Genomic DNA, 142,289 nt, shown 5'->3' with positions numbered 1-142,289 from the left:
AACTCTGTTATGCTTTTACAACAGATCCCATTTCTGATGAACCGCCATGAACTTTTAGGCTGGTTCATTTGGATCGTTTTTTGGTTCGTCACTGTAGACAGCCTGGTGCCAATCAATCCGTTTCCTAGGCAACAGGGGATGGACTTCCTGCAGACCTTCTGCTGACACAGAAGTGAACTTCTGCCGGCCCAGAAGTGACCTTCTGCTGACCCAGAAATGATGGTTTTCTGTCCTGGATGTGACGTTTTCATTAACCAAATGAACTGGTTCGTGAACCAGGGGCAGGTTCATGAAAGTTTATGGTTCATGAAATTTGACGAACCACAAACCACATGGTTCAGGTTTTTTTCAGTTCATGCCCATCTCTAGTCTATACTAGGGGTGTGCAAGCCAAAAAATTTCGGCTAAAGCCGAAAGCCGAAAGCCAAAAGAAGAATCTCTTTCGAATAAGCCGAAAGCCGAAACGGCCAGCCATTTCGGCTTTCGGCTTTCGGCTTTTTCAATGGGAAAATGCCTCCGTCTTCCCGGACGTCTGGGGGACGTATTTTCCCACCGAATAAGCCCAAAATTGGTGGGGACCTTCCTCTAACCCCTCTCTAAAAAAAACCCAAGTTTCAGACCGATTGGACTTTGGGGGGCCATGTTATGGCCCCCCAAAGCAGGTCCCCCTATCCTCCCATAAGAAAGCGAAGGAGCAGCATATTGTTAGCATGCTGCTGCTCATCTTCTTCATTATTTCCTATGGGGAAAAAATGAAGAAGCAGGCTTCCTTTGCCAGGGGTGGCATTTTGCATGCAAAATGCCCCCTTACCCTCAGGGGCCCTTCTCCCACCCTTCCTCCCACCCCCCACCAAGGCTCAGCCTGCTCCCACTTGGGGGGGCCATTTCATGGCCTCCCCAAGTAGGTGCTCTAATCTCTACCACTGACAGCTGGGGGAGGCTTGTCTTGCCAGGGGTGGCATTTTGCATGCAAAATGCCCACCAACCCTCTGGGGCCCTTCTCCCACCCTTCCTCCCACCCCCCACCAAGGCTCAGACTGCTCCCACTTGGGGGGGCCATTTCATGGCCTCCCCAAGTAGGTCCTCTCAGCCCCTAAAGTCCACCCCTTACAGCCCCACACAAACCCAATTCCCCCCCAGCTGCCACACACAGACCCAAATCCCCACATTAGCCCCTCACAGACCCAAATCCACCCCCACCTGCCCCACACCCATAACCCCAGGAACAGGCTGGCAAAGGCCAGCCCTCTTCCTTTGTTCCCTATGCTGGGAACTTCTAAACTCTCTTTCCCTGGGCAATTCTGCACAGCCCAGGGGTGCCACAATGGTGGGCACACTTCTGAGTGCCAGCTGGTCCCTGTGAAAGAGCACCTGAACCACAGACACCCTCCCTCAAATTCCCCCACCACCTACAGAGATGGCTGGCCAGCCAGCCCCATTGTTCCCTATGATGGGAACCAACTGCACAACAAAGAATAAAACACGAACAACACAAAATAAAGTTTTTTAAAAATTATTTTCTCCCTTTTAAAGTACAAGTAGGCAAAGCATTATGACACATTACACCAGCAGTCCCCCACACAGAAAAATTAACACAACTCACTTAACATCAGAGAATCACAAAACACGATTCCTGTCAAAAACACTTTATTTCTTGAACAGCTTTAGGTTACACAGCAGGGGGGCACACCAAAGGGCATGGCAGCAGTATCTTACACAAAAATAACACAACTCACTTAACATCAGAGAATCACAAAAGCACAATTCCTGTCAAAAACACTTTATTTCTTGAACAGCTTTAGGATACACAGCAGGGGAGCGCACCAAAGGGCATGGCAGCAGTATCTTACACAAAAATAACACAACTCACTTAACATCAGAGAATCACCCCAAAATATTGCTGTCAAAAGCACTTTATTTCCTTAACTGCTTTAGGTTACACAGTAGGAAGGCACAACAGGGCATGAAAGCAGTGTACTACATAAAAAAACACAACTCACTTCACATCAGAGAATCCCACAAACACAACTGCTGTCAAAAACGGTGAAGTGGGTTGTATTATTTTGTGTAGTACACTTCTATCATGCCCTGTTGTGCCCTCCTACTGTGTAACCTAAAGCTGTTCAAGAAATAAAGTGTTTTTGAAAGGAATTGTGCTTTTGTGATTCTCTGATGTTAAGTGAGTTGTGTTATTTTTGTGTAAGATACTGCTGCCATGCCCTTTGGTGTGTCCCCCTGCTGTGTAACCTAAAGCTGTTCAAGAAATAAAGTGTTTTTGACAGGAATTGTGTTTTGTGATTCTCTGGTGTTAAGTGAGTTGTGTTATTTTTCTGTGTGGGGGACTGCTGGTGTAATGTGTCATAATGCTTTGCCTACTTGTACTTTAAAAGGGAGAAAATAATTTTTAAAAAACTTTATTTTGTGTTGTTCATGTTTTATTCTTTGTTGTGCAGTTGGTTCCCATCATAGGGAACAATGGGGCTGGCTGGCCAGCCATCTCTGTAGGTGGTGGGGGAATTTGAGGGAGGGTGTCTGTGGTTCAGGTGCTCTTTCACAGGGACCAGCTGGCACTCAGAAGTGTGCCCACCATTGTGGCACCCCTGGGCTGTGCAGAATTGCCCAGGGAAAGAGAGTTTAGAAGTTCCCAGCATAGGGAACAAAGGGAGAAGGCTGGCCTTTGCCAGCCTGTTCCTGGGGTTATGGGTGTGGGGCAGGTGGGGGTGGATTTGGGTCTGTGAGGGGCTAATGTGGGGATTTGGGTCTGTGAGGGGCTAATGTGGGGAATTGGGTCTGTGTGTGGCAGCTGGGGGGGAATTGGGTTTGTGTGGGGCTGTAAGGGGTGGACTTTGGGGGCTGAGAGCACCTACTTGGGGAGGCCATGAAATGCCCCCCCAAGTGGGAGCAGGCTGAGCCTTGGTGAGGGGTGGGAGGTAAGATGGGAGAAGGGCCCCTGAGGGTAGGGGGGCATTTTGCATGCAAAATGCCACCCCTGGCAAAGGAAGCCTGCTTCTTCATTTTTTCCCCATAGGAAATAATGAAGAAGATGAGCAGCAGCATGCTAACAATATGCTACTCCTTCGCTTTCTTATGGGAGGATAGGGGGACCTGCTTTGGGGGGGCATAACATGGCCCCCCAAAGTCCAATCGGTCTGAAACTTGGGGGGGGTTAGAGAGGGGTTAGAGGAAGGTCCCCACCAATTTTGGGCTGATTCGGTGGGAAAATGCCTCCCCCAGACGTCCGGGAAGACGGAGGCATTTTCCCTTTGAAAAGCCGAAAGAAAGCCGAAAGAAGCCGAAACGTTTCGGCTTTTTTTCTTTCGGCTAAGCCGAAACGTTTCGGCTTTCTCCGAAACGTTTCGGCTAACCCGAAAGAAGCCGAAACACTTTTGTTTCGGCTTTCTTTCGGCATTCAGAAAGCCAAAACGCACATCCCTAGTCTATACCCCATGAAAACCACTGGCAAATAAAATGGCCTCAATGCGCCTCCTGAATTTCTAGAGATGGTACACCCCCCTCCCCCGCTTGCCTCCTCAGAGAGCCCATTTCGCAAAATGGGTTAATCAGTAGAAAAGTCATGGGCAGTGGGGTGATGCCAAGCAGGCTGTCCTTTTGTGAGGAAACTGCCCGTCGCTGGCAGCCAGATTACTGTAGTTGCTGAATGGAGATGTCCCCACTTGTTCCTGATAAGATTCCTTGCAAGAATCATAAATATTATTGCCAAATGTCTTTAAATGTGTGGTCATTTCATGCCTGCCTCTTTATTAACTTTAACAAAAACTGTGGAAAAAATAGCATATGCCTAGGGTTGCCATATGCTCCATATGGCTTTTAAGAACATCAGCTCCGATCTTGGAGGGTGGTATTTGCAACCAGATGGAAGGAGGAAGAATGCCCAACTAGGGAAATCTGGAAAGATAAGATGGCAGACTATGCAGCAATGGCAAAAGTGACAAATCACTTAAACAGAAGACCAATGAGATAATTTGAAAAGAAATGGGGAATTATCTCACTTACAAAGGATAAAATGTTTTAGTTTGTGAAGGTAAATGTGAAAATGCACAGAAGCTGGAATAGTAGATGTAATCTTCACTTTAATATTGATGAACTCTGATTAAGATATGTTTTGTGTACTCTGTATTTTAATAACTCTTTTAGTGCAAAAACTTACTGTTCCTTTGACCCCGTTATCCCCCCTCTTTTTTCTGTACCCCTCTTTGTTCTGAAAAAAATTGCTTTTTAAAGAACATCAGCTCCCGTCTTGGTGACCAGGCCAAAGCCTTGGCTTTCATTGAGTCCTTTCCCTGCTTGGCCCCTATATTCAGCCTAGAATCAATTTATGCCACATACCAGATGACAACACTGCAAAACCAATTATTCTTTTTTGTTTTTAAGATGGATAGGTATTAGATAGCTCTCTATCCTTGTTCAGCCCAAAGGCTTTAACTGTCAGTGAAAAAAATAGAAATGAATATTTAACGCTACGATCTCAGACTCCTCATCAAATCTCCTGGGCTCAAAAGACTCCCAGGCAATCTACAGGAATGACCCTCCCTTGTCCCCACAAGACCCTTATGTCTCTAGACTATTTCCCATTTTCAAACCTCCGAGGTCTTTCTCCCTGTAGCCCTAATGTTGTACTTAAGATTTATGCTGCTGATGATTTCCTCCAGAATAGATTACCTTTTCCTGTTCTGGTGGGAGAGGGAGTCTCATCGGTATGATCAGATTTATTTTGGCTGGTGCCTGCAGACACATGGAACATTTGGATCATCTGAATGAGCTGTTTTTAAAGTAAGACAAAGTTCTGGGCTCCTTTTTCTTTAATATAAAAGCTCCGTTTCTATACCATATGAAAGCCAAATCAATATGTATTTTCAGCATTGGTGGTAGCAGAGAGTGCTGTTAAATTATAGCTGACTTATGGCAACCCCTGGTGGGGTTTTCATGGCAAAAGACTAACACAGGAGGTTTGCCCTTGCCTGCCTCTGCAACTTTGGTCTTCCTTGGAGGTCTCCCATCCAATTACTAACCAAGGCTGACCCTGCTTAGCTTCTGAGATCTAATGAGAGCAGGCTCACCTGGACTGTCCAGGTCAGGGCATTTTTACTATTAAAAAACAGAAATGGGCATATAGGACAAACCACCATTGATCTTCTTAGTAAATCTGTTGCAGTTCAAAGCTAGCATGTAAATCAGTTAGGAGCTGCTCTTAGAGCATACTGTGTCAGACAATTGCTCCATCCATCTCAGTACTATCTATCATGACACACAGGAAGTTTTCAGACAGGGGACTTCCCTGTTCAGTTTCTTTAACTTTCTGGATAAATCAGAGGTTGCCCTTCGGCTCTTGTGTATTACCACTACAATACTGCACTTTACAGTGGTGTTGCTAAAGCTCTGCCCTACACAGGTGCTGAAGCCCAGTTCTATGTCTAGCAATTGGGGAAGAGCGAGCTGGTTCTTTGCAACGTACCAGGAACCCTATGTCTCCATAGAATTTATGTGTGAATGTAATGTGTTGTTGAGGGTTGGCCAATTTGTCAGCCAACTTACGTGGCAACCTCGTAGTGTTTTCAAGGCAAGAAACAAACAGAGGTGGTTTGCCATTGCCTGCCTCTGCATAGTGACCCTGGACTTCCTAGCTGGTCTCCCATCCAAGTACTAACCAGGGCTGATCCTGCTTAGCTTCTGAGATCTGGTGAGATCAGGATAACATGGACTGTCCAGGTCAAGATATAGAATGATTAACCCTGTCTGCGAGACATACCTATAAAAATGACATTTGGTTGTCTTTACCAATACCTTTTCCTTTCCTTCTGATAGCTGCCAGCCCTGTAATGATCTGTGATTGGATTATTCCTTATTGCTGCTGACTCTAGTGGAGAAATGACAATGTATTTCAGAATACAACTGCTGAATCAATTCAAAGGTCCACCTGCTATTCAGTATCCAGTTTCCAAGAGTAGCCAGTCTATGCCTCTAGGAAGCTTCTAAGCAGGGCATGAAAGAAAAAAAGCCCTGTGCTGTCATCTGCCAATATCCTTTGGTACTCAGATATACCATCTTTGAAGATGGAGAATCCATATCATGGTTAATAGCCACTGAGCTGCCTATCCTCCATGAATTTGTCTCCATGCTTTTGATGCAGAGATCTGCCTCAGGAGGTTAATGCAGATGATCAGACTTCTTTATTGAGATAGATCAATGCTGTCCGATACATAGAAATGAACAACAAGTCCACCATTCAAGAGTTTATCCTCGTGGGTTTATCCAGTTCCCCTGAATATCAACTAACCATCTTTTGGGGATTTTCCTTCCTCTATCTAGCAGCTTTAGTGGGCAACTTCCTCTTCATCCTCACCATAGGCACTTGCAGCAAACTCCACACTCCAATGTATTTCCTGCTTGTCAATTTGTCCATAACAAACATGATCTGCATCTCGGTTACAGCACCTAAGTTGCTCCAGACCACATTGGCCCACCGGAAGACCATTTCCTTTTCTGGCTGTGTCACGCAAGTCTACCTTTTCTTATGGGCTTTGTGTACAGAGATCATGCTCCTCTCGTTCATGGCCTTTGATCGCTACTCTGCCATTTGCCGTCCATTACAATATCCGGTCATCATGAAGAAGGAAGTGTGTGTTGTCATGGTGACTGGAGTGTGGGTGACTGGGATGGTTAATTCGGCAGTTCACACAGGCCTGGTGCTCCAGCTTTCTTTTTGTGACTCCAATATCATCAACCACTTCTTTTGTGATCTGCCTCCCTTGTTGGCACTCTCTTGCTCAGACATCAGTATAAATGAAACCATGGCTTATGCAGCTGCTGCAGTTTTCACCATGGGGAGCTGCGTGCTGACATTAATATCTTATATGTTCATTCTGGCAGCCATCTTTAGAATACGATCTACTGAGGGAAAGAAGAAAGCCTTCTCCACTTGTTCCTCCCACCTTCTCGTGGTCAGCTTTTACTTCTCCACCATCATCTACACATACATCAAACCTGCCTCATCCTATAGCTTAGAAGAAGACAAGGTGGTGGCTATCCTTTATTCAGTGGTCACTCCTGTGCTCAATCCTCTTATATATTCCCTAAGAAATAAAGATGTTAAAGAGGCACTCAGAAATCTCAGGTATAGATTTCTGCTGAGACTCACTATAGAGAAATGGTTATAGAATTCTGAGTTTACTTTGGGGCAATAAAATATTATGTTTAGATTGGGACTTTCCACCTATGAAAATCTGAAGAGAAGGAGAAAAAACAACCAGAAAATAGCTTCCATAGTGACACACTAGGAATATCCCCATGTCTCTGTGGTCTTTAGGGGAAATTCCTAGAGTATCATCCAGAAGTGATATCACATCCTCCCCAAATTCCACCATCTTCAGACGCCACCACCCTCAAAATGTCTCATCATTTGCCCAGGCAGTGTTGGCAAACTGGTCTCCACACCACCACTGAGGGAAATTGGGACCAGTCACCTTCTGTCAATCTGACCTATCTCACCAGATGAAAGGGGTGGGAAGAACTATGTGACCACCTCTCACTGAGCTCCTTGGAGGAAGTGAGCGTAATGAATTAATTAACAGCTGTGTGTTGCTGCACACCAATGGAATGTAAACTAGTTTTGAGAACTCATTCCAGTACAGTTATCCAAGGATTTACAGAATGAACTGGCACCCACTCAGTGAACAAGAGACACAACCATAGCGGTCTGAATGCTATGACTTCCCCACAAAGTACCTTAGAAATTGTAGCATTGTGAGCTCTCTGTGATGACCCTTATTTAGATTCATCAGACCTTTCTCAGAACTACAACTCCTAGCATTATTTTAGCAGGAAGCTAACAATGTTGAAATTGGTTTACCTTTGCAGTGCAGATATCAAATGTTCAGATTAACTTGAACTCTGTTGGGGAAACAAGAAACTGTGAAGTTGGAAAGGACCATAGCTGGATGTAAATATCCAGCCTCTACCAAAAAGGAGAGCCATTCTACTGAGAAACCAACATAATCCATGGAGAAATATTCCAGGTTGCTGTAGCATCTCATATTCTCCCACATTTCACAGATGAAAACAGGAACACATCGATACACTTGAAGCTCCCACATTCTTACACCATTAACAGAGGAGACTCACTACCTCTGGGATTTGTTGAAATTCTAGAGAGATTGAAAAGCAGAGATGTTTCTTCTAGAATTTGGAGGTTGATTCTGATATTGTTATTGGCTTGACTCTGTATGATCGATTTATTATAGACAATGGGCATGAATAGGATAAAGTGATGGCACTGTTCTTTGAGATGTATGGGTTTTAATGCTTGTTTTATTATATTGTGTTCTTGGTTTTTAACGTTTGTATTTAAAATATTGTATTATTGGTTTTAATGTTTGTATTTAAGTTATTTAAATAATGTATTGTATATCTATGTTGTAAATCTCCTCGAGCACTGAACATGGTGGAGAATCCCTACGCTGCTCATTGCACATTGCTGAAGTCACTTCTCCCATTGTTTTAGCTTGTCTCTGTGGTCTCTTTTTAACCGTTCGTGGCATCATTTTACACTGATGGAGCAGTATAAATAAATACATCTTAGATGCATTCTACTGACTGATCGTGTTTTATGACTTTTATTGTAGGCTACCTTTGCAAATAGTGCGGGGTATACATTTTTTTAAATACATACAAGAGGTGGGACAGAAAGGATATTTCCTCCCTTCCCCCTACCCTGCAGCTGTGGCTTTCCCTTTCCCACTATGTTGGCTTTCTTTTGCTATTTACAGCTCACCTCATTCACAAGCTGATCACTACCACCTGCCTGCTCCTTTCCCCCCATACTGGCCATTTCATATTCACCATCAAAGATGCTTACCATTTTGGAGTCTACTCAAAATGCAACCCCGAATCAGGCAGTTGGTTTTTTGCAATATCTGCACATGCACAGATGTAATTATAAGCTTGATGGTTACCCCAAAATTATGTTGTTTTTTAAAAAATAGATTAATCTGAAAAACTTGAGGGATTCTCCCGTGTTTGCAGCATCCTAAATAGTAGCTGTGTTTGGTCCTATTGCACAAATCCGCAGTCACAAAAAGACCAGGTCTTAGATATACAGTGTGATCCTAAGAACATTTTTCTGGGAGAAAACCCCAGTGAGGAGACTTCAGTAGGATTCTGAGTAGACCTGCTCAGGATTGCACTGGTGATGATGGATCCAAACATATTGTGCTTTATACAAAATGCCCAATTCCCAGTAGTTTGTGCTTCGTAGCTTGATGTTAAACAAAGTCAAATGGCAATGCAATGGCCACTACTTCCTTCAAAAAGTCTACTAAGTTCCAAATATATTGAAAGTCACCTCCTTGTTAAGATGGACCAACTGCCATTTTCACAAGATTGTGTAGTGGTGAGAGCGAGGGAGAGGATGTAGTATAGCCTGATCTCGTTAGTTTTCAGAAGCTAAGCAGGTTCAGCCTAGGTAAGAACTTGGATGGGAAATTACCAGGAAAGACTAGCATTGCTCTGCAGAGGAAGCAAACGGCAAGCCACCTCTGCTTCTCACTTGCCTTGAAAGCCTCTCGCTGGGGTCGCCATAAGTTTGCTGTGACTTAATGGCATGCATGTACATACTGTGGAAAAGGCACTCAGTGTATTTCCCTGACCATTTTCAAGTGCCCTGATTTTGCTCTTATTTCTTATCCTTGGCTGCCACCAAGTGACCAGTCTCGCTAAATGCAAAGGGTTAGTTTCTTCAGAGCATCCTAGAAATCCCCACACTGGTAAAACTCAGCCAAAATCTAGAGTTCTGGAGCATTGATTTGTCAGCACAGTATACCCACTAATCTATTGTTGGATTTCACATCAGTCATGTCAGTCACTAATAGCACGAGGGGAAAGAGGACTCTCAATCATAAGGAAAGGGAAGAGTGAGATGGTCAAAGTTCCATGACTGTTGCGGACTTTTCCTTGTATAAGGTGATAAGGTGATAAGAAAGCCATGTTGGATCAGGCCTCTGGTCCTTCCAGTCATCAACCCTGTTCCCACGGTGGCCAACTGGAAACCCCAGGAAGCCCACAAGCAGAACAAGAAAGCAAAACCTTCCCCCATTATGGCCGCCTTGCAACTAGGCATTCAGAGGTATCCTGGCTATGGACATGAAGATAATCTGTGAGCTTGATGGCCAAATGAAAATATGGAATAATCCAGCTTTCCTCAATCTTTACCCAATATTCTTATTATTACACCACCCTGGGTCTTACAGGTTCCCTCACTTTATACTGATGTCCTCACTACACTGTATCTATTATTATTTAGACTGCACATTAATTTTCTGAGGTAATAAAGACTTCATGAGCAGAGCTACAGAGACAGAGAGAGAAAAACCATGTTCTTGCACAATTCCAAGAAATTTAGCCAGGACAGTTTACCCCACCACTGGATTTTGGTAAATGTTCCCAGAATCTGGCCCTGTATCATTAATCATATTTTATTATCCTTTTCACACAAGTTTCCATGTCCCCCTCTTTTGACTTCTCCCAACTTCCTGCTAAGTGTGAATTTAATTCCTCAAGATGGGTTTGATTTTTTTTGATGGAGATATGAATTCCGAGGAGGATGTAATGATGCAGAAGTGTTTGAGGCCTTCAGTACCATGGACAGCTACAGTAAAAATCAATAATTTGAGTTTCATTTTGATACGACCAGCTGTCCTAACTTGGTCACAGAAAGGTAGGCCTTGACAATACAGGAGAGATGCCTACGCATTTGTTCACATGATGTTCACCAGAGTCTGTGAGCAAATGTTATTTTCCTTACTAGGTACCTGGTAGAGTTTCCAAATGAATTGGATTGCATGAGATACAAGATCCACTGTAAGGATTGCCCTCTCTACAGAAACACAAATACATTGCATTGTTGGTTGACACAGAATCTGACATTTATTTTTCTTTCTTATTACGGCCACATGGGATCTCTTACTGAGAGCAATGTTGTCAAGTAAGCCTCTGCTAATAGATCCCAAAAGGACCCATTACTCTTATAGCAAAGTTCATTGCATCTCTATATGGAATTCCTCTAGAGCTTAATCAGAACTTTTGGCTCCTCCACAAGAAAGACTCAATTGATCACTTTGGACCTCATTATGGTAACCAAAAGATCAATTTACTTGGAAAGCAATTAAGGAATGAAGACTTTTTTAGCAACCCACCTCAGAAATTTCCCATCTCATTAACTGTTGGACAGTATCACTCCCTGCAACTAATTATAAAAACTTTCACTTTTTGAAAAGTGCTGCTATTTATAATGAGCACATTATAAAGAAGAGTGGTTAACTTGTAAAAGACAATTCTATCTTATAACATTCGTTATGACTATACATTTGTATATTCACAGCCAATAAGCAATGAGGACCATATGACATCAACAACTCTTCTGTTCTGATGTTACAGTGAGCCACAGTATGCCAGAGGATCAGGACCCTTTTCACTACTATTGGCTTGGTGGCAGTGATGTCACAGACATGCTGGACAGCATTGGACAAGTATGACAGACTGCATTTAACAGTGGGTTCCTGCAGGGCAGCAAAATCAGAGAGCTGGAGGGGAAGGATTAACTATTCCCTAGAATGGAGAGCTTGAGTGACAGACTGCTCCCTCTTCTCTGACTGGTCAGAGTTATTTTTATTCTATACCGGAGTTTCTGTCAGTTAGGATCAGCCTGAAGAAAGTCAGTTGGTTTCTGATAGGATTTGGAGTCAGGGAGTCTAACAAGAAAAGTCAGACAGGTTCACCAGTGAAGGAAGAAGACGCCTTTGCCCTCACTGTAGTATTACTGTCCTAAAGAAGACTTCTATCTAAGAATTCAAAGTCTAAGCATCAGCTTAAGCTGAAGTATGCTTTACACAAACACCAGAGAATTGGGATGTGTTTTGGGTGAGAGTGATTGGGTAATGGATTGAGACTCCTTTTCAAGCCAAAAAGAAGAGGGGTTATGTCTTCTAAGGAGAAAAAAACTAATTCCTGCCCAGTTTCAAAGGGGGTTTGGCTCTGAGGAAGACCCTGGGTCTGATGTGAAGGGAAAATGGTTTTAGACTACTTAGAAGATTGAAATACCCTCTAGTTTCAGGAAAGGAGTGAGTTAGGTGCACAAAGGAAGTGACTAACTCTAGAAATCTTGAACTGTCATATGAAACTTCCTGAAGAAACATTGTTGCTGTAACTAAATTATGAAGAAAAACATCTCTCACTGTCAAGAACCAAGAATATATGACAATAAGCTTCAAGGATACTATTTTGCCTATTACACAAAGTGTATTCTGTAATTCCAACTAAATTTTACCTCCACATTTTCATCCCCTGACTGCACTTACTCTATCCCTGCCTGTTAAATAAAGTTGCTATTTCTTTTTGATTGTTATACACTCTCAAGTGCCATTTGCAAGCCAATGCTGATGGGGGAGAAGAGCTAGGGGAGCAAGGTGACAAAACAAACCAGAAAACAGTGATGGAGTTGAAAGAGGCCACAACTTTATTGATTTACAACTCATGGAGCATTGGTGCTGCTTAAGGCACGGATCTGAGCATCCGCTGACTCACCTGCCAGCCAATGACCCCCACACTCCCTCAGACCTCTGATGAGAGGGGGAAGCATTGGATGATAGTTAGTGGGCTACCAAGTGGGTGTGAGTGAGGCACACCTGGGAATGCAGCACGCCTGAGACCAAGGCAGACCTGACAGCCCCCGAGTTGGACAAGCACCTGCCATGCCTCACTCAGCAGACTCAACAGACTGTCCCACAGTCTTGCACTGCTTCTGCCTCACCATGGCAAAGAACTTATGGCCTAGTGAGTCCCCTAGTGCTCCCCCACTGCTGGACCAGGTGAAATTAATGGCACCATCTGGGCCAGGCTACTGGACCCCTCCAGCTGAAGACACTTAGAGCTGAACCATAAGAGATGAGTTACACGTGGTGGGTCAGAGCAAATTTACCTGGGAAGTGTAGGAGACTCCTTCCTCTCTCCTTCCCCTCTCTGTGAGAGCTTCCTGCCAGGTTCTGGCTCTCCTTGCTTTCTGAAGAGCTGGAGAAACCCCGCAGCAGCAGCTGCCCCCGAGCTCCCAGAGGAAAACCGGAGCAAGGGCATGTCAGAGAAGCAGCAGCAGATCCCTCTGCTGTCATTGTGGCTGGAGCTTCACCGACACAGTGGCTGTCTCTGTAACAGCTTCTTGGGGGTGGGCAGGCAGCCCACTAGACACAGGGTACCCTGGGAGAGAAGAGCAGCTGCCCACCCCAAATGGTCTCTGTGGGCCCTCGTGTCCGTCGGTTTGTGCCTGGAAGTAGTATTGGCAATGGGGTGACCTAGGTGACCCCAGAAAGGAGGCCTTCAGGGCAAGCAATGAATATAGAATCATAGAATCATAGAGTTGGAAGGGGCCATACAGACCATCTAGTCCAACCCCCTGCCCAGTGCAGGATCAGCCTAAAGCATCTCTGACAAATATTCATCCAGCCTCTTCTTGAAAACTGCCAGTGAGGGGGAGCTCACCACCTCCCTAGGCAGCTGATTCCACTTTTGAACTACTCTGACCATGAAAAAAGTTCTTCCTAATATCCAGCCGGTACCTTTGTGCATGTAATTTAAGCCCATTGCTTCAGGTCCTATCCTCTGCTGCCAACTGGAACAGCTCCTTGCCCTCCTCCAAATGACAGCCTTTCAAATACTTAGAGACAGCAATCATGTCCCCCCTCAATCTCCTCTTCTCCAAACTAAACATTCCCAAGGCCCTCAGCCTTTCCTCGTAGGGCTGTCTCCAGACCCCTGATCATCCTCGTCACTCTCCTCAGCTCTCTCCAATTGGCTAGTCTTGGCATGAATCTGCAGTAGCATGGACTGCCCCACAGAGGCTTCTGGGAGCCCCACCACCCTCAAACATGGCAGCTGCCCTGCACCCCTAGCTCCCCTCCTCGCATGGCCCACAACCGAGTCCCCCAAGTGAGCCTGGAGGCTATTTTTTCCCATCAAGTTACTGGGCTTGGCTAAAAGCCAAAATAATATCTATGTATCAGAGTGGGACAAACAGACTTTCTAAACCACAAACATTAACACACTACTTGGGGAAGCTCAGTAAAAGTATGGAAACTGAATTTTGGTGGGACGATCTGTCTCATGGTGGGGAACTTGAAGAGCAGTTCATCAAGGAACAAGGGGAACTGTGACGACAACTGAGTTTGAAGTCTGAGTCCATGAGGATCTTTGGCTAAACTAAAACTATATCAGTGTGTGACCTACAGGTCATAAACTATTGAAGGATAGTTAAGATCAGCGACGCAAGTGGAGCCTGTCAGTGAAAGACCATGCATAGACATGCTTCTAGTATGTGTGTTTGATATATGTATGCCAGGAATGCAGGAAAAGAATTTAGTAGTGTGGATAGAATTTATTTTCTGCTAAAAGAAGCTCACTGACTCACCAGTGTGCAGAGTTGTCACCATTGTGAAAGACGCAGTCGAGGCGTCACACCCAGGATGGGGAGGAGCACCCAGACCACGTCTGGTCAGCAGCGTGGTAGGCGCCATTCCTCCCAGGACTTCAGCAGGAGCAACGCGTTTCCCACCCACCCTCCGCTCAATGGACAGGAGTGAGGACTGTCACAATTTTATGGGTTTGGCGGGTTTGTGGCATTGGGCCGGATCCCAACAGGGTGAGTGGGCCACGGGTCTGCTCACCCCAATGGATTGGAAGGAGAAGGCCGCCTGGCATGTGCTGGCGGGGGATGACACTTGCTGGGTTGGGCCAGCACGGGACTGGTGGAAGATGCATTGGTCGGCAGGATGGCCCCCGATGCCAACGGGGATCCGTGCCCAGATGCCGGGCCAATGCTCCATCTAACTGTAATCAATAAAGTTGTGGCCATTTTCTAACCCAAGACAGGTGTCGTGTGAGTCATTTGAGCCGGAACACAGGCTGATATAACACATAGGTGACAACATTATGCCTGCTTCCTCTCTGCCCTTCATACAGTCCTCACCTTACCTTCAGCTGGGGAATATAACACTCCTAGAATGTACCTCTGTCCCACTGCAATATTGTTGTATCTTTTGTCTTAATGCACACTGTACACCCCTAAGACTACAAAAGCTATGATGCAAAACAAATTCGTAGGAACAGAGAACTACTGAAGAAACAGCAATACAAATAGAATTGGCCAATAGATTTTTCTAACGTTCTAGGTATAGAAAATAGATTATAAATTGGAATTCGGCTTTTGTGAATGGGTAACCAGTCTATCAGGAAGATTGCTCAAGTGGTAGCAACAATATAAATTCTTTCTCTTCGGAATCCATCTAGTTATTCTCCCCAATTCATTCATTTGCCAAACCCCATTACAGTTATTAGTGACTCTCTTGTATTTTTTTTGTAAAGGAAAACAACCACATTGTCTCTTTGGAATTTCTGATCTGGTGGACTTAAGTAATTATAAAAGCTCTTTTCCTCTCCAGCTTAGTAACATGAGGTTGGCAGACAATTAATTGTCAGGAGAAAGATTTCTTCCATAAGTAGGAGTAAACATATTGATATCCATGGCAGAAGCATCATTGGTGCTCCAATTTCCAAGTGAGTGTTGCAGAAGTTTCAATTTTTATTCAGTGGACAGCTGTGCTTTATTTTAAAATTATCAGACTAATAAGATATCAAGTAATTATAAGCAACCTAAGGGTATGGTGGGTAGGTAGGTAGCTTGGTTGCTTGCATGCATGGTTGCATGCTTACAAAATGAAGGGTAATTTGATCGCTTATTTTGAAGAGACACTTTGTTTCTGCTTTTACATATTTTGAATTTGGGGAACTGTAGATAGTACCTAAAAATGTCTGCATGTTGAGAAAGTGTGTATTGTTATGCAACGCAATATGGAAATGATGGTTCTTCCTCCTCGTTACCAACCACACTCCAGAAAATGACTTCATCGCTGATGAGAGGCAAAGAGTACTAATGAGCAATGAGGTATTCTGTTCCTAACACCAAAGTGAAATGGGCTTGGAAACACAACCAAACTGCAGGTTTGTGTTCAAAGAGAGGTTTGGTTGGGAGGTGAGAAGAGAAGGCATGTTGCAATGAGTACTGCCTATTTATTACAGTATTTTCCTTATTGTGGACAGAATTCTTGAAATATTAATAATCTATACAAATTATCAATGGACTGCCATTCAGATTCAAAATCTGCCCAGATCTTACAGCAGCATACTGCTGTACTGTTAAGGAGCAAGCCTAAGCAGGTACGCTCAGAAGTGATCCCCATATTAAGGGGACCCAAAGAGATTGGAATAAAAAAAGAATTAAGTATAACTAAAAATGTGACATTAATAATTAAAACATCAGTATATAATTTAATTCCACAAACTGAAGTGCGTAAATTTGATTAAAAGCATCAACAGAGCGGGTCAACACATAAGTACCTTGTCCTTGTACATATACACAGAAAAATCACACATATACAGGTATGTGTGTGATTTTTAGAGGATGGCGCAGAGTTGCTTTCCACTGCCCCAGAACCTCAGACCAGAACCAATGGTTTGAAATGAAATCAAAAGAGCTTTCAGCTAAACATTAGGAAGAACTTCTTGACAGTTAGAGCGGCCCCTCAGTGGAACAGGCTTCCTCGGGAGGTGGTGGGCTCTCCTTCATTGGAGGTTTTTAAGCAGAGGCTAGATGGCCATCTGACAGCAATGCTGATTCTGTGCACCTGGGCAGACGGTGAGGGGGAGGGCAGAAGGGATTGCATCAGTGCTTGGTTTTTGCTGCCTTTCTTACATGCCCAGGGTGGTGCTGATTGCCACCTTGGGGTCGGGTAGTGGTTTTCCACAGGCTAGTTTGGCTAACAATCCTGGAGCTGTTTTGCCATCTTCTGGGCATGGAGCAAGGGTCACTGGGGCAGTCAGGGGGTATTTGTGAATGTCCTGCATTGTGCAGGGGGTTGGACTAGATGACACTAGAGATCACTTCCAACATTTAATTCTATGATTTTATCTCAATGTGTACAGAACCTGAACCAGACACATTTCAGCACCAAGGCCTTTCTCAGTGATTTTACTTAATTATACTTCATTCTTTTTGTGTTTGGTTATCCTTCTTCTGCAGGGCTTTCTTGTTCTTGTAAGCCCCATATTATTCAATAAGGGTTACTCTGAGGAAATGGTGCCATTGGACATCAAAAGGAGAAAAGCCTCTGAAAAATAAGAAGAGATTCAAGGTTGGATGACAGAATACTACTCATCATGAATAAGCTTGCAGTGCAATTTTATGCTTAGTTACCAGTGGGTAAGCATTGATGATCTGGCCAAGTGTTAGAAGAAGTAACGATCTTTACTCCTTTGCTTACAGTCCCAACTCTCTCTCCAGGAATCCCTCTGGATGATAAAATGAAGAAGGACAACCAATCCTGCGTGACTGAGATCATATTCTTAGGCTTCTCAGATTTCCAATTTATGCAAACCCCAATTTTTTTGCTAATACTGACATTCTACTTGATTGCATTGACAGGAAACAGTCTGATTTTGATTCTTACATTTATTGATCCGACTCTTCACACACCGATGTATTTCTTCCTACGTATCTTGTCCATTTTAGAAATAGGCTACACCTTTACCATCGTCCCTAAGACACTACAGCATTTACTGTCACAAAGTCAAACAATATCCTTTGTAGGTTGTGGGATTCAGATGTACTTTTTCATTTTTTTTGGCATCACCGAGTGTTGCCTCCTCTCTGTTATGGCATATGACCGCTACATCGCCATATGCAAGCCCCTGCAATACACTTGCATCATGAACCTTAAAGAATGTGTTCAACTAGCTGCCACCCCATGGGCCATTGGTATTTTAGTGGCTTTTGGACAGTCCATTTCGATATTTACCCTTCCCTTCTGTGGTCCTAACAGAATCAGCCATTTCTTCTGTGATGTTCTGCCTGTTCTAAGATTAGCCACTACAGACACCTTCAAGAATGAAGTGGCAGTCGCCACAGTCACAGTGGTCTTTATTGCGGGACCGTTTTTGCTCATCCTGCTGTCCTACATCCTCATCATAGCCACCATCCTCATGATGCCCAGGGCTGAGAACAGGCGCAAAGCATTCTCCACCTGTTCCTCACATCTCATGGTTGTTTCTCTTTTTTATGGAACTACCACATTTACCTACATTCGTCCTAAGTCAATCTACTCTGTGACCAGTGATAGGATCCTTTCTCTCCTCTACACAGTGATAATACCAGCTTTTAATCCAATCATTTACAGCCTAAGAAATAAAGAGATAAAGGCTGCTTTTACAAAATCAATAAGAAGGAGAAAAGGATTGTTTAGATAATAATGATAAGCAGGTAGGTAGGTTGGTAGGTACATAGGTAGGTTTGTAGGTAGATTCATTTCTTCATTGTACTAGAATGAGCCAGATGCAGGGGCATGATTGTACCAACGGTGAGAAGTTTGGCTTTCTTTATGGTCTATGGAATTTATCAGGAGGAGGGGACACCTGAGCCCAGACTTTGGAACCACCAGGATTCCGGGGGACGGGGCAGTTTGGAATTCTATGTTGTCTTGAAGTGGATCTCTCCTATTCACTCCTATGAGATATGGTAAAAAAGAAATTGGATATAGAGGGAGGGAAATCTGCTCCTGATGGTTTAAACATGTTCAACAGTATCATTTGATTATTTCCCACACACCTTCAAGCACTCTCCACCACTACCAGCAATGCAATAAGAGTGCAAGAACCATTCTTAGGGAGTAATCTGTTTTTCCAGAATGCATCAGAAGAATTTCACCTGGAGCAACTTTCTGATATGGGAGGGATGATGATTAAAAAGAGATCCCTGACAAGCCCCCACCCCCATCCCCATTTATGGGGAATCCTCACAGGGCAGATAGGTGAGGTAACTACATTAATATCATGTTGGTGCCAGGTTAAGACCTCTCTTATTTTTGAATGAATTGATAGTATCTTTGCCAATCTTGAAATGGATTTTTATTTTTATGTTTTATTCTCTGCTATTTTTCTGTCTTATCACTTGTTTCATATCTTTATAATTGTTCTTTGCTGTGCTTTGTGTTCTACATTGAATTATTTTTGTATGTTGTTGGCCAAAACAGCCCTAAAAATGGCCCTGCCCCTACCGTTTACTGATAGAGAGCAGGGCTTGAAGGCTGACGATATTTTTGTGGGTTGCCTAGCATCAGCCTCTGAGGAAATTCATTTCTTAAAGTTACAGGTGCTATTCCTCACATTTTGGAGGTAAACAAACACACACACCCCATGTGTTGTTTTAGGAATCCATTTTTTTCTGCAAACCTGGGGCCTCTCTGAGGTTTGTTGAAAGATCTCTCTCCATGGCTCCTAAATCTGAATTAAATTATCCACAAATGGATCCATGTTGTGAATTAGACATATCGATGATGACAACAATGCTGATATTGATGAAGATGATAACAGGTGAATGAATTTTGACTGGAGCCCCTGAACATTCTATGATGAACGTTGACTGTTGAAGAGTTTTGGCAGGAAACAACAGAGCCAAGAAGAGTCTACCAAAGGGGTAGCTTGTCAGCCATTTTGGTTACCTCAGAAAAAGACTTGGAAACTAAGATACAGCAGCATCGACATACTTGCAGTTTATATTAGCTTTGCAGATAGGCTTTATTTTACTACATGTTCTTTCTTTAACTTTTTGCTTTACTTGAATGAATGCCCTTCCCATTGAGGCTTGCTTGCCAACCACCTTACTGTTCTTTAGATGAGAAGCCAAAATATTTCCTTTTCCCAAGCTTTTAACTGAGGGGGCTCCATATTGTTTATGTGATTTATGGGCTACTTCTAGCCTGAGGACTGTTTAATGGATATAATTTTAGTATGTTGAACGTTGTTTTATATTGCTTTGATGCTTCTGGTTTGTTTTTCTGGTTAGCTTTAATACAGGTATTTCCTCTCTTGTTGTTTTTATACTACTGTATTGCTTTTACTTTGTCAAATACCTTGAGCAAGTCTCTGGAAAGGCACATACATATTTTTAAATAAATGAACTACTTATACAGATTTGAATTGGTTTGATCCTTTAATGCCACAAGATATTGAGGGAGGGGTAATCTGTCAGTAACATATCTACTCTCTTGCAACTACCAGATTTACAGCGCAACCCTGAGGGATGGGATGAAAGTACTCAGGGAATCAACCCTCCACTATGCCACCATACTTCAGAGAGATACCAGAGATACACTGGTGGAATGTCCCAGTGCTGCCTTACCGTTGCTGAAAACTTGCGCAGCAAAACCACAGCTCTCCACCACAGTGAATGCCCTAGGTGTAAATCCCTGTGCCCTCAGGAGAGGGGGCAGTCCAGGGGGCACAGCAGGCTCCCTAAGCCTCTTCAGACCAGGAATGCCCCCAGCAACAGCGTAGAGTTATGCCTGCAAAAATGGCAGTGCAGCCCGTAAGCACTCAGAGTCCTGGAACAGCAATCCTGCACCAGTAACAATATCAGGGATATTGTTACTGGTGGATAAAGCCCCCTTTACAGCATGTATGGTGGTTGTGATCCTGCCTTCACCCAGCTTGATCAGGCACAAAGCAGGTGGCAATGGCCACCTCCCCCCGCCTTCACCCAGCTGGGATCAGGAGTAGAGTAGGTGGCAATGCCCACCCCCCATCCCCCACCATCCCCCAGCTGGGATCAGGAGCGGAGCAGGTGGTGATGCCCACCCTGTGCCATCACCTGGCCAGGATCAGGCATGGAGAATGAGGCAATGCCTGCTCCCCCTTCACCCAGCCAGATTCAGGAGCCAAGCAGGTGGTGATGCCTGCCCTCCTTCAACAAACTGGAATCAGTCACAGAGTAGGTGATAATGCCTGCCCCCCCTTCACCCAGCCAGGATCAGGCATGGAGCAGGCAGCAATGCCTGCCTCCCTTCACCCGGACCAAATCAGGCGTGGAGTAGGTGGCAATGCCCGCCACCCCCACCCCCACCACCCGCGCGCTAGGATCAGACAGGGCACAGGAGGCAATGTCCAACTTCTCTTCCCCCAGCTGGGATCAGGAGCATCGCAGGCGGAAATGCCTGCCCTCCCTTCACCCGGCCAGGATCAGGTGCAGAGCAGGCCAGAATGCCTGCCCCTCCTTTACCTGGCCATAATCAGGCATGGAACAGGAGGTAATGCCCGCCCCCCCCTTCACCCAGCTGTGATCAATAGTGGAGCAGGTGGCAATGCTCACCCTCCCTTCACCCAGCCAGGATCAGGAGCGACCCAAAAATGGCTGTTCCTGCAACAATACCGGTTGGAAAGAAGAAGGGAAAATTCCCTGCAGGAAGCAATGACACTCAATGTGCAAAATCTCTCTTATAATAATAAATATTTGATTTACAAAGTGCACGTGCCTCTTACTTCTTCAAACAGTGTTACAAATCCATTCATAACTACAATTCCTAAACATACAATAATCCAAAGACGGCGCAGTATACAAATGGACTTAGGTTTGGTAGAAACTCAGTCCAGCTCCAGTCCTTCAAATACTTCCTTTAGTTAGTTTGTTCATTCTTCTCATGTTGTTATTTCAATCCCAGGTTCTTCCAGGTAGGTGATACCATTCTCAATGTTAAGGGGAAAGAAGGACCGCCACGCTCAATCTGGGGCCGGCTACGAACACAGATTTCGTGCCACCTTCTTCAGGAGCGTGTCACACTTCCCCCTCCAAGGAACCATCACCACTTCATATCTCTCCCGTTCTGGACAATGGCTAGACCTGCGCTCTCTTGCGGTCTTGACTCGCTGGTCTCCACTAGGTGAGTCAGAATTCCACCCCCTTACGTCCTGGTGCTCTCTGTGATTACAAAACATTTCAGAACTTTTGAAATTCATTGGACAGACAAACATAAATTGATTTTGCATAGCAATATTTACTGATATATTTATTGATATATTTATTCATTGAATGTATTGTATTGCACTTTTGCACTTTAACACATTCTAAATATATTAATTGAATAGTTTTTGACTGCACTTTATATCCCTTTTACTGATAGAAGGCAAAGATAAAGAGTGGGGAACCACCAACTGAGAGGAAAAAAATACAATAAATGTTGAAAAATCTTTTTTTATATTATTATATCTATTAAAGTGCAATAGTAATAAGGAGCTTACAGGTAATGTAGATACAATAAATACAATTAATAAATACATTCAATAAATTACAAAGTTCAAATCATAAGCCAAAAAGTTTAAAGACGTCTGAAAAGTCCCACGTAATTCATATACTCAAGTTGTTTTTTCTGCTTTTTTTGGCCTTTCTTGGGTTTTTTGAAAGCTCTATCTTGTCTGTCCACAGGTACTGATCCTCTCATTTGGGGAGGTAAACACACCCACATAATCCATGTGTTGTTTTAGGAATACATTTTTTTTCTTCAGACCTACAGCTTTTCTAAGGTTTGTTGAAATATCTGTCTTGTCTGTCCATGGCTCTTAAATATGAATTAAATTATCCATAAATGAGTCCATTTTGAGAATTAGATATATTGATGACGATGTCAATGACAAACATGATGATGTTGTTGAAGATGATGACAGATGGATGAATTTTGACTGTAGGCCTTGAACATTCCGTGACAGTGGGACTTCAACAGGAAACAGAGCCAAGGAGAATCTAATGAAAGGGTGGTTGGGCAGCCATTTTGGTTACCTCAGAAAAATACTTGGAAATTGTTTAAGCTAAGATATGGCAGTATCTATATATTCACAATGTATATTAGCTTTACATTTAGACTTTATTTTATTACATGTTCATTATGTATAACTCTATCAACTTAAAGATGACCGCCTGGCTTGCTTGGCAACCACCTTACTGTTCATTAGATGAGAAGCCCAAACATTTCTTTTTCTCAGGCTTTTAACTGAGGGGGCTCCATACTGTTTAGGTGTTTTATGGTCTGCTTCTAGTCTGAGGACTATTGAATGGATATAATTTTAGTATGCTGGATGTTGTTTTATACTGCTTTTATGTTCCAGGCTTTTTTTTAAGTTAACTTTAATACTGATAATTCTCCTGCTGTTGTTTTTATGATATTACTGTATTGTTTTTATTTTGTCAGATGCCTTGAGCAGGTCTCTGGGGAGGCACATACATATTTTTTTAAATAAGTGAACTACTTATACAGTTTTGGTTTGATCTTTTACTAACTCAAGTTATTAGGGGGGAGGATCTGTTGGTATCAGATCTACTCACTCGTAACAACCAAATTTACAGTGCAGTCCTGAGGGATGCTATGAAAGTATTCAGGCAGTCAACCATCCCCTGTGCCAACATAAAGAAATACCAGAGACAAACTGGTGGAGTGTCCCAGTGCTGCTTGACCTTTGCTGAGTACTGGCATGCAACACCACAACTCTCCATCCCAATGAATGCCACTGAGGGAACTCCCTGTGCCCACAGGAGAGGGGGCAGTCCATGGCAGGAGTTAGTTGGCGCCTTAAGCAACTCCAAACCAGGAATGCCCCCAGCAACAACGTAGAATTATGCCTACAAAAATGGGCAGTGTAGCCCACAGGCTCTCACAGACTCCTGGTACAGCGATCTCGTATCAGTTGCAGTATCACTGAGGAAGCAAAAGCCCCCTTTACAGCACATATTGTGGTCATGATCTACACTGGGCCTTCATGTGCCTAGGTATTATGCTTGAAGACCAGAACTCCTAGAGAAGTGTGGCTGACACAAGCACTTTGTAATGTGTGAATCAGCAAAAACAACATAAGCACACAGTCTTAAAGCAGGATGTCGAAAACTTGGATGTTCCAAATGAAAGTGCAGGATTGCAATAAATTCTTGTTATTTGATCAAAAGAACTGTACCCCATTTGATTCCATCCCGTCGCCCTTAATCAGGAACTGGGCAATGAGCTTTGACAAGAAATTGCTAGTGACTTCTCTGATTTTAAGATTAGGTTTACAATATTATGTTAAATTCAGAGCATCCAATATAACTATCTCTTCCTCTCAAGTCCAACATTTGTTTTGCCTCCACTGCCTTACTAGCTCAGTTATGGCTCTTTTGATCCAATATTGAGAGATAGAACTCAGTTCCCCACTTTATTCTGGGTTGTTCCAAGTGAAACTCCTCAGTATGTCAGGATGGTTGAACTACATAAACATTTTGGATGGAATTGGACAGGGCTTGATAATACAGAGAAATACTTATGCTTTTGTTCACATGATTTCACAATAGTTGGCAATCAACTATTTCTTTCATTACCAGGTGCCTTGTTGGGTTTCTAAATGGATTGCATGAGATACAAAATTCGGGGTAAGGCTTGCCTTCTCTATACACACGGAAAACACGGCTTGAACACAGGCAGTAGTACTGGAGTTTCCTAGAATTGGCCAATGAGGGCATCTGTTTCTTAAAGCTACAGGGGTCTGCTTCTATCATGGAGGGAGAGGGGTTAAACCCCCAATGTATTTTTTGAGAATTCAGATTTTTCTGCAAATCTATCAGGTTTGTATAAAGATCTGTCTTGTCAGTCCACAGCCCCTAACTCTGGATTTAAGTATCCATAGGTGGGTCCATGTTGAGAATGAGATAAATTGATGATGATGCCAAGTCGATGAATTTGATTGGACCTCCTGATCATTCCATGATGGGCTTAGACTGTTGAAAGTTGTTGGCAGGAAACAACAGAGTTGAGGAACAGCAGAATTTGAATCCAGTGGCACCTTAGAGACCAACAAGATTTTCAAGGTAGCAGATTTTGAGAATCAAACCTCCCTTTTTCAGATAGTCTCAAAAGTATCTTTTTGATCTCTGGTGCCACTGGACCCAAATCTTGATTTTCTACTGCAGACCAACAGACAACATGTTGAAACTTGAGTTGAGGAGAATCTGATTAAAGGGTGGCTAAACAGCTGGTTTGGTTACCTTAGAAAAATACTTGGAAACTGTTTAAGCTAAGATACAGCAGCATCTATATAGTTGCAGTGTATGTTAGTAACTAACTTTACTAATGAAAGGACAAATGGAAGAAGATTTTGCTGCCCCATGGACCCCCTTTTACAACTGGATGAGGAACAAATATGAAGATTCGAATGTAGTAATTATAGGAAGGCAATATTGTAATTTCTTACTAGCAATCACAGTTAAGTGATGAGCAGTGCAGAAAACGTGGATAAGCAGAATGCTGTTTCAAGCAGAATGTATGATGTTTTTCTCTCTTGTTTTCCCCCTCTCCCCTACCCCTAATAGAAAAACTAATAAAAAATACTGACCGTTTTTTTAAAAAAAGTTACAGTGTACATTTGCTTTGCATTTAGACTTTATTTTGCTACATGTTCTTTGTGCGTAACTCTATTAATTTCAAGATGAGAGCCTTACATGAAGGAATGGTCTTCCCATTGAGGCTTTCTTGGCAACTACCTTACTGTGCATTACTAATCTCACACTGTGTAATCCACCTTGAGTCTCAGTGAGAAAGGCGGACTATAAATGACGATAACGATAGCAATAGCAATAGCAATAGCAATAGCAATAGCAATAGCAATAGCAATAGCAATAGCAATAGCAATAGCAATAGCAATAATACACCATGCTGAAACATTTCTGTTTACCCATGCTTTTAAATCATGCCTCTAGGTGGCAGTATATACATTTCTAAATAAATGAATTACTTATATAGCTTTTTAATTGGTTTCATTGCTTAACAGCTAAAGCAAAGGAATCTGTCAGTATCACATCTATGCGATTGCAACTATCAGAGTCACAGCACAGTCCTGAGGGGTTTGATAAAAATGCTCAAGGAGCCAGCCAACCACTGCGCCTGCATATCTCAGAGATAAACCAACATAATCCAGAGATACCCCAGTGAAGCATTCCAGTGCTGCCCACTGGCACAGCAATGCTACAGAGTCCTGCCAGAGTGCCAGTGGCACACCCCCAGAATTATGCCTGCAAAAACTGCCATGTAGCCCACAGGCAACCATGGAGTCCAGGATAGGGGTGCCAGGATCCCATATCCTCCCGGTGGGAGGGGGAACCTGGTACCCACAGGCACGATCTTTGCATGTGCGCAAATGCAATGACATCACTTCCAGAAGTAATGCCATTGTTGAATGTTTGCAAGACTCATCTCCTGTGAATGAATTAAAGACTGAAAATCTCCAATGAATTGTATGGCTGAATGTGATTCAAGGGAAGCCATGAAGGAGAAAGGGTCAGGGCTTTTTTTTTCAGTGGGAACACAGTGGAATGGAGTTCTGGCACCTCTTGAAAATGGTCACATGGCTGGTGGCCCCGTCCCCTGATCTCCAGACTGAGGGGAGTTTAGACTGCCCTCCACACTGCTAAACAACCCTCTGTCTGGAGATCAGGGGGTGGGGCCACCAGCCATGTGACCATTTTCACCGAGGTTGATTTAAACTTTAAAAAAATTCCCCCTTGTTCCAGCTGACCCAAAGTGACATCATTGCGTGGTCCTGAGTTCCACTACTGAGTTCTACCACCTCTTTTCCCAGAAAAAAATCCCTGGAAAGGGTTGTTGCTGTTTCAGTAAAACATCACATAAGAAATTGTACCAGTTTATCATTTCATAACTAGTATATATTTTGTGTAATGAAAATTGTGATGAGGAACAATGAAGTCTATGAACAGCAACAGAGAGTAGATTCAAATGGCATATTATCCTTCCGTATTCCAGCATAATCCATGAAATCCATTGGTCCTTCTTAGTTTGGATAAAGATGCTTGTTGGACAGTGATAAAAAACCCACTATCATTGATTATTCAGGAGCAGGGCTTTTTTTTCTGGGAAAAGAGGTGGTGAAACTCAGTGGGTTGCCCTCAGTGAAAATGGTCACATGGCTGGTGGCCCCACCCCCTTTTCTCCAGACAGAGGGGGGTTGAGATTGCCCTCTCCGCCACTCGGCGGCACAGAGGGCAATCTCAACTCCCCTCTGTCTGGAGATCAGGGGGCGGGGCCACCAGCCATGTGACCATTTTCAAGAGGTTCCGGAACTCCGTTCCACCGTGTTCCCGCTGGAAAAAAGCCCTGTTCAGGAGTATCTGGCATGTTCTTGTCATAACTCTTATGATTTCTTGTGTGAATCTGACCAGAGTCCACTTACGGATTTCATTTTTATTTTTAGCATAAACTACTCTAACAGTGCGTTGTTACTCTAAGATTGCACTGAAAGGGCTTTACCTTGAGAGCCAGCATAGCATTGTGGTGAGAGGGTCAGACTACAAGCTGGTAAAACTGGGTTTGAATTTCCACTCTGTGAGGGAAGGTCACTCACAAGGTAACCTTGGGCCCATTTCAATCACTCGGCCTAGTCTACCTCACAGTGTGATTATTGTGAGGATGAAGCGGCGGGAAAAGGAAGAACAATAATGTGATAAGCCACCTTGGGTCCTCACATGGGAGAAAAACGGGGTGTAAATTAAAAAATAAACTAAAAAGTAGCTTATAAAAATTTCTAAATTAACTTCTACTTCCTCTCCTCCTCCTCCTCTTTCCAGTGTATTATCCCTTCCTCACAGCTCTGCTTCAGTTGTTGTTCCATTTGGTGTTTTAAAAACACTTTAAAAATAAAATAAAGCGTGCAGCAAAAAATGGGGAGGCAGTCTCTTGTGCCTTGCTTTCCCGTCAACTGGGCCAAATCAAAACTAATCTAGCCACACTAGGTTGGAACAACTGGGGGGGCCTCAACCTCCATTTCCTTCTTGTAGGCCTTCTAGAGCCATCTGATTAGCCATTGTGTGAAATAAGCTAGTTTAGATGGACCATAGGTCTCATCCAGCACAGAAGTTCTTAGTTAGCCAGGCTTTTCCTAAGAAGTTGTCCCGAGGACTGGCATGAGGAATCATAGAATCATAGAGCTGGAAGGTACCTCAAGGGTCATCTAGTCCAACCTTCTGCACAATGCAGGAAATTCTCAGCTGCCTCCCCTCCCTCAGTGACCCCTGCTCAATGCCCAGAGGAAGGCAAAGAAATCTCCAGGATCCCCAGCCAATCTGGCCTGGAGGAAACTTCCTTCCTGACCCCAAAGTGGAGATGAGCATTACCCTTGGCACATAAGAAAAGGTCATGAGCGCCTAGCACTGGCTCATCCTTTTAAGCCCTCCATCTGACATTCAGCCTAAGTTCATACTGAGTCATAGAATCAGCATTGCTGACAGTGGAAGGAATGTGAAGAAGATGGAGGTGCCTGTGAGCTACTGTGCTCTTTTAGGACCACGTATCCATCATATTTCCATCAGATGGAAGCCATCTTGCCAGTGAATAAAAATCATTCTTGACATTTTCTGCAACAAGTTGGCACAGATGCGAACTGATTAGCAGCAGAGGGACCAATGACTTAATTTCCCATCAGAATCTCGGGTGCCCATTTGGGAAGTTCCATCCACAGAAGTGATGCAAACACCTTGGTTGAGAAGTTGTCTTATAATGAGGAAGCACACATCCTTCTGAACAAATGGAAACCAAAGCCAGGCAATGCATCAGATTCATATGTGAAGAAAAATTTCGTAGCTGGTTCTCCTTGGCAGAAAACATCAGCAACAAGGTTAGTAGCAATGAATCCAAGTGGTGATTGTCCTAGTCCTGATAACCCAGAAGGTAAATTGAGAATCACACGGTAGCCACTGGAAATCTTTTAGAATGGAATGGTGGAATTCCTTCACCAAAATGCATACAGCTCCATCAGGTGAACTTTGTATACTCTAACAACAACAACAACAACATTCAATTTATATACCGACCTTAATGCCCACTCAGAGCAGTTTACAAAGTATGTTATTATTATCCCCACAAAAATTACCCTGTGCGGTGAGTGGGGCTGAGAGAGCTCTGAGAGAGCTGTGACTGAGCCAAGGTCATGCAGCTGGCATCAAGTGAAGGAGTGGGGACTCAAACTCAGTTCACAATATTAGAGTCCTGCTGGTCTTAACCACTACACCAACCTGGCTTTCTCTTCTGGCATTTATATTGAACTTAGAAGGAAATTCCTTGGACCGTTGTTGGATGGTTTGGACAGTTGACCACTTAGAATAATTTAACTGAAAGGAATTAGTTACATTTCGGTTTTCCAGAAATCCTGAAGTTGGTCAAAAACTGAGAACAAAATTGATCATTTAAAATGCCATTCATATGTGTTAAGATATGCTTTTATACATTATGGGGAAGGGCCAGACCTGTGGAGTGGTTTAGAGGGTAGCTGGCAGAAGAGTGGCCGCCTTCTGGTGTGGCCCCCTGGTGTCCCTCTGCTTTATGCTTTGCATGCACAAGGTCCCAAGTTCAGCACGTGGCATTTCTAGTTGAAAGATCTCTGACTGACGATGCTGGGAAAGAGTATTCTGCCTAAATCCCTGGAGAGTGGATGCCAGTCACAATACACACGCTTGAGAGGGTCAGCAACCTGTGCCAAAAGGGCATCCATTTGGAACCAAATATGGCTCTTGGGGTTGGGGGTGAAATCTTTATGTTAAGTTATGTAGGAATGGTAGTTAGGATGCTAGAGAATTACCAATATGTGCAGAGAATGGCTGGCAACACTGAAGAGACTTGCCTTAGACCCAGCCAGCAGCAGCGAGCCCAGGAGCAGAAGCCTGTAAACACACACATACAGAGCTGCTGGTGACTGGGAGCCAGAAAAGACTCTGTTGTGAAACCGAAGCAGAAAACGAATCAAAACAAATCAACTCTTATCTTAAAGTCATTTTGTGTATTGATTTATACAGAGTTTTTTTTGTTATTTCTACTAAGTGCTGCCACACAATAATTTGCCTAATGCAGTGAATTACCCTCTACTATTTTAGCCTACCAGGACCATACATTAAAGTGCTAGTGCTTCAAAGTGGATACATGGAAACCGTTCCTATGTCTTATACGCAAGGTGCTATTAATCAATATTGCACTAGCCCCAAACAAAATAACATACAAGGAAAATTATTTTACGTAAAGGTATGATTGTGAATACAAATCACAGTAACATCCACAATATTCATAAAGTTTCATTCCTAGAAGTTCATAACACTACTCAGTGAAGTCAGGACAAGTCCTTGTATGGTGTATGGTTCCTGAGACAAGGTAATCAGCTTTGGAAGAGAAGTCCAGTTGATTGCGATCATTTTACAGGTTCCGGATAAGCTCCTCTTTCCCAATGCTTTTTCAAAGACACCACCTGCGGCACACAGGCACCCACTTCGATATACCCCTGCAAGCAGTTGTTTGGATGACTGGGCAGGTGAACTGAACCTGATTGTCAGTTTGCATGGGCAAGAATAGGTCTGTGACCACCACTAAGAGTATAACAACTTGAAAGGACTTAAGCTGAATAGATAGTTTAGGTGGGCAGCCATGTTGGTCTGCAGTAGAACAGCAGAATTTGAGTCCAGTGGCGCCTTAGAGACCAACTAGATTTTCAGAGTGTAAGTTTACAAGTGTCAAGAGTTCCCTTCTTCAGATATGAGTAGGAATGTAGATCCTGAGCCTTTATATCCCTGGAACATAAAGGTTCAGGGATCTCCATTCCTACTCAGGTCTGAAGAAGGGAGCTCTGATTCTTGAATGTTTACACCCTGTTAATCTTGTTGGTCTCTAAGGTGCCACTGGTGAGATATAAGGTGATATATATATATATATTTATCAGTGTCATGATGAAGTCTTACTTTAACGCAAGGTTAAATACTTGGCTCTTTTAATTTGAATAGTAGACACGCCCTGCCCTGCCCTTGCACTCACAGTCCTATATTGCAATTTCAAAACTGACATGTAATGTGACAAGGAACTTGCTTTTTGAAAATACAAGTGTGAAGCTCCCCTGCAGTGGTGGAATTAGCTATATGATTCTTTGTAGGGCTGAGTCCAGCAGATGGCAAGGCTGGGTATTTGCCAGGTCCCAACGATTGGCTCCCCTGCAGTGGACCCATCAATGCAGCCATCCTTGCATTCCATTCAAAAAGATTAAGAGCAACAGGACAGAAGTCACGTTTTTCATGCCCGTCTCTCTCCCAGGTTAAGAAGGCCTGCTAAGGTTGCTTAGCTCATGGTCCTCCAAAATCCCAGAGCCAGCACTCTGTCTTTAACAATGCAATCCTAAGCGGAGTTACATCCTTCCAAACCCATTGAGTTCAGTGTACTTAGAAGGCTGTAACTTTGCTTAGGACTACCCTGAAAATAAGTTCTTGGTACGAGTAATGAAAATCATAATTGAGTTAAACTGAATCACAATGTTTATTGAACACACATATTATTATGTTGTTGTTATTTATCTTTCGTATCATGTTATTATGTTATTGTTATTTATATTTAGTTCAGGCAATGCCATAATAGATACGCACTTTCCATGTATGACTTATTGAGTAGTTTACACTGTTCCTAGTTGAATCTGACTTTCTTTCCCCTTCCTTCCTTCCTTCCTTCCTGCCCATTTCAGAAAGCCCATGGATTACGTACAATGGACCAATGAGACATCCATCACAACGTTCATCTTTCTGGGATTCCAAAGTCTGCACCAGTTTCAGCTTCTGCTATTTCTGCTGTTTTTAGTGGTCTACATTGCAACAGTAGCTGGCAACCTTCTCATTGTGACTCTAGTAGCGGCCGATCGCCACCTTCACACCCCCATGTACTTCTTCCTAGCCAACCTCTCTGTCTTGGAAACTCTCTATAGCTCAGTTATCACTCCCAGGCTGTTGTCTGATTGCCTGTCAAAAAGTAGGACAATTTCCCTCGGTGGCTGCATCACGCAATTATTATTGTACAGCAGCTTGGCTTGCATTGAATGTTTCCTTCTTGCAATCATGGCGCTTGACCGCTACCTAGCCATATGCAAACCGCTCAGCTACCAGGTCATTATGAACTTCAAAGTTTGTCTCCAGCTAGTCACGGCCTCCTGGCTTATTGGCCTTTCTGTCTCTTCCTTGGTGGTTGGAATGGTGTCGAAATTACATTTCTGTGGCCCCAACGAAATTGACCATTTTATTTGTGACATGAACCAGCTCACAAAACTCTCCTGCAAGAAAAGTATCCTGGCAGAGAGGACAGTCCTCGTCTCCTGCTCCATCGTGACCTTGGGACCATTTGTGCTCATCGTCGTCTCATACGTGTACATCCTGGCAGCCATTTTGAGAATCGCCTCCTCCTCAGGGAGGCAAAAGGCCTTCTCGACATGCGCGTCACACCTTGTGGTGGTGAGCTTGTATTATGGAACCATTGTTATCATGTATGTGGTACCAACCAAAAACCAGTCGCCAGCTTTCCAGAAAGCGATATCCCTTTTGTACACAGTCATCACTCCGCTGTTTAATCCTATCATCTACAGCCTGCGGAACCAAGAAGTCCAAGGGGCCTTCAAGAAACTTTTGCTGCATAATTTAGGCATGAAATAAGGATTGTCATCATATTCCCTCAGCAGCAACCAAGTATTCTCCATGGCAAAATCCATGGTGCTTTCCAGGTCCATGTGGACAGACCCAATCTCATTATGTCTTGCCCACCTTCCAGCTGATCAACAGGACAGGGAGTAGCAGATGAGTCAGGATCAGCTAATTGCCTGGCCTGATAGGGGAGAGGGAATAGCCAACAATGCCCAATGACAGGCACCAGGAAGTGACCTCCTCACGCATTCTCCTCTCAGTTCCAAGGCCAAGGGAGCCTAGACTAGCATGGAGTCAGGACGGTAGGGCTGCCAGTCCCCCAGTGGGGTCAAGGAATCCCCCACCTCCTCCACACCACTTTTCACCTGGCTGACAGGGTGGGGAGGCATGAGAATGAGGCAGTGAAGGGAGAAGCGAGCTCCCACGCATTCTAGAGCGCTCTTGCATCATGCTGGGAATGATGTCATTCCTGGCATAATGCAGAAGTGCTGGCTCATGCCATGGGCTGATTTGGTAAAAATTGGCCCCAAATTTAGTGTCATTCCCAGTACGATGCAGGAGCACTCTGGAGCACACACATGAAAAATAAGCAGACAATGCCACCCCAACCGCCGCCGCCACCACCCCACTGTCCCCTGAGTTGGACCCTGGGGGACGGATATTCCTACTAATGGTGAGAAGGGCAAAGGTGCAAAGCTGATGCCTTCTCTTTCACAGTCAGAAATTGGGTGGCTGACCCTAAAAATCAATAAAATATCTATTTTAAATTTTTATATTGTCCATTTTGAATGCTAAGCACATATAAGTAAAAGTTCACTTCTTATTTTACTCAATACTGACTGGAGGGAGGGCAGAGGCATAGTTCACTTAAGGTGCCAAAAACCCTTGGGCCAGCCCTGTAAAGGCACATTATAATTCCTCTGCAAACATTTGTCATAATACTTCCCTCTGTCAAATAAAGAATACTTTCTTTCGGGTTATTAGTCCTTCCTTCCAAGGCCCTTTTGGAACACTTCATATATTACCAGCAGCCATTTCCTTATGCCAACAGATGACAGAAACTTTGTTTTTTATTTAGCTCTCTAATCCTTACAAAAAGCTGCAAAAGAGGACAACATTAAAACAGTCTTACATCAATGAACATCTAAAATTTATTTTGCATTCAAACAGACAATAAAGGAAGATTATTTCCAAAGTTTCTGTGCCCACCCCCACCCCCCCAGCCATCTCTTGAATGAACATATTTAGTCGGTATTGCTGTTTACATTATTTATTATCCTATGGTATTGTTGGTCTTCAAACTTTTGTAATCTACCTTGAGTTCCTATGAGAAAAGAAAACAATAAATAATAATTTATGGAGATTGCAGGATTCTTCTTTCCTTGGCTCAGGATCTGACTACTTCAGTGCATCACTTTAGTGTTATTTACTCCAGTGCCATCTAGCTTTCTCGAAACTACACTTTGCACCTTCAGCTATTACCCTCCTCAATGCCCCCTTCACCTCTTTGTTCCTAAGGCTGTAGATCAAGGGGTTCAACATGGGGGTAATCACCCCATATAAGATGGTCACCACCAGCCTATCTTGGTCCTGGTGGTAGCTGGAAGAAGGCCGTATGTAGGTGAAGATGGTGGTCCCATAGAAGAGGCACACCGCCATGAGGTGAGATGCACAGGTAGAGAAGGCTTTGCGTTTCCCCTCCGTAGAGCGGATCCTCAGTATGGTGGAGATGATATAGACGTAGGAGACCAAGGTGACCAGGAAAGCCCCCACACCAAAAATGCCCCCCAAAATAAGGACAACCATCTCAGCCAAGTAGGTCGAATCACAGGACAGAGCCAGCACAGGTGGGATGTCACAATGGTACTGATTGACTGCATTGGATTTGCAGTAAGGTAGGATGAAGGTCAACACCATGTGTAGCAAGGAGTTGAGGAACCCAGTGACCCATGTTCCAGCCACCATCTGAAGGCAGAGCTTCTTGCTCATGATAAGTGTATATCGCAAGGGGTTGCTTATGGCCACGTAGCGGTCATATGCCATGGCAGCCAAGAGGAAGACCTCTGTCCCTGTCAAAGCTACTAGGATGTAGAGCTGCAGCACACAGCTGGCAAAAGAAAGGTTTTTGTTTTCTAACAAGAGGCTCTCCAGCATCTTGGGCACCGTAGCTGTAGGACAGAAGATGTCCAAGAGGGACAGGTTGGTGAGGAAGAAATACATGGGATTGTGCAAGTGAGAGTCAGCTCCAATGGCAAGAAGGATGGTACCATTTCCTACCAAAGTAATTAAATAGAGAAGCAAAAATACAGCAAACAAGAAGAAACGGATGGCTGGGAGATGAGAAAGTCGCATGAGGATGAATTCTGACACTGTCGTGCTATTCGCCATTTCTCTGCTCAGTGCGGAGTTTACCTACAAGGCATAAAAGCATATTAAGTAAGTCAAAGGATGTAGACGGGGCTAGTGAAGGCTTGCTTTCATAGGGATCAGACACAGGCATGTATGATGGATGGAGTCATAATGTCTAGGAATGTCAAATGTATGCTCCAAAAATGCCTGCCTTCCTTTTCTTTTCTTTTCTTTTCTTTTCTTTTCTTTTCTTTTCTGTTCTTTTCTTTCATCCTCCTATTCTTAGGCCAGAGTCTTGAACAATAAAACTGAACTTAAATAAAACCCTTGTCTAAAAACACCTCCCTTCAGCACCTCTCTGCCCCCTCTAGAAATCAAGGAACAAAATAAGTAAGTTTGGAATCAGAAAGAATCTTCTAAGAGAAATTGAACCTTTTGCTATAATGTCACTAGATAAATGTCATTTTGATAAATGTCATTTATCAAAGCATTTTAGCCTAAGCTGAAACACATACGGGTATTGCAAGAGAATATGTAGAAGAGAGTCGATTGACTGAAGGAGTCAGAAGATGCATTTCTTTGAATATGAACTCTTGGACACATCAATTGGGGCTGAGCTGCCATCTTGTGACTTTATTTGCATCAGACTCTTTTGGAACCTTAGTATTTTTGTAGATGGAACTTTGATCTGATCCAGTAAAGAGATTTTTCTATTCTTAAACGACTAAGACATCTGGCAGCTGGTCCACAAGTTAACATAGAATGTCAGCTTTCCATACTGTACATGTTCTGTATGAACTGCCCCTTTTGGGGTGTCATGTTTTCTTTCCCTTTATTCTCTCTCATGTATTCAGGCTTGAACAAATGAAAGGCTTTAGACCCGGTTGTTCTATATCTAGACAATATCAAGCAATCTCTCATTTAATCCATTTAGCCATATACTACAACAAAATACCAACTACAAAATGCAGTAATCATTCTAAATAGAAGTAAGGGCATTCAATAATATGTTCAATAATGAATCAATATTCCAGTGTGCATTTTACAAACCAGAACAAAACCTTGGGGAATGTTTGTGCGATGTATGCCTGTGTGCATTGCCAACACCCAACAGACTTATGGCAGCCCAGACACATAGGTGGTTTACCACTGCCTTCCTCTGCAGTCTTTCTTGGTGGTTCCCAAGCCAAGTTCCAGCTTCCGAGATGTGATGAGATTGGGCTATACTATACCATTCTACATCCCCTGAGTCAGCATTGTGCAGTGGCAAGAGTGCTGAACTAGGATCAAGAGATTCAGCTTTGAATCCTTGCTCTGCCATGGAAGTTCTCTGGGTAACTTTGGGCCAGTCACACACTCTCAGCCTAACCTACCTCACAGGGTTGTTGTGAGATTAATTGGAGGAGAGAGAAACCATGTAAACCACTTTGGGTCCCTCCCTACTGGGAAAAAAGGTGAGACATAAATGAAATAAAATAAAAAGTAATCATCCCCATTTGTGCAACAACCATGCTAACAAAATTGACTATTTTGATGTTATTATTTCTTTATTTGGGGAATCTGCCTTTCCAAAACCTGCCTGAGGCAGCTCACAACTGAAGCAATAAAACAATACCAGCAAGTAAATAAAAACAAGCCAAGCCAATAAAGCAATGAAAACAAGTTAAAGCAAGTCATTGCTCCTTAAGCCTGGCAAGAACCATCAGCACTAGGTTTAAACAAACAGTTACGGGGTTGGGGGGAGGTCTCTTGTTCTTTTTATTCATATTCGTATTCAAATTCATATTCGTATTTATTTATATTAGATTTTTAGTCCACCCTCCCCACCAGGCAGGCTCAGGGCAGAGTACAACATTTCAATTTACAGAAATAACAGTTAACAATAGATAAAACAGTATACAAATAACATTAAAACAACTTTATACAATTTACCTACTATACTCACCTATGGAAATGAAAGCTAAAGAGACATCCTAAAACAATGGCATCTCCAAGCTCTACTTTGGGGGCATGTCAGGGTGAGGCATAAAAATTGTACATTTTGATCCTGTAATTCTGTATATTCAAACTGAGACAGACATTGACATAAAAGGCAAATTTATGGTGCATTTGCAGATTTTTCTGCCCTAAACTTTTCCCCCCAAAGCCTTGGTAGTAAACATAACTTAGCGGTTTTGGGGATTGACTATTTCTTTCTCTGAGCACAGAGACAAGGAGAGACGGAGAGTGAAGAAAAGGGCTTTCTTTTGCTTCACACGCTTGGATTTACTGATCGAATGACTGGCTCTTAATGGAGGGAGGGGATACTGTGTATATCGCCAACTCTACCAGCCCAGCGCTGCTCAGGCCATTGCCAACTCCTCCCTCTCTCTCAAAATCTGCTGTAAACATATTCATGAGATTTGTACTGAATGAATTTTCCATTGCTTCTCATTGGTAACAATGAGGAATAATGTGAAGAATACCTAATGGATTTTCAGAAAATTCATGAGCACAATATGCACTAGGGTGTTCCTGAATTTTTGATTAATTCCAAACTGGCGAAAGGAAATAATTGTGCAACCGGTAGGTCACAAACCTACACTGACATCAAAACAAGGACTTGAAAGTGGTACAACTCATCCATCTTTCTTCAAATCCTTGTGAATCATCACCTGATAGTACCTTTTATAATCTAGAGCAGGGGTCCCCAACCTGCGGCCCCCAGGCCACATGTGGCCCCCAAGCTCTTTCTGTGCGGCCCTCCAAACTGCTTATTTGCTGCTATCACCCTGCAATTTTGTTGCATTTTGTGTTAAGCTGTGGCCCTCTTTAGGCACTGGGCACTCTAATGCGGCCCCAATGTGCCAAAAGGTTGGGGATCCCTGATCTACAGACTCTTCACACTAAATTTCATATTGCTGGGACAAACTGCCATTAGTTGAATGGGTTGAATTTTCAGGCTAGATAATGGGATAAGGCTGAATTAAATGGCCTTGTAAGATACTCAGAGTCAAACTACAAGTGATGAATGGCACAGGTTGGACACTTGTCAGCTTCCCTCAAGTTTTGATGGGAAATGTAGGCAGCTTGACAGAATGTTGGACAAGTGACAGTTGAAAAGTCCGTTGGACACCAGTCAGAGAGCCAAACTGCAAGACCAGGATGCCTACATTTCCCATCAAAACTTGAGGGAAGCTGACAAGTGTCTAACCTGTGTCATTCATCACTTGTAGCCTGGCCCTCATACTTGCATGCACTTCCAGTTACTTGAGGGAAACCTCAAACTTACCTGCCCTCCAGATCAACGGATTATTCACATGAATCCATTATCCTTCAGGTCTCTAAAGACATGGCACATTCATGTTTTAAATAAATACCTTCTTTCTTTGTTATTTAGAAAATTTCTATGACTTGCTTGGGGTGACAAAATACCTTTGAGGCTTTGCTAGGCAAGTGCAAAAATAAATGTTATACAGACATTTGACGGAATGTCAATGTGGATCCTGAATGTCAATAGATCCTCTGGATCTATTGACCGAATGTGTAAACAAACACTGTTCAAACCACAAGTTGTTTCAAAAAACAACACATGGATGGACTGGCAATATAAAAAACAGGGTCACCATTTGCAATTAGTCTTTTTGAACAACGCAGGTTGGCATCCCAAAACATTGCATGAGTGTGTACGTGCTGTCAAGTAACAACTGACTTATGGCGACCTCAGCAAGGGGCTTTCAAGGCAAGTGAGAAGAAGAGGCGGTTTGCCATTGCCTTCCTCTGAAGAGTCTTCCTTGGTCGTCAGTCACCCATCCAAGTCCTGACTCTGCTCAGCTTCTGAAATCTGACAAGACTGGGCTACATCATGCCACTTTCCCCTCCCCCAAATTAAGGTGATGAAAAGTCGCACCGCTGCACAATATGTTCCATCTTATGCAGCCTGGAAACTCCATCCAATGAACTTAAAAAACAATGTTCCTGGAGGCAGACTACATGTAATCTGTCTGCTGTCACTGAAAGGGCTGTTATCCAATAATTTAAAATATGAAAATGGGCTTTCCTCTTCCAAAAAGTACTCGGGAGAATGGTTTGGGGCCATGTGTAAAGCAAAAGGGGATTTAAATTGTCAAGCCCCACTCTGTTTCCATAAACTGAAATGATGTTTCCTGCAATAGCCATTTGAAAGGGGAAATAAAAAGCTTTTTTAAAAAACCTGCCTTTCTCCCTTTAAAACACTAATAACTGCATGGGAGAGGATTAAAGTGTTTTTAAAAACTTCACATCACATGTGTGGCTTTGATCCAATCTGAAAGTAAGAACATAGAAAGTAAGTCAACCCTGCTGAGTCAGACCTGTCATCGAACTAGTCCAGCAGACTGTTTCACAAAACAGCCAACCAGTTGCCTGGAGGATCAACAGGCAAGGCATAGAGCCTTCCCTGAAACTGCCTGCAAGTACTGGGTTTCAGGGGTTTACTGCCCCCTGGTTATGGAGGTTGCCCTTACTAACCACGAACCCCTTTCATGGACACCTTTTCCCTGAATCTGCCTAACCCCCTTTTAAAGCCAGCTGCAATGGTGCATGCTCAATTTACCTCTTACAGGCTGAGATCAATGATCTTCATCATCTCAGTTTTAGCCCTGAAGTTCGTGCTTCCATAATTTTCACTCTTATTTGAAGTCCATCACAGTTAGTGAATATTCCATAGTATTCATTGCCTGTAGAGGGCGTCACTGTAGCTCCCTCTAACTGAGCCACTCCAGGAATCTTGAGAGATGGCAGACTTTTAAATAAGGATTTCTTCCATTCTTTTATGGGAGCCTTGAGAAAACTCTTTTTATAGGAACAGAACGTCCAGTGCACCTGACTTGCTCTCATCCAACCCCATCCTCCCACAGTTTTGAGCTTTGTTTCCAAAACACTCCCATTAGTCCTCTCGTTCTCTGTGTTTCTGCAGCTGTCTATAAAACGTGCAGATGTGCTATTTCTGGATCTAAACTTGGCTATCTTCCCTTGGTCATTGCCAGTGCAGTGGCTCCATGAATCAAAGAGCCAATAATACTCACAGATAGTGAAGGGCTTGTGTCCATTCCTCCGAGTGAAGACAAGCAAGAATGTTTGTCGTTTGCAGAGCTCTAGAAGGGGGTCGCTTCTTGCTTTGATGGCACAGCTCTCTCCTTTATGCCTACACAGCCGGAACCCAGGGGAATGGTAGACTGCTGAGCCATTCCAGAATCTATCACTGCTCTATTTTCTATGCTAAATATCTAACTGAAGAGCAGTGTGTGAATTCCCAGGTCGTATCCAGTGATGCAACTTCATTAAAGCTTTTACTCCCTTTGCAGTTTCTAGACGCAAAAACAGAAAGAAAAGCTGCAGAAACCACAACATAGCCTGGCCTTGCTAAATTTAAGCAAGTTAAAAGCTACCTGGAACCACTAGGTCTTCCCTCCCAACATCTTTCGCAAAACTGCCTACTGGTCTACATTTAGATTTTCCCCCTCCCCCCAGAACAAACTTCTCACGCCTCTCTTGTTTGGCTCACCTTTGGGCTTTTTCTTTCTGTTTGTCCTCTGGTTGATCTAACCTTGAATCAAGGCCAGCCTTACTGATTTATGCTGCTGGAGGTGTTTCGTAGAAATTCACTAGGTACAGGTAGAAATTCACTAGGTACAGCTTCCCCATCCACACCACTGAAACTCCACATCAGGTGGCACAAGCATTCAGTGTTGAATTCAGATTTCCTTTGGTAATCAGGAAACCTTGGATTACACAAGTGCCCAATATCAGCTTTTTATCCTGATTAAAATGTGCTTAGTACTTTATTATTTATTATTTCTTTATTTATAAAACATATACGCCACCTCTCCAGAGTCCTGCTCAAGCCAGCTCAAACAGTAAATCATTACAAATCAAACAGTAAATCATTACGAACCATTACCTCCAGGTTAGTCTGGCATTCTCTACGAATTACACCTGATCTCCACGCTACAGAGATCAGTTCCCCTGGAAGATGGACTCCATGGCATCACACTGTTAGCAGTCATGCCTCTTCTTCTTATTGAAAGGGTAGCCTATGAATATGAAATATCATAAGCCCCTTCCTCATGTGCCATAAGCACAAAATACTTTCTGGCCAGGCAGGACAGATACCAGCACAGTTGGAGTTGGAAAATTACCAGAAGGTGTGTCAGATTGACTAGCTGCCCCTCCGCACCCCAGAAAAGCACTTAAGTAAAACAAAGAGATCTTCCAGAAGTTCCTGCTTATCTCATCAATGCCGTTCTGTATCTTCCACACTCCCCATTCCTAATCTGGGTTATTCAGGGACCTGATAGTCCCTCCTATCCAGCCATCACACGCCATCAAGTATCCTTTTTCACCTATAGTTTTTCCCAGACACACACAATCGAACCCTTCCCAATGTATTGTCCACCTCCATCAAGTTATTGTTTCAGGGGCATTTTACACGATAATTGGGCTGCCTCAAGCTCTATGCTGTGTGGTTTTTTTGGATTCTATGCACGCCCTCAGGCACGTTACTGAGCCTTCTTTTTCCTGCCACAAAGCACTGACCACTCACGCTGCTACCTCTACAGATGTCCTTCCTCTTCTAGACTGGTATATATTGCCCTATCCTGAATCAATCTCCCCTTCTTCCTCCCTTATTTCCTAGTTAGCTCTATGTGTATGCTGTGTGTGATTTTCTATTTGTTTGCCTTTTATTTACCTTTCCTTTAGAACCAGGGCCAGCGCGCCCATTGAGGCCAAGTAGGCAGTGGCCTCAGGGCACAAGGGCTCCAGAGGGGCACCAGAGGGAGTGTTGGGGGTGGAGGCGCACGTCGCAGAGCTGGCATGGCTGTGCTGCAGCTGCTGCAGCCAGCCAGCCAGCCCCGTGCTGCTGCTGCCGCCGCCACACACACCCAGCCGGGCGCAGCAGCCGCGAGCCGCTGCTGGGGCAGTGTGCAGAGCTCAGAGCAACCTCCTCCCGCCACTCCAGCCATCTACAGGCAGCTTGCGCTGCATGATGACATCATTGCATGATGACATCATCGCGCAGCCCATGGCACACGCGCGCGCACAGCACGCATGTGTTGGAGGTTTGCCACGGGCACCAGAAACCCTGGCACTGGTAGAGTTTAGAACATCTGCCTGTTCATTTAAAAGTTTCTCTGAGGGAATGATCATGGTACACATTGGTGGAGATCCCAATTTCCACGTCTCCTTGAATGCTAATTTCCCCAACTCATATGGAGACTCCTCAGTAGGGTAAGAACACCCCTGCTGAGCTCTCTCCTCAGGCACTGCCTCCGATTCTCCATGGATTTCCCAGTCCCAGAGTTGGCAGGCCTATGCCTGCAAGCACTGGGAGGACATCAGTGGGGACTGAAGAACCAGGAGGAAAGAACCTCTTGGCATCCTGATGTCAGATTGAAGCACATGGTAGAGACTTTGTTTATTATTTCCATTAAGAGAGCCCTGGGAAGAAGGTCCTGTAAGAAAGTCAGCACAAAAGGCCTAGTTAAAGTTTAACCCCTCAAAATACAGTTATTCTCACCAGGATTGCCAGCACAGGGATAGCAACTGGTGGGAGACTCATCGACGACTTACTGACTTTGCCAGCAGCATGCTGATCCCAACATTTTATCATTTTTGCTTTGTTGAATCTTGCTCAAGAAGCAAGAAGTTGAATATCAGCAAGATGTTAGGTGTAGGTCATGTCCTGCAGATTTTTAATAGCAGCCATGGGAGAGGCGATACTAGAACAGAGCTACAACGGAGTGCAGGGAGGGAAGTATTAGGCCTTCCCCCACACACATACCAAATTCTTTATTTAAAATAACCCCACAGGGGCAGGGAAGGCCCAATGGGTTGCATCCTGCTCTCAGTGTCACCTGAATCCCCTCCTCAGTGAAGCGTCCATTGTCCACGTGGCTTTTTCCTCGCAATCCCCAGGCACAGCCTTTTGGAGATCAAAGGCGGGGGGCTTCCTTCTTCTTTCATCAGTTAAAGAAAAAGGTTGCAACACAAGGACACCCAGGCATCATCCACCTTTGCAATCTTGGTTCAGAGCAAGGACTAAGTAGCTTTGACTATATGCAACCCATATAACCAGGGCTTTTTTCTGGGAAAAGAGGTGGTGGAACTCAGTGGTGGAACTCAGGACTGCACAATGATGTCACTTCGGGTCAGCTGGAACAAGGGGGGAGTTTTTTAAAGTATAAATTGCCCTAGGAGAAAATGGTCACATGGCCGGTGGCCCGCCCCCTGATCTCCAGACAGAGGGGAGTTTAGATTGCCCTCCACGCCGCTCCAGTGGTGCGGAGGGCAATCTAAACTCCCCTCTGTCTGGAGATCAGGGGGTGGGGCCACCAGCCATGTGACCATTTTCAAGAGGTGCGGGAACTCCGTTCCACAGCGTCCCTGCTGAAAAAAAGCCCTGCATATAACTATCATATATACTTTGTTCAGTGTTTACCCATTATGCCATTCTTCAAAGAAAAATGTGACTTCCAAATGATATCCAAAAATAAATCAAATATGTGAGTGAAGGATGGTGCATATAGTCTGCACCACTGGTTAAAGGAGATAAAATACAAAAATACAAGCATTTGCAGATTATTTATTATTTATATTAGAAGAGCTTTTGGACTCAATAGAGCAATTAATGCACTATCTTAAAGAATATGGCTCGATGACCGGAATGAAGGTTAATGACTAGAAAACAAAAGTGATAACTAAACATATGACAACACCCCAAAAAACAGAGTTAATCAGACTGACAGGATTTCAGTTAGAGAAGTAAAATACTTAGGGGTTTACTTAACATCAAAATGTAGCTCATTAATGAACGACAATTATATGAAATTGCTTCAAGAGATCAAGAAAGATTTAGAGAAATGGAAAGGATTACATGTTTCGGTGCTGGGAAGGATTGCAACTATCAAAATGAACATACTACCATGGATTATATATCTATATCAAACCATCCTGATCTGTATTAGTAAATCTTTCTTTGAAGAGCTAAATAAATCAATGTCCAAATTTATCTGGCAAGAGGAAAAACCAAGAATTAAACTGAAAACACTCCAAGATTTGAAAGAAAATGCTGGTTTTGCTTTACCGGACTGGAAAACTTATTATAAGTTTTAGTTTGGATGAGAGAATGGATTCTTTTAGAAAATCAAAGACTTTTGGCCCTAGAAGGACATGATCTGCAGTTAGGATGGTACACATTTGTATGGTATGGAAAAACAAACGGACATAAGTATTTTAAGAACCATTTGATTAGCAAATCCCTTATAACAACATGGGAAAGAATTGTACCACTAATATATTCTAAAATTCCACAATGGGTGTCACCATTAGAAGCATTTTCACAGCCAAATGTATTCTCTCTAGACAGGATTATTAGATATAAAGACCTTTTAGATGATAAAGGAACATTAAAAACAAAAGAATTACAGAGACAAGGCATTAACTTAGATTGGTGGTCAAGGGCCCAGATTGAGTCTACATATAATAAAGATTTTTAAAGTGGGAGTTTTTACTTAGAACAAAATGCTTTTGAAAAACTGTTATGTGATTCTGATGAAAAACTGATAAAAATGTATGTATTCTTAATGCAAATGAAGATGAAAAATGAGGGGATGGAGGAATATAAGGCTAAATGGACACAAAATTTAGGATATAGTATTGATTTGACACAATGGAATAGGATATGGAAAGTGAATGTTAAAATAACTAAGTTAGTTGCTTTTAAAGAGAATTTATGTAAGATGTTTTATAGATGGTATTTAACTCCATATAGACTTGCCAAAATGTATAAAAATATGTCAAATAACTGCTGGAAATGTGGGAAACATACAGGAACATTCTATCTTATGGGGTGGACTTGTAAAGAGATACATAAATTTTGGATAACGGTACTTACATTACTACAAATGATTTTACAGATTTCAATTCCCTTTAAAATTTTTGTTAAACTGCATACCAGAAGAGCTGAACGAAGACCAGAAATATTTCATAATACATGTAGTAACAACAGCAAGAATTTTATTAGCATACTATTGGAAATGATGACCAACAACACCTCAGCAAGAGGAACTAATAATGAAGATAATGGAAAATGCGGAAATGGACAAGTTAACTTCATTAATGAAAGGACAAATGGAAGAAGATTTTGCTGCCCCATGGATTCCCTTTTATAACTGGATTAAAAACAAATATAAAGACCTGAATGTAGTAAACATATGAAGACAGTATTGTAACTGTTACTAGTAATCACAATAGAAGGATTTGTAGTGTGAAATGATATGATATGTAGATAAGTAGAATGGTGATGTAAGCAGACTTTATGATTTTTCTATTACCTTTCCTCTTCCCATTCCCCTTCCCCTATTCCTATTTTTATAAGAAAACGAATCAAATATTTATTTTAAAAAACCATCAAAATTAAAAATTGTGCTTATGACATGGATTCGAATCCATTTACTTCATGATTGTTAGTGTATTTGGCATGGCACTTTCATAACAGGGGAAAAAACAGAAAGGTTCTTGAATGAAGGAGTTTATTACATTTTTTTAGCCTACCATTCTACCAGAATACACAGGGTGATATACATGATGCCCCTCCTCCTACCCCTGTTTGATACTCACAACAACCCTGTGAGGTAGGTTAATCTGAGAAATAGTAACTGGCTTAAAATTACTTAACAAGCTTCCTGGCTACTTCCAAATTCAGCACTCTAACCACTATACTGCATGAACATTCTATCTTGTTCATTACCAAGATCTAAATAAAACAAGGGTGAATGGTAAGGAGCAAAGATTGTGAGGAAGTGCAGATTACAAACTGTATAATTTCCCTTAAGGTTCAAGCATTAGAAGTAAAGCAGCCAAAGTGTTCACAGAAACAGTGGGGATTCACATGAGATTTTCTTATTCAAACCATTTTTACAGCTTGCGAAATGTTGCTTTTCCTTGGCTCAATATTTATTTCAGTGCACGGCTTTAATATTCATTTCCTCAATGTAAAGAACATCTAGCTCTCTCTAGGATACTCTTTCCCCATCCCACTATCACCCTGTTTAAGGCCCCTTTCACTTCTTTGTTCCTAAGGCTATAGATCAAGGGGTTCAACATGGGGGTAATTACCCCATACAGCATGCTCACCAGCCTATCCTGGTCCGGGTGGTGGCTGGAAGAAGGCCGTATGTAAGTGAAGATGGTGGTCCCATAGAAGAGGCACACCACCATGAGGTGAGAGGCACAGGTAGAGAAGGCTTTGCGCTTCCCCTCTGCAGAGCGGATCTTCACTATGGTGGAGATGATATAGACGTAGGAGACCAAGGTGACCAGGAAAGCCCCCATACCAAAAATGCCCCCAACAATAAGAACAACCATCTCAGCCAAGTAGGTGGAAGCACAAGAGAGAGCCAGCACAGGTGGGATGTCACAATAGTACTGATTGACTCTATTGGACCTGCAATAAGGTAAGATGAAGGTCAACACTGTGTGTAGCAAAGAGTTGAGGAACCCAGTGATCCACGTGCCGGCCACCATCTGAAGGCAGAGCTTCTTGCTCATGATGAGTGTATAGCGCAAGGGGTTACATATGGCCACGTAGCGGTCATATGCCATGACAGCCAAAAGGAAGACCTCTGTCCCTGCCAGGGCTACTAGGAAGTAGAGCTGCAGAATGCAGCCAACAAAGGAAATGGTTTTTTTCTCCAACAAGAGGCTCTCCAGCATTTTAGGCACCGTGGCTGTGGGACAGAAGATGTCCAGCAAGGAGAGGTTGGTAAGGAAGAAGTACATGGGGGTGTGCAAATGAGAGTCAGTTGCAATGGCGAGAAGGATGGTACCATTTCCCACCAATGTAATAGTATAGATGAGCAAAAAAACAGCAAACAAGGAGAAGCGGATGGCCGGAAGATCAGAAAGACCCATCAGGATGAATTCTGTCACTACTGTGCTGTTGTCCATTTCTCTGCTCAAAGAAGAGTTCCCCTGCAAAAAGAGAAAACCATAGGAAACATATTCAGTTTGTGAACAGCTACAGTCATGAAGACCTGCTTTTAAAAGGATTTAGTTACAGGCATGGAGGGGTGATAATGGCTAGAAATGAAAACTTCCTGTTCAGAAGCTCTGGGTGAGAGTTCACGGACACAAACAATTGGGGGGTTGCTATCACCTGCACACTCTATCAATGGCCTTTCCTATCTGACCGATGTTGGAAATATAATTCTCACACCAAAGAACCTTTGCCCTGTCAAAATTGGCTAAATTCTCTATGATCTCTTTATCCTGTCCAAGGTTATTTGTTTACAATTCATGCTAAGTGCAGAGAAACAATTACAGTTCTAGTATCTGACATTGATTTTTCACTTTTTTTCAAACTGAGGTAATTCCTCCCCTCAAGCCACCAAAGAGAGGAAACCAGGAGTATGTTGAGGGAAAGACAACAGAGAGAAAGAAAGCGGAAACGAAAACTCTGCCAGCCTCGCTGGATTTCGTTGAGGCACAACTGGAACTCATATAGCCGCTCTCATCTTGTCGTCTGCTGCCTTTCAGCACCATTTGCAAAAAGAGGCAGGAAACATTACATTTGGAAAACCATGCTTAGTCTTACACCCAACCTGCTCCTGCACTCTGAATATGTAGTGAAGCAGAACACAAGTATTTTGTGACAAGTCAAAGAGGCTCTGCATATTTTCAAGAATACTTTTCTCTCAGCCTTACGGCTCAAAATTGGCTCAGCCCTCATGAATTCTTCACACACACATAAAATCAGAAAGGAGCAAAACAGACAAGGAGAGCTAGCCTATATCAACAAGAGGGAGAGTGAAAAAGAAATTTGCTTTCATTGAGGGAATATGAAGGGTAGATTTTAGAAGGGGCAATAGATATGTGTTCCCCAGTTGTCATTTGTCGGGGGGGGGTTAATTTCTAAAGAGAGAGGTGCTGGGGTTTTAATATATGTGGGAGTTATGCCATCACTCTACTTCTTAATTCTAAGTGCATGGAGAAAGAAGAGACCACAGTTGTTCAGTGGTAAGGGAAGGCCACTCGGTGTGTGTCCACTATACCTTCCTCACAAATACACAAGCTGAGATGAAGTTGCTGTGACTCATGAAAGCTCTTACCCTACCACAAATTTTGTTAGACTTATAGGTGATACTGGACTCTTGCTCTTTTCTACTGCTACAGACAGACTACGAGTCTCTTTGCCCATGACATCTTATACAGGGATGCTCAAGTGAAAGATCTTACACTTGTTCTCCCATTGTGGGTGCACATGCACTGCTAGGGAGACAGAATACACTTGAATATAAGACCACGTAAGTCACTTGAGCATCCCCCTGTCTTGTGTAGAGAGACTCTAACATGGCTACCCATCCTGATCTATCTATCTAAGAGTCTCTCTACACCAGATATCTTAGACAGGGATGCTCAAGTGACTTATTTTCTGTGTAGTCTTACATTCAAATGTACTCTATCTCCCAAGCAGTGCATGTGTACTCACAATAGGAGAACAAGTGCAAGATCTTTCACTTGAGCATCTCCGTGTAAGATGTCTTGTGTAGACAAGACTCTAAGAGGGAATCTGTTGAAACTTTAGTAAAGTCCAAGTGTTTCTGATGTGGAATAACATGAATTCTGTTAAATAAGTCCCATGGTTGTGATTATATTTCCATCAAAGGGAAAAGTTAACTTTAAAAAACACTGATAAACCAAGCTGCATTGAGGCATCTTTTAAACGATTTGCAATAAGTCCTTTTGGTCACAGCAGGCTGGCAGCCCAAAAATTACAGTGATGTAAAACCACACCACTGCATAGCATGATCTTTCTTAAACGGTCAGGTAACTCCCTTCAATTAACGGAAAGAACATTCCTCCTCCTCCAGGCAAATTTTTGGTAATCTGCCTGCTCAGGAGGAAAGGATTTTTACCGAGTAATTAAAAATATGAGAACAGGCTTGCAAAATCATAGAGAGCATGCCAGTTTCTGAATGAAAGAGAACCGCAGGAGCACTTTGTTATATGAAGTCTACTATGGTCCAACGAAGCTGCAAAGAAGGTAACCCTACCAAATCATCTTGAGAAATGGTAGACTCTGTCTAAGGATTTTTTTAACATTATGTGATCTTCAAGAAAACTCAACAGGATGGTACCTTACACCGAAAAGACTTTCCCATATTTTTCCCTCAGCATCCCCACAATGTTGGGGAAAGTGTGGAGAGGTGGGTTCATTTGCCCATTGTTGGTGGGAGTGTAAGTCTATAAAAAAATTTTGGGAGGAAGTCATTGAATTAATCAGAGTAATTACAGGGTACAAGGTTCCACTGGACCCAAAAGTTATTTTTCTAAGTCAATGGGAAGATTTAGCTATCCCGAAGATTAGGAAAGAGCTGATTGTAACATTTTTTGTAGTAGCAAAAAACATGATTGCACTAGAATGGAAAAAAGAAAAGGCACCTTCGATAGACTCTTGGTTTGAAAAAGTCTGGAACCATTTTATATTAGAAAAAACCCATAATGATCTCTATACAGCAGAAAGATTTCCTGTAAGTACTAAGTTTATGGAAAAATGGCTACCGTTCTTTGAATATGTAGATAAGCATAACATGCAACCCAAATCAAAAATATTACAAGCAATAACCAATTATGGTGGTTTTGTTTTGCAGTTCTTAAAAAAAAATAGTGATGTGTATATCTTTGTTTTAATTTGTTTGATTCTCTTCCTGTATCAAACTAGTTTTATTACTTGTTCAACTATATGTGGCTTGATTGTAAGATAATATGTTGTTGTTGTTTAATTTCAATAAAATGTTTAATAAAAAAAAAGAAAACTCAACAGGAGCAGAATGTCCAGCACACCCAACTTACTGTCATTCAAGCCCATCTTTCTACAATTCCAAACATCCTTTCCAGAACATTCCCATTATCTCAACCATTTCTAATGTTTCAGCCACTTTTTAATGAATTCTCCTCTTTCCAGCTGTGCTGTCTCTGTACCTAAACTCAACCATCTTTCTTATCCCTTGACCCTCCTCATCACAATTGGTCTTTGTATCCAACAGCCAATTATACTCACAGGTAGTTCATAGCCTGTATCAATTCCTCCAATGGAAAACAGTCAAGAATTCTTCTCATCTGTAGAAAGGGTCACTTTTTGCTCTGGCAGTCCAGCTTTCTCCTATAAATGTGTGCAGTGGGAACTCCAGGGAACGGTAAACACTCTGAGCCGCTCCAGCCATGCCAATCTATGACTGCTACATTTTCCACGGTAAATGCTGAAGTGAAGAACAGTGTGTGAATTCCCAGAACACCCAACTTAGTGGTTAACCATCATTCATGCCCTTCTCCCCACAGAGCTTCTACTATGCAAAGAAGCAAAGAAGAGATACAGAAAAATGAGCCAGAGAACCCACAGTTCAGCCCAACTTTTGCTGCGTTCTCTCCTGACCAGTACCACCTCTGCCTACCACAGGCTGCACCTGTGGGTCTGAGGCAAGCCAACCCTATTGTGGGGTGGGAGATATGGAAAGAAACTCTGGTGGGCAGGAGAGAATATCTAACAACAGTATATTGGGTGGGGGAGCAGGCAGGTAGCCAGCTGATTAAAAGAATAATCCTACATGAGACAAGGTTGCCAGATCCAGGTTGTGAAATTCCTGGAGATTTGGGGAGTGGATTCTGGAGATGATGAGGTTTGGGGAGGGGAGGGACCTCAGCATGGTATAATGCATAGAGTCTATCCTCTAAAGCAGCCATTTTCTCCAGGAGAACTGATCTCTATGGTCTGGAGATCAGTTATAAGTCTAAGAGATCTCCAGCCACCACCTGGAGGCTGGCAACCTCAAGAATGGATTTGAAGAGAGTCAACAAAGCAACTCAGAGCTGGTCTGCCCTCTTCAGCTAAGCCAAGCATGTACTCATAAGACTCATAAGAGGGCCAAGCCAAAGGAAGGGGCATGAAGCCTTTAAATAGAGTTAAGGGGTTAATTGTCCCCTACCTGATCCAGGGGCAGCACAAGTGGAAGGAGGTAGGCCCTCTGTGGCCCCCTGTAACTGGCACACCACCTCATCAGTCACAAATATGCAGAGACAGCAAAGGCCATGGCATTTTTCTTCCACCCAAACGGTATTGTTAAGGATAAATAAGATGATGGTGCCAATTTGGGATCCTCTGGTGCCAGAGAAATACTTCTGATTCAGTCTTCAGCCTACAAATAAGAGTACTTACAATGCCATCCTTAAGGCAATTACCATGAAATTTCCCAAAATTTCATGGTTTCTATTGGATTTGTTTACAATAGGCCGAAATATTATATTTGGCCTAGTTCTCGTCGAAGTGTTGGACCTGTATCTGGGCTGTACTATGTCAAACTTCAAGTGGGAGCTCAGGTTGTTAAAAGTTCCTCCAGAAAAGAACCCTTCACAGGGAAAGTAAGCATCTGAGAAAAGGCTAGTCTAGCTTTATTTACAGAGTGTAGGAATCTTTGCTCGTAGTAGAGAATTTCCAGAATCTTCCACCTAAGGTCCTTTAGGTGGAGAGTTCAAAGATTGTACCTTGAAACTTCGGTATACAAAGCATGTGCTTAGCTTCTGTGTTATGGGCCATTCCTGCGGTCCTTGTAGCTAGAATTAAAGATGAAAAAAATCATTTTGGGAGACAACTCATCTAGGGTTGCCAACTCTGGGTTAGGAAATTCCGGAGATTTTGGAGGTGGAGCCTGGAAAGGGCAGGGTTTGGAGAGGAGAAGGACCTCAGCTGAGAATAATGCCATAGAGCCCACCTTCCAAGGCAGCTATTGGGGAACCAATCTCTGTAGTCTGGATCTTCAGCCACCATCTGGAGGCTGGCACTCCTAACTTAGATACAATGTAGGTAGGAAAAAAAATTTCAATGTAACATACAAAGAAAGGATCTAGATTGGGTAATGCAGCTTCTAAAGCTCCAAAGTGATGACTCCCATGAAGAAAGGAAGATCTCTATTGGGACAAAAGTCCATCTACAATATATTGGAGGGGCAGCCAGTTTTACTACTGGTGAAAAAAGGGAGAAGAGGTTCCAGTTGACCATCCAGAAAGGCTACACTGGGGATCAAGGAATCTGCATGAGCAAAAGCTCTGTGGAACATGGAAGAGAACTGGCCAAGTGGAAACGTTTGCAATGCTGCGCAGCCAGATACTTCTGGAAAGCACCAAAAAGGCCATAAAGTATCCAAAAAGGGCCTCCCCCTATTCTTTGTTCCCAGATCTTGGTATTGGGAGCTAGGCTGCCTCTGTACACAGAGGTTCCATTTATTTACCATCACCAGGGCTTTTTTTCTGGGAAAAGAGGTGGTGGAACTCAGTGGGTTGCCCTCAGAGAAAATGGTCACATGGCTGGAGGCCCCGCCCCCTGATCTCCAGACAGAGGGGAGTTGAGATTGACCTCTGTGCCGCTGAGTGGTGCGGAGGGCAATTTAAACTCCCCTCTGTCTGGAGATCAGGGGGAGGGGCCACCAGCCATGTGGCCATTTTCAAGAGGTTCCAGAACTCCATTCCCTCTCGTTCCCCCTGAAAAAAAGCCCTGACCATCACCAATACCCACTGATAGATCTGTCAGCCATGAAACTGCTTATTTTTTTCCATCCTGAGATCATTGTTTTCTGTTGCTGCCAGTGACTGATTGGGAGGTACATGGCAACATCCAGGTTACCACATTGAGCTCATTAACTGACTCAAGTTTACAGCCCTGTTGTGTGATTCATCCAAGCGTTCACAAGACTGGCTGCAACACCAAAGCGATCCGTGCCAATCTCGGAATTTCATCATGCTTCAACTATAGCATAGACGTTTTATTGAACGGGGTAATTGGATTTATAGGCTCATGAAATATTTAGGCAGACTATTAATAAAAGATTGTGTTGCAAAGCAAAACCGAGTCATCAACCAACTTCTAGCCTTGGGACAGAAGGTGTCCTTCAAGGAGAGGCTGGAGTGGAACCCATACATGGGGTAATCTCAGAACCTGATGAACAGGTTCTTGGGGTTAATTTCCTCTTTTTTATGCCCTACACTGTCCTATAGGTTTCAGGCAGGTTAATTAAATGTTAAAGTTACCTTTCTTCTTTCCTGCATATCTTTCTGGCTGCATCCCCACGTTGTTAGATATGCCACTGTCTTTGCAGGACAGCCATCATTCACAGCTGGGGTTTCTTGTATGGATAGTTGCAAAACACTACTATAACACAATGCACGCACAAAATCCAAAGATACGGGAATGCAGACTCTCTCCCTCGCACTCTCATACACACAAACAAAATGCCCTACAGGCTATCCTTTCTTAACCTTCTTTACACCACCCAAAGAACCTATACTAAACAGTCACTTCCACTTATTGATAGTTTCCAGTGCGAGAACCTAAATCGATGCTCAAATCTTGAAAGTTGAGCCTATGCAAACTTATTTCCAAATAGGGTCTGCTGAGTATACTGGGACTTCTTATACTGGGACTGAGTATGCTGTAGCCATGCAGAGGATGGGTTACGGAGCCCTGGACTGGGGTTGTGGCATTCAGACGATAGGAACACACTCTTTCCCAACAGGTCAAAGTAGCACACATAGTTCTTTGTCTCGCCCTGTGCATTTAGATGCAGTGAAAAATAAACACAGGTAGGGTCATTCATTATGCATTAGGTTTTACATAAAAATTGGGTAACAATTGCTACATGATGTTTTAGGTAGACATATTCCAGAGTCATGATGACAGGCAGAGACTTTGACAAGCCAAAGAATGGCTGAGCAATGAGATGAGTCCGCTTGGCTGTTACTCTCCAACAAACCACACTCCTTGTGTCCCATCTTTCTCGTTTAGCTTTTCAGCACTCTTTGCAGAATGTGTTGTCTATGAACTCCATCCCTTCTGATCTTTCCCATCTTCCTTAACAATGTACCGTAGCTGTCTCAGTGGTTTTGTAAAGCAAATATCCAGGTGTTGTCCACTGGCAAGAACCTTCTTCCATCCATTTCTCCATAGTCTTTATTTTTGTTATGAAAATTCTATGTACATGATTCTTTACAGTTTTAAGAGAGATTATGACATACATTTCAACTTGGGGCGAGGAGGACAATAAAGGAGGGTGGAGGTCTCAAGATCAACAGAGGATTTTGTCAATAAGGACATCAGCATCAATTTATACTTAATTTTGGTTTGTGAAGGGGTTTGTGGGCTTAATCTGAAAAATTGTGGGTTTGTTTCTTTAATAATAACAACAACAACAACAACAACAACATTCAATTTAAATACTTTCCTTCAGAACAACTTAACGTCCACTCAGAGTGGTTTACAAAGTATTTTATTATTATCCCCACAACAATCACCCTGTGAGGTGGGTGGGGCTGAGAGAGCTCTGGAAGAGCTGCGACTGACCCAAAGTCACCCAGCTGGCATCAAGTGGATGAATGGGGAATCAAACATGGGCCGTTTCCAGATGGCTTACCTGCACCCGGAACGTCGCGCCACATTGCGGGGAAAACGCGAAATATCGCATTTTCTCACGCGAGTTTTGCGCGACATCACGCGACATCGCACAAAACTCGCATGAGAAAACGCGATATTTCGCTTTTTCCCCGCAATGTGGTGCGACATTCCGGGTGCAGGTAAACCATCTGGAAACGGCCCAGCTCTCCAGATTAGAGTCCCGCTGCTCTTTGCTTATATTTCCTTTTTATCTTGACAAGCAATCAAACGATTTTAAAATATATTATAGTAGAATGATTTCATAAAACGACATAAATGCAAAGGCAGTAAAAAGCACACATTTATTTAAATCCTGGAGGAATAAAAATGTGTTTGTTTGCCTCACAGCAAAATCAAATAAAAACACTGATGTGTCTTTCCGGGTATTGCATCCCTCAGCTCTGAGCCATAATCAAAGACAGACTGTTCCAAATAGAAGCCAATTTCACTCTTTAGTCTGAAATGATGGTACATTCAGAGCAGATCCTTGTCTTCAGATCTCACAGCCTGGGAAAGGATTGTATAGATCAAGGAGCTCAGTGTGACAGGCCCAGGATCAAAACTATCACCTGAAACAAACTGATACCCCAACGCTAGAGCTACCTGCTCTGGGTTGGGAAATTCCTGGAGATTTTGGGAGCCTGGGGAGGTTAGAGATTGGGGAGGGGAGAGACTTCAGAGCATTATAATGCCATAGAGTCCTTCCAAAACAGCCATTTCTCCAGGGGAACGGATCTCTATGGCCTGGTGATCAGTTGTAATTCCAGGAGATCTCCAGCCACCACCTGGAGGTTGGCAAAACTACCCAGCCAAAGGATTCAGAACCCCTGTGACATATTCTTTCCAGCTCGTACCTGTTAAGAAGCAAGTATTACCATTTTGTATCAGGTGATCATAGTCAAATACAATCCCAAGTGCAGCACATTTAGTTCATCTTGGAAGTTACTAAGGGTTACTCTAAACATTACTTCCTTCACAAGTTCTCCACGAAGCCAGCCCCCACCCCACCCCGCTCCTGCAGACACATAGCAGCTTTGAGGAATGGCTTGCATAGAAAAAGGAGAGGCCAAAAGGGCATGGAAAGCTGTTGGCGGAAGGACAGCTCCCGCATTTCTCCCAAGCTTTTTCCCCCCAGGCAAAAACAGTGAGGAGAGGACAGTTTTTCCATTTCTGCTACCTCACTTGCACAAAATAACTCCACGTGGAGCAGACAAAATAGGAAGCTCTTCCCCCCACACACACACTTTTTGCACAAGAGAAATAATCTTGGGGGAAAGTCAGGAGTTCTCCTTCCCTGGCAGCGGCTTCCCAAGACCATTTGGGCTCTCTTTTTTTTTTATGCAAGCTATTCCCCAAAGCTGTTGTGTGTCTGTACAAGCCTGGGTTGGCTCCGTGGAAAACTCATGAAGGAAGTAACATTAAGAGCCAAGCTACAAGTGACGCCTGACACAGGTTGGACACTTGTCAGCTTCCCTCAAGTTTTGATGGGAAATGTAGGCGTCCTGGTTTTACAGCTGTAATGGAGAGCGAAGCTGCAAGACTAGGATGCCTACATTTCCCATCAAAGCTTGAGGGAAGCTGACAAGTGTCCAACCTGTGTAAGGCATCACTTGTAGCTTGGCTCTTAGAGTGAAGAACGACAGTGCCAAGAATCTGTCTTGCAGCCATGGGTGCAGCCACCACATTGGCCAAAACTGATAAAAGGAAGCAGGTCTGAGCCACAAAAGCAACGAGAATCGGACAGCAGCACTTAGCTCCATTCTACCCCTTAACTTCAAAACCTACTCCTTAGAAAAGAGTATGATTCTGCTGCTGCTCTGTGGAGTCCCCCATGACCATCAACCTGATCATGTCTGGAGTTATGTCTTACTCATTCATGTCACTGCTGTTTTGAGAGGAGAATGGAAGAAAGTTCAAGGCACAACAGCAGCAAGCAGAAGATTGAAGGGGAAAATACCAGGAGCAGGTTTCAAGATGCTGTTTAGAGGTTTGCATCATTTTGATTCTTTAGACCAGTCATAGTATTCTGCATTTCTCTGGCTCAGAATTCCATTGTTTTGGTGCAAAACATTAATAAATACAAATCCATGGCAAAGGACATGAAACTTTATCAAAGCCAGTCTTTACCTCTCACAACATTAGCGCCATAGATGAACTATTACCCTCTTTAAGGCCCCTTTCACTTCTTTGTTCCTAAGGCTGTAGATCAAGGGGTTCAACATGGGGGTAATTACCCCATACAGCATGCTCACCAGCCTATCCTGGTCCGGGTGGTGGCTGGAAGAAGGCCGTATGTAAGTGAAGATGATGGTCCCATAGAAGAGGCACACCACCATGAGGTGAGAGGTGCAGGTAGAGAAAGCTTTGCGCTTCCCCTCTGCAGAGCGGATCTTCACTATGGTGGAGATGATGTAGATGTAGGAGACCAAGGTGACCAGGAAAGCCCCCACGCCAAAAATGCCCCCAACAATAAGAACAGCCATCTCAGCCAAGTAGGTGGAAGCACAAGAGAGAGCTAGAACAGGTGGGATGTCACAATAGTACTGATTGACTCTATTGGACCTGCAATAAGGTAGGATGAAGGTCAACACCGTGTGTAGCAAGGAGTTGAGGAACCCAGTGATCCACGTGCCAGACACCATCTGAAGGCAATGCTTCTTGCTCATGATGAGTGTATATCGCAAGGGGTTGCATATGGCCACGTAGCGGTCATATGCCATGGCAGCCAAAAGGAAGACCTCTGTCCCTGCCAGGGCTACTAGGAAGTAGAGCTGCAGAATGCAGCCAACAAAGGAAATGGTATTTTTCTCCATCAAGAGACCCTTCAGCATCTTGGGCACCGTGGCTGTAGGGCAGAAGATGTCCAAAAGGGAGAGGTTGGTGAGGAAGAAATACATGGGGGTGTGCAAATGAGAATCAGTTCCGACGGCGAGAAGGATGATTCCATTTCCCAGTACAGTGATCAAGTAAATGAGCAGGAAGGCAGCAAACAGGGAGAGCTGGACAACTGGGAGATTGGAGAGTCCCATTAGGATGAATTCTGTTACTGCCGTGCTGTTCTCCATTTCTGTGTTCAGAGCACAGCTGCCCTGCAAGAAGCATACAATCATGGATCTGCCCTCAAAGAGATCAGACACAGCCATGGAGGATCCATTTAGGGACTGAACCAGGCAGGGACTTTCCGCATACAAGACACGTGCTCTAACGCCATGCTCCCTCTCCTCTCCCACTTTTACCATGAGCTATCTCATGGGCTTCAGGAAGTGTACAATGTTATAAAACCAGCTTTTCCCATTGTGTATGAAACACAACACACACACACACACACACCAATCAGTTTTATGCCCTGATGTTAACAAAAAACAAAAATGTTCTTACAGTTATGTCTAGAGTTACAAGGTCCAATACTGAAGATTTCTGTACCTTTCACAGTTGCAAGGAATGGAAGAAGAGCCCTGTCTGACCAGACACAGCATCATGATTTGAGCAATTCTCAGCCAGATGCTTTTAGGAAACCACCCACTGGGCATGAAGGTTGCAGTGAAGCCCCATAATTTTATCCCCATCGACCTCCTGAGTGGTCTACTGCCTCTGGACATTGCATTTAACTTCCATAGCTAATAACCATAGCCAGGGCTTTTTTTCTGAGAAAAGAGGTGGTGGAACTCAGTGGGTTGCCCTCAGTGAAAATGGCCACATGGCTGGTGGCCCCACCCCCTGATCTTCAGACAGAGGGGAGTTTAGATTGCCCTCCGCGCTGCTGGTGCGGAGTGCAATCTAAACTCCCCTCTGTCTGGAGATCAGGGGGCGGGGCCACCAGCCACGTGGCCATTTTCAAGAGGTTCTGGATCTCCGTTCCACCAAGTTCCAGCTGAAAAAAAGCCCTGACCATAGCTAGCCATTCTATGACACATCCCTCTGATTCCTTTGTAAAGCCTTTCAAGGCAACATCTTCTGCCAGCAAATTCCTCAGAGTGGAAAATTATTTTATTTGTTCTGAATCTACTGCTATGGTTTAATGGATATTGCAGTTTTAAAAGGAGAGTTTCAGCAGGTTTGCCTAGTCTCTACACACAGCTGGATTTTCTGTATAATAGAAAGCACTTCTCCACAAATTCTCTGTTCTTTTAATGAACTTCACCTTCCTTTGAATGGACACGTGTTGACATGTTAATGTAGCTCTGTCTGCATACCAACTATGTAGCTCAACCTACTCTCAATTCTCCTGCTGCTTGGCATGTTTTTAAGGGATACCAAACATTGTAGAAAGAAAATTGACAACTGTGGGGCCTTTATCAAGTCATTTGAACCATTTTATTTACTTAATTTTTCATTCCACTTTACAGTAAAAAATTAGCCCACAGGTATCAAAATCCAGTACAGGGGGCAATTAAAAATCAGTACAAATCTTCCTTAGGGGCAGTGCTTTTTTGATTTTAAAAAAGTGTCGGTACTAGATTTGCTGATTTCCGCCAAACCCCCCCCCCCTTCTGCAGGTGCCCTCTAGGCTGTACCTGAGAGACTCTCTCTCTTTCTCTGAGTTGGTGGGCTGGTGCATGAAGATCAGGACTTGGGAGAGCCCTGAAAAAAGGTGCCAGTTTTCAGTATCGGTGAATATCATCACACTAAAAAGCCCTGCTTAGGGAAAGATGTTCAGCTAAGCGGCACCCCCTTGATCTGTTCACTTCAGCAGCAGGAACCTGGAGAGAGGGTGGACTCGTCTAGAACTGAGAGCCAAGCTACACGTGATGCCTTACACAGGTTGGACACTTGTCAGCTTCCCTCAAGTTTTGATGGGAAATGTAGGCATCCTGGTCTTGCAGCTGTAATGGAGAGCCAAGCTGTAAAACCAGGATGCCTACATTTCCCATCAAAACTTGAGGGCAGCTGACAAGTGTCCAACCTGTGTAAGGCGTCACTTGTAGCTTGGCTCTGAATCTAGGCACGATGGCTGTTGCACGTTTTTCCACAAACAGCACCTTCTGCAGGCAATGAAGCCTGCCCAACCAAACATTCTTGAGACATAGTATTCTCCAACTAAGGTTATTGTTTGTTGTTTAATTTATGTAAACTTTAAATAGATTCTGCAGGAGCAGATTGTTCACATGACTTGCTCTCATCCAACTGTATCTTCTGAGAATCTTTTCCCTAGCATCCCCTGTACCTCTTCCATTCCCCATATTCCTGATGCTTCATAGTGCTCAGTTGTTGCCATCACAGGGGATCTTCGCATCAAAGAACCAGTAATACTCACTAAAGACGAAGGACTCGTATCCATTCCTCCAAATGAAGATCATCGAGCTTTTTTCTTATCTGAGGAGATGAAGGAACGGTTGGTTGCCTGTTGCTCTGGCAGCCCATCATTTTTCTATGAGAGTGTTTGTTGGAAGCACAAGGGAATAGCAGACCCCTCAGCCGCTCCAGCAGCCCCTGTAAACCACTTCTGCATTTCCCATGATAAACATTGAAGTACAATACATGAATTCCCAGACCAAGCTTAATGTGGCCTTCTGAGGGCCAAGCTACAAGTGACGAATGACACTTGAACAGCAAGTGGATTGAGTGGAGCGCAAGTGAACAGGGAGAAATACACTTGCCGTTCAAGTGCCATTCGTCATTTGTAGCTTGGCCCTCAGTCTTTCAAGCTTTTGCTCTGTTTGGAGTTTCTATTATACAGAGGACCAAAGACAAAAAGAAAACCAGCTGAAACCACAACTCAGCCCAGCCTTGCTGAGTTTAATTGAGGTGCAGCAGGAATTCAGAAGCTGTTCAGCCTTCTAGCCTCCTTTGCAAAAGGAAGTATAAGGAGGCCGAGTTAGAGTTTTTTCCTCAGAAGAAGCTCCTCACACATCTTCCTTGGCTCATCTTTGACCTTTTGTTTCTGTTTGGCTTATGAACCCTGGGCTGACTGAACCTTGTATCTAGGGCTGGCCACCTTATTTGTTCATCCATTCATTTATAATGTTGGGAGGTCCTTCTATGGTTTTAATAGCTGCCTAACAGGTAGAAGTTTGCAAGGTGCAGCTTCCTCCATCCATGCCTCTGAAAATCCATCTCTGGGGAAGCATCAAGCATGGAATTCAGTATCTGGTACTTTCCATATGCTTGCAGCTACCTTCTCTCTCACATTACATCATTGGCTCGCCTCTGCATTAAGAACAAACTTGAGAGTATATCCCGGCTAGAATTAAGCTGGGTCTACCTCTTTGAAAGACCTTCCATAAAATTGTCTATACCTGATGGAGCTTATAATGCAAACCATAGAGGCGATAGAAGCCTAATGAGTTCACTCCTGAACAAATGCTGATATAAAAAGAATACTGAGGACCACGCATATTATTTCCTCCTAAATGAGTCCCAAATGGCATTGTTAAAAATAATGAAGATTATGGTGTCGATTCTAGATCCTCTTGTGCGAGGAAGCTACCTCTGATAAGCTCCTCAGGACAATAGCAACAGTAATTACGATGGTGTCATCAAACCAATGGATCTAAAGTCCCCAAACCTTCCACAATATTTATGTTATGTCAAGATCATGTCCTTAGCCTTGTTGACTGAGATGGTAAACCTGTGTGTGACTAAACCATAACAGATTGCAGGTGCAAGGTCATATGACTCGTCTAAAGAACAAAAACCTTGCTTAAAGAAAGCTAACTGTCAAAGATTCAAGTCTAGCCTTCTGTGTGTGTGTGTATGTGTGCCATCAAGTCATAATAAACTTATGATGACCCCAGCAAGGGGCTTTCGAGTCAAGTGAGAAGCAGGGGTAGTTCTAGCTTTCTCTCTGATGTGTTAATTAACAGAGTGCAGGAATCTTTTTTTCTGTCATATTTCCAGGCTCCTGCCATTTGTGGTCCTATAAATGGAGATGCCAAGAATTGTACTGTATTCAAATCATGTGCTCTGTCTTGGATCTGAGTCCTTATTGCTATGAGAAGATATAGTTGCTTTACCTCGTGAGTAAATTGCTGAGGATGTTTATAAATTAGGTTGTGAGTTAAAAATCAGTGGGTATCTTTTCCATAAAATCTGACACATAAAGAAAGGAACTGGGTTAGGCAGTGGGGTCTCAAGTGATGACTCCTATGAACAAAGAAAGAAAGACTTCTCCTCCTCCTCCTCGCCAGTGATTGGCTTCTGCTTTTCCCTCCGTTTTTCCTCAGCCCAGTCATGCTTGGAGGGTGTTTGAGGAGCTGTAGGCCTATTGGAAAATTTCACAAGGCCTCAGGCCTTTGCAGAAGAGGGGCTTTTTTGTGGCCCGCAGGCCACTCATTCCTAAGCCTTAGGCCCTAGATCATGGCAGCATTATTTAGATAGACAGCTACTTTGGAGGATGGACTCTATGACATTATATCTCGCTGAGGTGTCTCTCTAAACCCTGTCCTCCCTAGGCTCCACCCCCAAATCTCCAGAAATCTACCAACAATCTCTTGGTGACCCTATAAAGTTCTGCTGGATTGGACCAGAGATTTGTTTAGAACATCCTTTTTCCTACAAAGGCCAACCAGATATATCTGGAAATTCACAAACTGGGCACGAGGGCACAATTTTTCCCATTATTTGCTCCCAGCAGCTGGTATTCAGAGACATTCTGATTCTGGACACAAAGATTCCATTCAGCTACCCGCCCCCCTGCCATTGAGTTGCCCTCCATGAAATTGCCTAATTGTTTTTGTAGACCTGGAATAATAATTTGCTGTTGCTACCAATGACTGACTGGGAGGTAGATTTTAATCTCCAGTTTGAGTGTACCAACCAACTGGCTCCAGTTCATAGCCCTACAGAATGATTCATCTGAGCATTCACAAAAGTAGTTGCAATGCCAAAGCAATCCAGGCCAAACTCTGAATTTCATCATAGTTGGACTCTAGTGTGCAAGTTCAGTTGAAAGGGACCGTTTGGTTTATGTGGCCTCGTAGAAGATTTAAAGCTCAGTATTATTAGTGTGTTGCAAAACAGAGTCAAGGCATCAGCCAGCTTCTAGAAGATACACCTCAAGGAGAGGTTGATGAGGAAGAAATATATGGGATTATTCAAGAAATATATGGGATTATGAGTCAGTTTTCATAGCAAGGATAGTGCTGTTTCCCATGATGAGCAAAATGGCAGCAAATAGGGACAGGCAAATGGCTAGCAGATTGGATGGTCCAATTAGGATGAATTCTTTGTCTGTGCTCAGACAGCACCTTCTTTGCTTGACCCTGAGGTCTTGGAAAACATATTATGCATGTCAAAGGCTCCCTGCATGGATTATCATCAACGGTCATAGGTCATAGAATTATAGAATCATAGGGCTGTAAGGCACATTTAGGGTCATCTAGTCCAACCCCCTGCACAATGCAGGAAATTTACAGTTACCTCCCCCCCCCCACACACACACACACTCAGTGACCCTTACTGCATGCCCAGAAGATGGCAAAGGTCATTAAAGAAGTGAATAGAACCTCAAAGTCCACATTCCTCTGGCAACCAGAGGTGACAAACTTTCTTCATGGTCTGCTTGTGAATTTCTTGGGGGACATCTAGTTGGTCATTGTTGAGGAGTGTCAGACCTGTATTCATTCCATCTTTATTATTTTTGGTGACTTTTACTGTCCCTGTTCCATTACAGTTTCATGAGCAAATAAACAGAACGTCTTTCCCATAGGAGCTTACAACATGCATTTCATAAACTAAGGAAAACATACACCCATCCAACACCCATACCACATCTGAAAAACAATAAAGATGTGATGGGTTGGGTAGGTGTAATCTAATCCTTCCCACTGGTTTGTCTGAAAGACATAATGCACTGAATGGGAGTGACAGAACCAGTTATGGAACAAAGAACTGATGAGAAATTATGGGGAAAGAAAACCCAATCCATTCAAGAGTCCCGAGACCCTCCAACAGCATCAAATACAGTGGTCCACCCCTCTGGTCTTTCTCCAGTGGCAAAGAAGAGGAAAGGACACTGTAGATCTCCACAGCTTGGTTGTATCACCTTTGGGATGACCTTAGAGTCAGACAGGGAAACGTGCACGTGCTCACCTGTGAGCACACAGACGTCTCAGAGTATGGTTGGCAGACACCATATACAGCAACCTCGCTGAACCTAAGCAAGACTGGGACTGCTCAGTGCCTTGATATGAAACCTGTTGGGAACATCTCTGTATCACATCTTGAGTCCCATGATGGAATAGAGGTATAAATGGCTTAAATAACTACTACATCTTCTGAGAGTGAGTGTGGACTTCATGCTGTCAGGTGAAAGCCTGGATACAAGAAAATGAAGGAAAACTCAAGAATCCTTGAATAAACACCCAGTTTGTTAGGAATATCATAAGTTATGGATCTAAGTGGAGAAACTCAGATTAAAGAGTTTGAAGCAGTTGAGAAAGGACCAGGGAGGCTTTAGCCTCCTTCTTGCAGCTCGCAGAACATCACCTTGGAAGGACTGTGAGCCAAGCTACAAGTGACGCCTTACACAGGTTGGACACTTGTCAGCTTCCCTCAAGTTTTGATGGGAAATGTAGGCGTCCTGGTTTTACAGCTTGGCTCTCCATTACAGCTGCAAGACCAGGATGCCTACATTTCCCATCGAAACTTGAGGGAAGCTGACAAGTGTCCAACCTTTGTCAGGCGTAACTTGTAGCTTGGCTCTGAGTTAAAAGTATACCATGAATGATCTTCCCTCTTTTTTTATGTCTGAATTGGGATGAACCACGAAGCAGCTACCATGAGCTGTAGATGACACTGCCGCTTATTACTGTAGCATCCCACCTTTCAATCAAACAGTCTTTATGGAGGCTTATAAATAGATTGACTATAATCCCTAACCCATCCCCCTCAAAAAAGGGATGAGGGGAGAGGTCATTGTGGTCTTTCCTTCATGTACACAAACTCTGGTCACCCAGCAACTGTCCATGGTGTTCTTTCTGGCAGGGATGGCAAAAGAAAACTCCCTCAACTGTTCCTTCAGCCTCTGCAAACAAAGATCCTCTGCCCCCCCTCCTGGAGGTGATAAAATGCTTGTCCAAGTAATACATGTTTATTACCTCAGATGTGTAGTGGCTTGGGGGAGGGGGTGTTTTTTTGTTTTGCTCTTTCTGACTGGTGAAAATGGTAAATTGTTAAACAGTGTTCCTTATATTATATATTTTTTAATTGACATGGCGACTAGGCATCGGTGTTCTAATACAAAGTCATTGGCTCCTTATGGACCATACAAGAGAGATTCCTAATCCTACAGTTGTCTGAGAATCGTTGCAACAATGAACTTCTCCAAGTTATGATCTTTGGCAAGAGCTAGTAGCTAATTTTGTTAGAATGTTTACAGTGTATATATTATGAAAATGCAAATAACTTTTCTTTCATGCAATAATTTACTCAAAGATGATTTACACAGACAGCACCCTAAACATCAAAACTGAAGTGAGAGACTTCCTAGTTTTCAGCTACATTCACTGGATCCTTTGAGAATCACTTGATCTGTCCAGAGCACAGTCCACCATTGATCATTCTCTTCAGGGCCTCTTTGACTTCCTTGTTCCTCAGACTGTAGATGATGGGGTTCAACATGGATGTCACAACTGTATAGAAGAGGGCCAGCAGCTTGTCACCTTCTGTGGAATAGCTGGATTTGGGCCTAAGATATGTGATGATGCCTGAACCATAGAATAAGGAGACCACAATGAGGTGTGAGGAGCATGTGGAGAAAGCTTTACGCCTGCCCTCAGCTGAAGGCATCTTCAAAATAGAGGTGATGATGTATATGTAGGATGTGAGGATGAGAAGGAAAGGCGTGGTGATGAAAAGAACAGCCACCATATATACAGCAATGACGTTCATTGAAGTATCTCCACAAGCTAAAGTCAAGAGCGGAGGAATATCACAGAAGAAGTGCTTAATCCTATTTGGCCCACAGTAGGTCAGGCTAAAGACATAGTTGGTTTGGCCTAGTCCTACTATCACCCCTACTGACCACGAGGCCACTGAGAGTTGGGCACAGACCCCCCGATTCATTATGACAGTGTACCGCAGTGGGTTACAGATGGCCACATAGCGGTCATAGGCCATAGCTGCAAGAAGGCAGCATTCTGTGATGCCAAAAAGAGTGAAGAAATACATCTGCGTGGCACAACCCCAGAGAGAGATCTTTCTGTTTTCAGACACCAGGCTCACTAGCATTTTGGGAACAATGGCTGTTGTGTAGCATATTTCCAACAGAGACAAGTTCGTCAAGAAAAAGTACATGGGTGTATGAAGGACCGGGTTTAACTTGATCACAGCGGTGATGGTAGTATTCCCAGCAAGTGACACGGTGTACATGGAGAGCACCACCACAAAGAGGAATGTTTGCAAGTCAGGCAATCCAGAGAAACCATCAAAGATGAACTCGCTCACCAGAGAAGAATGGTTGGCCATGGTGGAGCAGGCATCATCTACAGGAGGAAAGAGACAAAGATGCTGATGGAGGACATTCAGTCATGCTTTCTTTTTCCTTGCCTTTCTCCCACCAATCCTATACAAGGCAATGCTCTTGAGGAGCAGAACTAATCATAACTAAACAGATGAAAGGACTAAAAAATGGTTTTGAGGGTCTTTATCACATAGTAAAAAGAACAAAGCTGCTGAAATTGGAGATTCGTAAAGGTAAAGGTAGTCCCCTGTGCAAGCACCGAGTCATTACTGACCCATGGGGGGACGTCACATCACAACGTTTTCTTGGCAGACTTTTTACACAGTGGTTTGCACAGTCATCCACACTTTGCCCTCAGGAAACTGGGTACTCATTTTACTGACCTTGGAAGGATGGAAGGCTGAGTCAATCTTGAGCCGGCTACCTGAACCCGGCTTCTGCCAGGATCGAACTCAGTGAGCAGAGCTTAGGCTACAGTACTGCAGCTTACCACTCTGCACCTCGGGGCTCTTCCTATTCCCAGTACTATTCCCAGCAACGAACCAAATACATGATCTGTGATGTACCTTTGGCCAGGAGTTAAATAACTGGCTATAAGAAAACGAATAAGATGCTCAGGGCTTCTTAACTGCATGCCTATATCTGAATCAAGCCTGAACAGAGTAATAAGGACAATTGGCCATAAGTTTGCTATCTGGCTTTCTTCTGCTTCTTTTCTAGATCAGCAGAGCCCTGAAGTTCTGAAACCAAACTGAAAAGTGTCCAACTTAGTGACAGGGCCATAGCTCAAGACAGAGGGCGTCCGTCAATCAGATAGTCTATCGCAACTTTTCTGTGGCGTAAGGGCTAGTTGCAGGCCCAGACACCATGTTCCACTTGACACCTGTGCATCCATCTCCTTGCGCTGAGCCTTGGATACCCATGGGCTTTGGCTATTCTATGGTGAGGGGAAGGCATTCCGCTCACAGCATTCTTGTTTGTAATTCCAGAGGAGTAGCCGCATTATAGTCTATTGCAGCAACAATATGATAGGAGGCACCTTCAAGGCTAATAAAATTTCATATCAGCTTCTGCAGACCACAGACCACGTCTTCAGATGTTAAGAGGGCTCTAATCCATGAAAGCTTATGCTGGAATAAAATTGAGTGAGCCTTGAAGGTGCACCAAGATGTCTGCCTGTTCTTGTTTGTGTTGCCTTGTATTGTCCAAAGTTGACGGCAGGCACTGGCAAGAGATTCTCTGGCAAGTCCTCGCTAAAATCAAACCCTTCCTAAGAATGAAACTCAGGAATCTTCATGGACAGCAAACGATGGGGGGACAGGGGTAGAAAAGTTCACAACGAGTGGGTTTTTTTCAAGGGCAATGATCCGCAGCAACTAAATGGAAACCTCCATGTTCAGAGGCAGTATACTTTTGATTAGGTGCTGGTAAACACTGGCGAGGAAGGCTGCTACCTCAATGGGCTTTTTGTGGGCTGCCTAAAATTTTCTGGTTGGAAATAAAGGATTAAACTAGATGGTTGTTAAGCAGGCAGGCTGGAAGCGTTCCTGCCTTTGGGTTCAGGTACCATACTTCTGATCAGGGCTGGTTCTAGGTTTTTGTGGGAGGGCTGGGCAAAGAGTACCTGGGGTCCCCATCTGGCTGCCACCAGTCTCCCTTTCCACCCCCACCTATGTGCCTCCCCCCATCTGCCTGTGCATCCTTTTCCCTCTCACAAGCCTTCCCACCACCCATGTTCAGTTGCTTGTACCACATGCACACCCTTTCCCTGACAGCACTGGCTATGCTGCTGCCACGGCCACCGTAAGTGCCACCAACCATTGTGCATCACCCACATGCCCTTCCCCAGTGACACTGGGCAGCTGGGGGCATGGGTGTCAGAGCACTTTAAATGGACAGATGGAGAAGGGCATGCAGACAGATGGTAGAGGAAGTGTGGGGGCAGGGGGCAGGGGGCAGCGGCAGTGGGCCCCACTGGAAGCCCTGGGTTCCTGCAGCTGCCCCACTTCAGGGCAAACTGACACCAGCCCTGACTCCAGTTGCATGGCTGCAGCCTTTCCTTCAAAATTCTAAGCCACGCTCTTACCCACAGCCTGAGCTACATGGCTTTGAGTGAGTGATTGAGGGGAGAAGGGCCAGAGCTCACTGGTAGCGCCATCCAGCTTCGCATGCCAAAAGTCTCAGGTTCAAATGCAGCATCTCCCAGTTAAAAGATCTTCATTGACAGGTGCAGACAGAGAGAGATCTGTCTCTGCCCAGGAGCTGCTGCCAGTGGGCAGACAATGCCGAGAGAAGAGAGGGCCTTGCTAAAATACAGCTTCACAGACCCAGCCCTCATCGCTGCCCTACCACCAAACAAAAAATGTTCAGGCTGACTCTGGGGAACAAATGCCAACATCAGATTGAGAAACAATATTGAGCCAAAGGGCTTTTCCCACAGGTTAGTTAAAATGAAGGCCACTCTACTCGAGAACACCCCAGAAAGCCCACACCTACCTTTGAGAACGGAACTCATCCGACTGTCTGAAGAGAGGTTTCCAGGCTGAGCCAACGGACATCTTTCTACCTCACGCTTTCCTCTTGAGGCCTCATCAGTGGACTAACATCAGCCTTTCCCAGAAGCCTCCAGATGTAACGTGCCCCCTTGGGTGTGAATGCCACACAGGGCCTGCCTGTTCATTCCTTTTCACAATTTTCAGAGCGCTAACTTTCTCATCATAATGATAGATCACGGAGAATCTTTGGTGCTACCTGGAGGGCATTATTTACAGAAAAAGCTTTAGCAGTCTCTGGAGTTGGACAATGATGAATCTCCGAGGCTTATGAAAATCTGCTTTTTTGAGAAATAAAGTCTTAGTGTTTACTTTCCAAGATTTCTCACTTATCCATAAATACTCTCTTAACAAAACTAACTTGAAAATATATAATAAATGAGCCCAGTTTGTTCCTGGACAAACAATGTCAGGGTTGATCATCTTTTACTATTAAAATCATTATTTGCATGTACAGATAAATAGTATCTATTCATTGAGTAAGAGCTGACAGGCGGAAATACAAAGGGGAGCATCAGTTCCTGGTTATAATTCTCCAGTAAAAATATGCAAATCAATATGTAGATAGAGGATACAGCAGGAGGACTTGGCCCTTGGCAGAGTATAAAGAGAGATACCATATCTCAAAGAAGTTTGTGCATGGATATATTTCATGGATTAGAAAACACCAACCAGCATATGCAGTGCTGTTCCCAGTGTCCAAGATACTCAAAACACAGCAAGTTGCTTCTAACTGCGTTGGGAGGAGGGGAATCAAGCTCACATTCATTATACACATAGCTCACTCTTCTTTTGGAAAACTCAGAGCAGGTTACATGGGACTCTCTTTCTGGTGCCAATCAGGTCTGCAGCCAATTGACTTCAACAATATGACGAAAATCAGTCATTCCCAGAACATTCACAGCAGGAATCAAGGTAACTGTAGGTTCCATTCACTCTATGTACAGTCCCGGCTATGGCACTGGAGACAGGAGACGGAGGGGTTCAGCGTTCAATCCATCCTTATTGAAGCCAGGGCTGAACATGGGGTAGAGGCACTCGGAGAAAGCGTCGGAAAAAGTGAAGATGTGGGCCATGGTGTCAGCATTGTAGAAGGAGACCTGTCCCCCTTCGTAATCCAGATAGACCCCCACTTTCTGAGGTTTGGTCTTGAGGGACAGCTGCTTAGAGGGAGAGTCAAGAGCCTTGTATTCACTGCCATTCCGCAGCCAGATGGCCCAGAATCCATTGCTGGGCTTGACTGTCACTTTGGCTTCCTTCCTGTTGACCGATTCCTTGGCCACACCAATGTCCCAGCTGGTTTTATTGCCTACTTCTACTTCCCAGTAGTGGCGTCCTGACGTAAAGCCCTGGGCACCCAGTACACATACAGACTTGCTGAACCTCTCAGGACCATCAGGAACCTCATCTTCGGGGTTGTCGACCAAATGGACGCTGTCAAGGTCCTTGGAGAGCACAAGGTTTGGGTGGTTGGTGGCAGGATCCAGAGTTATAAGGCATGGAGCTGGAAGGAGAAGACAGTCATGGAGATTACCTATCTTGGCCAAATTTTGAAAATCCAGAAAGAGATAACAACGTGTCTACACTAAATACACAAACCTATCTCAAACTGGTTTTGAAACCATGGCCCTTTTCACACTGCTTACCTTCACTCGCAACGACGCGGAACATCACGCTAAAAACGCGGAAGATCACATTTTCTCGTGCGAGATTTGCGCAACATTGCGCAAATCTCGCATGAGAAAACGTGATCTTCCTCATTTTTAGCATGATGTTCCGCAGCATTGCGAATGAAGGTAAGCAGTGTGAAAAGGGCCCATGATTCCCAGATAAGAAGCTTTGGAACTGTAGTTCTTCATACTAAAACAAAGAATTATCAGCATGCCCACGCCCAAACGACAATTCCCAGAGTTCTTTGGAGGAGTAAGAAAACAAAACATGGGGGTTGGAAGGGTTGTTATCGCCCTTCAAAGGAGAGAGAAGAGCCCTCAACTGAATCGAAAGAGTACTTCTTTGGGAGAAATTTCCCATGAGGCCCTGCACTTGCAACATAGGTCAGGTCTTTTTTTAAAAAATATTTTATTAATTTGCAAACAAAGGAAAAAAGGAAGAATAAACAACCACCATCGAAAATGCAGGCATAGAAAAACTAGATTACAAAAAAAACCACGTAAAAACAAAAAAAAAAAAGACATTACGTCCCCTGCAGGGCGTTGTGCTCTACAGACAAGCCACTCCTGGTGATCCCCAGCCCGAAGGACATCCGTCTGGCCTCATCCAGGGCCAGGGCTTTTTCTGCCCTGGCCCCAGCCTGGTGGAACGCTCTCCTGTTGGAGATCCAGGCCCTCTGTGACCTGTTACAGTTCCGCGGGGCCTGTAAAATGGAGATGTTCCGCCGGGCCTTTGGCTGAGTGCTAGCGTGTGTCCCCCTTCTTCCATCAAAGACCATCATTTTTTCTGGGGCTGCCCTCGGCCATCTGCTCTGTCCATATATGGACTCCCAAATATTTATTTAAATAGCCTGCATCTGGACTATTTCAGTGACTTTTAAAGATTATTATTGATGTTATGTTTTTGATTGATTCACTGTGTTTTATGAAGGTTGTTAGCCGCCCTGAGCACATTTGTAGGGAGGGCAGGGTATAAATCAAATTAAATAAATAAATAAAAACTAGGGTAAACAATGTTAAATCAAATTACTGACCAAGGACTTAATATTCAACACATTTTTCAAATTATCTTACAAGATATAGTTAAGAGAGGAAATCATTACCAGAACAGGGTTTTTTAAAACATATTTCTTTGTATACTTTATATCTAATTCCTTTCCCATAATTTAAGGAAGGACTTAGACAGATGTTGATGTTGAATAACTTTCTGATCCATATATGAAATAAAGTCATGCCATGTTTCAAAGAGCCCTGACCTGGATAGCCCAGGTAAGCCTGATCTCATCAGATCTCAGAAGCTAAGCAGGGTTGGCTTTGGTTAGTAATTGGGTGGAAAACCTCCAACAAAGACCAAGGTTGCAGAGGCAAGCAATGGCAAACCACCTCTGTTAGTCGCTTGCCTTGAAAACCCCACCAGGGGTCGCCATAAGTCAGCTATGACTTGAGAGCACCATGCACACGTTTCAAAGAAATGTAACATTTTAGCTTTGCCTTTAATTATTCTAAATTGAGATGTCCATTTTTCTGCCATAGCTATTTTCCATAGCTCAGAATACCCATAACGTAATGTTAAAAATCCTGCAGATTCCCAACACTCTGCTATTAGATATGTCTGGTCTTTTGAAAGCTAGTTAACCAAGTGCCTTGGCTGAGCTTGTTCTTTGTGACCACAAACCACAATCTACAACTACGTTTTGCAAAGAACAAGTTCAGCCATTATAGAGCTTTCGATACCAATCACAATATCAGGAATAACTCGTTATGGGGACCCCAAATATCAGAAAGATGAGCAATTGAAGAACAGAACAGGACACAGCTGGATTAAGCCTCAGATCAGGGAGGCTTTCATTCCAGGGGGAAGAGTTAGTAGGTACCATCCTGAGTTAGTAGGTACCAAATTTCACCACCCAATTGTGTCCTGTCAGTAGTAAATTCTGACTATACCAGTACTTACAAGGTCTCAAAGCTGGAAGCATCTCTCGCCATACCACGTACTGAATGGGGCCTTTAAACTGTCCCAGGTTGAAATCCCGGAAGACCACTGGCAACAGGGACCCTTTCTCTTCGTTCGGGCAATACCTAAAAAGTTGCAGGGAGCACAAAGTTCGAGGAAGAGATGATGAGAATTAGATGGAACAAGCCAATCTTTATCACGCTCTAGTACACACTCAAACCACAATTCCCAGAGTTCTTTGGCAACGGAATGGTGGAAGTGCTACGTTTATTATGCTCCTGTAGCCCTAAATACATTGCAAACTGATTCATAAATGATATTCCTGCATGGAGCAAAGACCTTAAATTAATTGATAACTGTTTTTAAGTCAGAGAGGAGACGGGGTTTATCAAAAAGGAGTATCGTGGGTAAACTGTGTCAAGGAAAGAGCTTCAGATATGCAAAAAATGTCACAGCAAAATTAAAGGTGCTCAGCAAAAGAGCATGTGCTTTGCAAGATATAAAACTTCTCTGTACTTGCCACTTACTCTATATTAGACATATAACCACTAGGATCTCTAGAAAAAGATCTCCTCTGGGCCTCCCCTTTACACACACCCAGACCCCAATCATGTCAAGATAAACCAACATGACTCGCCCAACTCTGTGACTGACCAGGTCACAGAATGTTGTTCCCCAGCTAGGGTCTTGGCACCCCAGCCCACAGGCCACCTTCTCCCAAACGAGTTTCACATAACTGAGCTTACTTCAAGTATTAGCATTTGGCTAAGGAGAAAGTACCAGGTGGGAGGGGAGAGCAAGGAGAAAAGAAATAAGCAGAGTTATCTATTAATTGCACTTTGACATCAAGAAGCCGGGGCGGGGAGGTGAAGTGGTTCCTATCCATTTTATCTCCTCACAACCAGTCTCTGAAGTAATGACTCGCCCATCATGGCTGAGTGAGGACCGTACCCCTCAATCTCTCCATCCAGTCTTCCAACCATCACATGACACTGGTTCTCTAACAGTGGATATACATGATTCTATACATCTCACCCATGTTCTCCTTGGACAGCCAACCCTGTCTTCCTACATTTTGTGGCAGTTCTGTGAACAGGTACATACAACTGGCAATGCCGCCATTGCATTTGCCTCTAAAACACACACATTCCATAATGGATAGGACCACCAGCTCTGACAGGTTGCCCCAAAGCATTTCATCCAACTTTGGGATTCCTTGTGTGGTCTGGACAGAACTGGATGAAGAAGTGATCGAGCTGAAGTAAATTTTTCAAAGAATCATTTCGCATCCTGGTCCCAGTAATGCTTTCAAATCTCACAAAACCGGTACTAGAGGAGGAAATGGCTACAGCTCTAAATATTTCCCCCAAATGAGATTCAGAAAGAGGGTGGACAAGTAAGAGAGAGAGAGAGAGAGAGAGATCCCAAGATTTACTCACTTCTCCACGAAAGCTTTGATGTTCTGTGGAAAGAAAAATAAGGAATTAGCAGAAGAACTCCAGCTGTCAAGCACAACTTTCTATCACAGCCTACATGGAAGCTGCTTAGAAACAAGGGGGGGAAATCGGTTGCATCTAAGAGCCAAGCTACAAGTGACAAATTACACTTGCCAGGCAAGTGTCATTCGTCGCTTGTAGCTTTGCTCTAATTCAACCAAGGCCAAATGGAGGAGAGTTGAGCAACAGCCTGTCATTCAAGGCCGTTGCTGGCACAGCCTAAAACAACAATTACCTTTTTCATACTAGCACCATACCGCTAGTATATACAGCATCATACAGGCCATATTTGGGCCAAATTGGGCTCAGTTCGCCCCGAATCAGGCCACTAAAGAGCACAGCAGTGCTTCCGCGCTCCACAGCAGCCCAGTTCAGGCCAAATTGGGCCACTGTGGAGAGCAGGAGCACTCCAGGGCCCGTCACGCTGCCCCAGCAGTGCTCCTGTGCGCCGCAGCAGCTGGATTCTTGTGCAAGGGGACCACCAATGATAAGTGCCAGGTCTCCCACCTCCCACCCGGGAGAGGGGGTTAAGGGGACCTGGCAACCCAACTAACACTCCAACTGATAAAGATCATTTGGGACATTTCATCCCTGTTTCTAACCCGCAGTGAATAAGAGTAATTGTTGGATTGTATGTTGACTGCCAAATCTTGGAGAAATTTATATATTTTTTCATTTTTGTTATTTTATACTGGATTTTAGGGTGTATTTATTGTGTCATTTTTATGAATCTCTGTATATTTTTGTATTTATGTGACTGAGCTGTTGTGTGACCCGCCTTGAGCCTGCTTGCAGGGAGGGCCAGCTAGAAATCTGATCAGTCAATCAGTCCTGTCTCATAAGGGTTTGCAGCTTCTTTCCACTTCGCATCATCTACAGATTTCAAGACCGGAGTCCGGTGGGACCTGAGAGACCAACAAGATTTTCAGGGTATGAGCTTTCGACAGTCAGAGCTCCCTTCTTCAGATAATCTCAAAAGCTTACTCCTTGAAAATCGTGTTGGTCTCTAAGATGCCACTGGACTCAAATCCTGCTGTTCTACTGCAGACCAACATGGCTACCTACCTGAAACAATCTATATAATTGATCAGCATACTTTCCTGCACCTTTGCTCAGTTCCTTTGTGCAGACACTGAACAATGCTACAAGCCCAGCCACTATTCTGCAGATGGGCCCTTCATCTGTTAATGATAAGCCAACAGATGCAAATTTCCAGAACTTAGAAGTACTCTGAGGGCAGAAATTGAAATGGCTCAAATAATAATAATAACAACAACAACAACATTTGATTTATAATCTTCCCTTCAGGACAACTTTACGCCCACTTAGAGCAGTTTACAAAGTATGTTATTATTATCCCCACAACAATCACCCTGTGAGGTGGGTGGGGCTGAGAGAGCTCCTAGAAGCTGTGACTGGCCCAAGGTCACCCAGCTGACTTCAAGTGAAGGAGTGGGGAATCAAACCCGGCTCTCCAGATTAGAGTCCTGCGCTCTTAACCGCTACACCAAACTGGATCTCAAAGCAACCCAATGACTATAGCTCAGAGACTGGATGGAGATGCACTAACCTTAAGGAACCTTTCGGGATCTTGCTGCTCCTCGAGCTGAGCTTGGATCTTAGCAACATGATCCTCTGCCAAGCGGACCTGCTCTTGCCTGTTGCGCTGGTTCGTTTCCAGTTCACTGAGGAGCAACTCCTCCTCACGCCGAATCTCCCTCCTCATTGCTGCCTCCTTCTCCTGGAGCCACTGGTAAAGCTCAATGAACTGGGCCGAGAGGTGCTGCTCCAGCCTGAGTCGCTGGGCCTGAGAAGACAGAGACGAAAAGGGATGATCCAGAGCCCTGATGCATTTGTGGAACTTGCAGTGTACGAGGACTTCTCTGTTCTCTTCTACAAGCACCCCATTCAAAAATGAAGGAGTGGAATGGGTAACAACGTGCAGCATGGAATGTAGAGTTGCCATGACCAGGTTTGGAAATTCCTGGAGATTTGGTGGTGGAACCTGGAGAGGGAAGGTTATAATACTGTAGAGTCCACCTTCATTTTCTCCAGGATAACAGATTTCGGTAGGCTGGAGATCAGTTGTAATTCTAGGGGATCTCCAGCCCCACCTGGAGATTGGCAACTCTACTGGAATGCGTAACAGCCAAATGAAAGAGTTGGAGGAAGCCCGTGGATAAGACGGACAGATAGCAAGGACAACTGGACTCACTGTGATTTCAGGTGCTTTCTGGGCACTCGACTCTTGCAACAGTTTTGCGGCCTGGGCTTTGGATTCCAGCACTGCTTGAGAAGTTGCCAGGATCCCCTGGATGGAAATACAGGCCCCATAAAGAAACATGATTTAGACAACTCACTGGAAATAAGTTGCTGAACTTTAAGTCTGATCCAACTGGCTCTTTTTAGGTTCTTAGTGCCCTTCTTCCAGAGACGAGTAATCTATAATGGTTAACAAAGACACCATAATCTCAGTGACTTTCTAGTAGGCATTTAGAGGGCGAGTACATTCAGAATAATACAAAGGATAATAACTTTAGTGCACGCAACACCCATTAAAGGCACTAGGTTGGATTCAACCAAGTTTTTCTGCTGATGAAAAAGGAAGGAAGAATCCCTTTTGGCCACCAAAAAAAAATATATCCTATGCTGGGGATCAGGAGACTTGCATGGGCAAAAGCCATGTGGAATAAAGGCTGTCGTAAGGAGGGGGATTGAGCAAGACTGAGTGAACGAACTGGCTGGATCCAACCTACAGTCTGCATTCGCCCTTCCTTTGTATGTTTATAGAAGGCTGGCTGGCTTGTTTCCATTATAAGCCACCTTCTGTTGAGCACAACCTGAACTGGAATGCATAGGACAATATTTATTAAATTCCAAGTTCTCTTTCACTTAAAACAGCACCGTCTTCATCTTCAACACCTAAGTAACACAACCCAGCACACCGATACGGCTTATCCACTTTTGAACTGGAGAGCAGAGAGGCACACTAGATCCACGGGGACCGCCCCTTCCGATATGACCCTGGATTCCACCTCTAGGCCCTGCAGTGTCTTTTTCTGGTGGAGGGCGAGTTGTATGGCCACCAGCTGGGGTCACCAGTGGTGGCTCTGACCCTCTGGAATAGGTCACCAGAACTGGCAAGGAGGGTGTCTATGGTGGCCCAGTTCTGCAGGCAGCATAAGTCTGTCTTGGTTAGATAAGCCTTTGAAAGCCGTTGAGTTAGGAGACCATTATGCTAGCGAGACAGAGTTGGTTGTCAGTGTCAATGTCACAAATTTGTTCTGCATTTGATTTTAATGATCTGGTTTTAAATGTTTGCCACTAGCTTGCCAGGATCAAGGAAGTGCAGCCGACTCCGAGGCACGGCAGCCAAGGGAGACCGTGGCAGAGCAGCTCTTTGGCAATACTTGGGATGACAATGCAAGATGATACTGCGCACACAGCAAAGATGGCTTGTGCGGAATTGTGTAATAAAGCCCGACACTCATAGATCAGGCCCTTTTGGGGTGAGCAAGCATCTGGAGCTATATGAGCAATCTTCCCATTTCAGGGCCCAGGAGGGTAGCAAAATGAATAAGCCACACATTCAGATTAATTGTGTGGTACAGTCCTACTGGATTGCACCACAATACTAGGCTTCGCTTCTTCAAATGTTTCCCATTATCTGTTGGGTTGTTTCCAAACAAGCTCCCTGCACCTAGAAAACTAACACATTAGGAAAGAAGCTAATCTTTTTTCCCTCATGAAGTATTAGCTTTCTCTACATGCAGGGATATTTTAATGGGGAGGGGGCATTTTAAAATACTGTCCTACGCTAGCAATCTGAAGCCGTACAGCCAAACTTCTCCTGTAGTACGCCATCACCAAATAGGATTCCAGATTTTTTAACATAAAACACACAATTTATGGCTTTATTTCAAATATTTATTATATGCTGCCTTTCCACCCCAACAGGGTCCCCAAGGTGGCAAACATCAAGGTATTAAAAACATTTAGAACATTAAAACAACATTTTGAATGTATATATAAATATTGAACAATACAGTAAAAATAAGCACAAACAGGAAGCAGGGGCTACCAAGAGTTACTGAGAGTGCACCAAATGAAACAGAAAAGTTTTCACCTGCTGGTGGAAGACAATGACAGAGGGAAACAGAAGAAGGAGGGAATTCCAAAGCTTCAGTGCCACAACCAAGAAGGCCCTTTCTCAGATTGCCACCCATCTAGCCTCTGAAGATGACCATATGCAAGCTTCGAATACCTGTCCTGACTTTACTGAGCTACTTCATTTAATTTGAGGGGCAGACTTCAAGCTTTCCAGTGCTCAAATCTCCCTTTTTGTATTGACACAGAAGACTGAAGTCGATTTACGACGTAGAATGGTGCCCCCTACTGCTAAACCAGGGTACTGCAGTCAACATTAACAAGGATGACCTGAACCGCTGAATTAACCACCAAGCCCAGCTTATGACAGCACTCCCTACTGACCTTGTAGTGCTCCACAGCCTCCTCCAGAGGAAGGCATTGGTGTCCCCAGTGTTCTGGTTGCAACATTCTCGCCAGGCAGCCATCCTCAGTGCAGAAGACGAGGTCCCCTTGCACCTCCTCGTCATTTTCATCAAGTTCAGCATCTTCATCGCTGGCGTGGGCCGAGAGTGATTCCATCGCTTTCTGTGCCAGCTGCCCCAGCACCCGGTTGGCTGTGAACTTGGCCCCTGGGATCTCACGGCGGCACTCTGGGCAGGTGGGAAGTGGCATGTCCTCCCCACCGTTGGCAGGTATCTCTGCCCAATAGCGGGTGATACAAGCTTGGCAGAAGTTGTGCCCACATTCCAGGATGACAGGATCGGAAAAGAGCTCCAGGCAGATGGAACAACGCAGGTCCTCCGCAAAGTCTTCTACTCCCATTGGAACCGCCATGAAGGATAAACAAGGCAGGGCAACAAGAAGCCACCCTGGCCTCAAGTCCTCTCCCTGTCTGGTTATGTATAATTCTTCTCTTCTTCCTTTTCTGTTTTGCAGCTATTTCTTATTTCTGCATTCAGCACTCCATGTCCTTCCTTCCTCGGCTCTTCTATTTCCGCACCTTGACTCCTACTTTTTGTCCCTTTCTCTCTGTCTACGTCTGCTTGCTTTACGCCTTGCCTTGTTCTAGCTCCTCTGAACTCCAGTACTGTCTCCCAACCTCCTCTTTTTGTCCAGCTTTTTTGGTTTTACTTTGCCTGTGTGTTTTTGTTTCTAAACCTACCTCTTAACAGCGATAACTCGATTCGCTTGCTGGACTCCCAATTCCCTTTTCTGTGTTTCTTTTCTCTTCTCTTTGCAAGAATTTCTCTCTCCTCCCGTCTCTCCTTCTGCGAGTCTCTACTATGCTTATTCTCCTATTAGCCCTGCCAGACAGCACAAGTCTCAACACAGCCGCTGAAGAATTTGTCAGATTGCCGATAAAGCAACTCTCCGAGCCAAGCTACAAGTGTCAATCCGTTCCTTTACTTATTCTCTCCGATATCTCAGTCTCCCTTTTTTTTCCCTGTAAAGGCCCTGCCCTTTTTCTGTCCTGCCCCCATCTCCGCCTTTTCACTACAAATGCATATATGTATCACTTATGTCAACATAGGAATCTGATACCTGGCACCTCCCAGACACACACATCACATCAAGGGTGTGGCATTTCAAGGGTATCAGATGATTTGTGATTGATAAGGACTAAAAGAAGAGCATTTGAAGGGGAATAAGGTATCTTACGGTTCCTACTCTAGTTCTAGGTGGGGAAGGAGTTGTGGTTGGTGGTAAGAGGAAGTTACCTATGCCCTCTTTGACTTTTTCCCCAGCTCTGGAAGGAAACCAAGATCTATTGAGCTAGAGCAAGGGGAGGAAGGCAATCTGAGAATAGGAAGTTTTCTATGAGAGATTGGGGCTTAAGAAAGAAAGGCAGGAAGTCCAAAGTGGGGTGGACCCTACATCTTTCCTACCCCTCCACCGAGAAAAGTTTATTCATATATGTATTTATTAAAATATTTATATCCCCCCCCCTTTCCTTTGGAGCCACCCCAGTATGTCTACACACTAGCATTTCCCCACCTCCATAAGTCAGTGACATTTTGAACATTCTCTAACACTTATCTGAGCTAGGGGTGTGTCTAACGATTAATGATAAATACGGTGGCAGCCGTGTAGTTGATAACAGGAGCATTGCTACAAGAGAAGAGAAGGCATCTGAAGCCAACATTCACCTGGGAAGATTTTAGCTTTCACACAGTAAATGTCTCAAACTCCAGGTTTCCACTTAAACTTCCTGCAATTGTTACAGTCGTTGTAAGTGTTATATTTGTTATGTTTGTTAACTGTTGAAAAAACTCAAAAATAAAAAATAAAAATAAAAAATAAAAAACAATATAAGACTAAAAAAAAATTAACTGATTAGGAAACAGAATGTGCCAAGGAGAAACTGTAGCTTCATGCCTTAAATTCTGACCTGATTTCTGGGACAGGAGTGAAGGCTGGCGAGTTAAAGCTTAACAGCTAGGCGGAGGGACAGGTGCAACGCCTGTGTCAGCAGTGGGCAAGAAGAGGCAGATACTGAGGCCCACCCTTGCTGTGAAATAATTGTGGAGTTTTTTCCTCACATTGTGAAATTCACACAGCAGTAAAGGGGAGAATGTCAACTTTATTAGTTTATAGTTTCAGGGGGGTTGCCGTGTTGGTCTGCAGTAGAAGAGCAAGATTTGAATCTAATAGCACTTAAAGACCAACTAGATTTCCAGGGTAGGAGCTTCCAAGAGTCAAAGCTCCCTTTTCAGATACTTTGATCGTGAGAAGGTGGAGAATCTACTCAGCTCCCACCAAGGGGCAGTTCGCTCACTCTAATAATACACACACACACCTTCTTTTTGTTAATAGCAAATTAACATTGAGGAGAATTTTTTGAAATTTCTGAATGTCACAGACACAACCTTAAAAATGTTTTGCATGGATTGTGTTGAACAGGGAGACAGAAATGTATGGAATGTTAGGGTTTAATATTTGTGGTTAGTGCTATAATAATGGTGCCAAAGAAGCTATTGTTCTAGGGGGGAAATCCTCGGTTCTTTGTACCTTGCTCTCCCAGAACTACAACCGTGTCTTTGTGCATGCTGCAAACAGTTCTGGCCAGGCAAAGGGATTTGGGGGAATATTTTACCGCATTTATTTGGTGTTTTTTTTTCTGGAGCAACAAAGCTCTGGGAAGTGGCCTTACTGGATTTGCCACAACGGACCGAGAGCTCTCTGTCTCAGACACTTTGGAATATTTGCCTAGGTGCTGTCAAATCAATTTTGCTGCAGTGAGTTGCCAGGTCCCCTTACCCTCCCAGCAGGAGAGGTGGGACCCAGCACTCACTTTTCTCTCTTCACTTCACGTGCACAAAGTGCAGAAGCACTTTTGGGGCTGCATGATGACATCACTTCCAGGAAATGACATCATTATGAAGCCCCAGGAGCATGCACACGCTTTGCAGTGGGGTGATTTGGGCTCCAAATGGGCCAAAGTGGAGGGACAAAATGGAAGGGTATGATTAAAGGAGAAAGGGCCTGTGGCAAGTAGGAAAGGGTTATATTCTGTCACCCAGGGCCCACCAAAACCTGCAAGCATGGACAGAAATTGTGGGAAGAGTCAGAATAAGATTAGTTCCCGAGATTATTGTGAATGATCTCATTACCTGACAATTGATGGAGGGGAAGGAACTTTACCAGTTTAGTGTAGTGATTAGTGTCAGACTAGGAAGAAGGGGGCCCAACCATGAAATTTATCAACTGATCTTGGACCAATCCACTCTTTTTCAACCCAGCCTACCTCACAGGGTTCTTATGGATATAACATAGTAGGTACCATCTACCCTCTTCTCACTTGCTTGGAAGAAGGGGCAGGTTAAAAATATTACAGGTGTAAATGTAACACAAATGACATCCTTGATCTGGAAATCTCTGCCTTTGGACAGTGATGCCTTCTGCTCACAGGAGAAGCAGAGAAAGAGTTTCATTGCAGTTTGAACTGGTATTGGAAACCTGAAAGAATCATTGTGCATATAGGAGAATTGGTGGCAGACTGGAGACCTGGGGAAGCATTGTGGCTTGGAGAATCTAATACAGGATTTGTAGTATTACGGCCTGCGGTAATGGACATTTTGCTTCCTCTAAGCAATGCTGTCATAGCTGTAAATTAAAACAAATTTTATAAGCCGTCCATATCTCCAGTTGCCTCTCCTCCAGAGACCATCAACCCAGCGACACTAGTTAGGGGCATTCACATAAGCACAAAATGCTTACAATGTCTGAAATCTTAAAAGAGTTTGGAGTTTTAAATTTCACTTTGAAGAAGTTTCCTTAAAGTCAAACCCTGTGCCGTGGCAGTAGCTTTACACGATATGCTGAAGGATCACCAAGTTTAGTAGCTTCTCTTCCTCCATTTCTTAAAATCTCAAGACCTTACAGCTTTGATTAGAGATAAAACATTGTCTACGTTTATGAATTGGAAACCCCTTCTTGACTTTCTGCATGCAACAGAAAAAACTGATGATTTGTGGATTTGACTTTCAAGAAGATAAAATGGAGTAATTTAAATAAAAGGGGGGATATACAGAAAAGATCTAGGACTTGTATTAGTAAGACAACACGTATATTGTTTGTAATGATGTTGTATGTGTTACAGAGAAAACTGAAAATGGTTCAAAATATATGTATCTTTTATTTTTATTTTCTCTTTTACTATTGTTTGTGTTTTTCCTCTTTCCCCTTCAATGGGATTTTAAGGTTTTTATTAAAATAAAAAATTCAAAATAAAAAAAAAATCTCAAGACCTTCCGTAGGGGTTTCAGGTGGGTAGTGGCGTTGGACGCCTGTAGAAAAGCAAGATTTGAGAGTCAAAGCTCGGTTCATCAGCTATATCTGACAAAGGGAGCTCTTGACTCTGGAAAGCTTATACCTTGGAAATCTTGTGGGTCCTTAAGGTGCTACTGAACTCAAATCTTGCTCTCCCATAATGAGGAACGTCAGAGTGTATCATGAGCTAATTCAAGCTGAGGAACTTATTGAAAGATCTCAATTTTTCTCTTTAACCGTTTCATCCATTCTGGGCAAAGAAATGTGAGTTTTGCAACTTTTATGTTTTCTCTGACTCATCATGCCCTCACCCTGAAAAGGGATGTCTCCCTAATTAAGTTAAAAGGCTCCTTTTCTCATGAATCAGTGGATTGTTCTTCCTATCTTACATCAGTTTTAAAATTCCATTTACCTGGCCCCTCTAGGAACGAATGTTGTGGATTCAGGAGGTGACTCAGCCATACAGGAAGTGGGTCAAAAGTGACTCAGCCCGTCATGTCCAGCAGATTACCATGAGGCAATGCACTTATTCCCTCTGGTACAAAAAGGAATGTCCGATACAGCAGAAAGATCCAGAAAACTCTGCATCAGCTTTCAGCTCTTCCATCCACACAGCTTCCATTGTGCAATGCACCCACCACACCCTGGATTCAGTTGTGCAACACGGTTGCAGAGATCCTTGGCATTTACACAGAAATGTCACGCTGAAATACCATCAAAAGAATGAAAGGGAATCATTTGCCCGGTATCAGATTGTAAGACTAGCATAACAATGGACACGTCAGTGCTTAGATATTTGTATATATAAGAATGAAGGGCTGGCCCACATGTGGCTAGGCAAAACCAAACAATGGGGCCAGCCATGGCCAGGAGAAGCCCAGACTTCCAGTAAAAATCTTAGTTAAAAAAAATAGGGGGATTTTTGCACAAGGAAACTAGAAGTGGCTGAGAATAAAGAATCTCCATATTGTTTTATTTATACTCTGCTTTTCTCCTCAGGGGGGACCTAAAGCAGCTTACAACATTATACCACCCTCCATTTTATTCTCACAATGAAAACTATGAGGTAGGTTAGGACAAGAGAGAGTGAGTGTGACTGACCCAGTGACCATCCATGGCAGAGCTGGGATTCAAACCAAGTTCTCGACAGAAGTTCAGGTCAAAAGAGCAGGAACCTGAAATTCAAAGTCTTTCCTTGTTACAGCTTAAAGTCAGAATCCGTCTCTCAGTCCCCTCCCCCCGCACGCACGCACGCACGCACGCACACACACACACACACCACATGCACAGAGTCCATCAGCCTGTACTTGTCCCGGCAGCATAATAAAAGCTTCCGTAACACTTCCAAGTAAGCATTCATATCGTAGAGTCAGCATTGTACAGTTTGTGTTATTCCCTACTATTACCAGTAAAGAGCTGAAGCAGAGAGACTGCCACTTCCCAAAGACCAGGGCAAAAAAGGGTCAGATCCATCAATCTGCCCCTGTACCACCACCCCCTTCTTCTGCGCTGTCTCACTGCAGCCCAGCTGGGACCCAACATCTTTCTTCCAGTTAACTGCCTGGCTGACGTACTAAGATCAGCCACCCCAGAAAAGCAGGCTTTTCCTGCAGGCCTCTCTCTAAGCCCCCTCCCAGCATTGCATTTGACCAGGGATCCAAATGGATGCCTTCCCTTTATGCCCTTTCACAGCTGATCCCCCTTTGGCACCAAATACTCTGTTTCTGGTGCCAAGATTGACACATCACAGAGTTACGCAACTGAAGCCGCAGCAGTCTGTTCAGGCAGTTTTTTGACTGCTTGGATTCCCAAGGCCATTATTCTCAATTCTGGAGAACACTTCATTTTTCTACATCAAAAAGAGTCCAGTGGCACCTTTAAGACTAACCAATTTTATTGTAGCATAAGCTTTCACACAACAGGCCCCGACAGAGGGCAGGCAAGCTAGAATCGGCCAGCGTTCGAGTCCTCCAAGAAGTTTGACAGTCTGCATATAGGCTTGGATCCTGCTAAAAAGTACCACCGACAGAAAGAATTCCGTCAGCAGAGAGCTGCTTTCTCACTTCCCCCTTTCCTGCTGCAGCCCTAAATAACCCCCCAAATGCCCCTGCTGAACAGCAGCGGGGGGAGGGGTCTGAAGTTTGCAGCAGGGGAGGATCAGTGTAAATTCCCTGCCTTTCCTCCCGCCCCTTCTGCCTGTGGAAATGTTGGGTAGGCTTCAAACCATCATTTGGTCATAATGCAGCCCTGCCTCTTGCTTCTATAGGGCCTATTCACACTCACACACACACACACACACAACCCCTCCACACACAAGGTTGCCACCCTCCAGGTGGCTAGATATCTTCCAGAATTATAACTGATCTCCAGGTGATACAGATCAGTTCCGCTGGAGACAACGGCTGCCTTGCAAGGCAGGATATATAGCATTATACCCAGCTGAGGTCCCTCCCCTCCTCCAACCCCCCCCCCCAAATCTCCAGGAATTTCCCAACCTGGAGCTGGCAACACTATCTACGCCCCACCCTGGCTATCTGCAGCATTGATTGCAAGTCCCATTTGTTGTGAAACAAGAGACAGAAGCTGGTTTTACAGCCCCAGTGGCCTCAGATTCTAAGGAAATTGGGAAGTAAAAGCCTTCAGTTACCCACATGAAAGGAGGCGCATACATTCATGGCAATACAGGAAGCATCTGCAATAAGAAAGAAACAGGATGGATCACTTTGGATATCCTGAGAGTCCCTGCAACCCAGGAGAGTGCCACGAACCTCATTGGTTAAGATGCCGGGGGGGGGGCAACATGAGAGCTCAGTCCCCATTTCTGGAAAGGCCAAACGGAACCGCTCTCCGCTGTGGAGGAAAAAGTTGAAAGATTCCACTCATGCTCTGCAAGCTGGGCAAGGTGAAGAGATGTGAACGGACAGGAAAGCAGAATGAAGTCTGCAATAGTCATCCTCTCTTTTCATAAGTTCCAGCCATCTTGCACCCTTTTCTCTTGGAGAAACGCCAAAATAAAACCCGTAACCAGAGAAATCATGTCAGTGCTTGTTGTCGGTTCCTTTCTGTAATATGTGTCACCTCCTTATGCGATGTTATTTCCATTGCCTTTGCCTTCTTAGAGACAGGAGCGCATTCTAGTTTTTTTTTTTCCTTTGAAAGATTGCTGACTGTGCCTAAACTGCTCACCTGAGGCCTAACTGCTCATCCACGCAGAGATTGCAGGGAAGGACAAACAACCCACTCTTCGTGAGCTGGGATGAGGCAGGAAATAGATCCAGATGGCAGAAGCACATTTACAAAGGTCAAGTTTCCGCTCTAGCCCCTACCCACACATTGATCTCATAGTCTCTTGGAGGCTTGTGGCCTAGGAAAGAGGGCAAGCAGGAGAGGTGGATGGGGACCCCATTGACCTCAGCAGGATCAGCGTCATCTGAGATAACTGATCCCAGGAGATCCACAGCTTTCCTATTACAAAGAACTTCCATCTACCATATGAGGCCAGTTGCTGGAAATGAACTGAAGTGTTCACTTCCTGCTCAGTTTCGAGTAATGCTCAGATCAAAGCTTAGATACAAGTTCAGCAAAGACATGTCAAATTCAAGGCAGTGGGAACAATTTGGGCTGGATCTGAGCCTAGCATTAAGGTGCAGATTTGGCCCTCAGCCTAGCATTATGCGGCAAAGGGTGGCCGGCCAATTACCCAGGGCCTGGCTGTATAAGGCTGTCTGTTCAAAGCTGGTCCGGTTACACAACTAAGAACGTCACTTCGACAACACAAGATCTGTTGCCCACAAAGTGCTTGGCAAGGAAGCTACAGAGAAATATACACACTCGTGCCATTTAAAAGGATCCCTTGTCCAAACCCCAGCAGTCGACATTGGAAGACATGGCACAAATGTGATCCGGCTCTGGTTTGTTTTTTTTTAATAAATCACCACTTTAATAGAAAATTTAATGGCAAAACCATCATAACACAGCATCACTTTGGGGAAATCCACCACACAGTCCAACCCCTACAAATCAGCAGCACCCAAAGCTGGGGGGAAAAATGTACATATAAATCCAAAAAAGCAGTAATCCAGTTTTCAAATCTGACCTCTGGCTCTTCAGAGGTGGGTTTGGGGTCTATCCTAGCACCACAGGCTTCCCCTAACATTACCACCCTGGCCCCTAGATATGTGCAAAATACAGGGAATGCACCAATTGACAAACCAGGGCTCAAAGCATTGTCGCAAAAAATATATATTTGAAGCAACAGAAAGATCTAAACACTTTCCCCCAAACAAATCACTTGGCATTTGTTCAAGTCAACAGGCCCTGAATGTTTTCTCTGGTTTTTACTATTAGGCCATCGTGAGTTGGGGGCTGGGGGAAGTAAACACCTACAGGACACAAAATCCATGCTTCCCATACACACACACACAATGGCCAAAGACCCTGGATCGTTTTCACCTGTCTTAGTGGTATCATCTCAAGATTAACAAGGGGATATCTTCCAAATCTTGCAAAGAAACAAACCCCACAAAAGATACTCCCGGAAGTCTGAAGCACCTTCATCTTTATGAAGAGAATCGCCACTTAATATTTTTCAGCAGTGCAAAAACCTCCCACAATTCTAGATCCTTTAGCATGAGAAGTTATACCAAAACGAAGGCAAAGCCGCACTTCTGTGTTTGGTGCCAAGTTCTCATTTGAAGCAGATGCTGGTTCTTGGGTGGGCAAGGTCTACCCCAGTGGCTCGCCCAACTGTTGCTGGCTGCTACTAGGGTTGCCGGCTACGGGCTGAGAAATTCCTGGAGATTTGAGAGTGGAGGTTGAGGAGGACAGGATTTGGAGAGGGGAGGAGCCTCAGCAGGGAACAATGCCATATACAGTCCACCCTCCAAAGTAGCCATTTTCTCCAGGGGGACAGATCATTGTCATCTGGAGGCCAGTTGCAATTCCAGGAGGTCTCCGGGCCCCACCTGGAGGTTGGGAACCCTAGTTGGAACCCACACATGACAGCCATGAAGCCAAGCAAGTCCTTCAGACTTGGAGCCAAATCAGAATCCACACCTCAAAGTTCTCCAAGATGCTTGTTTGGACACCCACAGTAGTTGCAGTAGCAGCCACTGGAGGGGGTGGCCTCCGCTTGCAAGGAGAGAGCCTAACTTGGCATGCAGAAGGTCCCAGATTCAAGCTTTGACATTGCAGGGGAGGGAGGGGGCTTTTACTATTATGATGATTTAAAGGATTTCAGGGGGCAGGAATGGGATCTACCTGAAGCCTGGAGAAGTGCAGCCCCTCAGAACCCACAGAACCAAGCTATGCAGACAGCTGCCCTGACCCCAATATTAAATACTGCTTCTCACATATCAACTATCCATGGGGGAATCCCTGCCATGGCAGTTCTATGGGGCACCCCATGCTCTTAAGCGATCCATTCCCTAACGTGCTCAGGCAAAGGGAGGTTCGGAATCAAGGCAACGGGTGCTATTTCCACGTCCAAGTAAATATCCATGCTTCAGGCCACGTGCCAAGGAAACACAGTGAAGGGTCAGGAAGGAGTGGACGGGACACCAGTCCCCAGGGCAAGAGGGAAGGCAGCATTAGTGTCATGACGGAGGTCACTAGTGAACAGCTTGGATTCCACAACACACCAGCCCAGGATCACCGTCTTTTAGCAAGGCCACCAACCGGGCCCGACCTGGGTTCTCCTTTTAACAGTAAGAAAACAGGCACTGTGGTGAGGATCCCAGCCAGAGTAAACAGCAAAGGCCCACTGACAGACCTCTGATAAGAACACAGGTGGGTGGGGCCTTTTTTGCAGCCAATAAAATTAGAGCGGGAAAAGGGCGGACAATGAGATCACAGCTTTTCATGCGTCCTGCAGGTCTGGAATGTCAGAGAGGATCATGGGAGAGCCCAGCTGCAGTTCCTGTTGGAGGGACTCCATGTCGGCCGGGTTCATGCGGTGAACTTCCAGCCAATCAGCAAGGAGAGAGGCCGAGAGCGGGGCAGAGTCGCCTTGACTGGAAAGAGAAAAGAAGTTTGAGGGATAACAGCGGACAAGACAAGCAACAGACCAAACTATGAACGGAGCAGGGGGTACAAAGTTTGCCTCTTTAGCAAGAAAGAAAGAACAATTTAAAAAGCTGTTTTAAGGATCAGTTTGTCCAGGATGCAGCTTGAGTATTACAATCATGCTTAGGGTGCCGCACTAAGTCCCTGCTGCATGACTTACTGTTTTTTCATTAGGACACCTGCTCAATACTATAAAACAGAGCAAATTATTCTATTCACATTTTGAGGATTAGGCCAAATTTGGATTTTTCCAAGTGCAATAGCTCCCTCTAGTGGGGACGAAGTTTTTTGTTCTCACATCCCAAGATACAACAGTTGAAGAAAAGGGTGTCGGGGCTGTTACATGGCATGGCCAAGGGAATGGATTGGATTATGGGGGTGTTACTAAGCGATTTGCTCCAGGGGGCACACAAAGCAACTGCCGATCTCCTTGTACATCATCTCTTGAAAGGTGAGAACGACAATCTGTTAATCAGAGAAGAGGATCCTATACACATTTCTGCTGCATGGTATTGCTTATTGAATGTCTCAGATGTTAATCTTACTGACTTACCCTGTGTAATCCGCCTTGAGTCTCAGTAATAAAGGCGGACTATAGCTAACATAAATAAATAAAAACCTTCTACTTCTGTGAAGATGGCTAGCCATGTTAGTTTGTCCGTAGCAGTAGGAAAGAGCAAGAGTCAAATATAAGACTAGCAAAATTTGAGGTAGGGTACAAGCTATCATGATCCACAGCTCACTTCTTCAGCTCATACCCTATACTTCTGTGACATCAGAGCAACATAAGCCAATGATTTCACTTCCCTCACCAGGCCCACAGCACTCTCTGCCACACTGCACTGCTAGGTAACAGTCACAGGCCACAGATTGTATATGCAACAGTTTCAAGAAAAGGCAAGCACATCCGAGAACGGACAGCCTTCCTTCAAATCTTCACCAACCTGCATCAGCTATGAAGTCCAGAAAGACTTTCCTCTTACCTCTCCCTGTTTTCCCCGACCATGTCGAACGACTGATTCAAAAACTCTTCCAGGTCAAACCCAACTCCATAGCCGGCTCCGCTGCCTTTAGGGGTGCCAGAGAAGACAGGAGGCAAGAGGTCTTCCACCTGGGATCAAAGAACCACATCGTCCATCAGACAGAGGTACTCAAGAGGCCGGCCAAAGACAAGGGGTGCCCCAACGAGCCCTCAGCAGCCTCCCTTCAACAGAGATCTCACATTTTTAAGATCCACACCAGTTTGGGGTCGTCGTGGACAAACGTGCATCTAGGATGAGCCGCAGAACCCATTACCGGCTTGTTCTTCAACCAATCCCCCACTCCCAACTGGGGCCCAATTCATAAAAAATTAGCTGTGCTTAAGACCCGTCAATGGCCCAAATTAATTCCAACCCACTTAAGCGCAATTTATTCTGACGGGATTTACCACAGAATAATTTCCTTTGGATCGGGACTTGCATCAACGGGTCAGTAAGGTGCTTCAAGGGTTAATTTATTGCCACAAGAAGCTTAGCGTGTTAATTACACAGTCTTCTAGAAGACTCCCAGAATTTGTACGGGGCAAATTAAGAACGCAGGAAGAGCCCGGCTGGATCAGGCCAGCGGTCCATCAAGACCAGCGTACCTTTTCCACACAACAGCCAACCAGCCACCATGGAGGACGAAACAAGAGCACAGCAACCGTGGACTTCCCCTCATGCCACCTCCTAGCGCTGGTATTCAGAGATTTGCTTTCTAAGTATATGGAGGCTCCCGTCAGTCACCGTGGCTCATAGCTAAAGATGGACCTCTCCCCCAGGAATCTGTCTAACCCCCTTTTCAAGCCATCTATGCTCATGGCTATCACTACATCCAGTGGCAGGGAATTCCAGAGTTTAGTTACTCATTGAGTAAAATGTTTCCTTTTGTTTGCACTGGAGCGATTTCCCAACAACGTCATCGGGTGCCTTTGAATTCTGGTGTTAGTACATTCACAGAGGAGAAGTCCATCAATGGCAATTAACCACTGGAACCTCCATGTTCAGAGGCAGTGTACCCCAGTGTATGTGGAAGAAGGCAGCAATAGAGGAGATTCTGGCCTCCATGATCGATTTATGGGCCTTCCAGGGTGGGGGGGGGGCATCTGATTAGCCACGGCAGGAACAGAATACTGGACTAGCTGACCCTCTGGTCTGATCCAAGTGGGCTGCTCTGAACCTTAATAGTACCTTACCAGATCATGCAAGGTTGGTCCTCCTGACAGTCAAAGCAGTGGACTCCACGGTCCTTCCAACACTGAAGATGCATCTAGCCTCACAACCGTACGTTTACAAAAACTGTGGTGCCTTGGGCAGACTGCCTCTACATTTAATTCAGTTCTTGCAGCGCTGGGGAGCAAGGAACCCTCCCTCCCAGTCAGTGCTCTCAGAGCTTTGGGTGACACAACATTTGGGCTGCTTTGGCCGCAAAGGTTCCGGGATTCTCACCCCGCCCTCAGGCACGGAGCACAGACCAGTGATCTACAGAAAAGATCAAGCAATCCAACCACAGCTTTTCTGCACGGCCAGATTTAACAAAGACTACAACCACACCATTTGGCTGTGGCACGTAAGACTGCCCTGAAAAGCCTGCAGCCGGCACCCCCTAGCAAGAGGCCAAAGGTCCACATACCCTTCCTGAATCAACACCAGCAACCCGTTTCCCTTGAAAGTTGTTACCTGGGATTTCGACAGCTGCTGAGTCACCATATTGATATCTGGAGGCTCGGAAGGCACAGTGGTTTCTGGGGAAAGCCCCAAAGCCATTGGGTGCTGGCTGGGCCCTCGGGTTTCCTCTCCAACCAAACCTTGTGACGGCACCTCAGCCTTCCCCACCTCTGTCAGAAACATGGACTCCTCCGCACCAGCTCTAGCTCCGTAACTCACAGTCTGTTCCGGCAACGTGTCACTAGGGGGCACCATCTCTGGCCGATTCACTGGCAGCTGTCCAGCCACAGCCCAGTTCTCAGGCTGGGGGACGCCACTCCAGGCATTCAGGGTTGCCACCCCATATGGGGCTTGAAATATCTGGCCTGACCCATACTTGACACTTAGTAGGCACTCTGGTTTGGGTGGAGCAGCTTTTTGGCAGGTCGGGGCGGTGACCAGGAATGGGGCAGTCTGTGCCGGGAAAAAGTGGACCATGTTGGAATTGGACCCTGGAACTGGGGCTAGTTCTGTCCCCACAGGAACCAGAGTGAGCTTGGGTCTCAAGGCAGGCACCACATTGTCCGAGAAGGCGAGGAAATCGGCCGGTGCAGAAGCGTTGCTAGAAGAGGTGGGCGGGATATGGCTGGCAGGGGGCACCTGAGGTGGCAAGGAATTGGCAGAGGGGGCCTGAGAGAGGGTATGACCGGCAGCAGTTGCCTGGGGTAGGACTGCAGTTCCATTCTGGGTCGGCTTGTTCTGGGTCCGGTCAACCATCTTGGTCCATCTCTCCAGAAGGTTCCGGTCATTCTCCGTCAGCATGTCCTTGCGCTCCTTCTCTTTTTCCTTCTTCTGCTTCTCGCGCTCCTTGGCCCGCTCCTGACGGCGCTTGCGTTTCTCTTCTCGCTCACGCTGACGCTCCTTTGCCGTCACTGGCCTACGGATATCAGGGGTTTCTGGGACAGAGGATGGGGTATCTGCAGAACAGGGAGGGCAGCTTTAGAAAGCAGGAGTTCATGCGTTCCGCATTTACAGCTCTCCGGTTGTACGATATATATCAACTTAAGAGGTTAAATATATACGGTCATAGGAGAGAGGGCCTCTTTCTGGATATGTTTGAGGGAAAAAAGAACCGAGTAGATCTGTGGGGTTCAAGGGCATTTCTGAATGCAGGCACAGAGAGAGCATAAAAAATGTCCCCCATCCACCCTCCCCTAGGATCCCTCTCCCACTGAAACTTCAAGAGGCTGGTACTAGCCATCGTGACTCTACTCAATACGTCCATCTCCACTAGAGTCCGGTCTCAAACAGTCTTCACAAGTTACAAGTTCGGAAGGATCTTGGAGACCATTAAGCCTAAAGCAAAGACCAGCCACCCATCAACCCCTTCACTTCTGTTTCTCAAGCACCAGATTCATCTCACTCAGTTCCACAGTTCGGACATCTGCCCTGACAACCAAGGCTGGCTTTGCCTGCCTTCAGAGTTCTCCTTTCAAATAAAACATGTTCTCTCCCCTACCTCTCATCAGGTTTAGTTGGATGACTACTTTGAGAAAAGGGAGGGCAAGGCCCCCAGACTCTCCAAAACAGACACAGCTACCATTTCTTCCTTCCACAACCCTTTTCCTCCCTTCCACAGCCCTTTTTCATTCTCAAACCGGAAACAGTATTTTTTAAAATCTCATTTATATCTCGCCTTTCTCTTCAACGGGGGCCCAAAGTGACTTACATCATTCCCCTCTCCTTCATTTTTTCCCTCACAAAACCCTGTGAGGTAGATTACGCTAAGAGTATGTGACAGGCCCAAGGTCACCCAGCAAGCTTCTATGGCCCAACTGGAAACCAAACCTGGTTCTCCCATGTCCGAGTTCATCACTCTAGTCACTAAACCACGCTAGCTCTTGCAATTGAGAGGAGGGGAAAATGGAGGAGAAGCTGGTATCACCACACAAAAGTGTGAAATGTAGCCAAGGAGCAGCCTCCAGTTGCTAATCCCTACACTAGGCCCTGCTCAACCATGAGAGAAATCATGGGTCAAAGCCCAGTTCTACAGTCCGCCAGACACCCCTTTCCAGAGCCAGACCCTTTTTGCCTTACCTTTGTTCTTATTTCGAAGGGCCGATTTTAAGATGACAGCCTTAAGGGCCGCCTTAGTATCATCCGAGATGGCTCCCTCACGTTTGGGCGGGGCAGTGGGAGGCTCCACTTCAGCCTTCACCTCAGGCTGGGATACGGTAGTGGTCACAAGAGGAGAGGTCAGGTCAATGGTCTCTGGTAGTGGGTAGGGGGCGGGAGATGCCATAGCATAATCACCATCTCTGGCCCGAGGTGACCCAGCACTGGGCATGTCAACATCATGGCAGCAGTGAAGTAGGCCCTCATAGGAGGCCGTCACGCAGCCACCGACGACAGCTGGCCGCAGCGCTGGCTTGAAGCTGATCTGGCGCCGAATACCTTCCCGGCGGTCGTGGAAATCGTTGATTTCGGCCACAATGGCTTCCTTGATCTGCTCCTTGGTGAGCACTTGCTTGTCAAAATCAAAGTCGAAGGCCGGTACGCAGTCCGGCTCATCATCGGGGTCATGATACTTGGCCAGGAAGGGGTAGTTCAACGCCTCCACCACCGAGATGCGCTCACGGGGGTCAAAGCGCAACATCTTCGACAGCAAGGACAAGGCCTTCCGGTCGGCATTCTGGTAGAGGCTCTCCCAGGGCACCGGCTGACGTGACGGCAGGCTCTGGACATATGCGCGCACCCTGTCAGCCCCAATGGAATGGACCACCTTGGCCGGAGGGGTCCCTAAGACCGTGATAATAAGCTGCAGCTGATGAATGTAATTCTTCCCAGGGAAGAGCTGCTTCCGCCCGAGCATCTCAGCAAAAATGCAACCCACTGACCACATGTCGATGGCCTGTGTGTATTCATGCAAGGAGAGCATCAGTTCAGGAGCACGGTACCAGCGAGTGGCCACATACTCCGTCATGAAGTACTTGTACTCGTCGGGCTTGGTGCAAAGGCCCCGGGCCATTCCGAAGTCCCCAATCTTGAGCTCGCAGTTCTCATTGATCAGCAGGTTGCTTGGCTTGAGGTCCCGGTGAATGACGTTGGCCGAGTGGATGTACTTGAGGCCTCGGAGAAGCTGGTAGAGGAAGTAGCGCACATGCTCCAGGGTGAGAGGCTGAGAAGAGTGGATGATCTGGTGCAGGTCGCTCTCCATCAAGTCCAGCACAACATACCTGCCAGGAGATGTCCATATTTATTGCGTCAAGGAAAGAATGGGATGGTGTGACTGCCTGCCATAGCCCTCCCTTCACAGGTCTGGGGGCTTCACAGACAGTTAAGGGCTGTCACAACCTGCCACCTGTCTAACCTCTATTTATCAGGCAGACAGCCTTGACCCAAATCCATACCGGGTCTCCTCTTTCCCCTTCCCAGAGGTTCTACCAGACAAGCACCCCTTTTCACTAGACCTGACGGTCACAGGTGGTAACCTGGACAAGTGGCCTTTTGGAAGAGTCAAGGATGGGAAAGGATAGCCCTAGTGCAAGGCTGTTCCTTGGTGGAGGACTATCCCACCCCCAACCAGCAACCACTACATTGACTTGGACATACCATCAGCCCACCTTGGAGGATAAAAGGTCAGAGATTTCACAACGTCTCAAGGGATCTGACGCCCAATAAGGGTTTCACCAGAGGATGGGCCAGGACACAAACAGTGTCCCTATCCAAAAGGGAATGAGCTACCCAAACTACATGGACAACTCCAGCCTCCACCTTACCACTTGTCCATGACTATTGAGCTGGCTTATCCTTCCTCATCTGGGACACCTAGAGGTCTGCCAAGAGCTCTTAGAGCCTCAAAAGTGCGCTACACATCATGCCAGAGGGTGGCCTGCTTAAGGCAGCCTTCAGGGCTGGCACCACTACACAGAGCTCAGTTCCGCTCTACTTACTCTCTCAAGGGGCTGGCCAAGACCTGTAGACTCAGCCATTTCCTATATTGTCTACTTACTTCACTGTAACACTGTGCCCCACCCTGCAGATGACACATAGCCAAGACAAGACAGAGATGGTTTGACAGAGGATGGGAAATAGCATGTACTAGCTTTTTTCTCTACAGGCTTCTCCTTGACAAAGTGGAGGGACTGAAAAGTTACCAGCCAAGGGACATTTCCAAGAAGCAGCCAATTAAGGAAGCTCCAATACGGTTGCCAGCCTCCAAGTGGGGCCTAAAGATCTCCCAGAATTAGAGATCAGGTCCCCCTGGAGGAAACTGCAGCAACCTGAAGCTCCAAACCTCAGGGCATCAGCATTCCAGCAAGGGTCTCCATTAGCCAGGGGGAAAGAAGCACTTACACAGATCTGAACTCAGCATAAGGCACGGTGGGTTTCAAGATGTCCTTAATGGCAATGATATTGTCATGCTTGAAATGTTTGAGGATCTTTAGCTCACGCAAAGTGCGCTTAGCATTCATCACCACATCAAAGGCATTGGGGATTTTCTTGATCGCCACCTGCTGGCCTGGAGGGAGAAAGGCAAGGGGAAATAGGTTAGAAGCATTAATAGGGACGAGCATGTCGGGTGCTCCTATTTCCGCCTTACAAGGCACTGTCTACTTGTTTTATCTTCACAAGTCTGTGAAGTGGGTTTACGCTGTGAAAAAGACATGGGCTTCATCAGCCCTCCCAGCTTTGTGTCCAAGCAGAGGTTCACAACCAACTAACAAGACACAATGAGGGGAGCCATGGTTGTTTGTTCACACACCAGCCCTATTAACAAATTAAATATCAAAGTGGACAATGTTGTGTAGTGGTTAGAATGTTGGACTAGCATCTGGGAGACCCAGGTTCAAATCTCCACTCTGCCGCAGAAGCTTACTGGCTGACCTTGGGCCAGTTATACCTCACAGGATTGTTGTGAGTATAAAATGGAGAAGAGAATAACGTAAGCTGCTTTGGGTCCCCACCAAGGAGAAAGGCAGGGTATAAATAAAATAAATTAAAATAAATAAGGGTCTAAAGGTCAATACAAAAGGAGAACTAAACCTCCAAGTTGTCCCCCTCAGTGCTACGTGGCAGCAGGCAGCCTTCTCCTCAGCGCAGCTAAACAGAAGAAGCGGACAAAGTGAAAACTTGCTGATTACCTTGATGACCTCTCTCCTCTCATTTAACCTCATAACAACAACCCTGTGAGGAAGGTTACACTGACAGAGAGTGATTGGCCCAAGGTCATCCAGTGAGCTCCATGGCAAAGGGTGGGGGACACACTAACACTAAAAAATACACCACCGAAGCACGCTTCTGGCTTTCACTGGTGATCTCCTAGGCCCCATCTGTTCCCATCGCTGCAGGCAGAACCTATGAAATCCCAAGCGCCACCCGCCTCCACTCTGTCTTCACACACCTGTATCCTTGCGACGTGCTGAGCTCACAACACCATAGGCTCCCGTGCCAATCGTCTCGATGACCTCGTATTCGTCGCCCACCTCAAAGGTGACATCAAAGGAGCGGGCCTTCAAGATAGCCAAGTTCTTGGCAGCCACAGTAGCCTGATGAGCCGCTTCCTGCTTCGTTTGGCCCTGTGCCGCTTCCTCGCCCTCATCTTCTATGGGGGGCTCAGCCATGGCTCCTCTCTGCAACAAAACCCGCACAAATAAATTATTAGAAACATCACATTTCTAGCAAGGTTATTTGTATGTTATTCACAAGCTGCCTTTCTCACTCAAGGCGGATTGCACAGTTCAAGTCAATACGATTGACAGTTGGGGCACCCAATAACAGTGGACGGATTGCACACATTTGAAAACAAGCATAAATTGGAATACAGAGATGAAGCACTATTGAAACAAAACATAATTAATCTGGCATGATATATAAAACATTGCAGAAACTATCCTAGTAGGATTTAAGTGCAGTGGCACCTTAGAGACCAACAAGATTTTCAGGGTAGAAGCTTTGAAGAGTCTAACGTATCTGGAAACGGGAGCTTTGACTCTCAAAAGCTAATATTCTGAAAATCTTCTTGGTCTCGAAGGTGCCAATGGACTCAAATCCTTCTTTACTACTGCAGACCAGCACCTGAAACTACCCAGTAGGAGCATATCTACATCAACAGACAGTACCCAGTGGTATAGTTTGAAGTCCCTATCCTTTCGCCAACACATCTCTCTGAGCCATTTCTTACCCACCAATAGTTATCTCGCAGAATTTGACTTAATTAAATGGATATCGCCATCAGCTCTGCAAATTATGTCAAACTAAATAAGTGTGGTGCAGGGTCATACAAGGATCTGGGAGGCCTACGTTCAAATCCCCACTCTGCCATGGAAGCTCAATGAGTGACCTTGAGCCAGTCACACACTCTCAGCCTAACCTACCTCACAGGGTTGTTGTGAAGATAAAACGGAGGCAGTGAGAGCATCACTGTCAGCTGCATTAGGTTCCCTTTGGGTAGAAAAGCAGGTTATGATTATCTAACTAGTATGCTGCTCTGAGGTCCTCGGAGGAACCTCAAGATAAAAGCGTACTGGACAGATCTAGAATAACCTCCTGTTTCCAAACACTGGTCAATGAGATGCCCTAGAAGGCCCACGAGCAGGGGCACAGAGGCCAAAGCTCCCCCTCAGTCGCTGACCCTCCCCCAGCAACAGGTATTTAGAGGCACGCTGTCTCTGCACACACAAGTCCCACTCAGCCATCACTGCCCCAGGCACCCACAGAGCCTACAGGAACCTGCTTAATTCCATTGTAAAGCTACCCAGCTGTGTCAGTCTGTAGTAGAGAAGCAAGCCGTAGGTCCAGTAGCACCTTAAAGGCCAACTAGATTTCCAGAGTATGAGCTTTTGAGAGTCAAAACTCCCCCGGGAGCTCTTGTTCTCCCAAAGTAGAAGTCATCCCTAAACCCTCGGGCACTGAGTTCCACAAAGAGTTCGCGTATTGTCTGCAGATTCTGTTCATCTGTCACTGAATGCTCCCCCCCTCCCCAATTCTTGTATTTTTGGAAGAAAAAAAAACCCTCTCTGCTCTTCCTCCACGCTATACATTATTTTGTAAACATCAATCACGTCCTACCCCTTTAAATGTGTTTTCCCCTAAACTGGAAAACCCCAAGCTCTTTACCCTTTCATCGTACGTACATATATATGAAGCTACCTTATAATTAGATCACTGGTCCATCAAGATCAGTATTGTCTCCTCAGGCTGGCAGCAGCTCTCCAGGGTCTCAGGCGGAGATCTTTACGTTAACACCTATCTGATCCTTTTAGCCGGAGTTGCTGGGAATTGACTCCAGGAACTGACATATGCCAAGCAGATGCTCAACTACGGAGCCATAGCCCCTCCCCTCTTGATCACTGTGATTGTGCATTCCTGTACCGTTTCCAGTTCTACAATTCCCAACAGTAAAAGGATAATGGTCCTTTTAGACTATAAGACAGTAGAAAACTAGTGGGAGAGGTGGAAAAAAAGTCAAACCCAGGAATATACCTGGTAAGGATAGCCTGTATCAGGTAGGAGAAAATGAAGAATATGGGGGCACAAAGGGGGAGTACCTCATCATCCCACCCCCATCTAGAAAGTAGCATGGATAGGAAAGGATCCGGTCACCCCACCTACAGTTGCCAACCTCTAGGTGATGGCTAGAGATCTCCCAGAATTACAACTGATCTCAAGGCCACAGAAATCAGCTCCCCTCAAGAAAATGACTGTTTTGGAAGTTGGACTATAGATCATTATACACCCCTGAGGTCCCTCGCCTCCCCAAATGCCACCTTCCCCAGCCTTCATACCTTCACCCCCCCCCCCCCAAATCTCCAGGAATTTCCCAACTCAAAGCTGGCAACCCTCCCCCCATCCCCAAATCAGGGGCAATGACAGACAATCAGGGAGATTGGGGGGGGGGGAAGACTGTCTGAATTAGGGGTCTCTACCGAGGATGAGGTAAAGGGGGAGGAGTTGCTTTTTATGGGGTGAGTAAAGGGGTACTTACAGAGCACAGGGCTGATTCTCAGTCGTGGTACCCAAGAGGAAACAAAAGGTAATCTCTGGAGGTGGCGTGGGGGGTAAACAGGACAGAAAGACTCGGGACCACTCTCATCTACGTAGGGTCGCTAACCTCCAGGTGAGGCCTGGAGATCTCCCGGAACTGATCTCCAGTGAAGAAAATGGCTGCTTTAGAGGATGAACTCTATGCCATTATAACCTGCCCCTCCCCAACCCCCGCCCTTCCCAGTCTCCACCCCCCAAAATCTCCAGGTATTTCCCAAGCGGGAGTTGGCAAGCAACGCCGGGGGACTGTATTACAGGTTTGGGGAAAACTACACTATAGGAGAAAAGGGAAATGTTTAATGGGGGGAAGGAAGGGGCTGCTCCACCCTGCGCCCGGGTCTGTTTCCCTTCCCTCCCCATGGGGCAGCTGGCGAGGGAGATCTCACCTGCACAGTTGGGAGGCGCCCTAGATCCCGGGCTCGCCCAGGGCGGTTCCCTTTCTGGTCCGCCCCTCCCCTGGCTCCTCCGCCCGCCTCGCTCCGACAAGCCGCCTCTCGGAAGTGCCCGGATGTTACGGCTTCGAATCCACCTTTGGCCAATCAGAACGCGCAAGGGCGGGGCTACGGGAGGCGAGTTGTGGTAAAGGGGAGGCCGCTTTTCCCCTCCAAGTCCCGCCTCACTTTCGTCAAGCGAACCAATCGGAGAACGCAGAGGGAAGCAAGACGGCCAATGAGACCGGGGCGGACTCCTGGCGGTGCCTTGAACCATTTAATTCGACAGGTGGAGACTTCCCGAGTGTGGAAAAAGTTCGGTAGTTGAATTCCTGCCTGTCGAGCACGAGTTTAAAGGAACAATAATCCTTTTAGGAACGAAGCCTAAAGAAAACAAAAACTGCCAGAACATCTTAAGGTTGCCAACTCTAGGATGGGTAATTCCCGGAGATGGGGGGGGAGCTTATCTTCCGGAGGGCAAGAGAGAAATCCCAGTGGGGTATCATGCCATACAGGCCACCCTGCAAAGCAGCCATTTTCTGCAGGGAAACTGATCACTGTAAGCCTGGACACTAGTTGTAATTCTGGGAGATCTTCAGGCCTCACCTGGAGGTTGGTAACCCTGACTTCTAGATCTAGCCCCAGCGCATGCACTTCAGATTAAATTGCGCTGCAGGGCAGAGCAAGACTCCAAAGTTTGCCCAGGGCTTGACTCAATAAGAGATTCTTCAGTAAAAGGATAGGGGCTACAGACTTTACTATATGTACTGTCTATTACTGTAAGTATGATCCCATTGGGCAGTTTCTATGTTGTTTAATATGTCAGTCTTAGAATCGCTTACACTCCATTTCAGCATTTCTTCAACTCTGTATTGCATTTCTTGTACCTTAAATCTTTGCAAATTTGTATTTATGTACCCTATTACATTGTTTATTAAATGTCTCTGAAATGGACTGTACTGTGTGATCTGCCTCGAGTCTCAGTGAGAAAGGCAGACTATAAATAATCTAAATAAATAAATATACCCTCTCTTGTCCTGTGGATCTGACATGAAAATGGAATCAAGATTCAGGGAATTGCCTCATTCTGCTCTTTTTAAACGAACGTCTCAAACTCATCACTTCATTGCTCCTAAACTCATTTTAACTTAAAGATTGACAAGAGGGATGGGATAGGCTTAATCAGGCCCCCTGTGACTCCCCCCACATTGCCAACCCAGAGGCGAGAGATGTGGGAAGGGGAGCCTCTGTGGTCACAGTACTCACCTGAAATCTAGCCTGCAATGTGGGAATCAGGGCTTTGGCCTTCTCCCCCACCCCGCCTCTATTCACAAAATATGCCTTGCAAGAAATCCCAAGGCTTTCATTCATTCCTGTGTATTCTCAGGTGAGGATCACTGATGGGCATTCAAATTCAGAATCATGTTTAAACCTCATTTTCATGGTATAATTATAGCTGAGCAAACCCAGTAATCCTATGATGGTGAATGCAGAACCAGGGAGAGGCAGTTATTCTGGTTAAATTAATCTGGAGCCTGGGACGCAGTAATTCAGCGTGTGTTCTTAACAACAGCTAGCCCCCCGCCCAGACAGTGAAAACCCGTATGACAAAGAGAAGCTTAAAAGGACTTCACTAGCACTAGGCAATATGACCTGTCCCTTCCCATTTCCCCCTATGGAGAGCAAAGAGCAGGAGTAAAGTCCATCCATCGAGCTGTCCCCAAGAGGCTGCAGTTCAGCGCCAATTCAGAATCCCCCTCACGCCTGGTTCTTAGTTACGGTGGTCACTTTTTCCTAATTTCTTCAAGCCACAAAACATGCACATTCTGATGAGAGGCAGTGCGGCAAAGAGGTTAGAATGTTGGACTAGGATCTGGGAGACCTGGGTTTGAATCCCCACTCTGCCATGAGAGTTCACTGGGTGACCTTGGGCCAGTCCCACACCACTCAGCCTAACCTACATCACAGGATTGTTGCAAGGATAAAATGGAAGACTGGAGAACAATGTGAGCTGCTTTGGTTCTCCAGTGGGGAGAAAGTGGGGTATAAATAAAATAAATGTGTGTGTTGTAGATTTTCCTCATTTAGTGTTTCTAAAAGTTTTGACAGCTGAGGTATACTTTATTTCTGAATTAAAACTTGAGGCTCGTTCCTCTTGTACCTGAAATCATTTATTGTAAGAAAAAGAACTCCCCCACATCCAACGGAGCCTCATCCCACGGGGATTCTGCACAAGTCCCATTTCTTGAGCTTGCAAGGCCCAAGCAGTAACACGTACAGAAATACAACATTTACCCCCCAGAGGCAGGAATTTCTGGGGGGCCCTCTGCCTCAGGAATGGACCCAATCTCACCTGATGCAGAGATGTGGTGGAATTACCGGATCCAAGCAGAGACCAACTGGAAGAAGATCAGGCCAGAAACAAGCAGGAGTTGGAGCAGGAAACTTCCTCTATAAAAAGGCATGTTTCGGGCTCACGGCAGCTTTTAATTATTTAACCACAATCAAGCACACTAACAATAGTCCGGCAACACACAAATGAAGAAATTGATGTTCTAAAGGGATGAAACCTGTTTCTCTGATTTCCTGTAAAATCTTCAACATAATCCCCTAGCCCAGGCAAGGTTGTTGCTGCATATTTTTAACTGCCTCCCTCAACATCCACTTAACTTTTTTTTTTAATCCCTTACTGGTAATGGACATAAATTACCAAACTAATAAATGTCCGCCTTCACTTGGATGCTTTTAGGTGGGTAGCCATGATGGGAAGAAGGAGGGAGCTCTGACTCTTGAGAGCTTAGACCCTGAAAATCTTGTTCATCTCCAAGATGCCACTGGACTCAAATCCAGCTGTTCACCTGCATGGACCGGGCTAGCCCGATCTTGTCAGATCTCAGAAGCTAAGCAGGGTTGGCCTAGTTAGTAATTGGATAGGAGACCACCAAAGAAGTCCAGGGTCACTACGCAGAGACAGGCCATGCCAAACCACCTCTGAAGTCTTTTGCCTCGAAAACCCTACAAGAAAGTGACAGCACTTTCCACCACCAATAAATATATAACGTGGTGATTCTTGGTGTATTTACAGAACCAAACCAAAGCACAGCAGCTCAGCGAATGTGAGGTAAGACGACACACGTGGCCCAATTGTAACCTCAGTGTCTCCAACAAAACCTGAAGCAACTTTTTAGATCAGCAGTCTGATTGCTGAGCAACACCCAACATCCTAAAATTTGATACTGGAATCGGGGATAATAGTTGGACATCTCAAAAGGCAACGATCAAAGCCAAGGCTGCCAATTCCTCTCTGAATTTGGGGAGGGGAATGACGCAATAGAACGGAACAGAAAGAGGAGAGGAGAGCATGAGAGCTTGTCTGGGGAATTTGCCTTTTCTTGCTCTGGGAAGAGAGCAGAACTAGGTGTCTAGAACAGACAGTATGACCTGAGAGCCAAGTCCTTTGTATTTGAACCCCCATTGTGAAGGGGGTAGTTTAATTCTAGAGTGCGGAGAATTCTGTCCTTGGAACCAATAGCCTCTCGCCAAATACCAGTTAGACTGTATAATTCCAAAGCATTCTTATCAAGCAGGTAAAGTTTCTAATGTGAGTGGTTCAGGGGATCACATGAGCCTGTGGATACCTGACAAAAAGAATGCCCAAACATGTACTTTATCATTATTCTAGAGATGTTAGAAACAAACTGTGGTGCTAAGCCTTGGTGAGTCATGCTCAAATTAAACCTTGCTCACTCACATACATGACCCCACGTGAAGCTGCCTTATACTGAATCATGCTGAATCATTGAGGTCAGTATTGTCTTTCATATCACCTATTACCCGATTCTTTTAACTTGCAGTGCCCTGGATTGAACCTGGGACCTTTCCCATGCAAAGCAGATGCTCCACCACTGACCCACGGCCCCTCCCTACAGAGCACCACCAGACTCGTTCACTGGTTCAGCAGAGTTCCCGAATCAGGACATTCCACCAATGACTCATCTGCACTTTCATGGGATTCCGGCAAGAGGCGGTGCACACGCCGATGGGAGTCCAAGTGCCCCTTCTTGCCAAACGAGCGGCCACAGTCTGCACACTCATAGGGCCGTTCACCAGTATGTTGCCTCTGATGCTCCATAAGGTGAGTGCTTTGGGTATAGCTCTTCCCACAGTCCCCGCAGACATATGGGCGCTCATGGGTATGTACCCGCCGATGCCGCGACAAATTTGAGCTGCGCCCAAAGGCCTTGCCACAGTCTGCACAGGCATAGGGGCGTTCCCCACTGTGAACTCGCCCATGTGCCAGAAGGTCAGAGCTCTGTCCAAATGTCTGCCCGCACACCTCGCATTTGTAAGCCTGCTGAGTCATTGGAAGGTGCGAACGGCGATGTCGAGCCAGCGTGGCAGCCTCCGTAAAAGATTTGCCACAGTAACTGCAGACGTAGGGCCGCTCCCCACGGTGCGTGGCTTGGTGCTGCTCCAGGTCCGTCAATTCCACAAAGCGTCGCCCACATTCACCGCAGCGGTGAGGCCGGACGCTGCCTTCAGCATGGGTAACATAATGCCTAGCCAGGTCAGGCCGCCGGGCAAAACGGCGGCCGCACAAGGAGCAGGCGAAGGGACGTTCACCAAGGTGGTTCCTTCGATGCTGCAGCAGATTGGAGCTAGTGCTGAAACAACGGCCACAATCTGGACAACTGTACGGCTTTTCCCCTGTGTGAGTCCGGAGATGCTGGACTAGAGTGGGCCGGCCAGCAAAGGTTTTACTGCAGAACTGGCAAGAAAATGGACGCTTTCCAGAATGGACTTGGCGGTGATTAGCCAGGGCAGAATTCTGACGGAAGGTCTGCCCGCATTCCGTGCAACGGTATGGCCGCTCCTCTGTGTGGATTCGCCGGTGTTGAGTCAAGGTGGTGCGATGTCCAAATGACTGGCCACAGTCAGGACAAGAAAATGGCCGCCCATTGACATGAATCAGTTGATGCTTTGTCAGGATAGAAAGGTCTGCGTAGGCCTTACCACATTCCCCGCAAACATAGGGCCTCTCACTTGAATGCAGGGCTCGCTGATGCCGAACTAGCGCTGATCTCACCCCAAAGGCTTTGCCACACTCGCTGCAAACATAGGGACGCTCACCCCGATGGGCCCGAAGGTGGCGAACGAGGGCTGAGGATTGTCGGAAGCGGCGTCCACACTCTGTGCAAGTGTAAGGGAGCTCTCCAGTGTGGATGAGGCAATGACGGACAAGGGCCGAATGACTGGCCAAGCTCCGGCCACATTCGCTGCAGATGTGGCGCGGCTTCGAAGGCCGTTCCTTGGCAACCAGCTCCGCCACAGGCATTGTCCACTCAACAACCGCTTCCTCATCAGATATATTCCCTGAAAGAGAGCCTTGTTGTGAGATGACTGCTTCAGGCTCCCCTCCCCCCCACCCACCCACCCCACTCTCTCTCTCTCTCTCTCTCTCTCTCTCTCTCTCTCTCTCTGGATCCTCCCCTTCTATTGTGGCAACCAATGGCCTCAGACTCTCCCCAAATGCTTGCCTTACTCCTCCCCAACAAGGAACCCTTCCTCACTGAAACCATCTGGGGAAAAGGTTGACTTACCTTCCACCCCAACGGGCATTTTCTCTGCTGGCGTTCCACCCACATAACCGATGTCCTCAGCTTCGTCCTCCTCTGACTCCTCTCCCCCCAGAGATACCTCAGGACAAAGGATCAGTTCGGCATCACCACAGCCTTCACCATGATAAGCAATTTTCTCACAGTCCTCAGTAGCAAATCCAGCAGCTGCCGGAGGCCCCTTTGGATAAAGGATTACCTCTGGTCCCTCCACAAGGGATCTCTCAGCGATGGGGTCCTCCGTGGTCTCCTCAAAGTCATCTAAATCGGATGCATCTTCGATGCTGTTTCTGAACACCTCTCCCTGCTCCTCAATAAAGACCACTGAGCTACTACTGGAAGCCTCCTCCCAATCCAGTTCCTCTCTGGCTTTTAAGTATCCTTCCGACCATTGCTGGCTCTCCTGTTTTCCTTGGCTCTTTACATATTGGGGTTCCCTTTCCGAGGGTGCTGGAGACAAATGAGCTTCTTCCACAAGGGAAACGTGCGCCCCTTGAAGCCTTTGTTGATGGCGATCCATTCCTCATTCTCAGTTCTGGCCCCAGCTTCTCCTGAGGGAGAAAAAGATACAAGTTAAAAAAGTAAGTCCATGCCTGGAAGAAATGAATCAGCAAAAATCTTCCTCGCTTTACTGGGGAAATGACCCAGCAATCTTGTTCACTCCTAGTACAGCAGCAGCATAGCTAGCCAGAGCAATGCCGTGCCCGAGGGTGTCCAACTAGAATCCAGAGGTGATGGAGAGTGCCGTCAAGTCATAACCAATCTATAGTGACCCCTGGTGGGGTTTTCATGGCAAGAGACTAACAAAGGTGGGTTGCCATTGCCGGCTTCTGCATAGCAACCCTGGTCATCTTGGGAGGCCTCCCATCCAATTACTGAGGCTGCTCCTGCTTAGCTCCTGATGAGATTGGGCTTGCTTGGGCTATCCAGGTCAGGGTGGAAACTGGAGACCTGAGTTCAAATGCCCTCTCTGTGATCAAGCTCACTAGATGACCTTGGACGAGTCACTCTTCACCTTCACAGCCTGCTTCTGGGATTCCTGGTGGGCCGTGTTAATCTGTAGCAGCAAAATAAGACCGTGAAGAATAACAAAATTTATTTTAGCCCAGGGGAGCTTATGCCAGAATAAAGGGTGTTAGTCTTCAAGGTGCTCCCAAACTCCTGTCTTATTCTTCAAATGTTAAAGAGATGCCCTGAGTCTCTGGCACTCTCTCATCCAAAAGAAACCAAACCCTGCAGTGCTATTGGTTGGTGGTGTGTGAAGCGCTTAACTCTTGCACAGGTGTTTTCCAAAATGACCAATGTTGCTTTCTAGAAAAGAAGTTTCAGACTCTTTTATTATACTCTGAAACATTCAGAAACACCAGCAGAATCACTCTATCCCTGCACCTGCAGAAATACAAGAAAAGTCCTTCCGAATCAGATGAGAGCAAGCGGTCCATCTAGTTCAGCACCCGCTTTCCCACAGCAACCAGCCAAGGATGTTACAGGATTGGACTAAGACAATGAAGATCTGAGTTCATATCCATACTCAGCCACGAAGCTCTGTGGGTGACCTCAAAACAGTCATATTCTCTCCGGGTTGTTATGAGGGATTTAATGGGGTGCGGGGAGAGAATTAGGTAGGTTGTCCTGAGCCCTTCAGAGGACGGGTGAGATAAAAGCAAGACAAATTAGATAGATTTGGTATCTAAGATAGATACCAAAGAAGAAGTATCCATACTAGTTTTAAACAAGAATGTTCCATTTAGCTATCACTGTTGCCTTCCCTTGGCTATAATCCTGCTAAGAATTCTGATTCATCCTGACCTGAATAGCCCAGGCAAGGCCGGGCTTATCGGATCTCGGAAGCTAAACAGGGTCAGCCTTGGTTAGTAATTGGATGGGAGACCTCCAATAAAGACCAAGGTTACAGGGGCAGGCAGTGGCAAATCCACCTCTGTTAGTCTCTTGCCATGAAAACCCCACCAGGGATTGCCATAAGTCAGCTACGACTTGACAGCACTCTCCACCACCACCAGTGCGGATCCACTCCCTTCTTTCTTTGTTCTTACATCTGCTTTCGAAGAATTTACCAAATTCCAATATTCTCTTTGCCTGCTTACCTCATATCCCGCCCCCCCCGGGGGGGGGGGACTAGATTGGCACAGACAGAAGGCCCTGGCACCTCAATACAGAAATACAAATTGGCATCACATCACACATCGCAGAGACAAAATATAAGCATAGAGGTAATACTTGAGACTCAGTGAATCATAGACTTAAAATAGGCTTCTGTTCTTTTTTTTCTTCCTTGCAATCAGGCCAAAAGAGACTACATGTCTCAGTAATCCATTTCTGCGTGCAGGTTGTCAATAAGTACCCAGAACTGGGGCGCTCTGGGATAAATAATAACAAAACTAGGCTTAAATAACGCTCTTCTCAGAGAGGTGAACAAGGTCAGTGTTATTATTATTCCCACAATGCAGCAAGTTTGATTTGCAGCCCAACCATTTAACCACTATGCCTCCCCGATGTGTTTTAGTTGTTTGATTATTTCATTTTATTTATTTAGGACGAGGAAGGCCTCAAAGCGGATAACAGTGTGCGTCAGTACAGTCCACTTCAAAGACATTTCAATAATAGGGTCTATAAATGCAAATGTGCAAAGATTTCCATTAATATTGCAGGGGGCGTTTTAAAAAAAATAGAATGTATACATCTCTTCACTAATAGTCTGAGTCTCAATATTAGCATATATTACTTAACAAGTTAACAGTATATATTAATCAACGGAACACACACAAACAAACACCAGGTTAACCCTTCAATAAAAACCACAAGACACGCAACTAATAGATTCCTACGATACGACTTACCTACCAGGTTTCAGACCCATTCCATCTTCTGTATTAAAGGAAAAAGAAGGGAGGGAGGGAGGGGGAGAATATAAGAGGCAACGCTAAAAGAAACCTCGCCAAAGTAAGAGCCCCTAAATCACATCAGCAGGCAAAGGGGCTCGCGTAGAGCCAGGGTCTCCTTGGGCGTCAGTTTCCTTTGCAAAGAAACATGGGAAGTGGAACGTTGAAGAGCATTCTGGGAGTCGTAGTTTTCCCTTCATATTGCCTTTTACCAAAATGCGTTTGTTGTATTCATTAACTGGATTTTTTTTTCTAAATCACATAACCCTTTCCTCCAAGAAGCCCAGCACAAGCCCCAAACGAGGTTCACACGTATTCTTCTCTATTTTAAACAACTGTATGTTGTCATAGGCAAATGCCTGAAAATATGTGACTGACCATCCTCATGTATACAACTGTAATTATTTTTTTAAAAATTGTAAAAGAGGAAGGTGCTTATATATGAATCCAAAATTGATACATTTTAGTACGGTTTTTACTCTTTGTAATTGATTAAAGATTTTGTGAATTAATATATTTTTATCTTATTTTTTATATTGACCTAGATTACCTATACACACACGGACTTTTTTCTTCTTTCAACCTTAGTTACCGTTTTTCCCCCCCTGGGTTGAAGTTTCCTCCTTTAATTGCTTTAGTAATCCACCCAACCCTTCTACTTTACAACATCCCTGTAAAGCAGGTTAGGCTGAAGAAATCAAACATCCTGCCTTGGCAATCCCTTCCTGGGAAAGGTCTAGCCGACAACCTGTGCTGTTTACACCACCACAAGACCCAACCAAGTTGTCTTATTGAATGTCTTTGGTGGTCACTCTCTACCAGGCCAGCTCCTGCTGAATCTTCAGCTGTTCACGTTACAGTGAACATCTGTTATGAAAAGCCAACATGTGGCTTTTCACTTTACAAATGAAACCCAGGACCAGGACCAGGTGTGTGCCTTCAATCACATGTCCAGCTGTGCATTGAATGTAGCATGAGAATTACTCAACACATGTATAAAAAAACCCAGAGTCATAGATTGTGTGTGTGTTCACCCACCATGACTTTGTTTTACAGAAACTAAAGCTTGGAAGGCTGGGTAACATTTTTGTGATTGCCTAGCAACCCATAAAATGTCCTAGGAATCTCAGAACCTAGTCTCAATAGAATTCTTTTCTTAAAGCTACAGGTGTAGTTTAGTTTGAGGAGTTTTGATCCTCCAATATATTTCTTTTCCAATTCTCTGCAGACTTGGGGTTTGTAGAGAAATCTCTCATCTGTCTCTGGCTCCATTTTGCAGATTTTTTGATCCACACTCTTTGGTGCAGTTCAGAATTGATTTACTCTACCATAGCCTGCCTTCCGGCAATTTAAAAGCTAGATGGGTTTTTAAAGATAGTCTAGAACATGATTGTTTTACAATAAGTGATTGACAGTTCAAATAATATCTCACCAACTGCCCTGTGCACAATGGCTGCTGTGCCTCACATGGCACCTTAATGCTCATACACAGACACCGATACTGGAGATGACACAGGTGCTCTAACTTTTAGACACTATGGGAACAGAGTTGAACCCTGAAAAATTAAAAGTCTAGTAACTCACAGTGAAAATCCCCCCAAAGGCAAAAAGAGGAACACTGATTTATCAAAAATTGATTTATCAAAGGGGGGATGGTGTCATGTACCCATTCATCCATGCCAATTTTGATTCTGATCCCGATGCTTAGTCCAGTTATTGTAAACACGATCTTGGTGTAACGATCTTGCTAGTGTTCTATTTCTCAGGCTTTCACAGGTTGTTATCTGTTGGACTCCAATGTTTATGACCTTGTATTTCCTCCCAGACTATGATATGTCTTTCTTCCTAGCAACGCATCGTGATACCACAAATATGTAAGATATTCTCACACAGAAAGAGCAGCAATGGATTGTTTATAATTGGGAGGGGGAGAAAGAAGTGAACTAGAAAAGGGAAGTGTCTCTCACATGTTGTCATTCCTGTCAATTTCTATTCCAGCTGCTTAGATGCTTGTCTTGCTCCTAAGTAGACCTATGAACCTGAATATGGAAATGATCTGATTTCTGAATAAAATCCATTTGACTAAGCACTTGTGTCTTACTTCAAATGGGCCGGAGATCTGTCTGCTATATCCTGTCATCCATAGCCTGACAGATGGGGGCAACTGAAAGACGGGACTCCACTCACAGAACCACCCAAAAATTCTGGGCTCCACTCTTGCCTTCAGTCCCAGCCTCACTCTGGACTTGGAGCAAGAATGCTCTGCTCAGAGGCCCTGGCCAGATTTCAGATCCTTTGATTCCATAATTTGGCAAACCTCACCTAGTAGCCAAGAGGTAACATGAATAGTGTGGCTTGGGAAACCACTGTGCACATCCGGTATAGAATCCTCATCAGTTTTGAATCAGAACCTTATTCTGAACTAATTTGTTGTTGAATTCCAAATAAGGTTTAGCAAAGTTCTGATCTGATTAAGGGGAGAAGAAAAAAACAGACCGGAGTTTTGGACTGCAGCCTGGTTTCGAACTCCCTGACTGGGAGTCACTTGGCAGGTTGTTTTTTAATGAAGACATCAACACAGAACACTTTGAAATAAACCCAGTTTTATATTTGTAATAGACTCCGGCTTGATACATTCCTAGAATTACAGGGTGGCAAACCGTACCACCAAACCCATCAAGCAGAAAGGATCGGAGGACAAGGAAGAGGTAATCTGACATTTTGCTACCCCAACAAAAACTGCCCCCTCCAGAAAAGTCACAGACATAAATAATTGGAGAAATCCCCTACAGTTATTCTCACTGGGATGCTATAGGAGCATTTTCATGTGCCAGTCTCAGGCAGCAGGGGGGGGGGGGGGAGTACAGGACAGGAGTGTTAGCCCTGAGTTACAGAAAAGGGGTGCTTCCCAAATAAGGGGGGGCACACAGAGATGGTTGAAATAAAAAGGTAACATGATTGGTGGAGAAGAAAAAGAGGGAGGAAAAAGCAGGGGAGAGATAAGGAAAAGGCAATTCATTTAATTCATTAAACATAATTAAATCTTGCATCCTGTCCATCTTCAGACAGCTCCCAGGTGTATTCCATGCAGGGGAAAAACAGCCAAAATATTTCTAATCTTTCGGAAAGAAAGAGCACCTTGATCTCTGGGCACATTCTTACTTTCTCCAGGGAAGCAGCCCGCATGGCAAAAGAAGCTCCCAAGTAAAATTTTCATGCCGCTTCTCTGGCCCTTCAAACCAGACAGCACTAGGACAGCTACTTAATGTGGTGGCTCCAGGCCTGATCCAACCACTGAACCACACCAATTGAGTTGTGGATTTTCCAGGCTGTATAGCCGCGGTCTTGGCATTGTAGTTCCTGAGGTTTCACCAGCAGCTGTGACTGGACAGTAGAGACCCCCTCACCTCTGCAGGAGTGTACCACATACCCTGCAGCTGTGGACAAGTTTACATCGGGACCACAAAGCGTAGCATCCAGACAAGAATAAAAGAACATGAAAGACGCTGCAGACTTGGCCATCCGGAAAAATCAGCAGTGGCTGAACATAGCCTAACTCAAACAGGACACAGTATCCTATTCCAGGACACTAAAATACTGGACAACACTTCCAACTACTTTGTCAGATTGCACAGGGAAGCCATTGAAATTCACAAGCATAAGCAAAACTTCAACAGGAAAGAAGAAACCTTAAGAATGAACAGAGCATGGTTTCCAGTCCTGAAAAACACCAGGCTAACAAAATACTCTATACTTGACAATAGCCCTGCAGAGAAGATTAGCACATCAAGCACCAATCCATATGCAAAAGAACCTCCTCGGGATACAGTGAAGCCTCCCGCCATTAGCATTCCACACCCTGGGAAACTCTTACAGGATGACTCAGCTCAACCCCATCCCTCCTGAGTAGATACAAATGACCTGCCAACATCTTTTCCACACTGTGACACTGAGAGATCTCTGTCTTTTGGTGCTACACCTCTGAAGATGCCAGCCACAGCTGCTGGCGAAACGTCAGGAACTACAATGCCAAGACCACGGCTATACAGCCCGGAAAATCCACAACAGCCATTGTTCTCCGGCCATGAAAGCCTTCAACAATACATCACACCAATTGAGCTCCAAAAGAATGCTATAATGCTAGGTAAGGCTGGATTGGGAGCCATCGGAAGACGCTTGTGCACCAGAACCAAAGCAAGGGAAAAATTTTCCTTGCAAAGGCAAAAAATCCTTGGATGCCCCTGCATCACCATTGGTCCTCTGGACAGACAGGCGAGTTGTACTCGTCTCGAGTCCCAGCCACAGTGCAGGCTGGCCAGAGGCCTTTGCAGGGCCAACACAAGTGGGAGCCGGAGGACCATCTGCTCATTGTTGCCATGGCACAAAGCGCTGAAGTGTTTGAAATAGCTCCAAGTCTCTACAGGCTGCCTGTATAATGAAGCATATCAGGGCTTTTTTTCTGGGGAAAGAGGTGGTGGAACTCAGTGGGTTGCCCTCAGAGAAAATGGTCACATGGCTGGTGGCCCCGCCCCCTGATCTCCAGACAGAGGGGAGTTTAGATTGCCCTCTGCTAAACTCCCCCGTCTGGAGATCAGGGGGAGGAGCCACCAGCCATGTGACCATTTTCAAGAGGTTCCGGAACTCCATTCCACCGCATTCCCGCTGAAAAAAAGCCCTGATGCATATACATCATTAGGTTTCTCTGCGCAATGGCAGACAGTGGATAGTGTGGGTGAACCCGGTCAGTTGAAAAACAACATTTTTGAGGAGAGCTGTTTGCTGGGCAACTCTCTGTCCTGGATGTGGCTAATTTCAGTCTAACATCCTACAAAGCTCTCCATCTTACCATGGCTATTAAGTGGCAGGGAGTTCCACTGACAATGCGGAGAAGGGTTTCATTGGAGACAGACAGCTCATTTGTTTTCAAGGATCACAGCACAACCCAGATGAATCGTTGAGGTAGATGCCAGCACTGGAAGGAGTTTAAAATCAAAGGCGTGTTGGGCTAGGAGATATTCATTAAAAATCTCGTATAAAATGAAATGTAAGAGAAAGATTCACAGCTATGAGGAGCATTCTACGGTTTTAATTTTTAAAAAATTGAAATGCTACCAAGTTACTGCCTGTCCCTGTGTCAGGGAGTTCCACTGGCAAAACACTTTATTTTGCTGCCTTCGAGGATTTTTACTTAGCATCTCTATAGTACTTTGTATATGCATAAAGCGTTTGACAGTCATTTCAAAAAGGACAGCATGGTCCAGCTTGAAATGGTGAGGTAGATGTTGGCACTGGATGCTTGCTCAACCCAAAACTGTACTCGGATGGGAAATACCCATGAAAATCTACAATGGACCAAAAAATACTGTAAGAAGGGATTGGAGACACCACGTGGCTTCTGTACACTACTCGTTCATGAGGAGGCAAGACCCAACGGACTGAAGGGAACTTGCTTCTGAGCAAATATGTCTAAGATCATGCTGTGAGCCCACCAAGACCTAGAAAGCATACTTCATTTAAAATGTGCCCCAAAGATCCCTTTTTTATCATTGTCCTCCCCAAGAAATCCATTTCTGATCACCGATGAGGTTCCTTTATCAGAGTTAAGGGGAGGGCAAAATGAATCAGTCTGATTAGGAAGTTGGAAGGAAGCCGAAATCCACCAATGCTCCATCCATTCCTGCATCCCATCTCTACCAGCACTTCTAAGTGTTACAGGTTGATGCAACCACATTGATGCACATCTGTCTCTTGAATGTCTTTCTCAGTAGCCCAGAAAGATACCTTTATGAAGCTGCATTGCTGTTTTGTATCTAACTACTCTGTGGACTTGTAATTTTGCCTTCCCCTAAAAGAGTGCGATCCAGGGATAAAACGATTTTTCTGCTACTGGTTTCCTCAAAACCATGTAACCATGATTTCCACAGGTTGAGTGCAAACCCGGGGGCAGGAGGGGCACTTTATATTTCTGATGGTGAATCAACTTCTTATGAATCCTTTTCGATATCAAAAGTATTTTTTTTTACTAGTGACACACACTCTCCAAAATAGATATCGATATTATCAGAAGTCTAAGGAGCAACCATGGGTTCCCAATTGGTGTAGAGAAGGTTGTTCTGTCACTTTAACAGAGATTTACTATGTCGATATGGGTAGCTGAATCTTTTCATGGCATGGAAATAAATAATATCTAATTAAGTCTCTGTTAAGGGGAGAAGACATTCCCCCCTCCCCCAGGCAATTGGCAACCATAGGCCAAATGCTGCCCAGCGCTGAGGTAAATCTGGGGTTGGGGGAGGGGAGAGAGAAAGGGTCACTTCCAACCTCACTTTACTTTAAGCTTTACTTCAAGAAGGAGAAATCTGACGAGTAGAAGGCAAGTGGCAGAGAAGGATTTTGGACTCGCTCATGTTCTTGAGATGAAAGTATTCCCAGAGCCATACCATGGGAAACAGAGAGCAAGTTAATGTTCAAAGCATCAAAATCACTGTTAAAATCTTCCTAGTGTGACCTCAAGATGTCACTTGGTAAGCAACAGGAGGGTCAAGAGAGGTCATATGACAAAGTGCCAAAGACATCCATTTTGTGGATGGGGGGGGGCGGTCCAATAATCCAGACAAACAGCTCCAGTCCCAAACCTTTTCACAAATATCTACACAAATCAGTAGCTTGAGTAGAAAATGCATGGAGAATTCAATGGGAGAGCAGAGGGAAGAGAGAGCTTGGAAGACTGTCTACCAGCCACCCCTTTTCCTGTCATTTTCATATCCACCACTTCCCCAGAGCAATTGTAGCTTACCTACCATGACCCATATTTTGGACAGCACCTCTACACTGGCCTTCAGTTCTTGATTATCCCACCCTAGAGACTTGGAGAGCTAGGGGCAGGATGTTTGTGAAGTGAAACCCAGGAAATAACAAGCAAAACAGAAAGTGCATACTGGGACAGGTGGACTACCTCCATATTTTGCTGGTAAGGGTCTCTCATCCCACATAGTTTCCTACAACTTCACACATATCCTATTTCAATTCTGTCCAAGTGCATACCCCATCCTAATCATAATGTCAGAAATGCCTTCTTCTCCACCTGGGGCATGTCCCAACCCCTGGGCCCCCATTATGTCCTCCTGCCTCCCCACTCCCCAACTGAACACGCTCTAAGCATCCAGAGGAGAGGGGGGGGGGATCTCTCGCAACAGACATTCCACTTCTCCAGAAATGACATCTCACAGCTCCTGCTGGAATCAAGGTTTCTCTGCTGTGTGGTTCTGAAGGTGTTGCAGCAGCATCGAACTGTTCCTGGATATTTTCCCAGGTTCGGGATGCGCTATGTATTTGCTCTTATCCTGCTGCACATGGTGGTGGTCCAGCGCGTGGCTGGCACTGGAAGCTTTCCCCAAGTCAAAGTGAAAGTAAGGAGGCCCCATTGACTCTGAAACATCCCCTGAGTTTTGTTTTCGGTCAGTTCCACGGTCCTTGAGCCGTTGGGGCACACTCCTTTCAGGGACGGGGGTTCCCCTTTGCAAAAGGATGGCCGAGATCTCAGTGAAGCTCTCCCCAAATTCCAGAGGACTCCTGTGGTCTCTCTCCTTATTGCGGTAGTTTTTCGGCTGCTGTCTCACCCCCTTGAGTTTCTCCGCTGTGTGTTCCATCTGGTGCCGGATCAGAGCAAGCCTGTCTGGGAAGCCTGTGGCACACTCCGGACACTTCAGCAGCCTGTCCTTCATATGGCCAAGCTGGTGGTGGGACAAGCTGGTGGCATCCACAAAGCTTTGTTTGCAGTCGTGACACTTGTACGGCTTGGTGCTCGGGTGCCGGATGAGGGCGGCCATTTCAGTGGAAACCGGAGCAGGCTTCTCTGTAGCCAAGGGTCTTCTCTGTGGTGGAGCGATCACTGAGCTCTCTACAAGCGCACCGTCACGCTGGGAACCCAGGCCAAGCTTTTCTTCAAGGTCAGTTTGCTCATGCAAAGTCAAAGCTGAGCTCTCCTGGAAGCAAAGACCACAAGAGGAAGACTTCTCTTCCACAGCGATGTCAAGTACGTTGTCATTGGAGCAGGTTCTCTGGTGTGTGGTAAGACCCGGAGGCTCCCTAAATGGCTGGTCATCTGGTGGTTTGCTCTGGTCTGAGCTAGAGAGCGACTGTTCTCTGGAAGGCTCCTTTCTAAGTGCGGTCTTAGAAGAACTCTCCTCATGGGTCCTCTGCACCGCACATTTCGAATCAGAACTGAGCCGTTCTCCAGATTCAAGACACCCATGCGCTTTGTCCTCGGTGTGGTTTTTCCGGTGCAGTGCAAAGACCGTGGTGTCCAAAGAGGCCTGACCACGCTTCATGCATCGGTACCGCTTCCCACGCACGTGTTCCTTCTGACGCCTAGCTAGGGCTGGGGTGCCCCTGAAGCTCTGCCCAAACTCGAGGCGCTTGTGCAGTTTCTCTTGCACATGGGTGTTCTGGTGGCAGGCAATAGCTGAGCTGTCGGAGAACGACTGTCCACATTCAGAGCAAGTGTGGAGTCTTTTGTGGCTCTGCTGCTCACCTGCCAGCCCAGAGCTATCCTCGGTTGGGCCTCCCTCACATTCTATGGCAGGCTCGTCTCCAGAATTCTCCTCTTCATCAAGAGCCTCAAGCACCTTGGAGGATTTCTGGGCCAACAAGAGCTTTGCGTGCTCCTTACACCTCCCCTCCTCTTCATGCAGTGAAAGTGCTTCCCTGTGCACAAAACTCTCCCCACAGGTGCCACAGATGTGCAAGGAATGAGTTTCCTCATGCTGCTCCAGCGCCAAGCTGTCCTCACAGTTCTGCCCACAAGCGCCACATATCCAAGATGCGTGACTCTCCCGGTGGCAGGTCAAGGCACTGGCCTCCTCAAAACTTTCCCCACATTCAGGGCATATGTAAGAGGTGTGGCATTCTCTGTGCTGTGCTAGCGTCACACTGTTTTGGAAGCTCTGTCCACATAAGTTACAAAGATGGGCAGTGTGGCTCTTCTGATGCTGTGCCAGGGCGGTGGCATCACTACAGTCCAGCCCACACACTGGGCAAATCACACTGCTCTCCTTGTGTGGTGCTGGCACATCTCTGCCCTCGCAGTCCTTCCCACTCGCACGGTCTCGTGCCTCCTTGTCCTCTTCTTTGCTTCTGCATTTCCCATCCGCTTCCTGCTGGTGGCCCTGTAGCTCATCTTCCTGGGCAAAGCGCCGCCCACAACTGTGGCAGACGTGGGGGCGCTCCTCCATGTGGATGCGCTGGTGGGTGATGAGGTTGGAACTCTGGGAGAAGCGACGGCCACACTCCTCGCAGTGGTAGGGCCGCTCACCCGTGTGCGTCCTGCGGTGCTGAGTGAGGTGTGAGCTACGGACAAAGGCCTTCCCACAGTCGGGACAGGCATAGGGCTTCTCGCCTGTGTGGATGCGCTGGTGGCGGATAAGGGTGGAGCTCATGCCAAAGCACTTGCCGCAGTCAGCACAGCGGTATGGCTTCTCGCCTCGATGAATGCGGGAGTGCAGAGTGAGGTTGGAGGCCAGGGAGAAGCTCTGGCCACATTCGCCGCAAGCGTATGGGCGGCTCTCGCTGTGGCAACGACGGTGGCGCTCCAGGGCCGAGCTGAGCCCAAAGGTTTTGCCGCAATCGGCACATCGGTAGGGCTCCACCCCCATGTGAAGCCGCTGGTGTTTGACCAAGGTGGCGCCATGTCCAAAGCGTTTGCCACATTCTTGGCACTGGTAAGGTTTCTCCCCCGAGTGGGTTCGCTGGTGCTGGATGAGCTCTGAGCTTTGGATGAAGGTCTTGCCGCAATCGTTGCAACGGAACGGCTTCTCCCCAGCATGGATCTTGCGGTGCTTGACCAGGTTGGCGCTCTGGGTGAAGCCTTTCCCACACTCCTCGCATTTGAAGGGACGCTCGCCAGTGTGGGTGATCTGGTGTTGGATGAGGTCAGAGGAGCGGTAAAAGCTTTTGGGGCACTCGGGACAGCGATACGGCTTCTCGCCCGTGTGGCTGCGCTGGTGTTTAATGAGGTTGGTGCTCTGGGAGAAGGCCTTGCCACATTCCCGGCAGACATACGGCTTTTCTCCCGTGTGGGTACGCTGGTGCTGAGCCAGGTTGGAGCTCCATGAGAAGGCCTTGCCGCAGTCCCCACAGACATAGGGCTTCTCGCCTGTGTGTGTCCGCCGGTGCTGGACCAGGTGGGAGCTCTGAGTGAAGGACTTGCCGCAGTCAGTACATGTGTTTGGGCGCTCACCAGTGTGGATACGCCGATGGCGCACTAGCTTTGACCACTGGCTGAAAGCCTTGCCGCATTCACTGCAGGCGTAAAGGCGTTCACCTTTCCCACGGGGTGGAGGTAATGCTGGTGTTACCAAGTCCTCCTCGTCAGCAAGGCTCTGAGGCTCAGAACATAACACACCCGCCTCCTCGTTCAAGGGATCACCTTCCATTCCTTCACCTGTGTGGAAAAGAGCAAGAAAGAGTAAGAGAAAGTGTTAAAGAACTGAACTTTTCAGAGTGGAGGAGTAGAAACACACAAAGCTGCTATATATCAAATGAAACTGTGGGCCCATCCATTTCAGCAATGACCACTCTAACTAGTATCTGATTGCCAAGGACTCCAACAGAGAAAGATTATCTGCTACCCAGACGGATCTTTTTAATTAGAGATGCCAGGACTGAACTTAGAACCTTTTGCATGCAAAGCGCTCCCTCTGAGCTATGGCCCCACCCTGAAAATCTACCTGTCATTTCACCATGACCCAAGAGGACTAGAATTTAGACAGCAAAGGCGGCCGTTCACCCAGATCCAGGCCAGCTAGCAAACTACAGGATAATTTTGCCTTCTCCTTGTTCCGTGTCTAAGACTGTCTGCTGTACATCATGACCGCAGTTGTGCAGATTCCTTGACACTCCTCTGACAGTAATTGTAATCTTGAGGAATGAATAGGTGTTGGGTAGGAATGTGAGAGAGATGGAGAGAGTTGCAGATAGCCTGCCTAAGAAGATCCCTTCAGCCTTCGAGCTTTCTCACCTGCACGTGGGTCCCTCAGGCTCCTCTCTTTTTTCAGCCCTCTGGGGCCATCAGGATCTCTCCCTCCTTTTGTTCCCTCCAGATCGGAAGCTGCGGTAGGAGCCGTTTCCCGATGATCTGCAAACACAAGAGTAAAAACCCAGGATTGGAAAGACCCCTCTCAGCCTGAAGCTCGGCTATCACAGTACCTTTCAAACTGTGTTTGGGCAACCCAGGATTTCCATGGAAGTTTATTCGGGGCTCCTCAAAGAAAGCTCAGTAATAGCAGGCAGGTGGTTTCATGGAAGGTAGCTTGGCCAGCACTGCCGACTATATCCAGGTATGCACAGCCATTAAGCAAGGGCAGCAAGGACGTATGCTCGGTTTTACAAGCCTGGTGCCCCCCGTGAACCAAACAAATCCACCTAGAACATTTCCCAGAATCCTCCACAATACAGGTTTTCTCAGCAGACAAATCAATGTGAATCAGAGAACTTGGAAAACCACTGAGCTACACCAGCTGTGGGGTCTGTCCTGGTATGTAGTAAACCCTCATACCACAGAACTGCCAGTGAAGGGGAGCTCACCACCTCCCTAGGCTGCTGATTCCACCTTGGAACTACTCTGACCATGAAAAAGTTTTTCCTAATATCCAGCCGGTACCTTTCTGCATGTAATTTAAGCCCGTCGCTTCGAGTCCTATCCTCTGCTGCCAACTGGAACAGCTCCTTGCCCTCCTCCAAATGACCTGCAGCGAGACAAAGAGATGCTGCTTTGCAACTGGATGTGCAAATTTCATTTTGCTGGAATCTACCCTCTGCCCCACTCCAATGTACTCCGGTCCCTTCCAAGAGCTTGATGCAAGCCCTAGGCATCCTAGCACTTTCTTCCCTCTGTATAATAGTGCCCTAAAACTGGTCGCACAAGAACTTGTGCAAGAAGAAATGCAAGTGGGGATAACCATCAGGCTGACTTAGCACAAGGAGCGACCGTGGTCTTTTGCGCAAGCAGAAGGTCTGCGCTGGATCTAGCCCTTCATTTCCAGGGCCAGCCTTTGCCCATATGCATTGCCACACACCTTACCTGGTTAAAGTTTCCTCCTCGGCTTTCCAGGCCTCACCAGAGCTCTGCCTTGGAGCCTTTCCTCACCTCCCTCCCCAACTGAATGTTGCCAACGGCCACCAGTTCCCCGGCTCTGAGCCAGTGCTGTAGTTTGAGCTAACAGTAGGCAAAGATGCCAAAACGCACCCAGGGGAACATCAGCTTCAGAGTCCTCCTGCATGGCTTCTCTGTTCAGGATTTCTGGATTTCCAGGATGCAACGGAAGACATCAAGGCTCCATTCTGAGGGCCACCATCACCTGAAACGAGAAACTTTCTTACTCTTGAGTGGTGAAATTATCCTCCCAGTTCTTTTTGAGACCACTGGTAGGAGTGCCATGTTGACTTTCCGAAAGGATGGCTGATTTGACTGCTAGGCAAATAAGAATCTCCACACCCGCCTCGCCAACCATACCTTGGCCGTGACCAGCCATTTCAGGGCAAGGCAATGAATATTAAAAGGATACACTCAGAAGCGGTATCCCAGCAAGCAGAAATCTGGCCATAGAGCAAAACGCACAGCCTTCACTTCCTGTTCCTGTTTGAAAACTGCTCTGTTGAATCAAAGAAGTCATTCTGTACTCACATCTCTATGGTGAAAGTCCTATCTGTCTGCCACTGGCTGCCATCTAAACATTCACGTGCAGGGGAAACAGGGAGCATCAAACTGCATTGCAATGGGAACTCCTTATATCCAACACCCCTTACTTGGAAGTAGAGGCATAATCTACTGAGCAGTGGCTCAGTAGCCACCCAGTACTTCCTCCCCTCTCTCCCATAATGGTATTCCAGGATGCCAAGCCAACATGCAACGTCTTGGTCCTGCAGTGTCTCCCTTCCCTTTTGCACTGGAGTATTATCATTACTTTAAAAAGGTAAAGGTAGTCCCCTGTGCAAGCACCGAGTCATTACTGACCCATGGGGGGATGTCACACCGCGACATTTTCTTGGCAGACTTTTTACGGGGTGGTTTGCCATTGCCTTCCCCAGTCATCTACACTTTACCCTCAGGAAACTGGGTACTCATTTTACCAACCTCAGAAGGATGGAAGGCTGAGTCAACCTTGAGCCGGCTACCTGAACCCGGCTTCTGCCGGGATCAAACTCAGGTCATGAGCAGAGCTTGGGCTGCAGTACTACAGCTTACCACTCTGCGCCACGGGGCTCTTATTATCATTACTTACGAAGGGCCCTATGGAGAAAATTCAAACAAGTGCTTTGAGGTAGAAGGGATACGGCAAAGCCACCACAAGTTTCTTATTTTTGGTGGAGCCACGCGGATAAATCAGCCTCTGAAAGTGACCAGACAACTTGACACATGCCAGAACTGTAACCAGAGCCAGCCCAAGGGTCTTCTGCATGCCAGGCAGGGAGGGGGCCTGCTGCCCAAACTCCCCCCATGCTGCCCACCTGTGCCACCCCGAGCCCAGGGAAGAGGTGGGAGTGGGCACAATGAAGAGGGCCCACTCGCCCTGCCCCTCCAACAGAAGGGATGCGGGAGGAATGAGCAAGGCCGGGTGACTCCTGGGGCTGTCGCTTGTGATGGCAGACCCCAATGGAAGGTAGCAAGGCGACAGGGCTATCTGGTGCCCATCTGCTTCTGGCACCGTAGGCAATCACTTGGGTCTGCCTAGTGGACAGGCCGTCCCTGACTTTCACCATGTCCGTGTAGCCCAAAAATGATGAGTCAGCCCCAAGACAAGGAGAAGAGTAAGTCAACTTCAGGAGAGTTACTCCTCTTTCATTGTCCACCCAAGTTCAAGGTCAGCCACTAGAAAGTCAGACAGACCTCGGGCCGTGAGAGGGACAGTTACAGCAACAGGACTTCTTGGAGGACCTTGTGTGGAAGGGGGCACCACCTGCAACCTTCTCCCAGGCTTCCAAAGAGGCTCTCCAGCAAGACTAGTTGCAGACCAGGGTTGCAGGAGGTGGCTGCCATTATGGACTACATAGTGCCCATTACAGACTAGGGCTTTGGACAAACATACTCCTCCCCCAGTAGGAGGGCTGGCCCGGCTTACAATTCTCAATTCCCCTGAGAATTTCCATCAATTCCCCATACCCATTCCATCCCACTGAACAGCAGCTGTGATTTTTATTTCTCCTTCTTTGCATATGCTATGAAGATTTTGTTTTTACAGCCTATATTAAATGGTTCACACACACATCAACCTCTTTTTCCACCTTTGCTCTTTTCCCTCCTCCCCCCTTCGCCGTTTTGGTTTTTCATCTTCCAAGCTAATTGCCAGCTTCAGCTAAGTCACTCTCGCCACCCCCACCTACCCTTCAGCCCTGTTTTTGCAGTGTTGACTCAGAAGCCCAAACCGGCTTTGCCCCAGGCCAAGCAGAGTCAAAAGGAGAGGTTCGGATACGGGTGTTGTTCCTTTGGCAAAGGAACAACACCCGTATCCCTGCACTGTGATGCTAAAGACCAAAAGGCTTGTGTTCCCAGTTCCCAGAGAAACCACCAATTTTCCAGTACATATTTCTGCAGAGGGAGCAGAGACCAATCTGGGGAACCCGGCAACAGGCATCCGCCATCAAACACAACATTGTAAAAACATGTGCTTTTAAAGTCACACACGTTTCCACCATGCGCAAGCCACAGGCATCGTGCTTCGAGCAACCCTCACTCACGCATGGATACGTACCAAGTGGCAAGAAATTCATGCCTTTTTTTACCCAGGGGCTGGACTGACTACCACTGTGTCAGGATTCAATTTGAACCAACAGTCCCTTCATTTTAAAAACTGTTGTCCAGGCTTGGCCTAGGGGGATATGAAGGAATAATATATTTGCCTTTGAGCATGCACCTTTTCTTCCTCTCGGGACAATGAGAAAGAGCTCCCAAATATCAGAGTTCAAGAGAGAAGCTTCTATATCAGATGGTGCAACTGCCTGTGGGCAGAAGCTCCAGCACCTCTCCCTTTACAATTTTAGATATAATTATAACTTAGTAAATCACCGGGGTGATGAGGGGAGAGAAGGATTACATAGTGCTTCCATAAGAACTTGTTCATCCTATCTTTGGAGGTCCCAATTGAGGTGATCCCCAAAATCTGAGGTTAGAAAGGGTGGAAACTTGAGAAAGGGCCTTCTTGGTGGTGGCACCAAGACTTTGGAACTCCCTCCCCAGGGAACTTTCTCTATCTCCCTCTGTCATTGCCTTCCACCAGCAGGAGAAATCTCTTCTGTTTTGTTTGGCACACCCCGTAAACTCTCATGGGCCCTCCTCCCTGTTTGTGTGTTTTTATGAGTTCATATGTTTTATTTAATGGTTTTATATGAATTTGTATTTGAAATGCTTTTTAATGGTTGCAGTGTTTTAATGTTTGCTGCTTTGGGGACCCTGAATTGGGTGGAAAGGAAGCACAAAAACGTTTTAAAACAATAAATACTTGGACAAATATAATCTAAGAAGTGCATCACCATGTTGCTGGTGCACTGGCTTACTTTACACACACCCCAGATGGGGTCGCTATTAATGGAGAACAAGCTATGTCCCTTCACTGTATCCCAATTGCAGCCAGTTCATTGTCTAGGGATCCCTGGTGCCTACCAGTGACAGGCAATCTCCTGGCAGTTTACCTGTGGTTTTGGGCTGCCTGGAGATCACCTACCACCAGCAGGCATCCTGGGAACACACTAGGAACATGCGCCCCCAGGAACGCAACATTACTTCCTGAAGTGACATTGTCATGCTGGCTGCAAGTGTGCCCCCACGCTTCACTGGGGCCAGTTGGCCTCAAATGGGCCAGAATTAGACCTGTGCAAAGTGTGGGCACCTGTGGCCAGCGTGATTATATCACTTCCCAGAAGTGACAACATCATGCCACTCTGGGAGTGTGAGGATGTCTCTGAAGGTAAGTCCCGGGTCCCCCATCTCCCACTGGGAGAGGACAGGGACTTAGGAACCCAAATTATGTCCCATAAAGCTCAATGGAAGCCATCACTCACACAAGCCCAACTCCACTAGCATATTCCTGTCCTCTCACTGGCCAATGCTGCTAAGTTTAGTGTAGTGGTTAAGAGTGGCAGGACTCTAATCTGGAGAACCAGGTTTGATTCCCCACTCCTCCACGTGAAGCCAGCTGGGTGACCTTAGGTGAGCCACAGCTCTCTCAGCCCCACCCACCTCACAGGGTGATTGTTGTGGGGATAATAATAACATACTTTGTAAACCGCTCAGAGTGGGTGTTAAGTTGTCCTGAAGGGCGGTATATAATTATGATATGATAAGTTCAAAGTGGAAAGCATCATGGACCGAACAATGCCCCCCAGCCACTAGCACTGCTGGTCAGAAGAGGAAATGGCAAACAAGTCCAGTTAGCTCACACAACTCGGAATTCTCCCGGCCCAGGAGGTCAGGGAATGCCAATCTTTTAAGAAGCCCCAAATGCGTGACCTTTACCTTGTTCTGGCCAACTTCCTATTGAGGGAAGCCACCAGGTTTGCCCTTAGATTTCTGGGCAAGTCCTGCGAGTTAGGCACTCAGCAGGTTGAGTTCAGAAACAAATTAACAGGGTAGCATGTGGCAAATTGGCCAAGCCACTGGATTCAGACTGAAGCAACAGTCAAATCGCTCTAAACAAGGTACAGCTAATAAGCGTATTAGCTATGGATTGTTTCAGAAAGGTTTCATCTCTGTGCCTAGCTTTATACTTGTTTTTCAGATTTTCGGCCACCACACCCTATTATATCTCTTTCACTGAACGTCCTTGCTGTTGGTCATTATTCTACTTTGCTGTTGATTATATTGTATTTTCCTTTGCACTGTGTAATATGCCTTGGATCGCAGTGAGAAAGGTTGTTGTTAAAGAAGTTATTGTTGTTAAAGAAGTGCAAAATGCCAACTGCCAAACAGTAAAGAAAGGTGCAGCAGGAGAAACAAATTAACAACGGCTTTTTAACTAGGCTAGCATACACTAAAGATCCCTAAACTTATTCCAGGTGTTACTTTTAAGCAAATAACAGAATTCAGCAAGATTTCCAGATGATGGGTCCAGAAGTCCAAAGGGAGTCCAGCTATAGATTGCCACTTGCAGCATGATCTCCAAAAGTCCATTCTTCCAACAAGGATTAGGCGAGCAAGGGGACAAAGGGAACCGAGGAGAAAGCCAGAGAAGGACAGAGTCTAAAGTTTAAAAGACACCTTTTAAAGACATGCTGCCAGCAGCGAGTCAGAACAAATTAGCCAAAGGGCCAGATCTGTGAGGCCAGTACTACAGTTACTTGGGCTCACAGGTATGAGGAAGGAACTAATTTCTTCAATCCTAGGAGACTTTGTGTTAAATAGCCAAAATTCCAGTACTGGACTCCCCAAGGCTCCAGCCTTGAGAATGCCACACAGCCAGAGACAGGCTCTTTATCTTATCAGTCTGAGAGCCAGAGGTACCATCTGGCCTCAGTCTTCAAAAAGAAATGCTGTCTAATATGAAAGAGGGGGGCCATAAAAGTAGAGGCCATAAACTTAAGCACATACCAGCAAAAAGGGACCGATTCAAAATGATTTATCTCGGCAAGAAATAAAGCGAGTTTCTTGACACGCACACTAGCTAAATTTGATGGGGTAACGTGCACAGGGAGGGCTTGAGCATTATGGGGATTGTGGAGATAGGTAAGCTACAGAATTTTGCAAGTAAAGTACCTGTTCCATATCAGGGGGTGGAGGGCAGATCTTTGCAAGTGGAGAGCTCACATTTCTGAATGCTCCCCTTGGTGAAAAAGGCCCTACAAGCCAAATGCTGGCACAATAGAAACATAGCAAGGGCTAGAACTTTTTTCCTTGATGTGTTTGGCATCATGTACGGCACGTATGGCACAGTCCGCTCTACAAGTTTGGGATTGGCTGTGTCACACAAAAGTGAGAAAGAACTTCAGAAACTGCCTTTTATATTTATAGATTTAGATAGATAGCCTCATAATACGTAAATCCTATGTGACACCTGCATACTTCTGTATCCTAGTCCAGGAATACTATCCTATTGCTCCCCAAATACCTTCATTTTCTTCCTATCAGGAACAGGTGCTATTAGGCAGCTGCCCTAGTCTGAGCCATTTTCCATTGTGCTCCTGACAAGCAGAGGTTCTATGCAAAGAGAAAACTGGCGAGAAACCAAGTTGAAACCATAGCAAGACGAGTATCATAGCAAAGATATGCGCTGAAAAAGCTGATCCTGCTTCCGCCTTTGTCTAGAGGCAGCAGTTCAACTGAACCGTTGCAGCTGATCTCTATCAGGTGCCACCTCCCCGAAAGATTCATGTACGGATGCAAAGTCCTCTCCTGACTGTCCGGAGGAGACATATGTGCAGGCACCTACCGACCCAGAGCTCTAATACTGCACTCAGAGACACATTCTTGTGGGTTGAGGCTTGCCTTGTGATCAGCCCTGCCACCATTTGTAAGGAGGGGACAAAAATTAATCAAAATGACTAGGGGAAAGGGGATAGGCTCCACAGGGGTTACAAATATCAGATGCATTCACAAAAGACAGTTTAACATGGTGCCTAGTGGTTACAGAGCTGGGCTAGGCTGTGGAGATGCAGGTTCAAATCCCCACTTGCCACGTCACTCATTCTTCTCTCAACTTGTCCTATCTCACAGGGTTGTTGTGAGGATAAAACGGAGGAGAGGAGAAGGACGTATGCCACCCTGAGCTCCCTGAAGGAAAGGTGGGATAAAAATATATTATAAATAAGTAGATATAACAACAGAGGTTCACTGTCGTTGATCCCCAAGCAAGGAACGTATGAAGTTGCCTGAGGGGTCTGACAACTAGTCCACAGTCCAGTATTATTACTCTGATGGCAGTGGTGTGCCAAGGTCCTGGGTCACAATTCTCTCCCAAGACCTGCCATCCTTCCTAGGACGGGAGGCCAGCCACTGAACTTGCAACATTCTGCATGCTAGACGTGCGCTCTACCACTGAACCGAGGTCTCTCCAAGCACTTAGGCAAAACCAGCAGTAGGTCGGTGTTAGTTGCTTGGATGTTGGCCTGGGAGGCTTAAAAATAAGAGGGCGAGCCTAAACAAAATTACTCCTTTCTAAGCCACTGACTTCAGCGGACTCAGAAGGGTATAACTCCATTTGGGACGGCGTTGGAGGTTGCCAGATCACGCGGGCAATACCATCACCAAGGTATGGATGGGGCACTGTTACAAGAAAGGTCCCTGTCCCAAGGAGGCTGCAATCTAAATTTCGACAGGACAACAGTCAAAATGCAAGGGCAAAATCAATGCGTAATGCACTTACGTTCATTTAGGTTTTGTTTGAGTTGGAGGATGAAGATGAAATAACAGGCTCTATCTATTCCCACAACTTTTCCTTAGAACCCAAGACAAACCAGACAGGACAGACAGATGCATTCTGCATTTAATATTACTGTTGGTGACTTGTAAAGGCAATTTGAAAAATCTAATTTCTGGGAAGCAGAGGACATTGACAAGAACCACTAGGAATGAACTGGGGGAGAGATGCATTCAACTCGCAGCAAAGCTCCTACAAAAGGGTTCCCATTTTCAGAGAGGGGTTTTTGTCCACATTGCGGGGGGGGGGGGCATACACTGATCCTCCCTCGCCACCTGCTTCAGGAGAGGCAGGACACCATTCTCACCCGACCCTGGTATTACTCATTGGTTACACCGAATGAATATTCCTCCCCACTTTCTGAATCAACAACGCAGTCCAGGGGTCTCACCTGAAGAGTGCATTCAGACGGACACGGTGGTGGGAAGACAACTAACCCACGTTCGGCAGCATTGGAGTCCAGTGGCGTCTAAGAGACCAACAAAATTTTCCACATCTTGTTGGTCTCCAAGGTGCCAGTGGACTCCCGTCCTGCTGTTCCACTGCAGACCTTCCTGAAACTAACCCAGGCTCTGCGATCTTCGATGCGCCCCCTGCAAAATTTCCCACTGCCATCTCATCTGAACCACCGTTTCCCCGTTTTCCATCCTCTGCAAAAATCCTGCATCCCCACACAGCCTTCGATGCCAACCCGCTCTTTTGTCTGCAGCAACACCAGCCCCCCAAATGCACCCATTTTCCAGCTCGTGCCAAACACCGCCGAGCCTTACCGTGGTCGCTGGTCCTGCCCGGGCTGGGCGGGTCTGGGGAGATCTGCCCCGAGGGGGGACCCCCCCCCCCCGCCCATGCGGACAGGCGAGCTCCAGGCGCTCCCTTGGCACTTGCAAGCGCCCCGCTCGGCAGCCACCGGGGCTCAGGGTGACTGGGAAGGAGGAAGTTCCCTCCCCTGCGAAGTTCCCCCTCTTCCGCTGCTGCTGCTGGTTGGAAATGGAAAGGGGAGGAAGAAAAGACCTTCTCTATGGTGCTTAACCGTTTAACCTCAAAAGGTGGAGGGGAGAGATCGCTGGTGCCAAAGGGTGGTGGTTGAGGAGGGAGACCTTGCGAGCGGAAAAAGATGGGGGGGGGGGAGTCATTGCAAGCGCAAAGAACGAGATCCAGGGGGTTAAAAGAGAGGAGAAAAGAAAAAAAAAAACCCTGGGCGCCGGACTCCTGGGTTCCTTTTCGAAAGGCGGTGGGGTTGAGAGCCAGGACTCCTGGGTTCTCTGGACAAGCAAGAGTTAGGGAAGAGGACCGGCTTAGATTGGACTGTCAGGGATCCAGCCTTTCTGTGCATGTCAGTGTCCACTCGATGTATTTTTCTAATATGGTTTTGAAAAAAGAAAGAAGAGCTCCAAAGAATGGAGTAGGCTTAGGAAGCTGGACTCCTGGGTTCCATCCCAGTCCAACAGAGTCCAGAGCAAGAATTGAAGCCGAGATGCCGCTGCCCCTTCCAGGACAGCAGACGCGGGCGCCCTCTATCTTTTAGTCGCTTCTCCAACAGGCAGGGATCCAACAGGTAATGCTGTTCTTCCGGATAAAGCTGCCGCCCCAGGACTTTTGGCTGTCCCATTAGGGTCACAGGAGCTAGAGTTTTCAAAAATAATTAATACAGCAGGAACTGAGTCTGCTGGCATCTTAGAGACCAACAAGACTTTCAAGGTATAAACTTTCCAGAGCCAAAGCTCCCTTCTTTAGATCATTTAAAAAATTAAAGTGAGCAACTCCACAGGGGGGAAGGGAAATCAGGACTCCTGGGTTCTTTCTCCAGCTCTAGAATGGGAGCCGGTGTTTGATTCAGCGGGTAGAAGAGCATTTGGAGGCATTCTTGGGTTTTTCTTCGGTGCTGTTTGAAGATGTAGAAGACTGGCATGGTTAAAGTTATCACTAGCTCTTGTGTTTCCCCAGGCTAATGAAGAAATTAATTCTTAATTGTGCAATCAAACCCACACACATTCAGGCTTCCAAGTGTTTCGTTGTATAACTTGCCAGTAGGCAAGTCTGCTTACTGGTAGTCTGGTGGTGGCTTGATTGAAGAAAGAGGAGTTGTGCCTGCAATTCCACCAACCAGGACAAGATCCACAGAAGAGTTCTGACTTCCTGGGCGGGGATCTACACAGCCTACATAGGTCAGAGACCACTGTGCCCTCTGTAGAAAAAGCCCCTGGGGCTGGCAGATGGGGCCTGCTTCCCATGTCAAAGGAGGGCAGTGGTTACTGAAAGCAAGGCCTTAACGTAATTGCCCCAAACCTTCAGAATGGCCACTGGACGAGTGAGGTTGCAACTTTGCTTTGTGCAATAAGCATACAAGTTATTTTTGCACTGCATATTCTGATAATGTTTATTTCAAGCCTGCCAACTGCTCTATTCTGGTCACATTTTATTAATATTGTAAACTGCCTTGAGCTACAAGGAAGCTGGTTAGAAATTTTTTTAAAAAACTTGATATAAAGCCAGGCCAAGAACATGCTTAAGGACAAAAATGAACTCAAAATACTGCCAGCTAGGGGAGGGGGTGAGAGTATTCTTTTAACATTTACATGATTTTCATAATTAAAAATATGTGTGTGTTGCATGCCATCAAGTCGCCTCCAGCCTATGGCAACCCTATGAATGAAAAGACCTCCAAAACATCCTATCATTAACAGACTTGCTCAGATCTAGCAAACTGGAGGGCGTGGCTTCTTTTATTGAGTCAAGCCATCTCATTTTAGGTCTTTCCCTTTGCCTGCTGCCTTCTACTTTTCCTAGCATTATTGACTTTTCCAGAGAATCTTGTCTTCTCATAATGTGGCCAAAGTACGATAGCCTCCGTTTTGTCATTTTAGTTTCAAGGGAGAATTCAGGCTTGATTTGATCTAGTACCCACTTGTCTTTTTGGCTGTCCATGGTATACCAGAACTCTCCTCCAGTACCACGTTTCAAATGAGTCAGTTTTCTTCCTGTCAGCTTTCTTCACTGTAGCAATAACTAATGCCTTAGCTTTAATTCTTCAATGAAAAACTAGAACTATAGCATTCATTATTGCTACAAAGTGCAATGATGAGTGCTAGAAGACTGGAACAATGTCATTTAATAGTTGTTGCTTTAATGTTTATTATTGTATCAAATTGCTTTTATATTATTTTTATATTGTTACCCGCCTGGGACACTGGGATTCCCGGGAGAGAGTATGAACACTTATGAAGCTGCTTTATCCAGAATCAGCCCATCAAGGCCAGCCCTGTCTAATCGGTGTGGCGGCTGCTCTCCAGGGTCTCAGACAGGTCTTTCGCATCACCTACCGCCTGGTCCTTAACTGGAGATGCCAAGGATTCAAATTTCTGGGACCTTCAGCTTGCCGAGCAGATGCTCTTCCAGTGCTCTAACAGCCGCTACAAACATTAATATGAATGTACACAGGTCAAGAGAGGGAGGGCATGAAGGGATCAGCCAGTGCTAGGCTCTCGTGGCCCTTTCTTACATGCCCAGGTAATGCCAATCGCCCCTTTGGGGTCTAGAAGGAATTTTCCTCCAGGCCAGATTGGCCAGGGATCCTAAGAGTTTTTTTGCCTTCCTCTGGGAATACAGCAGGGGTCCGGTGAAGGATAGTTGTAGGGGCTGGACTAGATGACCCTTGGGTACTTCCAGCTCTTTAGAGTAAATATGACTTAAAGAACAGGCCACGGTGCAGGAAGTCGAGAGTCTCACTAGATCTTCTCAGGCAAGTCACTTTTTCCACTTCACTCCCCCCGCCCCTTTCCTCTAGCTCTGCAATACAGGGATAATGCTATTGGACTAGCTTATAGAACCGTTGTAAAGCATTGCAAGAAAATGCGTGATAACAAAAAGCATTTTATAAATGCTAAGAGTGCCTTTCAGGGATTCAAAGGAGGATTGCCAGCTGCTTGGAGGAAAAACACCCTGCCTTAAGGGAAGCTTAATAAGATGTTATTTAGCTCCACGCCATGAGAAGCTTTGACTGCCCCTTTCCACACATTCAAGCTCCACTAAAGGGGAAGGGCGTTTTTCTCCACACCAGCTGAGAACTCTAGTTCAAACATTTCAACAACCATGCACTTGTTCATCTTTTCCAATGGCCCCAGGCTAGTATTACTATTCTAGAACTACAGAAGAGACTTGAGGGAACAGGCCACCTAGTAAGAGCTCATGTCTCTGAGAAATGGATGAGAGATTTTGCTGCTCACGCAGCCACAGTGTTGCACCAGTATTCTAGATCTTTACTAGATGTTGGGGTCAAAGGACAAGGGTGCTCCTTGCTTCCTTACAGATTTCCCAGAGGCATGCTAGATACAGAATGCAGAATTGGGTAACACTGGCCCAGCAGGGAGATTCTTACCTTCTTACATCACTTAAAGCTGATTCTTCATGGGGGCCATTCACATCCCTCCCCCTAGCAAATCTCAGGTGAGGTATCTTTCACAAGAAAGGTCCTCTCCCTTCCCTTCAACTAGCCCCGAAGAGCACACACATTCATTTGCTGAAATCTGGAAAGTGTACTAAACTAACAAGGTAGTAATGGATGAAGACCAAATCACATATTTTACATCCTAAATTTACAGGGGACGCAACAGGAACAGACTCACATCCCCCACCTACGTGGCTCTGGATCATCTTCAAAACCAACTTGCAGCCACATTGTAACCTGCGCTGCATTCATTTGCTCTTGTGGAAATGGCATATGGAACTCTTAAGGTGTATTTTTCGAAATACATGGGGGTGGAGTGAACACACTGTATTAGCAGACTTACATTTTGTTCAGCAGGTATTTCGGAGCACACTCTCTTTTTATACAGACAATAGAGGATAAAGAGAAAATTTAGAAAGGGCAACAGATACTCTACTAAATGCTTTGCAGATGTGAGTGTGCAAAAGCTAGAAATAAAAGCTATCCTCTATTCCTCCGAGGGAAAGTTAGGCATCAATGGGGGTTATGGGGAAGCTCTAACAGTCATCCACAGTCCCCAGCAGAGATCACAAGATTCATGTCCCCCCACCAACATCTTTTCTCAAATGATTACCCTTCTCTGGGTCCGGGAAGGGATACCAGGGGGTCACCTGAACTCTGGTCTTCTTAGTTCTATCAGTTCAGAGCTGCCCGACTCCAGGATTGGGTTCTTCAGACCAAGCTGGAAATTGAGAAATTATTCCCTCACAATCCTGTTTGCCCTGAGATGGCAGCATTAAGGATAAATGCCTTTTCATCCTGACCAGACCAGAATTTTATTTCAACAAGTACAGAAAGGGAGCCATAATAAAGGTATTGTGTCTTCATTCCCAAGGCCGTCAAAAATTTCCCAAGATGTCTAACAAGCAAACCGAATTTAGAGAAAAAGAAAGGAGTCTTCAGAAATCTTTTTTTCTTCTTCTCAGTATGTGAACAAAAATGTTTGGGAGGCAGCAATAAATGAAATGTCATCGCCTATGAGCATTAGAGAATCAGTCGTGGAAGATCAATTCAATGCCGATTATGATTAAGACAAAAAAATTATGCTGGCACTTTAAAAAAATATGTATTAAAAACTCATGAAGTTGCTTTGCTGGAAGCTTCAGAAAAGTGCCATTGATTATAACACAGTGTTGAGGTATAAGTCCACTTCCTATTTATTGGCCCTTATCCAGTTGAAGTTATTCATATTCAGGGCTTTTTTTGAGCCAGAACGCCCTAAAACGGCATTCTGACAGCTCTTTAAAATACCCACATGACTGGTTTTGAGCCCAGATTGGGCCCAAAACAGCCTAGATCAGGCCACTGCTGGGCAGAGTAGGGTGCCTCACCCAATACCAGCCCGATCCTGGCCATTTCAGCCCCAATCCCGGCCGTTTTGGGCCCAAAATAGGCCCCAAATGGCCGAAACTGCCAGGATCGGGCTGGGGAGTGTTCCCTCGCCCAGTAGCAGCCCGTTCCAGGCTGGTTTAGTCCAGGCCCCATTTAGGGCTCAAAACAGCCTGGATTGGGGCCGAAACAGCCAGGATCAGGCCGAGGAGGGTTCCCCCGCCTGGCAGTGACCCAATCCAGGTTATTCTGGCCCCAATGCAGACCATTTGGGGCCAGCAGCCCGATACAGGCTGTTTTGGGCCCAATTTGAGCCAAAAATTGCCAAGATCGGGCCCGAAACAGCCAAGATTGGGCCTCTGCCGGGTGGGGGAACAGCCCGGCAGCTGCCCAATCCTGGCCATTTTGAGCCCAATTCAGGCCCAAAATGGCCAGAATTAGGCCGCTGTCTGGTAGGGGAGCGCTCTCCCATGTGGCAGCAGGCCAATCCGGTCCGTTTCTGGCCTGTTTTGGCCAATTTGGGCCCAGAACGGCCTGGATCAGGCCCTAAACGTCCAGGTTCAGGCTGCTGTGTTGCAACAGCCTGTTCCAGGCTAATCCAGGCCATTTTGAGCCCATTTTGGCCCAATTTAGGTCCAAAATGGCCCAGGCCCAGCCACTGCCGGGCGGGGGGAGTGCTCCCCTGCAGCAGAGTGGCCCGTTCCACACCGAATCAGACCGCCCCATGCAGCACAGAAGCACTCCCGGGGCAGCCACGCCTGCATGATGATATCACTTCCCAGAAGTGATGTCATCATGCAGTCCTGGGAGTACATGTACTGAGAGGCACACCACCTCCTCCCAGGAGTTTCCTCAGGTGAGAGTTCCCCCACCTCTTTCCCCAGAAAAAAAGCCTGTTGACATCTGGTTAATCGTGAGTAACCACAGTCCCAGGAAACATCTACTTTTTCACACATGCTCTTGTCTGTTTTTTTATCATCTAGTCTGCCTAACTCAAAGGTCTGTGCACTATCTTGCATCATTTGGCTGGTCTTACCAAAAAGTATTACCTGACTTTTGTTGTTGGGATTTTTCTTCAGACCAAAACAGCTACCAGGAACCATAGCCCTATCCTGTTCAGTGGAACCTGAAGCTCTGCTTCTTACTCTGAAGTAAGACCTGATAAAATCAACAGGTTGGCTTAGATCAAGCTTATGAAGATTTCAATACATCTAACATTTTTAAAATCAAGAGCTGTGCCTCGATCAAGCTGTTAAAGTTACAACTGACATTAGCCGGATCACAGCCTCAGTTAGATAGATCAACAGCGTTGGAACAATTTAAAATATACAGACATTTCTCTCATTATTACATGAAATATTACCATAAGTGCTAACCAAATTATGCCTAATGTTTATAACATTCTTAAAGAAGTAAATAAAGTTTACTTTCAAAACCAACTGATTACTGCAGTAGTTAACAGATATCCTCCAATTTTTTTCTGGACTCTCTCCACACTTTTCAAATGCCAGAGGTTTTTCAGTCAGGGGTCTAAGCGGGGATGGGGGGGGGGTAAAAATCAGTGACGACACTCAGAGATGGTGGGAAGGCCCTGAATGCTGGGGATAACTGGGAAATTGGTTAATGGTTCTGGGAGATCTCAGGGCAGGTATCAAAGGAAAAGAGGCAAAATTAAGGGGGCACACAAACAGGCTTTTTGCTCCACAGACTTTAGGCTGGTTTTTAAGGAAATATTGTGTGGCAACAACTTTGAACAGGGAACTGAGGGGGAGAATGCAGAGGAGGAACCTTATGATTTCTGAGGCCTATCAATTGGGGGGGGGGGAAAGGACGTGCCCCCTTGTTACTGCTCCATGTCCCTCTTCACTGGAGGAGTACAGATTTAATGCTACAAACTGAGGGAATTAAGGCCATGTAGATATTTGACAGATGGGGCAGTGTCCCCAAGAGGAAAACTGCCCTTTGTGCCTCTTGCTGAAAAATTCACACCTTCATATTAAGCAGCCCTGAGAGGAAACATATGTTCCCTCAGGGGGGAGAGAGGGCTCTGAAGAGAATATCTTCCCCGCTTATTATACTTCATCCATTTTAAATGTCCTAAATGTTAGGAATGCCTGCTGACCTTGATCTCTGTGCCCACTTTTTCCACAGTTCAGGTTGGCCAGCCATCCTATGAAATACCCCCAATGCCCAAGCCAGAGCATCCCAAAAAACCAAAGCTTAGTAGTCAAACCAATCTCTCCCTCATGTTTGTCAGACTGCCTTCTCTTTTCTGTGCCATTCTTACTGCTTCTGCCATAAAGGCTCCTGCACTTCCTTCCAGCTTCCAACTACATCAATCATTCCCTGTGGTCCAATACCGAAGCCTCCTTCAGAATTAAAGTCCCTCCCAAAGTCTCATCCCCTGCTGAAGGTGCCATCTTGTTCGTCATCACCAGGATGGCTGCCCCTTCTATGGCAGCGGTTGAGGCCCATTCCTTAGTATGCATCTTTTGGTGCCGTGTGTACTGCAGGAGGTAGCGGAAGCGTTGGCCACACTCTTGGCAGTTGTACGGCAGTTCTCCAGTGTGGATGCGCTGGTGCTGCATGAGAGCCGAACTCTGGCAGAATGCCTTGCCACAGTGGGGGCATTTGTAGGGCCTCTCTCCAGAGTGAATGCGCCGGTGCTGTGCCAATGCTGAGCTATGTCCAAAGCAGCGCCCACAGTCCTTACAGGTATACGGCCTCTCCCCAGAGTGAACCCTTCGGTGCTCCAGCAGCTTGGAACTCTGGGAGAACCCATGCCCGCAGTCCTCACAGCGATATGGCCTTTCACCAGAATGGATCCGCTGGTGCTGTACCAGGTGCGAGCTCTGCTGGAAGCTCTTGCCACAACTGCTGCAAATATAGAGGGTCTGAGGGGGAGGTGGGGAGGCCGTCCCGTTTTGATGCGCCTTCTGATGCAGCACCAAGTGCGCCCACTGGCTAAAGGCACGGCCACAGTCAGGACACTGGAACAGACGCTCGCCTGTATGGACTCTCCTGTGTTGCAGGAAGTGAGAGCTGACCCCAAAAGTCTTGCCACAGTCTTGGCATTCAAACGGCTTCTCCCCAGTGTGAACCCGCTGATGGCGCAACAAGGTAGAGCTGAGCCCGAAAGCCTTGCCACAGTCCAGGCATTCGTAAGGTTTCTCCCCGGTGTGCGTGACCTGATGCTGGATCAAAGTGGAGCTAAGAGAGAATGTTTTGCCACAGTCATTGCACCGGAAAGGACGTTCTCCGGTGTGCGTCCTCAGGTGCTGGGTGAGAGAGGAGCTTTCGGAAAATCGCTTGCCGCAGAAACGGCAGGCGAAAGGACGCTCCCCTGTGTGCACTCGCCGATGGTTCAGCAAGTTGGAGTTACGGTTGAAGCATTTGCCGCAATCGGGGCACTTGTATGGTTTTTCACCCGTGTGGATAATCTGATGCTGGATAAGGGTGGAGCTGAGAGAGAAAGACTTGCCGCAGATACCGCATTTGTAAGGCTTCTCTCCCGTATGGACTCGCTGGTGCTGAATGAGGTTGGAGCTCCGGCTAAAGCATCTGCCGCAATGAGGGCACTTGTACGGTTTCTCACCTGTGTGTGTCCGCTGGTGCTGAAGGAAGGTAGAACCCCGGTTGAAACACTTTCCACAGACACCGCATTTGTAAGGCTTCTCGCCACTATGGATGCGGCGATGCTGGCCCAGAATAGAGCTGGTGCCAAAGCACTTGCCACATTCAGGGCATCTGTACGGTTTGTCAGGCACAGAAGGTAAAATAGAAGAGCCATGGCTGGCCTCCAGCTTTTGGCTACCATCACGGCAATCCAACTGGAGGCTAGAATCATCCTTATCCACACTGGAATTGAAGTATTCACTGATGCCCATTTCTTCATCGATCTCCTCATTGGAATCTTCACCCACCTCTGCATCTTCCTTGACTTCTATATGACCTGGAAGAAAATCTTGATTGGAGTCTCCATCCAAGTCTTGCCTGTCATCATCACCATTCAAGCCAGAACAGAATTCTTGGTTATCCTCACTTAGATGAAACCGCTGATCGTTTTCCCCAACTAAACCCCCATTGGTATTGGCATCTGGATGACCATTCCAGTTGGTGGCACACATGGATTTGCATTCTGTGCCAGAGGGCAGCTCGGTTCTTTGCTTGGCCTCCCCCACGTCAAGTTCTGGGCAGGACCCCCACTTTCCATCAAGACCCATGCCGTCACTGCATCTGTTACAGCCATCTTGCTTGCCTTCATTTTCTAACCTAGGTTGGAATTTTGATTCCACACCATCATCATCTGGGCCATCCTTACATGGCTCATTCTCAGTGTCCCTACAGGCATCGTAGCTTCCCTTAAATGAACTGCCGGAAATCTCATACGGCTTGCAAAGATTTCCAGCCACAACTCTAGGATGATGTTCTTCGTCACAGCCCTTCAACGCATTGCTGGAAAAGCACCAGCTATCACAGGAGATCTCCTGGAGTTTGGAATCAGTGTGGCAGTGTCGATTAGTCACTTCCTCTTTCACAAAAGAGGAACTGTCTTCCTCGTTCATGGTCTACATGTCTGTAGAAACCAGAAAAAGAGAAACAGATTAATCTCACATTCTCGCCTACCAGTTCCAAAATTTATTCTATTCTGTACTAACACAATTTCTGCACCAAGGTGATCAAGTGGCGGCGGGTTGGGGGGGGGAATACTATTTCAGATAAAACTACAAGGAATCTTTAATGAAACCTTCGCATATTTATTTATTTACCTTATAGTCCACCCTTCTCACCAAGGCAGGTTACAAAATTTAGAACAACGCAATGGGAACAGTATAGTACATATAATAAACTACGTAGATTGAATCACGAACGTAAAAAGCAATGCAATGAATGCAGTACGGCATATAAAACATGCAAAAAGCAGATTACAGAAATTAAGAAACAATGCCATAAAAACAAGATAATGGGTACAATAGTGTCATAAACTACAGCCCTTGTCCCTCTGTAAAAGGGTCCTCCTGAACAAGTCCAAGTGGTGTAAAATTAGGTGCATTTTGAGGATACGATCCTGTCTCCGTTCAGGTGAAGTGTTTAAGTCTAATAAAGAGCTGCTGTACCGTAATGGTTGGGATGTGAATCAACAATCTGCTGGTTCAGCTCCAGCTCCTGCCTTGAGCTCTGCAGGTGGCCTTGGGTATGCCACTCCTCTCAGCCCCAGCTGTATTGTGGGAATAATAATAATAACACTGACTTCCTTAACCACTCTAAATGTGACACTAATCTGTCCAGAGGGGAGGCATATACGCACACTGTTGTAGTTGCTGTTACTGAAGCACAACCTTCTCAGATCCACGGGGAGGTATTATTTATTTATTTTATTTCATCCTATTTATATCCCGCCCTCCCCACAGGCTCAGGGCTGGTCACGACAGCACAGGTTAAAATACATTGAAACATCATCATCAAAATATATCCAAACGGAAAATCCATCAAAATACAGTTGAAAAACTGTTTTGCAAGCTTGGAGTAACCGAGGCAAAAGGTCCTCTTGAATAACTCAAAACTGAATTATTCAAAAGGACTTTTTAACTCAGATAGGAGGGCTGTAGTGATAAGGGAAGCGATCGCAAGGAGATGCATCACTTAGCGAAGGGGCTATAGACGTAATTACACAGCAACAACCCCGGCGCCCCTCTTCTTCTCTGCAAACTGCAACAAGCGCCGCCCAGCTTTCTCCCTTTCTCCGCCCGCGGAGAGTCCCTCTCGCCCCGCAATTGCTTTTGCCCCTCGGACTCACCTCTTCGCGAAGCTGCAGTTTGCTCGGCTCTGCTTTGTTGCATCGCCCTGGCAATCGCCCCTCTAAGCCCCCGACCAGCAGGAGCGTCGCGAGTGGCAAAGGGGGAAATCCTGCTTGCAAGCGGAAGAGGTCCATCCCTCATTGTCTTCCCCCTCGTTCGTGCCTGGCGCAGAACTTGGTTTGGAAAAAAAAAATCAGTTCCAACTTCCTCTATCGGGTTTTTTTTTAAACTCCAGTTTTGTTGGCTGGCGGGAAAGATTTCCCAACCTGTCACGAAAGCAACATAAATGACAGCCCTGTGGAAGGTGCAGACATTCAACAAGTGTTGCTTTCCCACAGTGCTGTGAACAGGGAAATCCTGGCCATTTCCACACACATTGAATAATGCACTTTCAATGCGCTTTAGCAATCCTTTGGAAGTGGATTTTTAGTTCCACGCATGGAAAAGCAGTTCCAAATGTTCACTAAAGAGTATTTATTGAAAGTGGATTATCCAGCGTGTGTGGAAGCAGCCCCTATCTTTGTAGTAACATTTCTTCTGATCTTTCAGCTCTTAAAAGTGCAAGGGCAAGATATACAGTAATTTAAGACCTAGTGCATGACTCCAGTGCCGACATGGGAAATCGACGCTGCTGTTAAAATTTAAAATCGGGTGTATTTTTGCTTTGAACAATTAGGTTGTATTTTCAAATTGCCACCACCCAACCTGCATGACATTTTAAAATGGGGTCGTATGCTTTATAATGGGGTCATATTTTTAAAATAATTCTTATTTGGACTTGATTGGTAATGAGCTTTTTGGAAGCCACTTTAGTCAACTAGTTTTTTTTAAAAAAAAGGATTTGCAAATAAACGGCGTTGAGGTTATGGAGAGCATGTAGTTGCCAACAGGCCTGGAGAAAAATGACCTGCCCTTTTAATAGAGGCTTAATGTCTGAAAATGGGCAGTCGAACTTCTTCATGGAGGGAAAGAACATGTTCTGACAAATAACATCACATCAAGCCTATATTAAAGGGCCACAACATGTTTCCCGTGCAGTTGGCATTCCTGTGCAGTTGTGAGGGAAAGAGCGTCTAATCATGTCATCAGTCTCTTTTCCTTCTCTGGATGGTGGCTTAGCTTCTCTTTTCCTTCCTCCTTTTCTTCTCATGCATCCACCTACCTTCATTGCCCTCCACTGCCCTTCTCCCCCTCCCCTTCTGCTCTCTCTCCTTCCTTCCTCCCCCTGGAAAATTCTGCATGGATCCAGCTACTGAACTGGGCCGGGCCCAGTTGCACAGTACTAGCCATCCATGTAAGTAGGGTTGCCCGCCTCCAGGTAGTAGCTGGAGATCTCCCGGAATTACAACTAGTATCCAGGCCACAGAGATCAGTTCACCTGGAGAAAATGGCTACTTTGGGGAGTGGACTCTATTGAATTATGCCATGCCAAGGTCCTTTCCCTCCCCAAACCCCACTTTCTCCAGGTTTCTCTCCCCAGATCTCCAGGAATTTCCCAACTTGGAGCAGGCAACCCTACATGTAAACAGTGTGGAGCCCCATAAGGACTTGCAAGGGGGGAGCACCCTTTCCCCTATATTCTCCCTCCCCACACCATTTCCTCGCTTCCTTCTTCTGGCAGCCTCTGTATCATCACCTCTCCTTTCTCCTTCTCATCCACCATTTTTATCTGCCCACCCCCATTTCAGCTATATTTATTATTTATTTATTTCATATCCCACCTTACTCCACAATAGAGACCCAAAGCAGCTTACGTCATTCTCTTCTACTCCGTTTTATGTTCACAATAATCCTGCTAGGTAGGTTAGTCGTGTGCAACTGGATCAAGCAAGCACCATCGCAGAATGGGCATTTGAACCTGAGTCTTCCAGATCCTAGTCTGAAACTTTACTCATTACACTGCTGGGTTTCATGGAGTGGCTGCTGTTGAACAGTAGCAAGCAGCCAGGCCTGGGTGTCATGCAGGTTGGGTGGTAGCAAGTACTCCAGTGGTTGCTGGTGGGTCTAGCCCCTCAAAGACCAAACAACCCTGGAAAGAACACTGCCTTTCACTGAAAGAAACCAAGGCTCGAAGGCTGGCAATACTCCTGTGGTTGTCTAGCAATGTCTAGCCAATAGCAGCATTCTTTTCTTAAAGCTACAAGCACTGCTTCTATTATTCTTGGGGTTTTTAAACCCCCGTTTTTTTAAATTTTACATTTTTTTGGAAACCTAGTGTTACAAAAAAAGCAAGGTCAGTTGGACCTGGTGCGGTTTGCCCAAATACTGTAACTATACCAGTTGGTGAAGTTTGAAAGAGGAAAAACTTTATTTTGGAAATAAATGGGGTTACAGGGTTTCAAGCAAAATAACACTCTGAGCCCTCTCTAAAAATGGCAGGGAGGATCTTTTTATATTTATTTATTTGAATTTATAGGCTGCTCTCCCCATGAGCAGGCTCAGAGCGGATGAACAGCATATAAATACATATAATAAAAACAGATATAAAACACTGGTTTTAACACTGGTAGCAATCATATAACTGCAGCATCAAAAGCTTACAAAGGCAGTCCACATTGTACCCTATGTCTCAACACCCTCAAGATCCGTGGAGCGGGGTGGCTAAGATTTAATAAATACAGGGTCTGAGACCAAAGTCCACCTTCTTGCTGAGACCTGTTAGCTTCTCAGTGGAACTTTCCTTTATCTCGCTAGCTCAAACTGGTCCTTGTTTACAGCTACTGTCTTGCTGGCTCAGCTGTTCCAAGCGCATCTACGTTCTCAAGGCTACAGAAGATGTTTCAAATTGCATGCTAAGAGGAAAAGAAATGGCTGTGCTTTTTTTTCTTAAGTTCTGGCTCTTAATTTAGCTCACACTAGGGCATTAGTGGAAAGATCTGTCTTGTCTGTTCATGGCCCCAGTCTAGGGTTGCCAGCTCCGAGTTGGGAAATTCATAGAGATTTGGGGAGTGAAACCTTGAAAAGGCAGGGTTTGGGGGAGGGAAAGGACCTCAGCATGGTATAATTCCATAGAGTCGTCCCTCCAAAGCAGCCATTTTCTCCAGGTGAACTGATCTCTATGGCCTGGAGATCAGTTGTAATTCCAGGAGATCTCCAGCTACCACTTGGAGTCTGGGAACCCTACTCCAGCTTCCAGATTTAAGTGTCCACAGATAAGGCTAAGTTGAGAAGTAGATAGATTGATATTGATTACGATTATATTACCAATTATAGCCAGTTGAATCTTCCAGACTGTGTGATGGCCATGAGGGATGACCCCATTGGTAGTATCCTTTTATCTTGCTGTTCGGAACACAAATTCTGAGCACAACTTTTCGAATACCTCTCAGCTGTATAAATGATTGATTGCTACATACATTCCTTCGCCTTTTTCAGTTCCTCCCA

General features: G+C 45.6%; 11 protein-coding genes across 11 annotated transcripts; 3 read left to right on the top strand and 8 right to left on the bottom strand.

Moving 5' to 3' along the window:
- The first annotated feature begins 6,224 nt into the window (after positions 1-6,224).
- LOC129339556 (olfactory receptor 13G1-like) lies at positions 6,225-7,175 on the top strand. The gene has a single exon (XM_054994137.1). It carries the CDS (start codon positions 6,225-6,227, stop codon positions 7,173-7,175), a length of 951 nt encoding a protein of 316 aa, XP_054850112.1.
- A 10,240-nt stretch (positions 7,176-17,415) lies between these two features.
- LOC129339555 (olfactory receptor 10P1-like) lies at positions 17,416-18,357 on the top strand. Its single transcript, XM_054994136.1, has one exon. The coding sequence runs from the start codon at positions 17,416-17,418 to the stop codon at positions 18,355-18,357; it is 942 nt and encodes a 313-aa protein (XP_054850111.1).
- A 13,102-nt stretch (positions 18,358-31,459) lies between these two features.
- Positions 31,460-32,407, top strand: LOC129339554 (olfactory receptor 10A7-like). The gene has a single exon (XM_054994135.1). The coding sequence runs from the start codon at positions 31,460-31,462 to the stop codon at positions 32,405-32,407; it is 948 nt and encodes a 315-aa protein (XP_054850110.1).
- A 1,410-nt stretch (positions 32,408-33,817) lies between these two features.
- On the bottom strand, positions 33,818-35,384 carry LOC129339553 (olfactory receptor 5V1-like). The gene is made up of 2 exons (XM_054994134.1): positions 35,366-35,384; positions 33,818-34,785 (listed from the first exon to the last, which is right to left on the bottom strand). The coding sequence occupies exon 2, from the start codon at positions 34,781-34,783 to the stop codon at positions 33,818-33,820; it is 966 nt and encodes a 321-aa protein (XP_054850109.1). The 5' UTR covers positions 34,784-34,785; positions 35,366-35,384.
- Positions 35,385-45,751: 10,367 nt separating this feature from the next.
- LOC129338948 (olfactory receptor 5V1-like) lies at positions 45,752-46,720 on the bottom strand. Its single transcript, XM_054993518.1, has one exon. The coding sequence runs from the start codon at positions 46,709-46,711 to the stop codon at positions 45,752-45,754; it is 960 nt and encodes a 319-aa protein (XP_054849493.1). The 5' UTR covers positions 46,712-46,720.
- Positions 46,721-56,377: 9,657 nt separating this feature from the next.
- LOC129339552 (olfactory receptor 5V1-like) lies at positions 56,378-57,304 on the bottom strand. The gene has a single exon (XM_054994133.1). The coding sequence runs from the start codon at positions 57,302-57,304 to the stop codon at positions 56,378-56,380; it is 927 nt and encodes a 308-aa protein (XP_054850108.1).
- A 7,100-nt stretch (positions 57,305-64,404) lies between these two features.
- LOC129338218 (olfactory receptor 10AG1-like) lies at positions 64,405-68,219 on the bottom strand. Its single transcript, XM_054992275.1, has 2 exons — positions 68,137-68,219; positions 64,405-65,662 (listed from the first exon to the last, which is right to left on the bottom strand). The coding sequence occupies exons 1-2, from the start codon at positions 68,153-68,155 to the stop codon at positions 64,701-64,703; spliced, it is 981 nt and encodes a 326-aa protein (XP_054848250.1). The 5' UTR covers positions 68,156-68,219; the 3' UTR covers positions 64,405-64,700.
- A 920-nt stretch (positions 68,220-69,139) lies between these two features.
- On the bottom strand, positions 69,140-78,793 carry LOC129338215 (zinc-binding protein A33-like). The gene is made up of 6 exons (XM_054992272.1): positions 77,804-78,793; positions 75,528-75,623; positions 74,883-75,119; positions 73,256-73,278; positions 71,817-71,941; positions 69,140-69,696 (listed from the first exon to the last, which is right to left on the bottom strand). The coding sequence occupies exons 1-6, from the start codon at positions 78,233-78,235 to the stop codon at positions 69,146-69,148; spliced, it is 1,464 nt and encodes a 487-aa protein (XP_054848247.1). The 5' UTR covers positions 78,236-78,793; the 3' UTR covers positions 69,140-69,145.
- A 7,299-nt stretch (positions 78,794-86,092) lies between these two features.
- MAPK7 (mitogen-activated protein kinase 7) lies at positions 86,093-99,383 on the bottom strand. The gene is made up of 7 exons (XM_054992270.1): positions 99,333-99,383; positions 96,305-96,533; positions 95,257-95,422; positions 92,998-94,136; positions 90,934-91,877; positions 89,218-89,345; positions 86,093-88,182 (listed from the first exon to the last, which is right to left on the bottom strand). The coding sequence occupies exons 2-7, from the start codon at positions 96,522-96,524 to the stop codon at positions 88,029-88,031; spliced, it is 2,751 nt and encodes a 916-aa protein (XP_054848245.1). The 5' UTR covers positions 96,525-96,533; positions 99,333-99,383; the 3' UTR covers positions 86,093-88,028.
- A 2,149-nt stretch (positions 99,384-101,532) lies between these two features.
- Positions 101,533-108,002, bottom strand: LOC129338214 (zinc finger protein 883-like). The gene is made up of 3 exons (XM_054992271.1): positions 107,851-108,002; positions 104,978-105,543; positions 101,533-104,750 (listed from the first exon to the last, which is right to left on the bottom strand). Exons 2-3 carry the CDS (start codon positions 105,510-105,512, stop codon positions 103,324-103,326), a joined length of 1,962 nt encoding a protein of 653 aa, XP_054848246.1. The 5' UTR covers positions 105,513-105,543; positions 107,851-108,002; the 3' UTR covers positions 101,533-103,323.
- A 3,891-nt stretch (positions 108,003-111,893) lies between these two features.
- Positions 111,894-139,049, bottom strand: LOC129338221 (zinc finger protein 845-like). Its single transcript, XM_054992278.1, has 3 exons — positions 138,905-139,049; positions 136,183-137,683; positions 111,894-118,113 (listed from the first exon to the last, which is right to left on the bottom strand). Exons 2-3 carry the CDS (start codon positions 137,670-137,672, stop codon positions 115,134-115,136), a joined length of 4,470 nt encoding a protein of 1,489 aa, XP_054848253.1. The 5' UTR covers positions 137,673-137,683; positions 138,905-139,049; the 3' UTR covers positions 111,894-115,133.
- Between the last annotated feature and the right edge of the window lie 3,240 nt (positions 139,050-142,289).

This window comes from Eublepharis macularius, chromosome 12 (genome assembly GCF_028583425.1).
Source record: "Eublepharis macularius isolate TG4126 chromosome 12, MPM_Emac_v1.0, whole genome shotgun sequence".
Classification (NCBI taxonomy): Eukaryota; Metazoa; Chordata; class Lepidosauria; order Squamata; family Eublepharidae; genus Eublepharis; species Eublepharis macularius.
Note: the sequence above shows the minus strand (reverse complement) of the source record. Positions and strands in the feature narration are given on the sequence as shown.

Coding starts and splice junctions, on each gene's coding strand:
- LOC129338221 (XM_054992278.1), bottom strand. CDS start 137,672: ATGAACGAGGAAGACAGTTCCTCTTTTGTGAAAGAGGAAGTGACTAAT. Junction 118,114..136,182: donor ACTGGGGAGAAGCCGTTTGA/ATGCCAAGACTG, acceptor GCGCCCAAACAC/ATGTACTGACTGCGGCAAGT.
- MAPK7 (XM_054992270.1), bottom strand. CDS start 96,524: ATGGCTGAGCCCCCCATAGAAGATGAGGGCGAGGAAGCGGCACAGGGC. Junction 94,137..95,256: donor TATGCTGAGTTCAGATCTGT/GTAAGTGCTTCT, acceptor ATCTCCTGGCAG/GTATGTTGTGCTGGACTTGA. Junction 88,183..89,217: donor GTCGGGGAAAACAGGGAGAG/GTAAGAGGAAAG, acceptor TTCTCTTTCCAG/TCAAGGCGACTCTGCCCCGC.
- LOC129339553 (XM_054994134.1), bottom strand. CDS start 34,783: ATGGCGAATAGCACGACAGTGTCAGAATTCATCCTCATGCGACTTTCT.
- LOC129339552 (XM_054994133.1), bottom strand. CDS start 57,304: ATGGAGAACAGCACGGCAGTAACAGAATTCATCCTAATGGGACTCTCC.
- LOC129339555 (XM_054994136.1), top strand. CDS start 17,416: ATGAAGAAGGACAACCAATCCTGCGTGACTGAGATCATATTCTTAGGC.
- LOC129338215 (XM_054992272.1), bottom strand. CDS start 78,235: ATGGCGGTTCCAATGGGAGTAGAAGACTTTGCGGAGGACCTGCGTTGT. Junction 75,120..75,527: donor AGAAAGCACCTGAAATCACA/GTGAGTCCAGTT, acceptor CTGTCTTCTCAG/GCCCAGCGACTCAGGCTGGA. Junction 73,279..74,882: donor ATCCCGAAAGGTTCCTTAAG/GTTAGTGCATCT, acceptor TTCTTTCCACAG/AACATCAAAGCTTTCGTGGA.
- LOC129338948 (XM_054993518.1), bottom strand. CDS start 46,711: ATGGACAACAGCACAGTAGTGACAGAATTCATCCTGATGGGTCTTTCT.
- LOC129339556 (XM_054994137.1), top strand. CDS start 6,225: ATGAACAACAAGTCCACCATTCAAGAGTTTATCCTCGTGGGTTTATCC.
- LOC129339554 (XM_054994135.1), top strand. CDS start 31,460: ATGGATTACGTACAATGGACCAATGAGACATCCATCACAACGTTCATC.
- LOC129338214 (XM_054992271.1), bottom strand. CDS start 105,512: ATGGATCGCCATCAACAAAGGCTTCAAGGGGCGCACGTTTCCCTTGTG. Junction 104,751..104,977: donor AATGCCCGTTGGGGTGGAAG/GTAAGTCAACCT, acceptor GCTCTCTTTCAG/GGAATATATCTGATGAGGAA.